At 43.4% G+C, this 144,179-nt stretch overlaps 3 protein-coding genes, 2 long non-coding RNA genes and 1 pseudogene across 5 annotated transcripts in view; 4 read left to right on the top strand and 2 right to left on the bottom strand.

Moving 5' to 3' along the window:
• LOC103877238 overlaps positions 1-822 on the bottom strand; it is a 4,610-nt gene extending 3,788 nt beyond the window's left edge. Inside the window, exon 1 of the long non-coding RNA XR_002516858.2 lies at positions 741-822. This is a non-coding gene — a long non-coding RNA (uncharacterized LOC103877238). The remainder of the gene's footprint in view (positions 1-740) is intronic.
• A 26,884-nt stretch (positions 823-27,706) lies between these two features.
• On the bottom strand, positions 27,707-34,884 carry IL1B (interleukin 1 beta). The gene is made up of 7 exons (XM_003909145.5): positions 34,691-34,884; positions 34,135-34,196; positions 33,517-33,568; positions 31,332-31,533; positions 30,612-30,776; positions 29,242-29,372; positions 27,707-28,518 (listed from the first exon to the last, which is right to left on the bottom strand). The coding sequence occupies exons 2-7, from the start codon at positions 34,179-34,181 to the stop codon at positions 28,309-28,311; spliced, it is 807 nt and encodes a 268-aa protein (XP_003909194.1). The 5' UTR covers positions 34,182-34,196; positions 34,691-34,884; the 3' UTR covers positions 27,707-28,308.
• Positions 34,885-40,645: 5,761 nt separating this feature from the next.
• LOC100998457 (baculoviral IAP repeat-containing protein 8) lies at positions 40,646-58,269 on the top strand. Its single transcript, XM_031655503.1, is given in 2 exon segments — positions 40,646-40,693; positions 56,564-58,269. Coding segments are annotated over 2 exon segments (876 nt in total). The 3' UTR covers positions 57,392-58,269.
• A 5,010-nt stretch (positions 58,270-63,279) lies between these two features.
• On the top strand, positions 63,280-92,248 carry LOC110741121. The gene is made up of 6 exons (XR_004178337.1): positions 63,280-65,187; positions 65,987-66,178; positions 68,146-68,282; positions 81,301-81,412; positions 90,129-90,220; positions 92,052-92,248. It is a non-coding gene; the product is annotated as an uncharacterized LOC110741121 (long non-coding RNA).
• A 22,098-nt stretch (positions 92,249-114,346) lies between these two features.
• IL37 (interleukin 37) lies at positions 114,347-124,499 on the top strand. The gene is made up of 5 exons (XM_021925213.2): positions 114,347-118,725; positions 119,423-119,485; positions 122,744-122,863; positions 123,257-123,399; positions 124,180-124,499. The coding sequence occupies exons 1-5, from the start codon at positions 118,566-118,568 to the stop codon at positions 124,426-124,428; spliced, it is 735 nt and encodes a 244-aa protein (XP_021780905.1). The 5' UTR covers positions 114,347-118,565; the 3' UTR covers positions 124,429-124,499.
• Positions 124,500-126,542: 2,043 nt separating this feature from the next.
• LOC100998793 lies at positions 126,543-143,305 on the top strand (annotated as a pseudogene).
• Positions 143,306-144,179: the final 874 nt, after the last annotated feature.

Below are 144,179 nucleotides of genomic sequence, written 5' to 3'. Positions count from 1 at the left end.
CTATGGCAATGTTTAATTTATAAATTAGGCAAAGAGGCTGGGCGCGGTGGCTCAAGCCTATAATCCCAGCACTTTAGGAGGCCGAGGTGGGTGGATCACCTGAGGTTGGGAGTTCGAGACCAGCCTGACCAACATGGAGAAACCCCGCCTCTACTAAAAATACAAAAATAGCCGGGCATGGTGGCAGGCAGCTGTAATCCCTGCTACTCGGGAGGCTGAGGCAGGAGAATTGCTTGAACCTGGGAGGCAGAAGTTGCGATGAGCTGAGATCATGCCATTGCACTCCAGCCTGGGCAGGAAAACTCTGACTCAAAAAAAAAAAAAAAAAAAAGAAAAAGAAAAAAAAATTAGGCAAAGAAAGAAATTAATAGCAATAAGTAATAATGAAATAGAACAATTCTAACAATATACTGTAATAAAAGTTATATGAATGTGGTCTCTTTCTCAAAATTACCTTTTTTTTTGAGACAGGGTCTCACTTTATCACCCAGGCTGGAGTGCAGTGGTGTGATCACAGCTTACTGCTGCCTTGACCTCCTAGGACCAAGTGATCCTCCCACTTTAGTCCCCGGAATAGCTGGGACCACAGGCATGCACTACTGTATCTGGATAATTTTATTTTTTTGTAGAGAGAAGAGGTCTCACTATGTTTCCCAGGCTGGTTTTGAATGCCTGGGTCCAAGCAATCCTCCTGCCTTGGCCTCCCAAAGTATTGGTATTACAAGCATGAGCCATCATACCTGCCCCCAAATTATCTTATTGTTCTATAGCCACCCTTCTTCTTGTGTTGATGTGAGTTGATCCATTGCCTTCTTGATGAGATGAAATGAGGTGACTGATGTGGGCATTGTGATGCAGTGTTAGGCTGATATTGGCCTGATGATATGTCAGAAGGAGGGTCATCTGCTTTGGTGATCGTGGGTCATAAAGTCATGATGATGTCAATGGTTGGATGTCAGGAGCAGACGATGTCAATGACTAATGATAAGCTCGACAGGCGGGATGTTGGCACAAGATTTTATCACACTACTCAGAATGGAGCACAATTTAAAACTTCTGAATTGTTTATTTTTAGAATTTTTCATTAATATTTTCGGATTGCAGTTGACTGCGGGTAACTGAAACTGTGGAATGTGAAACTGTGGAAAAGTGAGGGAGTACTATATTATGGAACCGTAACTCTGTTCGGTAGGGGAACAGAATTCACATTTGTGGGGCCCAGGTCTCTGCATCAGTAGGGATCCAGTTGTTTCATTTCTCGTTGTAGCAAGAACTTGGCTTTGGAGTCAGACAGATTGATGTTTTCTATCATTCTAAATGGGTGCAGCTACACCTTCCTCAGGAGGTAGTTCTGAAAATTTAACAAAATGTGAATTTCTTGGTAAAAAAAAAAAAAAACCTCAAAAATATTCAGTTTCCTTTACTTTTTGTCTGATATACTCCATAAAATGCTTGGAAATATGTTTCTCTCCTAGAAATGTCACTGATCTTTGTAATTCTGATTATCCACAAACCTTGGAAGATTTGCTGTTTCAATGTTCCTATTTTACAGATAAGAAAATGGAGCCCATGGTAAGTTAAGTGAGTTACTCATGGCTACTTAACTAATATTTTACTAGGTGATAGGCCAGAGCTAGAGCCCAAGTCACCTCCTTATCAATGCCCTGCCTTGTCTCTGTGCCTTCCTGTCTCTCTGTATGAGTATGTGCCTGTTGACACTAAGGCATAGTTTAACCCAGTAGAACTACCGGTTTGTAATGAATTCCACTTGTAAATGACGATCATTCAAGGAACAAGTATTTTCTCTATGGTTGACACCTGTTTTGGAGGCCAAAAATGACACAAATGTAACTTGAGACTCTCTGGGCCTCATTTTGCACTTATTAGCATGTCCAAAATTAAAAAGACTGACCACACCATATATTGGTGAGGATGTGGAAGCACGGAAATTTTCATACACTGCTGGTGGGGATGTAAAATGGTACAATCCCTTTGGGAAACAGTTTGACAGTTTCTTAAAAAGTTAGACATATATTTACCATGTGACTCAGCCCTTCCACTGCTAGGTCTTTACCCAAGAGAAATGAAAACCTGTGCTTATACAAATGTCTATACGGGAATGTACATGGCAACCTTATTTGTCATTGCTAAAAACTGAGACAATTCAACGTTGTCAAGAGTGAATGGATGAGCAAGCTGTGGTCTGTCTATGCAATGGTATCCTACTCAGCAAGACAAAGAGATGGGCTGAGGATACGCACAACTGTAAGCATGAATCTTGACATAATTGGGCTGAAAGAAGCCATACATGAAGGAGTATATACTATATCATTTTATTTATGTAAAATTCTAGAAAATGTAAATGAGTCTGTGGAGACAGAATGCATCAGTAGTTGATGTTAGGGGGCAGGGAGTCGGGAGAGAGGGGTTACCAAGGGGCGTGAGGAAACTTGGGAGTGATGGATATGTTCCTTATTTTGACTGTAGTGATAGTTTCACTGGTGTATACATTTGTCAAAATTATCAAATTGCATACTTTAAATGTGTGTAGTTTTTTCAATGTTAGCCATACCTCAATAAAGCTGTTAAAAGACTATACTGGCTGGGTGCAGTGTCTCATGCCTGTAATCCCAACCCTTTGGGAGGCTGAGGCCAGAGGATCACTTGAGCCCAGGAGTTCAAGACTAGCCTGGGCAATATAGAGAGACCCAGTCTCTACTGAAGAAAAAACAAAAACAAAACCAAAAAAGCCAGGCCTGGTCCTGGTAGCATGCAACTGCTGTTCCAGCCGCTTGAGAGGCTGCGGCGGGAGGATCACTTGAGCCTGGGAGGTCAAGACTGTACTGAACCATGATCACACCAGTGCACTCTAGACTAGGCAACAGAGTGAGACTCTGTCTTTAAAAAAAGAATAAGAGAGACTCTCTGGACCTTATGACTGCAGAGGTAAAGGAATTGTAGTAACAATAATTCCAATTTCCCTAGTTCCTGTTCCCTTCTGACCAAGATCTTGGAGCTGCCTGCTAGTCTCAGTCTGGCGTATCTCAGAGTCCTCAGAGGCCTTCTTACATGAAAATCGGTCTTGCAGCTACAGTCTCCCGGGCACTGTTCCTGCTGTTGTTGAGAGCTCACTGCCTGTGAAGCTTCATGAGGGCCCCAGCACTCGCCCTGCTGCCGCTGACCAGGGGAGAATGCTGGTGTCCACTCTAGAGGCCTGTCTCTCCTCTGAGGACCCATGTGTGTGTTTTAAGGCCTGTGGTCATTCTGTATTCGGGTAGGCAAGTGGACATCTCCCTGGTACTCACTGTGTCTCGGGCACTTTTTTACACTCACATCTCACAGTGAAAATAACGCCTCCAAGCCTCTTTCTCTGTGACCTCCCATGGCTGAGCAGAGACACCTGCTCAAGGAACGTACTGTGCTGTTTTCTTACGTCCCAGTCCTCTGCATGTTCTCCCCACCCTTGCATACAGATCAGTTTATACTCATACATGACTTCCTGCTGCTTGCTCTGTCAGAACCTGACACGTCTGGACGAGTCTATCCTAGCATGGGCACGAGGCCTCAGCTGGGCATTCCCGTCCCACAGCGGGGTCAGGTCTCCATGGCAGCTTCCCTGGCAAGTACCACATACAAAAGACTTTTCCATTTGCCAGTGCCTCTTCTTGGGCTCAAACTTAGAGAGGAAGAGGCAGAAGGAGGGGAAAGAGGTGAAGAAGGAGTAAAGGATGGACCTGCTGCCCTTCCCCAGAGCTGTGGGTCGGGCTGAAAATTGAATGGGATGTGCAGTTGATGTTTTTCTTTTTTTCTCATCCCCCAACCTCAATTCTCATCATGACATTTTCCAAACATACAAGTTAAAAAATGAGCATAATGAACATCTGCAAACTCATCTTCCAGAGGTTTTAATTTTTTTTTTTTTTTGAGATGGAGTTTCACTCTTGTTGCCCAGGCTGGAGTGCACTGGTGTGATCGCAGCTCACTGCAACCTCCGCCTCCTGGGTTCAAGCGATTCTCCTGCCTCAGCCTCCCGAGTAGCTGGGATTACAGGTGTGCGCAATGCCCAGCTAATTTTGTATTTTTAGTAGAGACAGGGTTTCTCCATGTTGGTCAGGCTGGTCTTAAACTCCCGACCTCAGGTGATCCGCCTGCCCTGGCCTCCCAAAGTTTTAATTTTTGAATATAAGTTTTGAGTGGACTAACCTGGAATGAGTTTTAATTACTAAAATGAGACTGACTTTTATCTTCTTTTTCAAAAATCCAGTTAAAAACTAATAGTATTATTTTGTGTTTTTTAAAAAAGATCCACGTTCTACATGTAAACAGTCAAATAGTTAAAATTTATTGCAAGAAATAATCAGATTCTTGCCCTCTTCCCCCATCTCTCGCTTCCTACCTGGTGTTTAATGCTTGTTTCTTAATGACTGCTTTTACTGTTACTTCTTGAATTTTGAGTTTTACATATTAACAATTATCTTTGGAAAATGAGGATTTAGGTTCTTTGTCCTGCCCTAGTCTATACCACACACATCCACATTTCCTACCTCCTGGTCTTCCTAATGCAATTATATCTTCATTTTCTTAGACTAGTAATCAGTGCTTGTATTATTATGAATATATGCTATTCAGAACTGAACCATTAGTAAACTAGGTATTTTTCTTTGTCTTTTTCCCCCTTATTTGCACGGTTTCCTATGTACTTTTCATGAAGACTGGATATAGTTTATATTGGTGGTCTTCTTTAAGAAAACAAATATAAAATCGTAAACACAAAATTAGGTATAGGGTCTTGCAAAGGACTCTTGCAGATGAAGTGTTCTGAAACTTAAGTTTGATTAACTTTACAGTAAATCCACCTCTGATTATCATTAATTTCACTCCAAACTTTTCACTAATTATTTAAATCTCCTCTTAAGACATTCAGATGTATTAGGCAGTTTCTTTTTATCTTATGAAAAAAAAATTCTTAGTGTTCTCTGACCCGCTGCAAGTTGGACTGGTGGCTCCTTGTTGCTGTGCCTACTTTCATCCTGGGATCTCCCTTCACCGTCAGGATTGCCTTCACCTCATTCCTGTCTTGGATCTTTCTTCTTGTTTCTTGAGTTTTTTTGTTTGTTTGTTTCATTCCCTTCAGTGGCCTCTTGGAAAGTGATGTGTAGGAAGAAACATTTTCTTTAGAAACTTGCATATCTGACAATATCTTTATCCTATCCTGACATTTGGTAGATGGTTCAGCTGGGTATAAAATTCTAAGTTGGAATTAATTTTCCTTCCTGATTTATAAGACATTGCTCCATTTTCTTCTGGTTTCCAATATTGCTGCTGAGAAGTCTGACGCCATTCAAATGTCTGATTTTTTTCTATTTGACTGTTGTCTTCTGTCTGGAATGTTGTAGGATTGCCTCTTTATCCCCAGTGTTCTGAAATTTCATGATGTAGGTCCTTCTTCATTCATTATGTTAGGCATTCAGTGGGCCATTTAATCTGGAAAAACATGTGTTCTTCAAGTTCTGCAAACTTTATTAATTACTTCCTTTTTCTTGTGTCTTTCTCTGGTCTGTTTTCAGTCCCGAGTCTCTTAGATTTGTCCTCTGATATTCCTATTGACTTTACCTCATTTTCTAAATATTTATCCTTTCGCTTTACTTTCCAAGAGACTTGCTTAACCTTATCTCCTCTCTTTTATTGAATTTCATTTCTTTTGCTATGTATTTTTTACTTTGAATACACCTCTGTCTTCCTCACATTTTCCCCCATAGTATTTTGTCTTCGGTTGACAGTTCTACTATCTCATTACTCTGGAGATATTAATAATAGTTAGTTTTCACATTTTTATTTTCAAAACAATATCTTACTCTGTCACTCGGGCTGGAGTACAGTGGTGTGATCATGGATCACTGCAGCCTTGATCTCTGAGCTCAACTATTCTCTTGCTTCAGCCTCCCAAGTAGCTGGGACCACAGGCATGTGTCACCATACCCAGTTAATTTTTTTTTTTTGAGGCGGAGTCTCACTCTGTAGCCTGGTCTGGAGTAGAGTGGCGTGATCTCGGCTCACTGCAACCTCTGCCTCCTGGGTCCCAGTTCAAGCAATTCTCCTGCCTCAGCCTCCTGAGTAGCTGGGATTACAGGAACACACCACCATGCCCAGCTAATTTTTGTATTTTTGTAGAGACGGGGTTTCACCATGTTGGCCAGGCTGGTCTTGAACTCCTGACCTTGTGATCTGCCTACCTTGGCCTCCCAAAGTGCTAGGATTACAGGCATGAGCCACTGTGCCCGGCCACTAACTTTTAAATTGTTAATAAAGACGAGGTCTTGCTATGTTGCCCAGGATGGTCTTGAACTCCTGGGCTCAAGCAATCCTCCTGCCTCAGCCTCCCAAAGTGTTGGGATTACAGGTGTGAACTACTGCATCTGACTTTAAAAAAAAGTTTTCTTCTCTTTGCCAAGTCTTTTTTCCCCTCTCTGCTTTTTTGGGTTGTTTTGTTTTGATCTCTATCTTGCTAGAAATTTTCTGTAGATGTTTAGTAATATTAGATTTTTGAGCGTGGGCAACTGGAAAGCTGATTGGAAACTCTGAATACATGGGTGAGGCTTGTTGGCTGTGAGTGTCATTGTTTGATGTGCTGGCAAGACCAATGAGTTTGGGAGCCCCTACTATTAGTATAGGCCTGATTCCCTGGGAAAGGCTCTTTTGATCTCCTGCCTGGAGGATAAAGGCCTGGCTACCAGTCTTCTGTATGTAATGTGAGGGAGAAGGGCTGGAATTTTCAATATCATGCTGAATCCTTTCAATGATCATCTTGTTTTTAGTAATCTCCTACCTTAACTCTCTGTCTTCTGCTAGTATGGGAAAGATGACCTGAAAATCTAACCATTTATTTTTCCCTCATTAATACCATTTTATGATTACCCAGAAGTTAAATAATTGTCATGCTGTTCTCCAAAAAGACTGAATCAGCTAGCAACAAATGAGAATTTTCTCACAGCTCTGCCAGCATTTTAAAAGAATAGCTTTATTGAGCCCAGGAGGTCAAGGCTGCAGTGAACTGTGATTACACCACTATAACTCAGCCTGGGCGACAGAGCAAAACCCTGTCTCAAAAAACATTTTTAAAGAACAGCTTTATTGATGTAAAATAGACATACAATAAATAGAGCACATATTTAAATTGTGCAACTTATACTTTGATATAACCCTGTGAAAATATCACCACAATCAAGATAATGAATATATTTATCACCTCCTGACACAGTTTGGCTCTGTATCCCCACCTAAATCTCGTGTTGAATTGTAATCCCCAATGCTGGGGGAGGGTCTTTGTGGGAGGTGATTGAATTGTGGGGGTGCACTTCCCCCTTGCTGTTCTCGAGATAGTGAATGAGTTCTCATGAGCTCCCCTTTGCTCACTCTCTTTCCTGCTGCCATGTGAAGATGTGCTTGCCTACTCTTTGCCCTTCTGCCATGATGTGTTTCCTGAGTCCTCCCTAACCATGCCTCCTGTACAGCCTGCAGAACTGTGAGTCAGTTAAATCTCTTTTCTTCATAAATTCCCCAGTCTCAGGTAGCTCCTTATAGCAGTGTGAGAAGGGACTAATATACCTCCTAAGTTACCTCAAGCTTCTTCGTAATTCCTTCTGCTCCCTTCCTTCATTGCCAAGCAAACAACTATCTGTTTTCTGTCACTATAGATTAGTTTACATTTTGTGGGTTTTTTTTTTTTTTTTTTTTTGAGACAAGGTCTCACTCTGTTGCCCAGATGGAGTGCAGTGGTGCGATCATAGCTCATTGCAGCCTTGAACTAGTTTCAAGTGGTCCTCCCACTTCAGCCTCCTGAGTAGCTGGGACTACAGGTGTACACCACCACAACTGGCTTAAAAAATTTTTTTTTAAATAGAAATGGGGTCTTGTTACGTTTCTCAGGCTGTTCTCGAACTCCTCACCTCAAGCAATCCTCCCTCCTTGGCCTCCCAAATTGTTGGAATTACAGATGTGAGTCATGACTCCTGGCCTAGTTTACATTTTCTAGAATTTTATATAAATGGAAACATACAGAATGTATCTTTGGGGGGAGTGGGGGAGTGTTTCTATTTCTTTCTTTTTTTTTTTTTGAGACAGAGTCTTGCTCTGTCTGTTGCCCAGGCTGGAGTACAGTGGCATGATCTCGGATCACTGCAAGCTCCACCTCCCGGGTTCAAGCAATTCTCCTGCCTCAGCCTCCCAAGTAGCTGGGACTACAGGCACCCGCCAACACGCCCGGCTAATTTTTTTTTGTATTTTTAGTAGAGACGGGGTTTTACCGTGTTAGCCAGGATGGTCTCGATCTCCTGACCTCGTGATCCGCCCGCCTTGGCCTCCCAAAGTGCTGGGATTACAGGCTTGAACCACCGCGCCCGGCCCGAGTGTTTCTATTTCTTAACCAGCTTTCATGCAATCTTTTTTATTTTACCATCCCTGTGATCCCACTCCCAAAGGTACTAAATACTGATTGGTCCTCAACTTCTCCACTGCTCACTTAGGATCAGCCACCATTTGCCCAACTGCTTTCCGGCCTTCAAACAATTTTTTTCTTAAAGATACTCCTGTGTGAGGCTCAGAACTCTTGAATTGCTACTGCAAATATGAACTCGGTGATGTGAATGCCAGGGAATTGCCTGACTGATCAAAGAAATGTATCCCCTTTTCCCTCACTCTTGCTGTCTTCTCATTTGTTTTCCCCATCCTTGTGGATTCGTGTATTTAAATATCCCTTTAATGTTATGATATTTTAATGGCTTTTGGGGGAAAGTGCAGAATTAGGTACAAGAGTGCATAGCTGTTTTTTTTGTTTTTTGTTTTTTTCTGGGCTCTGAGACTGTTCATATATGCAAGTTATTTACCAGAAAGTTCTGCAGTGACCTGAGATGTCAAGGGGGTCTGACAGAGCATGTTTGAAGGCAGTTACTAGAAAAAAAATAATGCCGTTTCTGGTTTGTACTTCAGTAAGTTCAGATGACCCAATAAATTGTTTACATGTGGCATTCAGTAAAAAGTAGCTTCCCCTCCCTTTTTTCTTCCTTTTCTCCTTTCCTGCTTCTATGCAGCATCTGCTTCGGGAAACTTCTCAGGAGGAGAGCTTGCCAGACCGTGGGTAATGGAGAGGACTTGCAGAGATAAAAGAGATGCTCCCACTCAATGCAGGATGGTGTGGAGGTCAATAGGGATATGTCTGGCATCACTGAGGAATGGGCCTTCCCGGCAGGGAAGAGAAGGGAGGGGAAAGAAGAAGGGAGTCAAGGATGAGTTGCGGAATACAGGGATTCCAGGGCCTGGAGCCAGGAAGAGAACTTTGGGAGGTATGAACCTGGAGGGCATCAGCTGATGAGGAGCAGCCTAAAGTCCAGGGAGGATTTTTTTTGGCGGCCAGGAAGAAAGTGCCTTCCTCACACAGGGAGGCCACAAGGCTGATGAGCTGGGGGTTGGAGGGACAGCCCTAGGACAGGCTTGGGAAGCACACTCAGGTAGGGATTGCGAGGTTCTTGTTGAGTCTTTTTCATTCCTGGTTTTAGAAAATAGAATCCTAGGCCTCTTGAGAGTGGAAGGTGGGTTGGGAAGAGGGCAGATGGGGCTTAGGCCCAGGACAGCTGTAGAGCCACTGCCCAACTGTCTCTCAGGGACTCTGCTGAGGTCACTCCAAGGATGATTCTTAGCCTTGCTAGACAGTGCTGACAGAGGGAACCATAGTATAGCACCCACTTCCTTCTCTTTCGATGAAAGTTTAAAGGTCACCATTTCCTCTGGCAAAGGAAGTTCCACAAATATTCCATTTCCAGTCTTAGAAACAGCAAGGTATCAAGCGATTGCAAACTTCCTGTGCCGGGGAATTCCCAAGGAAGTAGGGGCAGAGTTCTGGTGGAGACAAAGTGAATTCAGAGCGATTAGTCAGTAGCAGTAGCAGTAGCAGTAGCAGAACCAGAATTTCCCCGCACGCGTCCCAGGCTCTCATTTGCCAACTCAGTCTCTGTTTTTATTGGCAGGAAAAATAAAACAGCTGTAAGTGAAATAATTCATTTTTCAGACCTGAGCCTCCACCAATGTTATGTTTAAAGGCCTGTCTGTCTTTACCTTTCCCTGGGATGGCAGATACAAATGTTCCTGATGTCACTGTCAAAAAAGAAGAACCAGGGGGTATATTGTATGCTTGAGTTCCAGCCATTTGTCACAATAGATAGAGATGACTGCCATGTGTGTAGACTTTCTACAGACTGTGTGCTAAACCCGACCTGCCACTTCAAGGAGTAGGTGAGAAATGTCCACGGTTCTGGGGAGCCCTACCCCAAGTGGACATTCCAAAGCTCATTTTCTGTGGATGGGGGTTGATGGTTAAAGGACAGCCTGGGAGTAACTCGTCTGTACTGGGCCCGGGAGAGTCATATGCTGCTTCCCATGTTATTCATCATTCCCCCATGTGAATAGCTGTGGTGTGAGGTCCAAGATTAGGTCCTTTCTACCATAAATAGGGGAATAAAATTCCCCTACCAGCCTGAGAAGTTTCTGTTATAAACAGGCACTTTTTTGCGGGGAGCGGCAAGCAGACTAATGTGTTATTTCCACACGGTTTGTTTTAAAATGTAGACATCATACCCAGGAGAGGTGGCGTGGTGAGTCAGAGCGGGATTAGAAGAACCCGTCCGAAAAGCAGAAGAGGGTCAAGTGCAGGGTACCGAGGACTACTGCATTCAGTGGTATGAAAGCCAGATGGCTGAACATGATGGGAACATTACATTGCTTGTTCTCCTTGAGCCTCGATTTCCTCATCTAAAAATAGCTTCATTTACTCACAGAACATTTATTAAACTTGTGCTGAGCACTGTGCCAGGAGCTGGACTAAAAGTTAAATCCACCCCCGTGAGCCGCTCTGAAGGCTAAAATATGAAGTATGTAAAAATAACCAAGTGCTGCACACATGCAGCTCTTCAAGGACTATGTGGGCATTGCGGGAGATTTCAATTTTTTTAATTTCTTTCTCTTTAGTTAGAAGATTTCTGTCAGTGTACTAAAAAAGAATTTACAGTGTTGGTTGTTATCATTGTCGTCATTGTAACTGTCTATTTCACTTGCTTTTTTGTTGCCTCCAGCGCATTCCAGGGCTGTTCTCTAGGACACTTCTCATCACCTAAATAACCAGGGAGGCAAAGCGCTTTCTTAAGAGAGGGGTCCAGAGGACAAGGCTGGTTTTCTCTAGGAAAAGGGGATGTGGGAAGTAGAGATAAGAAGGGAATTGGCCAAGATGAATGTACAGAGCCTTATTTTTTTTTTTTTTAAATAACACAGCAAGATTAGATACAAAACAGGACAATAGCGTCATCTGTTTTTATAACTGGAAAGGACTTCATTTTACAGGTGGGGAAAAAGAGAATGGACAAGTGAAGGGAATGGTCACAGAGTCAATCAGCATATCTGCGTCAAAGCTGGGATTCCCAGTTCAGGGCTCTTACTACAGTGACGTATGGCTAATATTTGGCACTGTTTTGGGGAGAAGCTGAAGCACTGATGTTGTAGATCACTCTTGAGATAGTGTGCAGTCTAGCAGGGCGGAAAGCAAGAAAGGGAGGTGGAGGCAGTATTTTTGGGTGTGACGTTTCGTTCTTGTTTTGTGGTCAAGTCATAGTGTGATTGGGACAAGCCACTGCCCTTCTCTGAGCCTGCACTTTGTTTTTCTTCTTAAGAGGGAGGGAATAGTAGAGTAAAAGTAGTCATTTTATCAAATACCCGCTATTTTGGAGCCATGTCGCAATTGGATTGGGGGTTGACCAGTTGGCTTTGTCACCCATAGGATTAAATCCAACCTCGATACTGTGGCATTCCCAAACTCCAGTCTAATCTTCTTCTCCATCAGCCATGCCCCACTACACCCTGGTCATATCTGACGTTGCGCCTTGCACTTGCCCCCTCCTTACCTTTGCTTTCTGACCTACCATAGGTCTATTGGTTGAAATTCTCGTTTTCCAGGGCCTTGCTTAAATTTCATCTCATCCATGAAAACTTTCTTGAACCTCCCCTTGCCCTGCTCCTCTCTAACCTCTCAAGCCAGAGTTTATTTCCTTTTGTGGTCAAGGTGCTGGGTTTGTGACCTCTCTCATGAGACTTAATACTGAGACCAAATGTCCTTGGACCTCACCAGCCAGAGAGATGAGCATCTATGGAATGCAGGCTTTTGCCTGGACTTGCCGATGTAGGATCTCTGCCTTCCTCCAGGGCCTCTCCTGCGGTTTTGGGAATTTCCCTCATGGCGCAGTCCATGAGTTCAGGGTCGAGTTCATACATGTTTTTACTTCTCCTCTGCAAATGGCCTTCTTGAACTCTGAGGGTCCTAAAGCTGTTCCGCAGTTTGTGAGGTGAGTGGAAAGGGGCTTTCAAAAGTTGTGCTGTTGTTTCCCACCCAAATAGCATGAAACACAAAGATGCTTACAAATAGCTGCCTTGCTTTGTAGTCCCAACTTCTCTCTCCTGAGGCTTTAAAACCAGTCCCCTAGGTTGAGCTAGACTGGAGTTGTATCCTATCTTCATTATCAGTCTAATCTCTTTCTGCTCTCTAGAGATTAGATATTACATATGTGTGTATGTATGTGTAAATATATAATATCCGTATATAGAACATATATGGTTATATTTATATATACATACATAATATATACATATATTAATATATACATATATATGTAGTATGGAAGTTGGAATTAAACTTTATATTTTGTAATTTGCTTTAATTTGCATCTATCACTGTAAAATGAGTATTTATCCGTACCATAAGATAGTCTTCAATGTAATTTTTTTTTTTGAGACAGGGTCTTGCTTTATTGCCCAGCCTGGAGTGCAGTGACCCAATCTTGGGTCACTGCAGCCTTGACCTCCCTGGCTCAAGTAATCCTCCCACCTCAACCCTCTGAATAGCTGGGACTAGAGGTGTGTGCCTCCACACCCAGCTATTTTTTTTTTTTTTTTTAGAGACAGGGTTTTGCCACATTGCCCAAGCTGGTCTTGAGCTCCTGGGCCCAAGCAATCCTCCCACTTTGGCCTCCCAAAGTGCTAAGATTACAGGCATGAGCCACCACACCTGGCCTCAATGTAATTTTTAATGGCTGTGTAGTATTCCATCATGTGGTTGTACCCCAAATTATTTAACCAGTCCCCAGTTTATTTCAATTTTTTAAAACTATTTTCAATAATGTTCTAGTAAATACCCACAAAATATGTACAGTGGCTGGGCTTAGTGGCTCATGCCTGTAATCCCAACACTTTGGGAGGCTGAGGCAGGTGGATCACCAGAGGTCAGGAGTGACCAGCCTGGTCAACATGGTGAAACCCCGTCTTTACTAAAAATACAAAAGTAAGCCGGGTGTGGTGGCACATGCCTGTAATCACAGCTACTTGGGAGGCTGAGGCAGGAAAATCACTTGAACCTAGGAGGCAGAGGTTGCAGTAAGCTGAGATCACACTACTGCACTCCGGCGTGGGCAACAGAGTGAGACTCCATCTCAAAAAAAAAAAAGAAATGTACAATTTGTTTTACCTCCCTGATTATTTCTTTTAAGTAGAATTTTCTTATAATTATTTTTTATAAGTTAAATTTTGAATCAAGGGAGAAGCACCTGGAGTCCTTCAGATACCTATTGCCAAATTGAACCCTTCTGTTCCAGGTTTATTACATTCAGCATGACTCAGGGTTTGGGGAGTAGAGGAGGGGGTGGAGGCAGAGGGCCTCTCCCTGTCCCAACAGACCTCCCTCGGTGAGGTCCAAGTCTGGACAGGTGGAGTAGTGTGGCATTGCACCAGCAGGTCCTGCTTCCTGTACTTCCCCTAAATCCATCCAGTGGAGCCTCATTGTTCAAGTCTATTTTATTTTATTTTTTAATGCCCCTGAGTCAGAGTCTCACTCTGTCGCCCAGGCTGGAGTGCAGTGGCGCGATCTTGACTCATTGCAACCTCCGCCTCCCAGGTTCAAGCAATTCTCCTGCCTCAGCCTCCTGAGTAGCTGGGACTACAGGAGTGTGCCATCACGCCCGGCTAATTTTTTTTTTTTTTTTTGGTATATTTGGTAGAGACAGGGTTTCACCATGTTGGCCAGGCTGGTCTCGAACTCCTGACCTTGTGATCTGCCCGCTTCGGCCTCCCAACGTCCTGGGATGACAGGTGTGAGCCACAAGGCCTAGCCTCAAGTCTATTTTTTAACTCCAGGAGGCCTGGTATTCAGAGGGATCAGGCCTGGCGGAAGGGCCTCAAAGCTTCCAAGGCCTGGGGAATAAGTTGCAGCCTGGTTCATGGATACCCAAGTGATTTTGTTTCCAAAGGGACAGAAAAAAAAGTGATTGACATGGAAATTGTCAACGTGCAACTTTCAAGACGTTAAAAAATGTAACCCTTTTACTAATATACAGTAGACTTGTGTTAAAAATGTAACTCGTTGGGGCCGGGCGCAATGGCTTATGCCTGTAATTCCAGCACTTTGGGAGGCTGAGGCGGGCGGATCACGAGGTCAGGAGTTCTAGACCATCCTGACTAACACGGTGAAACCCCGTCTCTACTAAAAATACAAAAAAATTAGCTGGGCGTGGTAGCGGGCACCTGTAGTCCCAGCTACTTGGAAGGCTGAGGCAGGAGAATGGCGGGAACCTAGGAGGCGGAGCTTGCAGTGAGCCGAGATTGTACCACTGCACTCTAGAGCCTGGGCGACAGAGCGAGACTCCATCTCAAAAACAAAAAACAAAAAAAAATTTTAACTCATTGTAAAAGGAAAAAACCAAATGCAGTTTTCCCTACTGTACTCTCACAACACCTCAACACTGAGTTCTTCTGTGACCTCTAGTCACCAAAATGCATGGGGATTTCTCCTACCAGCAGTCCTCCAGCAGCCAACACCAGCTGGGTGTCCTAATTCACTCTGACACTATCTACCTGGAGTTAGTGTTGGATCCCACAGGTTGAAGGCTCAGTCTCACAAGACTGCCTCCCACTTCAGATGCCAGTTACAAGTGGTAGGTTGTCACCTATGCTTCTGACTGATGGCCTATAAATCTGGGTTCCTGTGATTGCTTCCCTCGGGTTCCGTGAATTTGCTAGAGCAGCTCACAGAACTCAGGGGAACACTTAGGTTTACCAGTTTATTCTAAAAGATATTACAAAGGATATAGATGAACACAGGATGAAGAGACGTGCAGAGCGAGGCATGTGAGAAGGGGCGTGGAGCTTCCATGCCCCTCTGGGGCATCATCCTTCAGGAACATTCATGTGTCCAGCTATCTGGGAGCCCTTCCAAACTTTGTCCTTTTTGGGGTTTTAAGGATGGCTTTATTACGTACACATGATTGACCGAACCATTGGCAATTGGTGACTGACACAACCTTCAGGCCCTCCACTCCCCAGTGGTTGGGGAGTGGGGCTAACGGTCCCAAGTCTCCAATCCTGCCTTGGTCTTTCCTGTGACAAACCCCATCATGAAGCTACTACATTGGGGCTGTCAGCCACTAGTCATCTATTAGCATGCAAAAGACACTCTTATCACTCCAGAGATTCCAAGGGTTTTTAAAAGCTGTATGTCAGGAAACGAGATGAACAAATAAATATTTTACAACATCACACTCATTGTTGGGGGAATCGACAGGATACCAAAAATGATCAAAGGAGGATAGGAGAGACTGAGATATATATTTCCATATATATATATAGAGAGAGAGAGAGAAAGAGAAAGAGATGCAGATATACATATACATATAATCAGTGGAATAAAAAGTGCTGGGATGAAAAGCAAAGTCAGCTGCATGCACTAGTTTGTGCCTGTAATCCTAGCTATGCAGTAGGCTAAGGTGGGAGGATCACTTGAGGCCAGGAGTTCAAGACCAGCCTGGACAACATAGTGAGACCCTGTCTCAAATTTATTTAAAAAATTATTTTTTTAAAAAGAAGCATAGTTATATACAAATTAGGGCAACAATATTAATTTGTTAAAAAAAATGAAGCAAAGTTAGATACAAAGCAGGGCAACAATATAGCAGTTGGGTTTACCTTTTCTACAGAACAGAAACAATTTTATATTCTAGTGAATATTGATCTTGCTACTCATCAATCTTCTGCAAGTTAATGAGTAACTCTACAGAGCCTTGTCTTCAATCAATGGTAAATAGCAAATCAAGCAAAAATACTTTTCTTTACAGAAGGGGTCAGCAAACTATGGCCCATGGGTCAGCTCTGGCCTCTTGCCTGTTTTTGTAATCAAGATTTACTGGAACACAGACACACTCATTTGTCATGTGTTGTCTATTGGCTGCTTTCATGTTGTAATGGTGGTTGAGTATTTGTGACAGAGACCTCATGTTCTTCAGGCTGAAAAGATTTACTATCCGACCTTTTACAAAAAAAAATTTGTGGACTCCTGCCTGAGAGCATCAGATGCCCCTTGGGCAGGCAGCTTAGACACCAAAAAGGCACACCTACTGTCTTTGCCTTTTCCCCACATTTGGATAATTTTTAACACAGTGTTTTAGCCTTTACCCTCTTATGCCTGCTCTCATAGGACAGTTCTGCTTTAGCCAGTCCAATTGTTTAGACTTTTGTGATGCTAAATCTGTAAAAACGCAGGGATCCAGGCTGAGCGCAGTGTCTCACACTTGTAATCCCAGCACTTTGGGAAGCAGAGGCAAGAGGATCACTTGAGCCCAGGGGTTCTAGACCAGCCTAGGCAACCTGGCGAAACCCTGTCTCTACAAAATAAAAATAAAAAAAATTAGCCAGGCATGGTAGCACATGCCTGTATTCCCAGCTACTGGGGAGGCTGAGGCAAGAGAATTGCTTGAGCCCAGGAGGTTGAGGCTGCAGTGAGCCATGATCATGCCACTGCACTCCAGCCTGGAAGACACAAGACCCTGTCTCGAGTGGGGGGGAAGAAAAAGTAGGGATCAGGGACATGGGGTAGGGGATTTTTTAAAAAAAATTTAAATCAAAGCAGCCTCCATTCCACAAAATTGAATGAAAGTTCTCTGGGGCAGGGATTTTAACAGGGAATTTGGAAGAGAAAAGTGGAGACAGCAGTAAGGAAAATGGATATGAGAGAAAAAGAGAATATTAAGAAATGTTGCTTGAGCTATGTACAATTTTCATGGAGTTTGTGGAAATAATCAAAGGATCAGATTTGTTTTAAACTGCTTTTTTTTTTTTTCGGTGCCAGAACATGTGTGCCTGTGTGAATGTGTGTGTGTAAGTGTGAGCGTGTGGTGGGTGGGTAGATATCTTCCTGACTGGGACTCAGTGCTGAGATGAGCATCACAGTTGCTCGTTGTCAGGGATACAGAAGAACCAACAAGGATGAAATACACAAGGATTGCCAACCTGTTGGGGATGGCTGGCTGCACAGCCCCGTCAAGACCACCTGGGCGGCTCCTGTCTCAGGCCTTCTGACTTGAAGAATGGTCAGCTTCTGTGAGGTCAATACAAGAAGAACTTATGTGCACAGAAAGAATATTTACGGTTACTTGATCTTAAATTTATGTAATTAAATTTATTATAATTATAAATTCAAAAACTTTTTTTTTTTTTTTTTTTTTTTGAGACAGGATCTCACTTTATAGCCCCTGCTGGAATGCAGTAGTATGATCTTGGCTCACTGCAGCCTTGACCTCCTGGGCTCAGATGATCCTCCCCCCTCAGCCTCCCAAGTAGCTGGGACCACAGGTGTGTGCTACTGAGAGGTGACAATGTGCTAGCAGCCCTCACTCTCAGCGCCGCCTCGGCCTCTGCGTCCACTCTGGTGGCGCTTTAGGAGCCCTTCAGCCTGCCACGGCACCATGGGAGCCCCTCTCTGGGCTGGCTGAGGCTGGAGCCACCTCCCTCTGCTTGTGGGGAGGTGTGGAAGGAGAGGCACGGGTGGAAGCGGAGCTGCGCGCGTCGCTCCCGGGCCAGTGCGAGTTCCCGCGTGCGCAGGCTCGGAGGGCCACGCACACTGAGCGGCTGGCCGGTGCCACCAGCCCAGGGCAGTGAGGGGCTTAGCACCTGGGCCAGCAGCTGCGGAGGTTGCGCTGGGTCCCCCAGCAGTGCCTGCCCTCCGGTGCTGCACTCAAATTCTCGTTGGGTTTAGCTGCCTCCCCGCGGGGCAGGGCTGGGGACTTGCAGCCCGCCACGCCATGTCTGAGCTCCCCCACCGCAGTGGGCTCCCGCGCGGCCACAGCCTCTCCAACGGGCGCCGCCCCCTGCTCCATGTCGCCTGGTCCCCTCGACCGCCCAAGGACTGAGGAGTGCAGGCACGGCTGGGGACTGGCGGGCAGCTCCACCTGCAGCCCTGCTGCAGGATACACTAGGTGAAGCCAGCTGGTCTCCTGAGCTGGATGGGGACTCGGAGAACTTTTGTATCTAGCGGGAGGGTTGTATACACCAATCAGTACTCTGTGTCTAGCTCAGGGTTTGTAAATACACCAACTGGTACTCTGTATCTAGCTAACCTAGTGGGGACTTGGAGAACTTTTCTGTCTAGCACTCTGTGTCTAGCTCAAGGATTGTAAACGCACCAATCAGCACTCTGTCAAAACGGACCAATCAGCTCTCTGTAAAATGGACCAATCGGCAGGATGTGGGTGGGATCATATAAGGGAGTAAAAGCAGGCTGCCCGCGCCAGTAGTGTCAAGCCGCTGGAGGGTTTGTTCTTTCCCTCTTTGCAATAAGTTTTGCTGATGCTCACTCTTTGGGTCCACCTTGCCTTTATGAGCTGTAACACTCACTGCGAACATCTGTAGCTTCACTCTTGAAGGCAATGAGACCACAAACCTACCAGGAAGAACAGACAACTCCGGACGCGCTGCCTTTAAGAGCTATAACACTCACCACGAAGGTCTGCAGCTTCACTTCTGACAGCGAGACCACGAACCCACCAGAAGGAAGAAGCTCCAGACACATCTGAACGTCTGAAGGAACAAACTCCGGACACACCATCTTTAAGGACTGTAACACTCATGGCGAGGGTCCGCGGCTTCATATTTGAAGTCAGTGAGACCAAGAACCCACCAATTCTGGACACATTACCACACCTGACTATTTTTGAGATAGAGTCTTGCTGAGTCGCCCAGGCTGGAGTGCAGTGGGACTATCTCAGCTAACTGCAACCTCCGCCTGCTGGGTTCAAGTGATTCCTCTGCCGTCAGCCTCCCAAGTAGCTGGGATTGCTGTCACCCACCACCACACCCAGCTAATCTTTTTGTATTTTTAGTAGAGATGGGGTTTCATCATGTTGGCCAGACTGGTCTCGAACTCCTGACCTCAAGAGATCCTCCAGCCTCAGCCTCCCAAAGTGCTGGGATTACAGGCATGAGCCACTGCACCTGGCCAATTTTTTATTTTTAGTAAAGATGAGGTCTGTGTTGACCAGATTGGTCTTGAGCTCCTGGGCTCAAGCGATCCTCCTGTCTTAGCCTCTCAATGTGCTGGGATTAGAGGTGTGAACCACCATGCCTGGCCCCTAAATTTTTTTAATGCTTTAAGTTCAACTAACAAATCTTACTATTCTATTTATCAGGCCTCTTTTTAATATAACAGAAATGCCACTTCTCTTTGAATTAATGCTCAGTTATGTCATTGCATTACGTCACCAACCTAAATCACAGAGAGAGACTCTCTAAAAGAAAATGATGTTTCTTTGGGAATGGAGCATTGCAATAGGAATATGCACTCCATAGTAAACTCCGTGCATATTCAGGGTAAGTAAAGAACACAAGGTTTTTCACAGGAAGACGAAGGTTTTCAAAAGAAAAAAATGAGCATTACATCACTGTTTTGAAATAGTTATGCTGGGCTACTAAGATGAATAACAAAGATATTGCCAGTCTGAGGTTGGACAGCCAGTTGCTGGGCACATTTGCTTAAAGCAGTATTTTTTGTGTAAGGTTGCAATGGCCTTTGTGCAAGGTTTTGTTTTTTGCAGAGTCTTTTTCATGATCAGGGATACAAGCATGAAAACTCTTTCTTCATGGCCTTTCCTGGCTCCATTTATCAGGGTTTTCTTAACATTAGTGTCTCCATTTTGATTTTGACAACTTTCATACCATATTAAATCCTCCTAAATACTAACTCTCTTTTCTAGCATAGTTAATTGAGTTCCCTTAAATATTTTAAACTACAAATTTAATATATCGGATTCTTTCAAACACTACAAATGCCTACCAAGGCGGACTTAAAAATCAGATGAATAAAATCTTTCTAGCCACCTAAGCAATCCCTAAAACTCCAGAAAAAGAAAATTAAAAAAAATGTAGTAAATCAGACTCAAAATTCACACTCTTTTTACAAACTTAACCACATTGTTTTAGACATTTCAAATTAAAATAGAAGTCTAATATCAATTACACATTTCAAATTGGGATTACAAAGTATTATTTTATATTCTTTAATGTGCAGCATTGTCTCAGACACATTAAATAACAAAGGCATTACCTGGAGGATTCTAAAATAACACTTATTTGTAAACTTAATGCAAAAGTGTTGCTGCAGTGGGTTTCCTTTAGGTCATCAGCTCTATGCCTTTCTTTTTTTTCCCCTAGTGTTGTAAAGCCACTGAACTAAGGGGTGCAAATTGCAGATTAACCACTACAGGTGGTTCCTAGGTCAAAGATTCTGGCACTGAGGTTTCTGAGTCAAAGTTTCTAAGTACTTGATTTGGGCTGTTGGCTAGTGAATCTGAGACAGGATCATTGGTCTACACTAGCCACAGGGTAACACACTGAGTCATTCTCAGAGTTGGGATCAGGCTCCTAAGTCAGCGAAAGGCCCTAAGACTTTTTAGTTGTGAGTTGGTTTCGTAACCAAGTCCCATGAATACCTTTTAAATGTCATGCTTACCTATTTTATCTTAACTGCTTTCAACTTTTTCCACCTGATTTATGTAGGTACAATTTTGCACCTCCTATCTGGTTTGTAGTTAATATCTTTTATTGCTTTATTCTACTCAACTAATTTTTTTAGTTCCTGTTTTTGTTTTTGTTTTTTTTAAATGTGTGCTGATGACAACAATTCTAAACTCATTCTACTGATTAATGGGTGCTTTAAAATCTGAGCAGTCTTTTGCGTTTACTGCCTGTGATGGCTCGTCCCACTAGCTAAAGTGTGTGACCACTGCTTACAGCACCATGTGATAATGAGTAAGGGAGAGATGCTGCCCAGACTCTTCTAGGAGCAGTCAGTAGCACCTTCCAGGGGTTGCAAGCAAACCACGGCAATATGTGGAGTGTGGAAGAGGATGGCCCCAAGAGGATGTGGCAGCGGCCACTGTAGCTCGGCTTAGTCTGAGAGGAAGAGCTGGAGAGGAGAGCCCAGTCTGTACAGGTGTGACAGGCACAAGGACCTCAAGAACTAATATGGTTGAGTGGACTTTATGTGCTATCTCATTCAGAAAACAGGAGCAATCAGAAAGGAGTTACCTCCTGTTTCTGTCCTAGGAATTGCTAACCTACTTGCATCTGAATGATGTCCATCACCTCCCTTCATCACCTCCTCTGGAGGCTTTGCAAGGATTTGACTCCTGCATTAGTGAGCTCTCTCACCTATGTTGTGATTCATATGAACTTACTAGTGTGCTATGTGACAACTACCATCTTAAACATAAAAACCCTCTTTTGATTCCATGGCTGCCTCCAGCTACCCCTGCATTTCTCTGTCCCCCTGCCCCGTCTCTACACGCACTTTTATTTTACAGCAAAACTACTTAAGGGAGCCTCAGTGCTCCTTGTCTCCTTGTCTCCGCCTTTCATTCTCTTCTTAGTTCACTCCAGTCAGCCTTCCATCCTCAAGCTCTTCTTCGCTTTTGTTTTAGGGCCACTGACATCCTCTTTCTTGCCAAATTCAATGGCCAGGTCCTCACTTACTCAACTGCTCAGCATTGTTGGGCCTGGTGGATCACATTCTCCTTCACCCACCTTTTCTTGCTCTCTCCTCTCTCCAGATGTTTGTCTCTTCTCACTGGCTACTCCTCTTTTGTCTCCTTTGTTAGCTCCATTTCTTCCGTCCAACCTCACTGTGCTGGTGTGCCCAGTGCTCAGTTTTTAGCTATTTTGTCTTTTCCAGTGGCATTCATTAGGTGGTTTCATGTGACCCAAGGCATTATATACCTTCTACATGACAGTTACTCCTGAATATGAATCTCAGGAAAGATTTGGATTTATTTTTAATTAAGTTTTTAAATTTTTATTTTAATAAATGAGGTCTTTCTCTGTCATCCAGGCTGGAGTGTAGTGTTGAGTGATGTGATTATAGCTCACTGCAGCCTTGAACCGTGGGCTCAAGTGATCCTCCTGCCTCAGCTTCCTGAGTAGCTGGGACTACAGGCATGGGCCACTATGCCTGGCTGGCTTTTTTTTTTTTTTTTTTTTTTTTTTTTTTTTTGTAGAGACGGGGTCTTGCTCTATTGCTTAGGCTCATCACAAACTCCTGGCTTCAAGTGATCCACCTGCCTCAGCCTCCCAAAGTGCTGGGATTACAGGTGTGAGACCTGCTCAGGCTAAGATTCAGATTTTGTATTCAATTGACTATTTGACATCTTATCTCAAATATTAATTAACTTGGCCAAAATACATAACTTTTGACCCCTGCCCCCACAATACTTGCCCCTTCCCTAGACTTCTCCATTTCTGTTAAATATCCTCAGTTAGTCAACCCTCAAACCTGTGAATGCCCCTTGATTTCTTTCTTTCCCTCATCTCCTACGTTGACGCCATCAGCTAGTTCTGTTGCCTTTATCCCCAGAATATAATCCTCACCATCTTCTCTCCTATTTCCCAAGTCTAAGATGTCAGTCTCTCCTGCACAGTCCATTGTCCTGGCCTCCTGATTGGTCTGCTTCCACTTTTGACATTTCTACTCCTCCTTCCCCCAGGGTCAATTTTTCATAGCAAGAGTGGCATTTTTAAAACCATATATTAGATCATCCCTTTTGTGTTTGAGAACCTTCAAGGGCTTTGCATCATACACCAAGTTGACACCTCTCCTACCCAGGCCTGGCTCTTTCCTGCCCCTCTGTCCTCTCAGCCCCTCCACCTGTTGCTGAGGCTGCTTCAGCCACACCGGCCTTCTTGCCATGCCACATTTGTGCTAAGCCCACGTCCAACCTCGGGGCCTTTGCACTCGCATTACCTCTCTTTGGCATGCTGTACCCCAGATCTTTGCATCATTGGTAGCTTCTCTACATTCAGGCACCTGCTCAAGCTACCTTTTCAGAGGGCCTTCCCTGGCCACCTCATCTGAAATAGCACCTCTGATTGCACCCATCCAGTTATTCTCCATCCTGTTCTCTTGCTTGGTGATTTTCCATCACTGATGAGGAAATGAACCATGGAATGCTAGAGCTGATGACCAGAACTTTCCCCCACCCCCGCATTATTACAGAGGAGGAAATGAGGTCAGAGGTAAGATGGGCCCAGGATTTCTACTCCAGCCTGGACTGCAGGCACAGCACAGATCTCACCTGTGCTCACTCTTGGCATTCATCCAACCCTTCTATCTCCAACTGCCCCGTTTATCAGAAAGTGAAATGTTCTCAGGGACAGTGAGCTGCCTGACTTGGACGGCAACCCAGGGTCCCTGGCACCCTGCTTTCTTCCTCCCTGCCATCCTTTCCCCTCCAAGACCTACCTTTCCCTGTGATTCTGGCCCACATGCTGCATTTCATGGTTTTATGACCTGCTTTCTGAGAGGGATTTGAATTTTCTTTTTTTGAGACGGAGTCCCGCTCTGTCACCCAGGCTGGAGTGCAGTGGCCTGATCTCGGCTCATTGCAAGCTCCACCTCCTGGGTTCACACCATTCTCCTGCCTCAGCCTCCCAAGTAGCTGGGACTATAGGTGCCCACCACCTCGCCCGGCTAGTTTTCTTGTATTTTTAGTAGAGACAGGGTTTCACCGTGTTAGCCAGGATGGTCTCGATCTCCTGACCTTGTGATCTGCCGGCCTCGGTCTCCCTAGTGCTGGGATTACAGGCGCGAACCACTGCGCCCGGCCTGAATTTTCATGATTATTTATGTAAGCAAATCATTATGCTTATACAAATGAGAAAAGGAGTGCTTCTGGACTTCCCAGGGATGCAATCTTATCACTTGGCTTGCCTCCATATTGCTAATTAAGGACCCAGGATGTGGGTGAGATGTACTAAAAGCTAGGAGGAGGCTCTGGACTATGACTATGGCCCACAGCCCCGGACAGGCATCACACCAGTCCTTTAGGTCATCCTCACTTCATCGCCAGCTTCCAGTTGAATCAGATGTTTGTGAGTAACTCAGCAAGGCTGTATGGGAAACGAAGAAGGAGGTGGGGAAGAGGTCTGTGCAGAAGGCACGCTGACTTACCCCTCTACCTCTGACCAGGGTGTGGTAGCAGCCACCCACCCCCCAAGTCTGTCTTCCAGGCCACTTTTGCTTTCCCTCACCTTTGTATCTTTTATCTTCTGCCAGCCCAGGTGCTTGCTGACTCCAGCCCAAGCCTATAGGATAAGCCACAGCCTGTCCCTACAGACAAAGAAGGAGGGTATTGAGGGTGAGCTGCTGAGGACTAGCAGCTCCCTCAACTCAACAGTTGTCTTTCATTTCAGATGTTTTTTTCTTGGATAAAAATAAAGATATGTCTTTCAAGTCAGATATTTTTTTCTTGGATAAAATCTTTAAAAATTATTATTTTATTTCTGAATAATATATTTACATGACTGAAAAGTCAAATTGTAGACCAGGCATGGCTCCTCATGCCTGTAATCCTAGCAATTTGGGAGGCTGAGGTGGGAGGATCACTTGAGCCCAGGAGTTCAAGACCGGCCTGGGCAACATAGTGAGACCCTGTGTTTACAAAAAGTTAAAAAGAAAAATTAGCTGGGCATGGTGGATGATATGGTCTGGCTCTGTGACCCAACTCAAATCTCGTGTTGAATTTTAATTCTCAGTGTTGAGGGAGGGTCCTAGTGGGAGGTGATTGGATCATGGGGGTGGTTTCTCTCTTGCTGTTCTCATGATAGTGAGTTCTCACAAGACCTGTTTGTTTTAAAGTGTGTAGCACCTTCCCCTTCACTCTCTCTCTCTCTCCTGCTCCGCCACAGGAAGACGTGCGTGTTTCCCCTTTGTCTTCTGCCATGATTGTAAGTTTCCTGAAGCCTTCCAGCCATGCTTCCTATACAGCCTATAGAACTGTGAATCGGTTAGACCTCTTTGCTTCGTAAATTACCCAGTCTCAGGTCATTCTTTATAGCGGTGTGAGAATGGACTAATATAGCACCATATGCTTGTAGTCCCAGCTGCTCAGGAGGCTAAGGTAGGAGGATTGCTTGAGCCTGGGAGTTTAAGGCTGCAGTGAGCCATGACTGTACCACTGCTCTCCAGCCTGGGTGACAGCAAGACCTTGTCTCAAAAAACAAAAAACAACAACAACAAAAAAACCCTCCCAAACTGTATAAAATGTGTTCATAAAAGTGTCTTGCTCCCACAGCTGTCCCTGTATATCTTATTCCTCAGCCTCTGACAACTACTTTATTCATTTCTTATGTATCTTCCAGAATTAAAAAAAATAAAATACACACACAGTAGAATGTATTGCCCTTCTTCCCCTCCCTTTTGTTACATCAGAGTTAGTATATCATAAATACGGTCTGCATCTTGTTCTTTTTCAGCTATCAGCATGTCTTGGAGAGGATTTCATATTCGTGCAGACAGCGTGTATTAGTCAGTCCTTGCATTGCTATGAGGAAATACCTGAGACTGGGTAATTTATAAAGAAAAGAGGTTTAATTGGCTCACAGCTTCACAGGCTGTTCCACAGGAAGCATGGCAGCATCTGCTTCTGGGGAGGCCTTCGGAAGCTTTTACTCATGCAGAAGGCAAAATGGGAGTGGGTGTCTTACATGGCAGGAGCAGGACTGAGAGAGAGAGAGAGAGAGAGAGAGAGAGAGAGAGAAAGGATGCCACATACTTTTAAACAACCAGATCTTGTGAGCACTCTATCACGAGAACAGGACCAAAGGGATAGTGCTAAACCATTCATAAGAACTCCACCCCTGTGGTCCAATCACCCCACACTAGGCCCCGCCTCCAACATCGGAGATTACAATTTCACATGAGATTTGGGCTGGGACACAGATCCAAACAATACCAGAGTGCTTTCTCATTCTTTTCTGTAGCTGCCTAGTATTCTATGTCTTTTACTTCATTTAGCCAGTCTCTTGTTGATAGACACTTGGGTTACTTCCAATTTTTCCTATTACAAATGATGTGCAATGAATAATTTTGATCATTTTTCATTTCACATGGGTTATGTCCATCTGTAGGATAAATCTCCAGGAGTGAAATTGCTGGATCAAAGGGGAAGTGCACTTGTGATTTTCATAGTTAGCAAATTTTGTTCTATAAGGGTCATATCAATTTATAGTCCCACATGTAATATTTAACAGCGGGGATTTCCTGGCAGTTTAACCAACAAGGTCTCTTGTTAAACTTTTGATCTTTGTCAATCTGATGGGAAAATACTAGTATCTCAAAGTGCTTTTAATTTGACTTTCTTATTACAATGTTAAGCGTTGGTTTTTTTCTGCCCAAGATCAAATTATTTTACTCTGCCCGAGATCAAATAGTATTTTCTTTTCTGTGAACAGACTGTGAAGATCCCTTGCCTCTTGTTTTGCTGGAGTTTTGTTCTTTTTTTCCTAATGTTTTGAGGCAGTTCTTTACATGTGAAGCAAATTGTCTCCTTACCTAGGATGTGAGTTGCAAATACTTTTCCCCTTGACTTTGCTTCTGGTGATTCCTACAATTCGGAAAGTGTACTTTTTCCATCATTCATTCTTATACCCCCATGTCCTTGTTCATGCTGGTTCTTCTACCTGAGGGCCTTTTGTTTTCTTTTCTTTTCTATCTGGAAACATTTTTTAGAGATGGGGTCTCACTCTGTCACCCAGGCTGGAGTGCAGTGGTATGATCATAGCTCACTGCAGTCTTGAACTTCTGGGCTCAAGCAATCCTCTAGTGTCAGCTTCCCAACTAGCTAGGACTACAGGTGCATGCCAGCATGCCTAGCAGATTGTTTTATTTATTTTTGTGTAGAGATGGGGGTCTTACTATGTTGTCCAGGCTGGTCTTGAACTCCTGGGCTCAAGCGATCTTCCTGCCTCTGCGACCCAAAGTGCTGGGATTACAGGCGTAAGCCACTTTGCCCGGCCCATGTGGGGAAATTTTCTGTTTATCCCTTTAGGCAAGATGGTAAGATTCTTATGTCACTCTCCTCACTCCTTCCTGGATACTCCTTTTGTATTTTATCTTACTCTGCTTGTCATGTTGCCTTGTTGTTGCTTGTACCTATCTGCCTCTCCTGAGGAGGAACTTGTTACCCTTCTTGTCTCTGCACTCCCAGCTCCTAGTACATAGCGCTTGCTCAACAGATGGTTGGTGCATTGACAGAGAAACCACTGGTAGCTGTTACTACCAATCCTGACTCCCTGCAGTGCTTCAGCTGATCCTGCTCCAGATATGCACTGAATATCCTTTTGTTGAACACCAGAAATAAAGGGGATGGGTGAGGAGGATAGTCTTCGGTGGCCAAGGATGTTTCTAGGTACTTTGCAGCACTCAGCAATAGGGAGTGGCCTTCTAGTCCCCCAAGAACTCTCACAGCCCTGTTTATCTTTACTGTTCAGGGTCAAATCCAAGACAAGTCAATGATCAGGAAAGACCTTTTTTTTTTTTTACAGTGAAGTTTATTTCAGAACCATTGAATAGCATGGTCATATTTGCTCATGTATAAATATTCCCATTTAAATAATCTAAGCTTATATATTTGCAGTCTTAATTAAAGGACTTGATTTAAAGAGAGCTCACCAGTCCAGGTTGAATTGAATAGCTATAAAAACTGGGCTCTATTACAGACACTGCTATTTCTTGCCCCCCTTGAATAAATTAAATAGAACAATCAATAAAATAAACAAATAAATAAATAGGGAAGCAGTTGCTCATCAGAATGTGGGGGCAAATAACAGAGGGTTTTTTTAGAACCACATGTGGCCATGGTTTCTGTCAGGTGGGCTTAAGTGAGTGGGAGAGGTAAGAGAGGCCTGGCTCAACAAAGGGGCTGAGGATTGGCCCTGAAAGGAGGGAGCTGACTGTCCTGGCTGATGGACAGGAGATCTTCTTAGCACTATCCTAAAGCAGGCAGTTGGGCACTGGTGTAGACAACAGGAAAGTCCAGGCTCTAGCCACACTCAAAACCTTTCTGTTCCCTTTCTGCCCGTCCTATGGATTGAGTCGACATTCAGCACAGGACTTTCTGGGTACAGCTCTCAAGACGCAAATTGCATGGTGAAGTCAGTTATATCCTGGCCACCTCTGGTCCCTCCCAGGAAGACGGGCATATTTTCTGCTTGAGAGGTGCTGATGTACCAGTTGGGGAATTGGGCAGACTCAAATTCCAGCTTGTTATTGATTTCTATCTTGTTGAAGACAAATCGCTTTTCCATCTTCTTCTTTGGGTAATTTTTGGGATCTACACTCTGCAGCAAAAGAGAAAGAAGAGTTTTTGTGAGGCAAGGGACAAAGATGCCATGGGAAAGATGTTCTTTGGGTTGGCCAGAGAGGAAACTGATGAGCGGGTCACAGGATCAGGAGCCAGACTCCTGAGTTAGAACTGGGCCCCCAACTTTCTGTGTGGTTACTAAAAGAGCTCTTCTTCTTTTCTAAAGCTTAGTGCCAAATGCTGAGGAGCATAATGTAGGTGAATTTTTTTTTTTAAGTGAAAATTAGGCTAGAGCTTCTTGAAGTACCTATTTTCCACGGGCTTTTTACTGTATTTTTCCCTATGGTCCTAGAATGACATCAACTTGGAAATGTAGCTTTTGCTGGGAAAGCTGGAGGTGATAGTGGTGGTGATTTTGGGAGTGGAGTGGACGTGATAATGGGATCCTTTAAGTCATTTATTTCCCAAAGTGTCTATCAAATGAGAGCAGCCCTGACAATATATAATCTGTTGGGGTCATAACTATGCTAGGATACAATAACATCAGAAAAATGATTTAATTTTCTGCAGCAGGATTGAAAGCTGCATGCACTTAAAAATTCTGTTAAATTTATTTACGTTAATGCAACATTGTCAAATAGACCTGTTCCCAGCTTTTCCTAGGGATGGGGGCGGGGAGAAGGTGGTTGTGAGTGATAGAAGGTGGTTATAAGTGATAGCTGGAGACTGAGAAGGGCTTCATTCCATAGCATTCACTTACCTCCAGCTGTAGCGTGGGCTTATCATCTTTCAACACGCAGGACAGGTACAGGTTCTTTGCCTTGAGGCCCAAGGCCACAGGTACTTTGTCATTACTTTCTTCTCCTTGTACAAAGGACATGGAGAACACCACTGAAGAAAGAAGGGGGTCTTGTGGTTAGGGACACAGCAGTGCAGGGTCAGCCCAACCCCTGGGCCCCATGAGTAGGACACATGTAATTTGGTATCCTCTGTGGGAACCCACAGTGAGGTTCCTTGGCCTAAGAGACAGGATAACTTGACTTCTCACAGACAATAGCAGGGTCATTTCATTGATTTAGGGTTTCCCCTCAAAGGCCTGAGGGTTTCTCAGAGCCTCATAGAAGTGGAAATGGAGAATGAAAGAGGGTCTGTGTCTTAAATGCTGAAGGAAGGAAGGAAGGAAGCCATTGTGTCACTGGCTGGCAATGTGCGCATCCACAGGAGCAGTACGACTTGATCAATGTGGAAGGCAAGGAAAGAGGTGAAGCTGTACTTCTGCCGGAAATCAGGCACCAGAACTGTTTCAGGAACAGAGAGTAGCCCGTGGGAAGAAACTGGGAGAGGAGAGGCTGAGCTGGGAAAGTGGCTCCAAAGAGAGACACTCATTTTGATCTTCCTCAGTCACAGCAGTGTCAGTTGGAGGCCCTGGGATCACTCTTACTACCCGATTCCAAAGAAACAGGATTTTCTTGGCCTGGCTGAGAGCAAATAGCTTCGCCCTGAGTGAGGCTGCCTTTCAAGGTCAGCAGCCTTAGTTGCCCACACTCCTGTGCACAGGCTTTGGCTACTGTGGCACGATGCCAGGAAGATCACCGCAGCTCATGATGGGCTCACCGCACTTGAAACATTTGCCAGTTATAGCGTAGAGATATAAGTTCCTGCTGGGCAGTAAAATTTCCCTACAAGGAACCACCTGGCATTGGGTGGGACGGATGTTGGGGCAAGGGGGCAAGGCTGGAGAGGGGGATGGACACATTATCGCTCCAGCACTCTTGTTTCAGCCTCAACAACAGGAAGAGAGAACCCACAGGCAGTTAGGCCTTGTCCATCAAATGACACCATATTGTGGAAGAATTGACATTGCACTATGCCCAAGAGACTTGGGTGGACATGGTCCTGGGAGTGCTTGAGCCGTCTAATTTCTCAGGGTCACACTCCTGTTGACAAATGCACTGGCCAGTGCAATCAAATGTGCCATTTCTAGGACCAAAGTTTGTATATTCTTTTTTAATGTTTCTTTTCACTTGTGTTGATCATTTGCCTTAAATTCACTTTCTACTTTGTTTAAAACATGGAGAATTAGCAAGCTGCCAGGAGGCCAGGCAGGGAAACCAGGATGTTTCCATTTACCTTGTTGCTCCAGATCCTGTCCCTGGAGGTGGAGAGCTTTCAGTTCATATGGACCAGACATCACCAAGCTTTTGAGCTGTGCATCCCGGAGTGTGCAGTGCAGTGATCGTACAGGTGCATCATGCACACAAGCGTCGTTATTGCATGTGTCGAGGAAGACAGGTTCTGAAATGTGGAGCACATGTTGTTTAGGTATAAAATCAGAAGGGCAGGCCTCATGAGGTGAGGCAGCAGAATTAATTTCTTGGAGGACACCTGAGCATATACAGTCAAAGTCTGATGACAACACCGGTGAGGACGAAGCTGGGAGTGGGGTGACTAAGAACACTGGACCTGACACTATTAGACATGGGTTCCAGCTTCAGCTCTTTTACTGCTCACTGTGGACGAGCAACAGAGCTACTCAGGTAAAATGGTGATGGTCATACCACTAGCCCACAGGGAGGTTACCAACATCTGAACATCGTAGTGACAATGTAAGTGAAAGGCCCCTGAGAAAGAGTGAGGGAGTTGCAAATGTCAGTAGCAGTCAAGATCTTCTTTAATAATAGTTTCCACTAAATAGATGATTGCTTTGGTTTCCAGCCTTCTTTGTTTTTTCTCCCTGCTGGGCCTTCTACCTTTAAAGGGCTTCGGCTCTGGGGGAATTGAGTTGGCTGGTGCATGATGACTTCCAAGAGGACACAAGTGGAGATCTACTGCCCGCTCTTGGCTAAGTACCTTCTTCAAAGATGAAGGGAATCAAGGTGCTCAGGTCATTGTCCTGGAAGGTCTGTGGGCAGGGAACCAGCATCTTCCTTAGCTTCTCCATGGCTACAACAACCGACACGGCCTGCCGGAAGCCCCTGTTGTAGTGCTCGTGGGAGATTTGTAGCTGGATGCCGCCATCCAGAGGGCAGAGGTCTAGATCCTGGAAGGAGCACTGCAGAGAGAGTGAGGGAGGGAACCTGGTGAGGTGGTCCTGCCAGGAACCGTGCTTTGACATCAGAGAGGACAAAGCTCAGAGAGGAGGAAGGGGATTGAAAGAATCCTGAGCTTCTAAAGATCATCCCTCTTTGGGCCAGGTGTGGTGGCTCATGCCTGTAATCCGAGCACTTTGGGAGGCCAAGGTGGGTGAATCATTTGAGGTCAGGAGTTCAAAACCAGCTTGGCCAACATGGTGAAACCCCTTCTCTACTAAAAATACAAAAATTAGCTGGGTGTGGTGGGGCACACCTGTAATCCCAACTATTGAAGAGACTGAGGCACGAGAATCGGTTGAACTTGGGAGGCGGAGTTTGCAGTAAGCCGAGATTGTACCATTGCCCTCCAGCCTGGGCAACAGAGTGAGACTCCGTGTCATAAAATAAAATAAAATAAAAATAATAAAATAAAATAAAAAGATTATCCCTCTCTGAAGCTCAAGGAGGTTAAGGGTGTACTCAAGAGCACATGGCAGGTTAGAGGCAGACTCAGGACTAGAATGTGAGCTTTCTCTCACCTTACAGGCTATTGTTTTAGAATAAATCCCATTTCTACCTTGTTCATCTTTTTTGTACATGCCCCACCTACACCATACATGTGTACCTTTTCTATATCTTTTTGTATCCCTAATGCTGTCACACTATGATTTGCTTTATCATGCTGATGACCATAACATTTTCCATTCACCTATGCTCACTCAGCAAGTATTCAATTTTTCTACGCCATTCCTTTTTTTTTCTTTTTCATAACACTGTCTCATAGGCATTCTGCAAATCCTGTAAGAGTAGTTACTTTTTGTGAAATATTACCACTTTCCTCTTATTCAGAGAAGCTCAGTATTAAGTCTTAACTGAGATTGCCTCAAGGCATGATAATGGTTCAAAGGCTTGAAAGACAGTTAAAGAGACCTCTACGTGCACAAAAGGAAGTGAGCAGGAGAGAATTTCCTGCCTGGAGCAGAGCCAAGCTGCTGGAAAAGGCAATGGGGGCAAAGGCCAGGCGGACAAGCCAATGGGCTCCTCCTACAGCTGGAGCCAACCAGTTATGCCAGTCTTAGGACTTTTAAAGAAATGTGTTTTTAACAAGACTGAGGACTGGATTATGAGGCTAGGGGAGGCTGTCACAAACTGGAATAAAATAAAGCCAGAGAAAGTGGCTGCCTCCTAGCCTGCACAACTGCCCTATGTAGGCTGATGGCTGGGCCACCTAGAAAGGTTACTGAGCATCATATAAAACAGAAGGGACGGCAGGAATATAACATGGCTCTCTGTAAGAATGAGTCTGAAAAATGCTCATTTGCTGCCCAAATGCCCTTAGCTACAACTGAAAATATTTCAGAACTGAAGGTTGTTGGATGCTGGCATCTCAGAGATCATCCAGCTCAGCCCTTTATTTTTCAGATGAGGTCCAAAGAGGGTAAAATGACTTGTCAAGGTCACACAGCAAGTGAATGGTTTTCTTTCAAGTCTCAATTAATCTTTTTGTTTACATCATCTATGTCTTGTTGCTATAAGCTTCACCCCATGGAGCAAAAAACTATTCTACTCAAAAGGGGTAGACATATGTTAGTTCTCAAGATCATCTCTTAATTTCAGAGTTTAACTCAAGTGATTGGCATAGGCTGAACCCATCTCCTAAAAGGAGAATCAAATTTGTGTTGAAGACTTGGCTGTCTTCCTACTACGAAATGGGAAACCTTAACACTACTCCTTCCCTGTCACCACCAAGTGTGGCCACCACCACCACTGTTAGTGAGTGACTATGATGATACGGTGACCAGGTGGCCAGGTCAGCAAGTGGTGCATCCTGTGTCTCACTGGAAGAGGTTAAAGTTGTTCTAAAACAAAATGCCATGGCATCAAAGTGGCTCAGCACTCTTTTCTTTGAGCTTTCCCTGTGTTAGAGCCCTTCGTTGGGTTGGGAGTTAAACCCACAGTCTTACCTTCATCTGTTTAGGGCCATCGACTTCAAAGAACAAGTCATCCTCGTTGCCGCTGTAATAAAAACAGGGACATGTCTCAATTATATCTTCTAAACAGGTTTATTTTTCCTTCCCTGTGTACAAGACTTGACTGTTCATAAGAAACTGCAAACAGCCTGTCTCTCAAAGCTGCCTGAAAACACCTGGCAAGTTCCACAGTGATATGCGCAGAACAGTCTAGAAGGCAGATTCTAGGCCTGGCAGGTGGGCACCCTGGGTGCTCCCTGTTGGATCTTGAGGCCTAACCTCTAGCCCAGCAGAGTCAGCTAAAATCTGAGCTCTCCTTCTCCCTCCAAGCCACACTTTGCAAAGGGGTTCCTTGTATTGTCAGCTTGGAATCTTTTCTCCCCATTTGCCTGTGCAGGAGGCCCTTGCAACAACACTTCTGGATAGCCTCCAGGCCCCAAGGCTGGAGGGACTTATAATGGGAAAGTAGTGTTTCAACCAGGTTTACTTGGAACCCTGTTTGCCACTGAAAGAGGCAATTTAGGGGGAAAATATTGTCTCCAAGCACAGATAACACTCTACTCTTGAAAGAGGAGCCCTGCTCATGTTACTTGTCTCAGTGTCCCCACTGACCTGTAGTAAGCCATCATTTCACTGGCGAGTTCAGGTACTTCTGCCATGGCTACTTCAGACACCTGTGTAAAAAGGAGAAAATGAGTGACTTCCCCATGACGGCTACGTTCACATGTTGATTTCTCTCAGCATCCAGTACATGGCAGGCATGCAAGTAAGTGATCTCTGAGTGAATGAATGAATGTGTGAAAGAGAAGTCCTTTGGGTGTAGAGAAAAGCATTTACTAAACCAAACCCCAGCTAGCAATGTATTTGCTAGGAGAGCTGGAGCAGAGGTTTCGACGCTAACCTTTAGGGTGTCAGCTGCTAGATAAGCAGTATTCATTCCCAGAATATTTCCCCAGTCATAAGCATTATATTACACCTGGCATTTTTGCAAAAAGCTGAGAGAGGGAGGCAGAGAGGGAGGGAGGAAAAGAGGGAGGATGGGGGGGGGGGGGAGAGAGAGAGAGAGAGAGAGAGAGAGAGAGAGAGAGAGAGAGAGAGATACACACAGAGGGAGAGAGACAGAGAGACTCCCTTAGCACCTAGTTGTAAGGAAGAATTAAAGTCATACTTGAGCAATGAAGATTGCTGAGGAGAATCCCAGAGCAGTCTGTTGTGCCTTCTGCCTCGAAGAGGTTTGCTGTCTGCCGGTTTCTCCCTCGCTGTTTTATGGCTTTCAAAAGCAGAAGTAGGGGTCTGAGAAATTTCTCTGTTGAATACCTGATTTCACAATCAAGTTAAAGGAAAGGGGAAAAGAAAAGAGTATTGGTGGAAGCTTCTAGGGGAGGGGACCAATAAACTGAAATAATTCTCTGGTTCGTGGAAGGGCAAGGAGCAAACTATGACACATTTTGCAAATGTATCACTATGCAAATACGCATTGTTTTTCTGACAGCCATTGTGCAGTTGATGTCCACATTAAAATACTGGATTTTCCTAGGTTAGAAGAATGTTTAAATTTAGGACATCTGGGACAAAGTGGAAGACACACAGATTTATACATGCAAATACTTTTCTTCATTCACTTCTTTGTACTTAAGTTTAGGAATGTTCCCACTTAGAGATGGATAAATGGGTACAATGAAGGGGCAGTAGCCCTCCCTGTCTGGATTGAGGGTGTGGGTCTCTACCTTGGGTGCTGTTCTCTGCCTCAGGAGCTCTCTGTCAGTTGCAGGAGCCTCTGGGGAGACACTTGACCTTTCTTGGATGGGGCAGGGAACATATGGTGTGCAGGGTTCAGGCTCCTGATAGAGTTGGGGCAACCCTGGAGATAAGCTCACACAACCCTGCAAGATCAGGTGCTGTTACCCTAGCCAATCTCATGGATAAACCAGATCAGTGCCAGATGATCTGTGCCTAAAATGATTTTTTGGTGAACTCTGAAAAGTGGAATATTGTTTCTATAAGAATGTCCATCTGAGACTCTCTCTCTTGGTAATACCAAGAGTTACCAGTTTCTCTTTAACCGAGACACCAGCAAAGTGCCTGCTCCAGGGTACTGCCCAGGTGAGCCTTCCATTTGTAGAATGAACGAGAGTCCAGGTTCTGAACAGTGCCTGGAGTCTAGGAACACCCTCCTTTGCCTCTTTGACAGGTCTGCATTGTAACACTTCTTTTTTTTCTTTTTTTCTTTTTTTTCTGAGACAGAGTCTCACTCTGTCACCCACGCTGGAGTGGAGTGGCGTGATCTTGGCTCACTGCAAGCTTGGCCTCCTGGGTTCACGCCATTCTCCTGCCTCAGCCTCCCCAGCAGCTGGGACTACGGGCACCCACCACCACACCCGGCTAATTTTTCGTATTTTCAGTAGAGACGGGGTTTCACCATGTTAGCCAGGATGGTCTCGAACTCCTGACCTTGTGATCGCCCGCTTCGGTCTCCCAGACAGTGATCTAGCGGATTCCACAGGCATGGAGTCCACTGCGCCCAGCTCATGTAACACTTCATTGCATGAGCACTTACAGCACTGAATTGAAACCTTGCTCCCCGTTCTGGCTGCTCCGGGAAGCTATGAAATCTTTTTGAGCCAAGTCTATCACAGTGCCTGGCAGGTACATTCAGGTGGTAGAGTTTGCTGCTTGAATGGGTGAATGGGAATTTGACAGCATTTTTATTCAAATTAGTATGTGCCAGGTATCGTGCTCGCTCTGCTTTATCCAAGGGAGTGAGCCCTTGTGCCAGTATTTGAGGACACGAGGTCAGAAACCTTGAGCTTCTACTGTCGGGATCTTCCAACAGTAGCATTTCATGGACCTCTGACTCTGCCAAGCAGCCGTCTGAGTTTTAATGATTGGCTCCCAGTGGGATCTAGTGGGACTATCAGAGAGGCAGTCACAAGAACTCCATCTTTAGAAAGTTATATTTTCCACAGGAAATCTAAAAGCTAGTTCAAGGCATGTTAGTGACTCATCCAATGTCACAGTGGTTGAAGCAGCACTAGTATCCAGGTTGCATGAGCCCCTGATGCTTTCACTCAAGGGAAATTTTGGTATCTGGTCCTGCAGATAGCTAAAGACCCTGTCTGGGTGGCCTAGGGGACTCCTCTGTTTTGCCACCACAGGATCCACTTTGCAAATTAACCACTGGTTCCCAAACCTGCTATCATCCCATCCATCTCAGGAAGTGAAACCTCTTATGTCAAACAGACAGGTTGTGCAATGTGTGTATCAGATCCTGTCTTCCCAAGGAGACCGCTCAGGCCACAGCACTTCCTTCTGATCCCCAATGGGCAGAAAATATCTTGCTATAGACATAATTGGCACTAAGGGAGGGAGTGGAAGAGTGATGATGATGTAGATGGTGATGTAGCCTCATGGAAGTGGAACAAGCAGAGATGGGGAGCTGGAAATGCCAGGATGCTCCAGCTTTTGGGGAATTATTCAACTCTTGAGTCACTAAAGCCTTTCTCAGCTGCAAGTTCCTTTTTACCCTGGCAGGTCATTCTTCCAAGACAGGGGACTGACATTTATTCAAAGCAGGAAGTGCCCTGGTACCATCTTGTGTCTCATCATGGGCTTCCCAGCCAGTTATCAAGGTTGATCTCATCTCATTGGTCTTCAATCATTTTGAACAAGAAGACAAGCAAAATAATCATGGGTTAGTTATTATATAATCGTGTGTACATGTAGTGATGTCTATTCTTTGCAGTGAGCTCTTCGTTCCTTGTTCACCCTCTTGTTTAGAACGGAACTAAACAATCTGCCCCCACCATTTTCCCCGAGCCCCATCTCATTCTTGGCACTGGCTTCCAACATTGTTCTTATGAGTCTCATTTTCTTTTATCATTTCCATAAATCCCTCTGGGATCTTAAAGTATGAAACGTGTTGTGTGTACCCACACCTGTCTCTGTGGATATTTCTCTCCTTTCCCTTCTGCTTCTGGGATTTTTTGGGTATAGGCACTATGATTTTTAGCATATTGCACCCACTTCCTTTTATGGCATCATCTCCAATGGGCCTCTTCTCCCTCTTGGATCCAGGTTCTCAGATTGGGGACATGCAGAGTCCAACAGACATTCCATTCTCCTCCCTGGTCTAGAACAAGGAGGGCTTATATATATGAGCAGGTGGCTGGGGCTGGTGAGCTATGTGGTCTCCAATGACTTTTCCCTGATGTCTGAGTTGTTATGCCAGTTCTGGGAGGCCAATAAGACCTTGTCTTTCCTTTGGATCCATCGAAAAAGCCCCTGTGTGGATAAGATGGATGGCAGGGCTTTCCTACTCTATGTCTTTTCTCACACCTAATGGGTATAAGAGAGGGGACCACAAACAGAGGGGGCTCTGGTACCACTTATCCAGTGTCTGGAAACATTTTCTGTAAAGGGCCAGATAATAAATGTTTCAGGTACAACTACTCAACCTTGCATTGTTTCAGAAAAGCAGTCAGATAATATATAAATGAATGGGTGTGGCTGGACTTGTCCTGCGAGCCCCTGTCTTATATCATTGTATTATATCATTTTTTTCTTACATACAAATTTAGAAGCAATACTTAAAAAAAAGCCATCCTTTATTGAGCACCTACTAAGTGCCAGGTACCTTTTTTCCTCATTATCTTATTAACTCTTCATAATGACCTTTAAAGTAGATAATATTGAACCATATGACCTATGCAAAAACTGAGGTTGAGACAATAACTTATTTAAGACCACACAAACAGTAAATGGTGGAACTATGTCTCAAATATGGGCTAATTGAACCCAAACTAGATCTTTATTTCTCACCTTTAATTGTTACAAATGTTTATTGCCCCGTCTCCTCCTGTCCACACAGTGCCCATCGGCAGACTCCTTTTTCATTCTCAGTGATCGAATGACATTCTAAACTACATTGGCCTGGCAGATTCACCTCTGCCCCTAAGTGTTTCCACATTGTCCTTTTAGGATTGGGATACTCTCTGTTCCCCTATCTTCCCTCCTTTCTTCTTCTGGCGGTGACGTGCTGTGTGAATTTGTTTCTCCTCTCAGGGTAGCACTGGGACTTTCCAAATCAGCATTTTTAGTGATCTCTCTTCCCTTTTCTGAGCTTCTTCCTTATTCCTGTTCACTTTCTCATCTACAAGTGGCAGCTTTGTTGCTGGAGGATTTCCTTTGTCCTTCTATTCTTTACGACTTTGCCATAACTGTCAAAAACAATCCCTTGAAGGTATCTATGCTTGGAATTGTGTGCTTATGATGCTGAAAAAATACTTCTCTTCTAAAAGCTATGATAAAATGCTTCTCTCCTAAAATGTCTGTTGCTTCTGTATTCTACTCTCTGGTTATTACACAATCGAAGATGATTTGGTCATTTCCTTCCAGGACTTTGTTAATTTCACTTCTTCAACTGCTTCCCCCTTCTTGGCTGGAACTGAGTTTTCTGTCTTCTGGGAGAAGAAGTTCTTAGCAAGGCCACTCGGGATTTGTTGGGTGCCTTGGTCAAGTCTAGGATCCAGGCTCTGGGTGGCTGATTTCCTCTAATCACTGAGCAATGTAAAATGAGGAAGTCTGATTGTGTAAAGGTGTTAAACTTTTGTGTGAAGGCAAAACTTTAATACCATGAATAGAGATTACAGAATTTACCAACTTCTAAGAGGATTCCTTTCACTCCCTGACATTAGAATGTTAGAAAATCTACCACAAAGCATCTATGAGGCTATTGTACAAGGCCCGTTTTTCAAAATAGGTTTTTACAAGGACTGTTATTTGGGATGATAGTTCCAAAAAGGTGCTATCAAAGGTAATTGATGGTGTGTGCAAGCTGAAAGTTGTATGTTAGAACTAGTAGGGATTTCAAAAATATCCCTTTTAGGCTTTTTGCTAATATATCTGCTCATTTTCAAAGTTCCAAATATTATAAAAGTATTTAAAGTAAAAAGTAGAAGCCCTCCATTTCTGCTGACCCACTTCCCTGTTTCAACCAGAAAGTATTTTCCCAGACAATGCTACCCCAGGACTCGCACTCTATCCAACTATCACCTACCATAGGTTATTTGAAGGGCTCAGTTTGAGTGCTCCTTGAGTGCCTGGGATCTGTTATTTCTCTCCATTTCTACTACTGCACGGTAGTTCAAGTCCTCCTCCCTTTTCCCCTAGGCCATTTGAATCATCTGCTAATTGGTTTTCCTGATTGCCATGGAAACTTCATCCATCCCTTCCTCACACATCAGCCACAGAAGTATCTCCAAAAAGCAAATCTCGTGACATGAAGCCCTTGCACAAAACCCATTACTGGTTGCCCGCCTCCTTTGTGGGTAAGTTCAAGCTCCTGAGTGTGGCAAGCTGGGCCCACCTGGAATCCCCTGCCCTCCTCTCCTACCCCACGTGACAACCTTTCCAGACTATTTGCAGTTCTTTGAATGTGATATTCTTTCTAGTCTCTGTGCTTTTGTATAACCTGTTCTTCCTGACAGGAAACTCCTTCTCCTCCTTGTAGTTTAGCTAATTTCTAGTCTTTCAAGACTCAGCTCATGCTTCACCCTCTCTATGACAAGTCCTGTCCCAAGCTGGGTGGTGGATACTCTTCCTCTGTGCTGTGTGAGTCTTGAGCATCCTCAGGAAACCTCCCTCATTGTGCTTTGTTTGCTTGTCTCCCTTGCTGTTAATGCGCCCGCTTCAGGGCTGGCATATATTGCTCATCTCCATGACTGGCTCATGGTGGTGCTCCGCAAATATAATCCAATCAAATGGATGAGGGCCATCATGCCATCCCTCATGACTTCCATCTGGAGCTAACCTCCCTCGACAGGAAAGCATTTCCTTAGGAAAGAATATCTTTGGGTTAAATGCAAGTAGAGACTCACCAGAAGCACTACGTCCAGCTCAGAATGAACTGCTCAGTAAGCAGCCTTGTCAATGAGGAGGCAGCAGGCCGGCCCCCGAGGCCTCAAAGTGGGAGAGCAAAGAAGCGCAGTTCCTGCCACAAAGGCACACCTTGCTCCCCTGGCTGGCTGGAAGCAGAATGGTGTCCACCTGCTTCCATGGGAATTCTGTGCCTTTAGTAAAGTTTTATGGGACAGGAAGGTGACAGGCATTGACACTCCAACCAGGAATGGGTGGTGCCATCTTTCCTGTGTCTTACCAGAAATACCTGTGGCAGGTAAATTTCTAGAGAGACACTCCCATTTCTCCTATACAGCAATTTTGAAATGTTTTCTGAGGGCTTTCCAAATTCATCTGGGAACATAGGAGTTCCAGAAAGATGAAATCAAAGGTGATGGTATGCCAAGGAAAGTAGCTTTTAGAATGACTTCCATTAGCCATTCATCCATTCAGCACACCAGGCATTCAGTCTGAGGGGGGTGTGTGTGTGTGTGTGCACCCGCATGTACACAGAGGAAGGGAAACAAAAGTACACAAGATACGATAGTTGTCCTCAAGGAGTTTTTGCAAATGTCCGCAATTTAAGAGAATATGCTATGCTGTGGCTGATGTATAAACCAACTGCTAGGGAGAGGCCTTCCACACACACTCGGGGCAAATGCAACCTGTAGGACTGCCAGTGGAAGCTGGGCATGCTGTTTGTGGTTGATAAACCCTGGTCCCTTGTTCAGGGACCTATGTTTACCTTTCTTCTCCCTGGAAGTCTTCATTAGCTGGGCATCCAGAAGGTCTTGAATGGAGCAGAGGGAGGCACAAAGACAAGAGTTTGAAACCAGCTTGGACAACAAAATGAACTTCTATCTTTGCAAAAAAATAATAATAAAAAAAATTAGGCAGGTGGGATTGCACGTGCCTGTAGTCCCAGCTATTCAGGAAGCTGAGGCAAGAGGATTCCTTGAGACCAGGAATTTTGAGGCTGCAGTGAGCTATTAGGTTGGTGCAAAAGTAATTGTGGTTTTTGCCATTAAAAGTAATGGCAAAACTTTTAATGACAAAAACCGTGATTACTTTTGCATCAATCCAATAATGATTGCACCCCTGCACTATGCTCCAGCCTGGGCAACAGAGTGGTACCCTGTCACAAAATAATAAATAAATAAAATGTAAACATGCAAAAAACAAAACCAAAAATAAAAAATGGGTGTGGGCCCCTGAATTGAGGAATAATATGAAGGAGTGTGATTCTGTGTGTGCACACATGGGTGTGCACCCTGAGTGCCTGGATGGCTCACCCTGGGCTAGTTCAGGTGGCAAATGGTTTTCCTCCAGCTGGGCTACCACCATCTTCCCCCACGGCCTGTCCATGTCTTTGGTGGCAAGATGCCTATGGACTAGAGTCCCTCCTCAGAGGAAAGGCTCCTCCCATTTCTCTGGCTTTTAGGTAGAAGTCCATGACTTCAACAGGCCCCTACTGCAATGTCATGGGTTAATTTAGGTGCGGTCTCCTCTGAGAGCCTCCCATAGCCTAAAAGGCCCTATCCTAGCTGGCACTGCAGCTCCCTCTTCCCAGCTCTCAGCTTTTCTCTTTGCTCACCCCACTCAGCGCAGGCTTTCTGCCTGATCTTGGATGTGTCAATCCTGCCCCTAAGGGATGCAAGGCAATCTTTCATTATTAAGATCTCTCCTGAGGCCAGGTGTGGTGGCTCACACCTGTAGTCCTAGCACGTTGGTAGGCCAAGGTAGGAGAATCGCTTGAGCTCAGGAGTTCCAGGCTGCAATGAGCCATGATTGCACCATTGCACTCCAGCCTGCATGACACAGCAAGACCCTGTATTTTTTTTTTTTTTTTTTTTTGAGACAGGGTCTTGCTCTGTCACCCAGGCCAGAGTGCAACAGTGTGTTTCTGCTCACTGCAACCTCAACCTGCACATTGTTTTGTAGAGACGGTGTCTTGCTATGTTGCCCAGAGTGGCCTCAAACTCCTGGGCTTAAGAGATCTTTCCACCTCAGCCTTCCAAAGTGCTGGGACTACAGGCGTGAGCCACCGTGCCCAAACAAGACCCTGTCTTAAAAACAAAAGAAAAATAAACAACTCCCCAGACCTCTCTAGTCTTAAACTCCTCCCTAGTTCCAGCCACCTTTTAGCACATGACTCTTGTTAATTTTGTTCTCACTGTCTGAAATCATCTCCTGTCCACTCTTGACTGACAGGTCTCTGCAGTAGCCCATTGCTTAATCAGAGTAGGCCCCTGTCAACTTATTCATATTGTGTCCCCATGCCAGTGTGGATGATTAAAATTGTTGAGTGGAGGCTGATCGAATGAGCCATCTCCTTCCAAGTCCTCACTTGCTGGCTCCTGTCTTAGTTTTACTCCCCATTCTTCAAGGAACGTGAGCCCTGGAAAGTATTTTAGAGTCATTTAGTCGAGTGCCTTTGGATGGGAGGATCACATCCCTGGGTCCCGCCCGGTAGATTGTTTTGCTCTAATTGACTAGGCAGGATTCCCTACCTTCTCTCACTTCTGCATGAGACTTCCTTCTGAAATTGCTGCTCAGTCAAGAGAATGACCTTCCCCAACAGAATCCTACTCCACAGGGACTTAAAGATGTCAGAGATCTCTTGCTCATCTCTCTGGCCAGCTACCAAGGTCAGTTTATAGCCGAGGGACAAGATCAGGCAGGTCTCAGACCCCAGCATAAGTGCTGGACTTCTAGCTTCAGTTGTTCCTGCCCACATGGGCATTCAGATGGAGAGAGGGCATGGCACTACACTGCACTCTTGGTGAAACCCAGGACTCTGAAATCTCAGTGTCAGCCCCAGGTCTTCTCTTCAGCAGAACTTAGTCAGTCCTATCACTAGGAGATGGGACTCTGCCTGATTGCATTCTTACCAATGGCTGCATTGACAAGGGGACTAGACTTCACTGAGTGGAGATTGGGGGAAAAGGAAATAAGCCCTCAGTGCTTTCTCTGAGCACATGTCACCCTTGCTGGCTTAGCATCTATTATGTGCCAGAAGACTTAGCTCTTACCTTGGCAGATATTCTCTGCTTGACCAAATTTTAGTCAGGCTCCTGAACCTTCTCCCAGGCACATTTGTGCACTTTCTTGTAAAATCCTTTTTTAGCAAGAATCTTCTATCTTCAATATCTGATCACCTTTAAAATCTCACTGGATAACCCATCCTCCACCATCCCCAAGGTTGTGTCCAATCACCCTGTCCTGTCTTCAGCAAGGATCCTGTTAGGTGGGTTTAGGCAGAAACTCCCTTTTTTTTCATGTTTCCTCTTAGTAATTTCACATCAACTGACCCTTGCTCTGCTTCCTGGCTATGAATATGTCCTTGCCTGTGCTGTGTATGTAGTTGTGTCCAATCTCTCTCCCCTGCTGCAAAGTCCCATTGCAGTGGTTCCTATATCTTCTGTGCTGGTTCTGAATAAAATCTTCCTTACCATGAATTTAAAGATATCATTGATTTTTTTTTTTTTGAGATGAAGTCTTGCTCTGTTGCCCAGGCTAGGGTGCAGTGGCTTGAACTTGGCTCACTGCAACTTCCTCCTCCTGGGTTCAAGTGATTCTCCTGCCTCATCATCGTGTGTAGCTGGGATTACAGGTGCCCACCACCATACCTGGCTAATTTTTTTTTTTGTATTTTTAGTAGAGACGGGGTTTTTACCATGTTGGACAGGCTAGTCTTGAACTCCTGACCTCAGGTGATCCGCCCACCTCAGCCACCCAAAGTGCTGGGATTACAGGCGTGAGCCACTGCGCCTGGCCAAATCATTTTTTTCTTTGACAACATTGTCCTGTAGACAACTGGATTTCACGGAATTAGCCTCTGTGAAATCTAGCATATTCTTTGACTTCCTTCTTCTAAAGGTTGATTTTATAGGAGGCAATATTTTAAAGTATCAAGGCCACCTGGAGATTCATTTCAAGCTTACTTTGTGCCAAGAAAGGGAAATTTTCCTGAAAATGTCTTTTAAGTTCTAGTCAGAAAAAAGCAATCTTAAGAACAAGGAAATAGACCTGTCATTTTAAAACCCAGAAAAGAACCTTTCAACATAGCATTCCCTAGGTACCAAGCCTCCTTGATTAGTAGGAGGTTACTTTGACTGTGACTGGTCAGGAACATACCTGGCCCTCCTCACCAGTGTGTAAGTTCCTGGAGAGCTGTGACAAAATCGCCCATGTCCACTCCTCCTGTGCCATCTTACCTATAGTATGCACTCCACAAATGGGCTGGTGGATTCCAGGGGTCACTCAGTGGATAAGCCAGAAAAAACAAAGAGGGGCTTGGATATAGCTTTGCCCTCTCAGCTATATCCCCAGAGGTTACTCAACTTCCTGGCTGGATGTCCTCATGTTCAAAATGTGGACATCAAAACCTAACTCTCAGAGTAATTATAAAGATAAACAAAGTCACGCATGGGAAATCACCTAACAGAGATGGACGTGGTTGACAAGCAGGAAAGATTCTCTTGCCCTCCTCCCTCCTCCTTCCTTTCCTTCCTAATGAGGATGGCCTTGTCTTTATTGCTGCCATCGAATCTCTGATGTCAGTGGTCACCCTACAGGGATCAGTGGTCACAGGTGGGCATGTGTGTGAAGACTGCAAAGTGTTCCCTGGTAACGTTTACTCATAAAGCAGTCAGCTGGCCTGAGCTGCAGTGGGGATCGGGAATACTGCTCAGGCATGCATCCCTGTCCCTAGATCTCATCAGTTCCCTGAGGCCTTTGTCCAAATGGAGACCTGCATTGGGCTCACCACAGGCTCAGGCTCAGGAACGTCCTGAGTTTTCCAGCATCCTTAACAATTTAGCATCACACATTCTCAAAGGTTTGATACCTTTCATATAATATTTTTAGTACTGCTAGGAAGACACACATGAATTAAATATGGGTACTTCTTTTCCAGGAAATTATTGTCTTGAGTACAAGGAATTACGAGTAGGAGTTGAGAAGAGGCACTCCCTTTGGCCACCCCCATGGTCTGATGACTCTTAGAATCACGTTTATAGATATCCGCCTCTTGGATGACAGCCTCCAGCCTTCCTGCTTTCTCACTCTCTCTCTTCTCAAATCACCAGTGATTTGTCCTTTTCAGGACCGCGAACCCATAGACATCCCCTCTCTCTATTGGCCCTTTCTGCTTTTCTGTCCTTTTTGATCCAGCTTAATTTCTGTGCCCTGTCTCTTCAACCATTTCCTTGCTGGTCTCCTCAGCACCCTTCCCATTTTTATTCCATTACACTCAACAGACAAAACTTAAGGCTGGGTTGTATCACTAGTCTGCTTCCTCTATATCTCCACTGGGGCTGCTAGAGGAGGTTGGGAAATGAGTTACTCAGCCTCACAGGTGGTTGCCACCATGGGCCCAGGACCACCACCACCCACTGTGCTCTCACACTGCCCACCAATCCTACAAAGCTTTTCTAGTCTGCTGCCCACAGTGATGTAGAAGGAAAATAAATCTTGGGGCCTCCAAATCACTAAGCTAAAGGGAAAAGTCAAGCTGGGAACTGCTTGACTTTTCTGCCTCCCATTCTGTTCAAAGTTATCCCTCTGCTCACTGAGGTAAATACACATCTGATTGCTTCCTTTGGAAAGGCTAATCAGAAACTCAAAGAATGCAACTGTTTGTCCCTCATCTACCTGTGGTCTGCAAGCTCCTTCCCTGCTTGAAGTTGTTCCACCTTTCTGGATGGAACCAGTGTACATCTTACACATATTGATTGATGTCTTATGTCTCCTTAAAATGTATAAAACCAAGCCATGCTCTGACTACCTTGGGCACATGTGGTCAGGACCTCCTGATGCTCTGTCATGGGTGGGTGTCCTCAACCGTGGCAAAATAAACTTTCTAAATTAACTGAGACCTGTCTCAGATTTTCAAGGTTCACATTTGGGTAACCACGAAGGGATTCTGAGTGGAGATGCCCCTTACCTTTGACAAATCTCCTATTGGTGTTTGGTACCAGCATGAGCTAACTTTATGGCTCAAACCAATAGGACAATTTGCTGAGGTCTGAAAGCATCTCCTCTAGAGAATTCCTGATCTTCCCAAATTTGGTCAAGATCAAAAGTTTATTTTGCTGTATGACTCCCTGTGCGTGTGTGTGTGTGTGGTTGTTTTTTTTTGTTTGTTTGTTTTTTTGTTTTTTTGAGTTTTACTTGCTTCCAGCAAGGAAGGCAAGATTTCCTGCTTCCATGATGATGGAAGACAGGTAACTCCTTTAAGGGGTTTGAGCTCACTCCCAGCAGGGAAGACGAGTTCAAGTTTTTTTCTTGCTCCTAGAATGGTAGTGAGCAGTCTTCAGCCTGAGACCCATCCCTAGGTAAGTAGCTGAATTGGGGTTTTGTCTTGGCTAAAGTTTAACAACCAGCTGGTCTTAATTTCTCCTTACCGTTAGAGTACTCAGTAATCATATAAGTTGTGCGATCATTTGTTTTGCTTAACTGTTTGTTTATTTGTTTCTGTTTTTATTGTTGTTTCAGTCTTTTTCCCATTGAGTTTGACCTACTCTGTCTGACTTGATCAAATCCAAAGGGAAGTTCCAAATTGTGGGGAATGAGGCCTCTGAAGTGGCTAAATTCCCACCCTCCCACACACACAAAGGTGGTGTGGTTGAGGGGAAAACGGGGCAAAGATTTTTTATTTTGACCACTAAAGGGGCTTCATTTACATAACAAGGCCACCATTTGCTAGCCAGGCCGAACTGAAAGAGCAATGGCTGTCTCCCATGCTGCAGTTCCATAGCTAAGGTTCTGCTTTTTTTTCTACCACGACAGGCTGGGTTTGGTTCCTGAATCAAGCCTTTTCTGGTTTGATACTTCATACTCCTGAAGTAGCAGCAATTTGTCCTAGCTGAAATATGGTAATAAGATTTTAAAATATTTTTTTTAAAGGACCTCAATGGTTAAAAGTCAGCTTAATTAAAAGCTAACATCCAAGAAGTGTGTATGTGTCTATGTGCATGTTTGTATTTAAAACACCTTCATGTTTTTTTTTTTCTCTCCTAGGAACTTATCTGTTTTATGAGCAAAAGTTTTTTTCTTCTCAGTTGACTGGATTCTGTTTTCTTCATTTACTTCTGCTGTCTCTCCTTTCTCTTGCACCGTCTGCTGAATGAGAGACCTAAAATAGTTTATAATAGCCTGGGGTTCCTTAAAGAAAATGGAGAAGGTGCCAGGCTCCCTTTTGGGGAGAAACTTCTATTTTTCCTTGTGGAATCCCTAGAGTGTAAACAGACAAATTCATTTCAGCTCTTAAACTGCTTGCGTTTGTATTGTGTTACTTGATTTTTTTGACTATTGTATTTTTGACTAGCTATTGCAACAGAAGCTACTCTTGGGTTTTCAAGGAAGACTGTAGTTTAGACATGTAAAAATGTCTTTAAAAAAATAGCTTTTTTTAAAGTGCACTGTAAAAGCATCACATGGTCTAGCCTCGTAATAATTTTCCCTTTTTGGAGACCAGGATTCAGGGTGGGCTCTGCCCAGAGCTCAGAGATCCAGTTAAAAGATAGGTAGTCTCAATGTAAATAAAATTGGTCTCCTGATACAATCCTATGGTAGATTTCTATAATTTTATGGTTGATTTGGCATCCATCCTTAATCTCCCTCAGACTTTTTCTCTCTGTACCTTGAGATGTATATTTCACTATCTGAATTTTCGTCTAAGAGTTGTTTCCTCTTGTAGCAGGACAAGCGGCAGACAAAACTCCTCAGGCACCGAGTTACAGAAGGGAGGGGTTTATTTGGCCAGGGGCATTGGGAAGACTTCAGTCTCAAGAGCCGAGCTCTCCAAGTGAGCAATTCCTGTCCCTTTAAAGGGCTCACAACTCTAAGGGGGTGCACATGAGAGGGTCGTGATTGATTGAACAAGCAGGAGGTATGTGATTGGGGGCTGCATGCACTGGCAATTAGATTGGAACAAAACAAGATAGGGATTTTCACAGTGCATTCCTATACAATGTCTGTAATCTATAGATAACAGAACCAGTTACGTGAGGGGTCAATCTTTAACTACCAGGCCCAGGGTGCGGCGCTGGGCTGTCTGCCTGTGGATTTCATTTCTGCCTTTTAGTTTTTACTTCTTCTGTCTTTGGAGGCAGAAATTGAGCATAAGACAATATGAGGGGTGGTCTCCTCCCTTATTCCCCCCTTTTGAGACTCTCACTCATTTTATTAGTGGGAGTTCTCACTTTCATTTTCACTATCCATGTCTTCTTGCAAGACAGATTGATAGCAATTTATATAGTACATTTGTGCTGAGGCATTTTGGTGAACTAAGGTAGTGATGAAGCTTTTTATCATTCGCAGAAGTACAGGTATCAAACAAGGGAGCAGTAAGCAGGTTCCCATTATTATTATAATTCCTATTATAAGAGTTTTAAATCCTCCTAGCGCTGGGAACCATTTTCCAAACATGGCCCCAGGATCAAATCCATGCCACACTTGCATGGGCACATGTGCCAGTTTTGTCATATCTCTAACTATGTCTTCCACTACTTGCCCTTGATTATCTATGTGTAGACAGCAATCACTAAGGTTAAATTTTCCACAGACCCCTCCTTCACCTGCTAGCAAGTAGTCAAGAGCCAATCTATTTTGATAGATAGCATTTCTCATCTGAGTTTCTTGCCGAGCCAGAATAGTCAAGGCTCTGCTGGTTTTATTAGTGATTATTTCTAAGACAGCTTGTAACCGTATGATTTGGTTGATCATGTAAGTGGGGGTCCAGTATCCCCATGAGCTATCTTGTGTCCAAGTAGCAGGCCCATAATATTGTATGATTCTCTCAGGGGGCCATTTATCATCTTTCCAATTTCCTATAGCTATGCTTCTCTTTTCATGGGAAGCATAGACAGGGAAGCCCTGGAGTTCGCCTGTTTTTATGGGCAGTAGAAAGAAAGATGGTTTAATAGTGCCAATAACACAACTACCTGCCCACTGGTCAGGTAATTTGGCATAAGCTCTATGCCCACATATGCAATACAATCCAGTTGGGGCTGTCCAGTCCCGGTGGGACTCCAGGTGGGACCACATGGTTTGCAACTTTGGGAATTTGCTAAATGGATTCCTCTCTGTTTGATTTGAACTCCACCAAGTGACTGTTTTTGTGGTACCATTATACAGTTTCTGTCCCAGACAACTAAGTCGTCCTACGGGGTGAGTGAATTCCTTCTCTAGCTATGCAATATTGTCCAATAATTGAGGCTTTTAGGACCCAGAAATTATCAGGGTGATTCTTTTGAGCTGAGAATTCATCAGGAACTGGGTCTGTAGGCACTAATTCTCGGGCTTCCCATGGCCATTGATCTCCCATTACAGTTCCTCCACATACATAATATGAAGTGACATTGAGAGACTGAGGTACATGCTCGGCTAATTGCAAAAACAAATTTCTTGTTTTTCCTGGAATTTCTGGTACTGGTACATTTAGTTCATCATAGAAAGTTTGAAACACTGGCTCAGGAGAGTGTTTGTAAACTTCTCCTCGAACCAAGATATTTACTCGAGGAGCCAGTCTGGCCCCATCAATTCCTAAGGTCACACACTCCTCTTTTTTCCAGCCAGGATCAAGCGTATTAGTTATTACTAGCTCGAAGGGGTTACATTGTATGGGAAGGGCCATTTTTTCCTTTCTGAAGGTGGACTGGATCATTTTCATCATTTTTTTTTTCTTTTTTCCAAGTGGCCTAAATGACACAAGACCAGTATTTACATTTATTTCCACACAGTCCTAATTTATGACAGATGTACTTATTTTCTGCCATATAGCCTCTTTTCTAATTAAGAGAACCACATCTTATTCCTAACTTATTACTATTAATGACAGCACAGGTATCAAATTTTAAGGTGACTTGTTTGGGCATCCTTTTTTTTTTTTTTTTTTCCTGTTTTGGCTAACACTTTACTCATATCATTTATGAGCTCCCACCAGTCCTCAGTCCTTAATCTATCTTATTTTAAGAACTGTGGTCATGGGAGGCTCAGATGGGTCATAACACACATCCAGTCGGTCATTTCCTGGGCTACGTACCTTGTATAGAATAACATTATACAAACAAGTTCTTTTTAGAGTTCCAGTACACTTATAATAACAGTAAAATAATAGGACCGTAGCAACCTTTTGTCCTACCTCAGTGACTTGATGTATACACTGGGAACAGCCCTCAGTCTGAGGAAGGTCAGTTGAAGTCCTTACTATACAAGTCCAAATTTTAAGGAAAATGAGCCCCGTGATGAGTTTCCACATGCTTCAGCCATGCGTGGACCAGTCAGCTTCCAGGTGTGACTGGAGCAGAGCTTGTCATCTTCTTCAGAGTCACTTTACAGGGGTTGGCGAAGCTGCTCCTGTCCACGTACAGCTCACAGTCTACTAATGTTTAAGGATGGTCTCGGAAGTTGGGCCTGCTAGAATAAACTGAGTCCAACACCTCTATACAGTTATGTTCAACTGAGCTCCCTGATACCAGGAGCAAGGTGGTGGGGTTTAGGGTTTTGCAAACTTCAATGGTTATGTGGGGATTTTCACATAGCAAGCTTTGGTACTTGGTTAAACTAGCATTTGTTAACCAATGATGTCCTTTGGTATTTATTAAAGTTACCACAGCATGGGGGGCCTTTATATTCAGGTTTTGCCTAAGGGTTAGTTTATCTGCTTCTTGTGCTAACAGGGCCTTTTCTGCTAGGGCCCTTAGACCTGGGGGCCAGCCTTTGGAAACCCTGTCTAGCTGTTTTGAGAGATAGGCCACTGGCCTTGGCCAGGCCCCACAGCTGGGTTAAAACTCCAGCTGCCAGTTTTTCTCTTTCTGACACATAGAGTGTAAAGAGTTTTGTCAGGTCAGGTAGCCTCAGGGCTGGGGCCGACATGAGATTTTCTTTTAACTCATGAAAAGCTCGTTGCTGTTGGTTGTAATAGATGTAGTTTATCTAATCTACATTTTGATTAACTGTCACCTACGAAAATATTGACTCAAATCCTACAGCTATTTGATTTCAAGCTTTAAATTGATCTGGTATTCCTCGTGGGACTCCAATTGTGCCTAAATAGACATGAGAGTCGAAAGACCCATAAGGGGCTTCTCTCACTTTATGATGTCTAATTATTTTTTTTCCCTTCTGGTTGATGAAATGCCAGGGTGAAAGGGATAGTCAATTGGACTAAAGTACAAGTGCCACTCCAGTTATTCAGCAGAGTGTCCAGTAAAGGTCCACCACAACACCACCACACATCCGCTCAGGGATGAACAAGGGCTGACTGATTGATAAGCTCTTGAAAATTCTTAAGCTCACTGCATCCTTTCAGGTCTCCAAGGAATGCTAAGTTTCCTCCCTGCTGTGAGAGACACGAAGTGAACTTAATGTTGGGAGACGATGGCCCTTGGGGGCTGACCCGCAGGGACTTTGGGATATAGCAGAGAGAGCTTGGCATGACTTATTACTCCAGGCCGTAGAGTCCTGGAAAAGAGCTATCATGCAGCCTACACCTGGTTGACTGGAGGACCACATTAGTGGAAGGGGGACAATCTGGGCCTCTGGCCTGCCATGTGCACAAGCATAACAATTGCTTTTGTTTAATGTGCAGATAGAATATTTGATCCATTTTAACCAGGCATTTGCATCTTGGTATCCTCTCTTAATTGCTAAAGTTTAAGTCTTTAACTTTTATGGTCCTCTAGTAAAATGATTGTATGGTTTTAGGGAAATTACAAAAACCAGTTGGGGCAGTCCATCCTTGCTCTTTAGTGGTCCACAGAACGTTGGACCAACTATGGCATGAAAGCTCTACATCGGGGGGGCAACACTTCTGATTGGCACTGGGGTCTTTATCGAAATGTCCCCGGATTAAATGGTCCTAGTTCACTAACGCCTGGTCTGAAGAGAGTCAGGAGGGACAGAAGTACTTTTCTGAAGTAGAAAGCTGTCTTTGACTTGGAAATTGACTTGGTTATATTAATAACTAGATGGTCAGCAATAGAATGAAGAAAGAAGAAAGAGTAATAGAATAGATTAAAAGAGTTAAATTTTTCTTAGCTTTAGTTTGGTAGGGTTTTCCCCTGGGACTATGGCCCACGACTCTGGAGGGGGTGCAGCTTTCTTGACTCCGGTGTGATGAGTCCATTCTTTTTTTGCTGTGCGAACAGTAGTCTTGGTTAGCAGCACAAGGTAGGGTCCTTCCCAGGCTGGCTCGAGTTTTTCTTCTTTCCACCTTTCGATGAGAATGTGATCTTCAGGCTGGTGCTGGTTTACTGGAAATTCTAGGGGTGGCACATGTGCTAAAAGACTTTTAGTTTTTTTGGTGTGTGTGAGTTTAAATGTGGGGACTTTAATGTGGGGACTTTATAGTCCTTAGTGCCTTTTTACTGAGAAATTTCCTTTAGCACCTATTTTTATTCATTTTTAAACCAAAGAAAGCCAAATACCATTTTACATTTAGCAATGCTTCTCATATGATTTTTTATACCAGATAAGTTAAATGTTATCTTTATATTAGTGTGTTATTAATGTTAAACCTAATTTTAATACCTTGTAGACATATTTAATTTTTAATGTTTGACCATAAGGTAAGATTTTGTAGACTCTTTTTAACCTTTTATAATTTTTGCTAAAGAGCAGGTTGGTGCTTTAAGAAAAACCTGTTATGCTTTTGCTTTAATCTCCAGTTCACAGAAAAACTGGATGATACTTCTTTAACTTTAGCTAATATGTTTATACACAGAATGTTCTTTACAATTAATGTTTTAAAACTTGCTTAAACCTTCAAAACAATAATTTTTAACTTTTTAATGTAGGTAGAAATGTACATTCTTATGCCTGCTTATAATCCTTTTACCAAAGGTATATTTTGCTTTTCTTGTACACCTTGCAAATAAACTGTTTTTTTTTTTCTTTTTCAATAGTTTTACATTCAGGAGGCCTAGTTACTTTTAAATTATACAGCATTTTTTGCATAAATTCTTTTTTTAACACACTTTTTTATAACCTTTTTTTTTTCACGATTTTACAGGCAATTTCTTTTACATGCCTTAACTTTCTGACTTATTACAAACATTTCTTTATTTAAACAACCAGCTAATTTATTTCAGGACAAGAATTTACCATATAACACTCTTTTTTTTTTTTTTTTTTGAGACGGAGTCTCGCTCTGTCACCCAGGCTGGAGTACAGTGGCCGGATCTCAGCTCACTGCAAGCTCCGCCTCCTGGATTTACGCCATTCTCCTGCCTCAGCCTCCCGAGTAGCTGGGACTATAGGCGCCCGCCACCACGCCTGGCTAATTTTTTGTATTTTTAGTAGAGACGGGGTTTCACCATGTTAGCCCGGATGGTCTCGATCTCCTGACCTCGTGATCTGCCCGTCTCGGCCTCCCAAAGTGCTGGGATTACAGGCTTGAGATAACACTCTTTTTATATAAATTCCGCCCCCCCCTTTTTTTTCTTTTTTTTCTGAAGATGATAACCATTCTTTTCCAAAGCGAACTTTTTTTTTTTTTTTTTTTTTTTATGTCTGTGGGGTACTTTCTAAAGGCCCAAAATTTTAAGTTACTACAATACGTCTTACACTGTTAACTTTTAGCAAACTTTACTTTTGTTGAAAACCTTGTAAGTTTGGGATTTTAATTATCTTTTGCTATTAATAAGACCTTGTTTTGTCCAAATTAGAATTGGTATGATGGCTTTTAAAGGAACAGGGTACACCTTTTATTTTTTCTTAACTACTTGTATATCTCTCTCTTTCTTTCTCTCATTGACTTTGTCTCTCTCTCTGTGACTTTCCTTTTGCCTCTGTCTCTTCCTCTCTCTCTCTGCCTCTGTCTTTCTCTCTCTTTCTCTCTCTCTCGACTCCCTTTTTGTCTGTCTCTTCCTCTCCATCTCTTCCTCTCTCTCTCTCTTTGCCTCTTTTCCTCTCTGTCTCTTTCCTTTCTCTCTCTCTGCTGGTCTTTCCTTGCCTCTGCCAGCCGCTTATGCTGCTGTTCTCTCAACCACCATATGTTGTGGGCAGGGGATCTAAAACAAGCTGGTCTGGGTTCCCTGGCTTACAGGTTACCTTGTGCCATACCTTTGAAACAAGGGACCTGTCCACGCTTCCTTCTAATGGCCAACCTACCTCTAATGCTGGCCAGTCTATCTCACACAAAGTTTTAAGTTTTCCTGGTGTCATAGTACTCCATAGTCTCCCTTAAATCCTTTTGTTTTTGAAAATTTTCAACATAGTTCAACGAAATTTTCAACATAGTTCCTAGTGCGGTGGGCTTACTTTGTGCCTCACCCATGTTTCCTCTAGACAAAACACCACGCTTACACCACACACATACCACAAAGCAAAGAATGGGTAAAAAGGGCGCACACACACTTTTGTAGTTTATACCAAACCAAAATCAAAACCAAAATCAGAGTATCCAGAAATCCAAGTATCCAAAAACCAAAACCAAAGTATCAAGCAATCCAAGTCAAGTCAAAAACAAAAACCAAAGTGCCGGTACAGGCACACTGTGGGTGATCAGGCCACGCTTCCACTCAAATGAAGTAGGCAAGTTCCCAAGACCAATCCTGTCAAGCAATTCAAACCAAGTCAAAACCAAAACCAAAGTGCCGATAAAGGCACGCCGTGGGTGATCAGGCCACGCTTCCACTCAAATGGAATGGGCAAGTTCCCAAGACTGGTCCTGTCAAGCAATTCAAACCAAATCAAAACCAAAACCAAAGTGCCAATAAAGGCACACCATTGGGTGATCAGGCCACTCTTCCACTCAAATGGAGTGGGCAAGTTTCAAAGACTAGTCTTACCAAGTTTTAGAAGTCCAGACTCCAAGTGCCCTTTCCTTCCCCGTGTTCAGCCACTGCATTGATCCTCCATGGGGGCCTGCCTCACACTGCTCTGGCGAGGCGTCCCACTGGGACAAATGCCTACCTGGGAGAGCTCTCAGGATCCACGTTGCTCGGGCTGGTCGGAGTCCCCTGCAGGGATGTTCCACAGGGCAGGTTTAAGCCACCTAAGGAGCTGCCTCACCTTCTGCCAATTGCCTCGCTTCCGGGTCGGGGAATCAAGAAATGTAGCAGGACAAGCGGCAGACAAAACTCCTCAGACACCGAATTACAGAAGGAAGGGGTTTATTCGGCCGGGGGCATCGGCAAGACTTCAGTCTCAAGAGCCGAGCTCTCAGAGTGAGCAATTCCTGTCCCTTTTAAGGGCTCACAACTCTAAGGGGGTGCACATGAAAGGGTCGTGATTGAGCAAGCAGGGGGTACATGACTGGGGGCTGCATGCACTGGTAATTAGATCAGAACAAAGCAAGATAGGGATTTTCACAGTGCATTCCTATACAATGTCTGTAATCTATAGATAACAGAACCAGTTACGTCAGGGGTCGTTCTTTAACTACCAGGCCCAGGGTGTGGCGCCGGGCTGTCTGCCTGTGGATTTCATTTCTGCCTTTTAGGTTTTACTACTTCTGTCTTTGGAGGCAGAAATTGAGCATAAGACAATATGAGGGGTGGTATCCTCCCTTACTTTAATATGCAGATTTAGGGCTATTTAGCTGACAACTGCCAAAGCAGTTAACCAAGTTATCAAGAACTTAAAACTCTAAGGTAGAAAAAAAAAAGTCTTTATGAATCTATAAGATGTACTTCTATTGGCATGCGTAATATGTCTATGTATTTATGTGTTGTGTACACAATTTTTCACTCCTGAAAATATACAGAGGAGCTCTAATTAATTGGCTTAAGACAATAAAAGCACTTGAATCAAATACTTTATCAGGAAAAAGGAAAAGACAAGTCAAATACTTTTTCAAGTTTATGTAACTTAAGTAAAATCTTTAATAAATAAGCTAGCTTTAAAATTATTAGAAATGCCTTAAGAATTGCCAGCAGGTTCTGGGTTACAGCCGAGGTGGGGGTGGGATGGGGTGAGGGTTGGTGGGGTGGGAGGTGGTACAAGGGCTTCGTTATTTCTTGCTGCCCGCTTCTGGCTTGGGGAAGTGGCAGGACCTTGGCAGGATCTTGGCAGGACCTTGGCAGCACCCCAAGCTGGCATGGCGCTAATGGAGGGATGCGAGACCCCAGTGGCTGGGGCCCGGCTGCAGAGCCAGGTTGGCATTTCCAGATTGGGGCTCGGGCCGCACCCTCTCTAGGACCCTCCCCTTGTAGCAAGCAGATTGTCGCGGGTAGTTTGGGCCAGCTGTCCTGGTGTGGAATTTCCTGAATTCAACAAATCCTCCAAGAAATCAATCCATCCATCCATCCATCCATACGTGGCAGATTATGAAGTATGGATCATTACTTTTGGGATGTGGATATATTCAGTGAACAAGGAGCAGCTTGCAAGAGCTGGATTTTATGCTTTAGTTGAAGGTGATAAAGTAAAGTGCTTTCACTGTCGAAGGGGGGTAACTGATTGGAAGCCCAGCGAAGACCCTTGGGAACAACATGCTAAATGGCATCCAGGGTGTAAATATCTGCTAGAACAGAAGACATGAGAATATATAAACAATATTCATTTATCCTATTCACTTGAGGAGTGTCTGGTAAGAACTGTTGAAAAAACACCATCACTAACTAGAAAAATTGATACCATCTTCCATAATCCTATGGTACGAGAAGCTATATGAATGGGGTTCAGTTTCAAGGGCATTAAGAAAACAATGGAGGAAAAAATTCAGACATCTGGGAGCAACTATAAATCACTTGAGTTTCTGGTTGCAGATCCAGTGAAGGCTCAGAAAGATAGTACACAAGACGAATCAAGTCAGACTTCATTGCAGAAAGAGATTAGTACTGAAGAGCAGCTAAGGTGCCTGCAAGAGGAGAAGCTTTGCAAAATCTGTATGGATAGAAATATTCCTGTCATTTTTATTCCTTGTGGACATCCAGTCACTTGTAAACAATGTGCTGAAGCGGTTGACAAATGTCCCATGTGGTATGCCGTCATTACGTTCAAGCAAAAAAATTTTATGTCTTAATCTAATGCTATAGTAGGCATGTTATGTTCTTATTACCCTGATTAAATGTGTGATGTGAACTGACTTTAAGTAATCAGGATTGAATTCCATTAGCATTTGCTACCAAGTAGGAAAAAAAATGTAAATGGCAGTGTTTTAGTTGGCAATATAATCTTTGAATTTCTGGATTTTTCAGTTATTAGCTGTCTTATTGACTCAATTGTTTTTACTGTTATTTAATTGAAACCCTAGACTAAGAAGCATCATATTATAACTGATCACAATGTGTATTCACAGTACATTGACTTAATTTCTAAGTGTAAGTGAATTAATCATCTGAATTTTTTATTCTGTTCAGATAGGCTTAATGAATAGAACATTCTGTATATAAATGTGGAGATTAGAGTTAATCTTTCCAATCACCTACTTCGTTTTGTGTGAAAAAGGAATAAATTGTTCCATGCTAGTGGAAAGATAGAGATTATTTTTAGAGGTTTGTTGGTGTTGTGTTTTGGGATTCTGCCCGTTTTCTTTTAAAATTGTAAATATGTACTTGTGTGAATGATTTTTAAAGTGATTTTGCCATTTTTGGAAGGGCATTTAATGATAGAATATCATTGAGCCAACATGCACTGACATACAAAGATGTCAAAGATACATTAAGTGTAAAATGCAAGCAGGAAAATACTATGTACAGTCTGAGCCAAATCAAAGCATGTATGTTTTTTATATGTGTAGAACAAAAGGTTTGGAAAGATATGCACCAAATTGTTAAATGTGGTTTCATTTGAGGGGGGTGGGGGAATGGGCCCCAGAGGGGCTTTTGTAGGGGCCTTTCACTTTGTATTTTTTTCATTTTGTTTTGTTTGAATTTTTTTTTTTTCTTTTTAAATGGAGTTTCACTCTTGTCACCTAGGCTGGAGTGTAGTTTTATGAACTCGGCTCACTGCAACCTCTGCCTTCCAGGTTCAAGTGATTCTCCTGCCTCAGCCTCCCATGCCTCCTGTGTAGCTGGGACTACAGGCACCTGTCACCATGCCTGGCTAATTTTTGTATTTTCAGTAGAGATGGGATTTCACCATGTTGACCAGATTAGTCTGTAATTCCTGACCTCCCAAAGTGCTGGGATTTCAGGCGTGAGCCACTGCACCCGGCCCCGTTTGAATTTTTTAGAAGTATGTATTACTTTTGTAATCAGAATTATTAGAAAGCATTTTACTGATTTAAAAGCTTAGACAAGTTCAAATGCCTGAAAAACTACTGAACACTCAGCTTTAGTTTTTCTAATCCAAGAAGGCCGAACAGTTGACCTTTTTGGTGCCAATGTGAAATTTAAAAGATTTTATGTTTTTCCTGCGTTGTGGATGAAAAATATTTCTGAGTGGTGGTTTTTTGACAGGTAGACCATGTCTTCTTGTCTTGTTTCAAAATAAGTATTTCTGATTTTGTAAAATGAAATATACAGTATGTCACAGATCTTCCAATTAATTAGTAAGGGTTCATCCTTAATCCTTGCTAGTTTAAGCTTGCCTAAGTCACTTTACTAAAAGATCTTTGTTAATCCAGTAGTTTAAACATCTGTCAGCTTATGTAGGTAAAAGTAGAAGCATGTTTGTACACTGCTTGTAGTTATAGTGATAGCTTCCATGTTGAGATTCTCGTATCACCTTGTATCTTACAGTTTCATGTGAGTTTTTACCATTAGGGCGATTAAGATGTATATAAGGCAAACTATTAAGTCTTTCCTTTACCTAAGTTTGCTTTCTTGACTAGTAATAGTAGTAGATATTTCTGTAATAAATGTTCTCTCAAGATCCTTAAAATCTCTTGGAAATTATAAAAGTATTAGAAAGAAAAGAAGAACAGTTTTTTAAATAAATAAATGCATACTATATATATATATATATATATATATATATATATATATATATATATAGAGAGAGAGAGAGAGAGAATCTTGCTCTGTTGTCCAGGCTGGAGTGCAGTGGCACAAACTCAGCTCACCACAGCCTCTGTCTCCTGGGCTCAAGTGATTCTCCTGCCTCAGCCTCCTGAGTAACTGGGACTACAGGCACACACCACCACTCCCAACTAATTTTTGTATTTTTAGTAGAGATGGGGTTTCACTATGTTGGCTAGGCTGGTCTCAAACTCCTGACCTTGTGATCTACCTGCCTCGGCCTCCCAAAGTGCTGGGATTACAGGTGTGAGCCACTGCGCCTGGCCAGTTTTTAAAGTATATTTTAAAAAACACTTGAATAAGAGTCAGTAGGGTGTAAACTAGAAGTTTAAAAATGTTTCATAGAATGCCCAGTGTTTACATTACATGATTCTCACAACAAACCTATTGTAAAGGTGAGTAAGGCATGTTACTGCAGATAAAACTTTGGGAGAAAAACTGTAAAAAATTATATTTTTGCTGTTATTTTCTAAGAGAAAGAGTATTGTTATGTTCTCCTAACCTCTGTTGATTACTACTTTAAGTGATGTTGATTTAAAATATTGCAAATTTAAATAAGAGTTTTAAAAATTAAGTAATGACTGCCCTGAAAAAAAATAATTGCCAGCATACATTTTTGTTTGGATTTATTAATCAAGCAATTTTATACTTATCCCTGTCAAATACCATAAGATGTCAAAATTTGGCATAGGGGTTACAAAACTATAAACCCAGCCCAAAACAGAGTGATCTTTGCTTGTTTAATCTTTAATAAATAAGACATTAATATTGGTTTAATGAAAATAGCTACATCTTGCATTATTTAGTAAAATTACCATAACTTCTAACCTTATGGCTTTACGCAGTCTAGTCCAAAGGCAGGAAGGAGGTTTGTTTTGGAAAAGGACTGTTATAATCTTTGTTTCAAAGCTAAACTATAACTAAGTTCCCCCCAAAGTTAGTTCAGCCTACGCCCAGGCATGAACGAGGACAGTTTGGAGGCTAGACGCAAGATGGAGTCAGCTAGCTCAGATCTTTTTTGCTGTCTCAGTTATGGCAGTTTCATAACTTTAAATGATGGCTATCACAGTTTTCATAAATAATCTAGGTAAACAGTTAAAATAAAATAATTAGGTAAATGTAATGGGATAAATATTTGTGGACAAACTCGTCATAATTGAGAATATAAAGTTAAATTAAATAATAAGTATTTCATTATTCCGGTATTTTCCAAGAAAAACATATTGTATGAAACCATTCTTTCTAAAAAAAAAAGTGTCCTTTTAAAAAGGTGAATAATTTTTATCTAATTCAAAATGTATTGAAAAGTTATGTATAAAACAAGGTAAAAGGAATGAGGAAATAAGGGAAATATAAAGAAAATTATAGAAATAAAGTGGTATTTTTTGGTAAGAAAGCTTAAAGAGAAATAATTTTAGGAAAGAAAGAATCTTGTATGATAAATTTTGTCCTAGAATAAAGTGACTGGATAAGAAAGGGATGTTCAAAGCTATTTATGAAAAACCCACAGCCAATATCATACTGAATGAGCAAAAGCTGAAAGCACTCCTCTTGAGAACTGGCACAAGACAAGGATGTCCTCTCTCACCACTCCTATTCAACATAGTATTGGAAGTTCTGGCCAGGGCAATCAGGCAAAAGAAAGAAATAAAGGGTATTCAAATAGGAAGAGAGGAAGTCAGATTGTCTCTGCAGATGCATGATTGTGTATTTAGAAAAACCCATCGTCTCAGCGCCAAAACTCCTTAAGCTGATAAGCAACTTCAGCAAAGTCTCAGGATACAAAATCAATGTGCAAAAATTAGAGGCCTTCCTATACACCAATAATAGACAAACAAAGAGCCAAATCACGAGTGAACTCCCATTCACAATTGCTACAAAGAGAATAAAATACCTAGGAATGCAACTTACAACAGATGTGAAAGACCTCTTCAAGGAGAACTGCAAACCACTGCTCAAAGAAATAAGAGAGGAAACAAACAAATGGAAAAACATTCCATGCTCATGGATAGGAAGAATCAATATTGTGAAAATGGCCCTACTGCCCAAAGTAATTTATAGATTCAATGCTATCCCCATCAAGCTACCATTGACTTTCTTCACAGAATTAGAAAAAACTACTTTAAATTTCATATGGAACCAAAAAAGAGCCCATATAGCCAAGACAATCCTAAGCAAAAAGAACAAAGCTGGAAGCATCATGCTACCTGACTTCAAACTATACTACAAAGCTGCAGTAAACAAAACAGCATGCTACTGGTACCAAAACAGATATATAGACCAAAGGAACAGAACAGAGGCCTCAGATATTACACCACACATCTACAACCATCTGATCTTTGACAAACCTAACAAAAATAAGCAATGGGGAAATAATTCCCTATTTAATAAATGATGTTGGGAAAACTGGCTAGCCATATGCAGAAAACTGAAACTGGACTCCTTCCTTACAACTTATACAAGAATTAACTCAAGATGGATTAAAGATTTAAACATGGCCAGGCGCAGTGGCTCATGCCTGTAATCCCAGCACTTTGGGAGGCCGAGGCAGGTGGATCACGAGGTCAGGAGATCAAGACCATCCTGGCTAACACGGTGAAACACCGTCTCTACTAAAAAATATAAAAAATTAGCCATGTGTGGTGGTGGGCACCTGTAGTCCCAGCTACTCGGGAGGCTGAGGCAGGAGATGGAGCTTGCAGTGAGCGGAGATCATGCCACTGCACTCTAGCCTGGGCAACAAACAAAGACTCCATCTCAAAAAAAAAAAAAAAAAAAAAAAAAAAAGGATTTAAACATAAGACCTAAAACCATAAAAACCCTAGAAGAAATCCTAGGCAATACCATTGAGGACATAGGCATGAGCAAAGACTTCATGATTAAAACACCAAAAGCAATTGCAACAAAAGCCAGTTGACAAATGGGATCTAATTAAACTAAAGAGCTTCTGCACAGAAAAAGAAACTATCATCAGAGTGAACAGGCAACCTACAGAATAGGAGAAAATTTTTGCAATCTATCCATCTGATAAAGGGCTAATATCCAGAATCTACAAGGAATTTAAACAAATTTACAAGAAAAAAACAAACAACCCCATCAAAAAGTGGGCAAAAGATATGAACAGACACTTCTCAAAAGAAGACATTTATGTGGCCAACAAACATATGAAAAAATGCTCATCATCCCTGGTCATTAGAGAAATGCAAATCAAACCACAATGAGATACCATCTCATGCCAGTTAGAATGGCAATCATTAAACAGTCAGGAAACAACAGATGCTGGAGAGGATGTGGAGAAATAGGAATGCTTTTACACTGTTGGTGGGAGTGTAAATTAGTTCAACCATTGTTGAAGAGAGTGTGGCAATTCCTCAAGGATTTGGAACCAGAAATACCATTTGCCCCAGGAATCCCATTACTGGGTATATACCCAAAGGATTATAAATCATTCTACTATAAAGACACATGCACACATATGTTTATTGCAGCACTATTCACAATAGCAAAGACTTGGAACCAACCCAAATGCCTGCCAATGATAGACTGGGTAAAGAAAATGTGGCACATATACACCATGGAATACTATGCAGCCATAAAAAAGAATGAGTTCATGTCCTTTGCAGGGACATGGATGAAGCTGGAAGCCATCATTCTCAGCAAACTAACACAGGAACAGAAAACAAAACACCACATGTTCTCACCCGTAAGTGGGAGTTGAACAATGAGAACACATGGACTTGGGGAGGGAAATGTCACACACCAGGGCCTGTCAAGGGGTGAAGGGCAAGGGGAGGGATAGCATTAGGAAAAATACCTAATATAGATGACAGGTTAATGGGTGCAGCAAACCACCATGGCACATGTACACCTGTGTAATAAACCTGCACATTCTTCACATGTATCCCAGAATGTAAAGTATAATTAAAAAAAAAAAAAAAAAAAAAGAAAAAAAATAAAAAGAAAAGAAAGAAAGAAAGGGATGTTCAGGACAAACCAGAAAGTCCAAGCATGTTACAAATAGTCTGTGTAAGTCACAATAAGAGGATTTATTTTAAAAAACTTTTATATGATCAAGTTGTCTATAATTAAAGGGAAATTATAATGGTCTTTCTAGAGATTGAGTTTGATGTTAAAAAACTACTTATACACTAAAAAATTGGTTAGAATGATGAAATTTTCTTAAGGAGTAGATTCACTCTTAGTAAATTATAAGAGACTTAAGAAGTTTTTTTAACCTAAAGCTCAGTTTTTATTGCATCTTGCTGCTTCTGGTTTTCTCTCCCCTCTAAAAGGGTGGGAAATAGTAATGCCCTCCTTCAACTTCCTTCAGCTCATATACGTTTTTTTCCCCTCAGATTCTGTTTGTTGTGTCCTGATGCTAACAATGTTTTCTTAAAGGTCTAAAGGAAGTATTTTCTTCCAACATAGTATTCTGTGCATTGCAGAAGGTCTTTTCTTTTGCCTTTTGGTAACTGGCTTAACAGATTTTATGTTTTATTGAAATAATTTCTATGCCATTATTATTAAGTTTCGGTTTGCTTAGAAAACACTGAAATTACTAATTTTTTTTTAAAAAAATTATGATTATTACATTCATGTATCTTTATGTATGTGCTTTTAAAGTTCTTGTGACATTGAGTTATAAGGCTTGACTCCTGGGTCTTAAAAGGACCAGTCCTGCTAAATCTTAAACACTGACAGCAATTAAAGGCTCATCTTCAGGACTGGTAGAAGATGCCAATCAAAATAAACTGCATTCTTGAAACACAGAGCCAGAAATTAAAGCTATTCAACTCAAGCCCAGGGACTATATTGGAAGAGGTGGGTGTGTGAGATTGTAAGGGCCAATTTTGAGAGATAAAATAAGTTCGATTTCTCTATAAATTAATCATAATAATTAATGTCAACGGCACACTGATGCAAGATCAGCATATGGACCCCTGTATCAGATTAACAAGGTTTTCTTGAAGCATTAACCTACTCCTTAATAAAGGTTATGGAGGTTATAAAAGGCTTCTGAAAGTTATAGCTATGGTCAAGATAAAAATTTCATAGATTGTTAATACAATTTTGAAAAACAAATTTAATTGGCTTCATGCTGTTTTTTTAAGGGCTTATTATTTGGAAAATTAAGTCTCCTCTCTGAAAGAATGAAGGCTTTCACTTTTTTTTTTTTTTTGAAAATTCTTTAGTTATCACTTTGATCAAATGAATGACTTATTTTACAATGATCTTTCAACAAGTGTTTTAAACCTTTGATATTTGACAAACTTTCCAAAATCAAACTATAAATTATGTGTTTTTCTGACCTAATGAATCCTTTAAGATACGAGGTTCCCTAAAGTCCAAAAAAGAAAAAAAATAACATAATGTGGCTTATTTGCTATAAAGATTTTACAGGAACCATTGTCAAATATGAAATAGTATTTGGTTTTGTTTGGGCTGTATTTGTATAAATATGTTACTGGTATGTGTTCTAACATTATGGGAAACTCCTATAATTCTGATATGACTTGGTGTACATTATCAGTAATAATTATAATTGTTATGGTAAATTATTGTGTGCCATGGAGGTAACAAATTTCCTCGTCAAGTGTGTCTTTGACGATAGTTGCCCTAAAGCTTTTTGTCATCCTTGGACAATTGTTGTTTTGCTTTGGTCCTCTTTAGAAAAGGTGGTTTTATAATCAGCTATAAAACTCTAACGGGTGCTCTTGAATGCAGGCTTCTGATAACTTTGGAAACTGTGACATCAGAATAGAGGAAAAACTTTCAGGATTCATGGAGTGCTGAAATATTCATGAATATCAAGCAGAACAGGAAGTAACTTCATGGATGGAACTAACAGAATGCTGAAGTAATCTTTTTGACCTTTTTTCTTAAAATGTTGATGATCTTTTGTTTTGTTTTTCAGAGTCAAGGAAATTTTTCTTTTGAGCTATTGACAGCTTTCAACAATTAAGTATACTCCTGTGAACACAATTTGGAGCATATTTGTTTCTCTCTATCTGATTTCTCTAGAATTTGGAAACAATTTGTGGGTATTCTTAACTTATGGCAATATAATTATTTACATAAGTACAATAAGAATCTGTTTTCATTTGTAACAGAACACAGCTGGGCAAACTGGTTATTTTACCAAGGCTTTGACTGGAATGCTGTCTTTACTTTAAGGAATCAAACTTGACCTACAGAGCCAATAAAAGCCCCTTGGGAAAACTAGCTTCATACCTTGTCTACCCAGTCCCTGTACAGGGTTCCTGATCTGTGGTAATTAAAGAATGTCACTCTGACAGGCCCAGGAGTCCAAAGTTTATCCTGGAATCTCAAGAGGAGAGGAATTCACCCAACTCATAGGTATTTTGATAGTACAAATCCATGGCTGGGCTCAGATTTACAAAAGTCTTACCTGAGATTCCTTCTATAGAAAAAGTTACATCAAAGCCAATTTAAAAGTCCATGAAAAATGTTTATTCTTGGTGCACTGTATACAAATAAACAGGTCAAGTATAATACAGCAAATCAGTCTTATCATGATTTGTCTAGTAAAAATGGGAAACTGGGGAGAGAAAAAATGTATTTCAAAAAACTGTAGTACACTTGTTGGTAGATTCTAATCTTGCCTAATGTTTTTCAATTTTTATTATTTTTTACAGTTTGGACTGAATTCTAATTTTTCTTGGCTGTAAGTCTTCAAAATAATGTTTTCAATTTTTTTTCTTCTTTTCCACCTCCACTTTTCCTAATTTGGAGTCACTGAAAACTAAGCTGTGCTTTTGTAAAGCCCTGCAAACTGAAGCTAGACAACTTAATCTTCAGAAGAAAAGAATGGCAACCTATTTACATACGTAAGCCACTTTCATATCTGCCTACTGATACATAGACTTCAGAGGAATGTGGCCTATATCAATTTTACAGATTGTTCTTTTGTTTGTTGTTGTTGTTCTCCTTTCCTTCCCCTATTTTCTCTTCATAGGACATGAAACTTCACAACCTGCTAAAAATGAACTTTCCTAATAACTCAGAACCTACCTGTCTAGGAATAAACCATCCTAGCCTTGAGCAATCAGATGACCAGAGACTTATTTTCTTCTAAAATGCTTTCTCTAAAATATTTTAAAAAAGAAAAGAGGGGAAATGTGAAAGGAAAATAAAAAATCTTGGGGCCTCCAAATCACTAAGCTGGGAAAGTCAAGCTTGGAACTTCTTAGGGCAAATCTGCCTTTCTATTCAAAGTCGTCCCTCTGCTCACTGAGTTAAATGCACATCTGATTGCCTCCTTTGGAAAGGCTAATCAGAAACTCAAAAGAATGCAACCGTTTGTCTCTCACCTACCTGTGACCTGGAAGCCCCCTCCCTGCTTCAAGTTGTCCTGCCTTTCTAGGCAGAACCAGTCTACATCTTACATATATTGATTGATGACTCATGTCTCCCTAAAATATATAAAACCAAGCTGTGCTCTGACCACATTGGGTACATATGATCAGGACCTCCTGATGCTCTGTCATGGGTGGGTGTCCTCAACCTTGGCAAAATAAACTTTCTCAATTAACTGAGACCTGGGTCAGATTTTTGGGGTTTACAGCAACAATTTCAAAAACTCACCACTGACCTAAAATCTTGACCGCACACTATTCCTCACACTCAGCCATGAAAATAGACACCATCCTATGAGCTCCCTTGGCCATGTCCTGCCACACGTCCAACATATGTCCCCATCCACCATCTGTTGTCTTATTGCTGCATCCTACCCAGGCCCTGATCTCTGGACCCATTGTTGTATAATTATGAATTTGGGGCTGGGCATGGTGGATGTGGCTCACTCCTGTAATGTCAGCATTTTGGGAGGCTGTATTAGTCAGGATTCTCAACAGGGATAGAACCAATAGGATATATTGGTTGTATATATATATGTCCTATTGGTTCTATCCAATATATATATATCCTATTGGTTCTATCCCTCTTGAGAATCCTGACTAATAAATATATATACATATATATACACACATAGATATACACATATATATACTAATACATATCTATACATATATATACACACACACACATATATATATGAGTTTATTATTGACTCACATGATCACAAGGTAAAGTCCCACAATAGGCCGTCTGCAAGCTGAGGAGCAAGGAAGCCAGTCTGAGTCCCAAAACTTCAAAAGTAGGGAAGGCAACAGTGCAGTCTTCAATCTGTGGTTGAAGGTCCAAGAGTCCAAAAGCTGAAGAACTTGGAATCTGATGTTTGAGGGCAGGAAGTATCCAGCATGAGAGAAAGATGTAGGCTGGAAGACTAAGCCAGTCTAGTGTTTCCATGTTCTTCTGCCTCCTTTTATTCTGGCCTCACTGGCAGCTGATTAGATTGTGCTCACCTGGATTGAGGGTGGGTCTTTCCCAGTCCACTGACTCAAATATTAATCTCCTTTGGCGACACCCTCACAGACACACCCCAAAACAATACTTTGTATCCTTCAATCCACTCAAGTTGACACTCAATATTAACCATCACAGAGGCCAAGGTAGAATGATTGCTTGAACCCAGAAGTTTGAGACCAACCTTGGCAACACAGGGCGATCCCATCCCTACCAAAAAAAAAAAAAAAGTGTAAAAATCAGGATAATTCCATTATCTGTGGTCCCAGATACTTGGAAGGTTGAGGTGGAAGGGTCACATGAGCCTGGGAAGTTGAAAGCTGCATTGAGCTGTGATCTGTTGCTGCACTCCAGCCTGGGCAACACAGCAAGACCCTGTCTCAAAAAAAAAAAAAAAAAAAGAAAATAATTTGTCTGATCTATGTTCCAGGTTCCTGATATGGAGCTTCTAAAACTGTTGGAATTTTCTGAGTAATCGAAGTGCCTTTTTTATGTTAATGAGCTAACTCACGGCAGGGCCCGCAGATAGCTTCAGCATGGTATCTGGTCCCTGAAAAGACCAAGCAGGTAATTAGAGTTGGGGCTTTGAGCCACATGATATTAGCCAACCCTCCAGACCTCTAGGGAGGAGAGGGACCCTGGAGATTGAGTTCAAGTACATGGCCAATGATTTAATTAATCATACCCATGTAATGAATCCCACCCAAAATCTCTGGACATTGGAGCTCAGAGGAACTTCCTGGGTGGCGAGCCCTTGATGTGCTGGGAGGTGGTGCATCCTGATTCCTTGAAGGGAGGACACAGAAGCTCTGTGTTTTTTACTAGTCCTCTCTCTATGTGCCTCCTCATTTGGCCTGGTCCTTCTGATCTATATCCTATATAATAAAATTGTAATAATAATGATAGCATTTTCCTGAGTTGTTATACCCAGTTATTGAATCTGAGAGAACTGTGGGAATTTTTGAGCTTATGGCAGTCATTCAAAAAATGTGAGTGGCTTGGGGACCCCTGAAGTGTGCCTGGCATCTGAAGTAGGAGCAGTCTTATTGGGGACCATGCTCTTTAACTTGTAGAGTCTACACTAACTCTGGGTGGTTAGTCCTGGAATTGAATTGCAATACATCTGGCTGGGGTTTAAACAGAAAGCCCGTGTTCTCAGGGACCTTGCTTTTTTGTGCTCTGTCTCTGTCTCTCTCTCTGTCCCTGTCTCTATCTCTGTCTGTCTCTTCTTTAACTTTGTACTCTACTTGTTTCTCCTCACCAGACCCACTCAAGTCTTGCTTATCTACAGCAAAACAAAATGGTGAAGGCAGTACCTCCTTCACTAGTGTTCTCCTCACCTTCTGCTTTATTTCTCTTGAAAGAGTGCCTTCACTTCCTTCTCCTCCCACTCATCAGCTTCTTCCTACTGCTTAACCAAAACTTTCATAAAAGTTATTCTTATTCCCATAGTCAATGAATAATCCTCAGCTTAAAAAAAATCCATGACTTTCTCTGCAGCATTTCATACTATTTGACAATTTTCTGTCCTTCTTGAACTACAACCCCCTTCCACCTCAGTTTCTGTAATATTGCACTGGGATTCCTTTGTCTATTCCTCTCTCAGTCTCCTGTACAATCTTCTTTTGTCTGCCCCTTCCAAACTGCATGTATTGTCCATCTCCACCCTCCTCCTCGATTCCTAGTCCATGAATGTCTTACCATCCACCCAGATACCTGGGCGTGTCACCTTGAGTCTGTCTTCTCACTCACCACTCTAACCCCACATCTGATCACTCATCATATTTGATTCCTTCTGCCTCCCACATGCCTTGTGTCTCTGTGCATTTATATCGTCTGCCTCTGTGATTGTCACAGTCCACACAAAAACAGCTTAGCTCCTCAACAGTCTCTCTGCTTCAAGTTGTGTGACCCTCCCACGTGTTCTTCATCTCACAGCCAGGGTGATATTTCCAAAACAGATGCAATCATGTAGATAGAGCCCAAGCCCTGGCCCATGGCAGGTGCCAGTGACCTTTTACTGCATGCATGAATGAATGTTATGTCCCTGCTTAAAACCCCCAATAGTCTCCCATGGCTCTTTGCATCCAAGCTCTTTGACACAATTTCAGGTTCTCCTGACTTGGCTGTTGCATGTTGCTTTCACTGGCCTTGAATATGTCATGCTTATCCTTCCTCTACCTGGAACACCCTCCCTCCCTTCAGCTGGGTAAGTGGAACTTATCTCTTAGATGTCAGCTTTCATAGGCTTTTTCCTGCCCCACCTGCTATATGGTTATAGGTCACTTCCTGCTCCACCTATTGTATATTGATTACATTTTATCGCAGTTGTTTGTAGTACGGATTTACACACCCACCATCAGTATCTCAGTTGCCACATCAGTGCACACTTCTAGTAACACTTGGTGAGGTCAGACTTGTAAAGTATTGACACTCTATTTGGTATAAAATGGTATCTTATTGTGGCTTAATTTTCACTTCTATAACTTTTAATGAGGTTGAGCATTTAAAAAATGTTTCCTAGCCATTTGTATTTACTCTGAAAAAATCTAGGTTAGAAAACTGAGAGAAAGTATTTATTCTTTTATGAAATATACATATTTTTTCCTGCTGGGTTTTTTTCTTATTTATTTGTATGAGTTTTTGTTTTTGTTTTTGTTTTTTTGACAGTCTTACTCTGTCACTGAGGCTTACAGTGACATGATCTCAGCTCACTGCAACTTCTGTTTTCTGGGCTCAAGTGATTCTCCTGCGTCAGCTTTCTGAGTAGCTGGGATTACAGGCACCTGCCACCATGCTTGGCTAATTTTTGTATTTTTAGAAGAGATGGGGTTTTGTCATGTTGGCCAGGCTGGTCTCGAACTCCTGACCTCATGTGATCTGCTCGCCTCCCAAAGTGCTGGGATTCCAGCGTGAGCTGCTGCACCTGGCCGGGAGTTCTTTATATATTCTGAAAACTAATCCTTTGTGAGACATAAGTGTTGTAAATATTGTATCCCAGTTTGTGGCATGTATTTTTAATTTTTAATGGTGTCTCTCAATGAAAAATCTTAACGTTTAAATGAGGTCAAATTGATCAGGTTTTTATTTATGATTTATTCCTTTGGTGTCATGTGTAAGGAATGTTGTTCCTTCCTGTCCCAAAGCTGCAAAGATTTCTTGTGTATTTTGTCCTAAAAGTTTTAAAGTTTTGCTTTTCCTATCTGTGCACATTTCACATTTGCTACATCTCACTGACTGCTTCCTCTGCTGCAGAGCAAGCTCCATGAGAGTAGGAGGCATGGGTCCCCAGAGCCCCATGTCGTGACTGGGACCTGGCAGGGGACCAGTGAGTAGCTCCTGACTGACTCAATGAATGAGTGATTGGATGATTGAACAAAGTGGTATTGGAGTTCAGAGGGAGCAAGAGATGCCTAAGAAGAGTTGAAGAAGGAGATGGTATAGGGTAGTGGTTCTCAAGTCTGGGTCCACAGTGGACTCACCTGGGGACTCTTAAAATGTACTGTGGAGGATCCCAATCCAAGAGATTCTGCATGACTGGTCTAAGACGTGGTCTGGGCACCAGGCGATCCCAGTGTGCAGCCAGGGCTGAGGCCACTGGATTTGGTGGTAAATGAGGTAGCGATCAAGGGTACAGACATTGGTGCCAACAGGCTTGGGCTTGAATTTCAGCTTTGTCACTGACTTGCTGTGTCCTCCTGCACTTGTTGAGCCTGTTTTCTCACCTGAGAGTAGGGTGTGATAACACCTACGTGCTGTGGTTGTTGTGAGAGTTAGAGGAGATAAGCATGTTCCTGGAATGAAGTGTATTCTTAATCCATCATAGGCTTTTTGTTTGTTTGTTTGTTTGTTTGTTTTTTCGTTTTCAAGAATGAGTTTGAGCCAGACTTTGACAGCTGGGTGGGAAGTGAACATGTGGTGATTGGGAGAGAAGGGCAGTTTATGTGAAGGGAATGTAATAATTAAAGAGAGTGGGCATGGGAAGACATGCTAGGGAGAGTGAGCAGGCCGGTTAGCCCTGGTAGAGGGTGCAAGAGAGCAATGGGGAATCTGCCAGGGAGACAGGTGGGCGACCAGGGTGCCAAGGGTGTGGCTTTTCCCGGGTTCCCATGGACACAGCCATCCTCCCAGATGCCCAGCCCAGCTGTGAGTGAGCAAGAGTTCTGGATTATCTCTCTCACTCTGTCTTTTTCTCTCATTCCAGAAACAAAGCAGTGACTGGTACTTAAGAGGAGGCTCAGGTCAAGTTGGGAGTGAAGTTCAGGGGAGCAGAAGCAAGAATGGAGGCCCCACCCATGCTGGAAGATGATGAGGGTTTTGGTTCAGGGAGGAGGAATACTGGGGGATCTAAAGGGGCCTGGGAGTGGGGCAGGACCCTGCCTTAGGACAGGTAGAAATATTTTCTATAAAAAATGGGGTGGAGGGGCTGGGCATGGTGGCTCACACCTGTAATCCTAGCACTTTGGGGGGCTGAGACGCGTGGATCACAAGGTCAGGAGATCGAGAACATCCTGGCTAACATGGTGAAACCCCGTCTCTACTAAAAATACAAAAAAAAAAAAAAAATTTAGCCCAGCGTGGTGGCGGGCACCTGTAGTCCAGCTACTAGGGAGGCTGAGGCAGGAGAATGGCGTGAATCTGGGAGGCGGAGCTTGCAGTGAGCCGAGATGGCACCACTGCACTCCAGCCTGGGTGATAGAGCGAGACTCTGTCTCAAAACAAACAAAAAAAAGTGGGGTGGAGGTTGATGGTAGGACCAGGCATCTTTAATTGACTCCCCGGAGTGCCAAGTCCTTGAAATGGTCTTTAAAAGCCAAGGAGTGGGGTTTGAATCTGGTGTTCAAGCTCATAGGTTATTAACATAATGACACTTTGAAAGTATTTAGGAGAGCTCAAGTGAGTGGCCCGGAAGTTCCGTGTTGGTGTGGGCAGCGGCTTAGGATGTACCGCTCCAGACTCATATCTTTGACTGCACACCTGACACTTAATCTGGCTGTCCTGTAAGCACCTTCAACTTAACATGTCCTACACAGAACTCTTGATATTCCCGTTCCTCCCCCAGTCCCTCAGTTCTTAACAAATGTTCTTCCAGTTACCCAAATGCTTAAATAAAAAAAATCTACGTCCTTTTCTTGGATTTCTGCCTGTTCCCTCACCTTCCCACCTATCCATGAGTGTTCTGTGGGCCCTGCCTCTGAAATAAATCCTGCCTTTGTCTCCCAGTTCACTCCAGCTGCCCATCCTGGGCTGTACCCTCTTCCTTCTAAGCCCTCTCCCTTTCCTTCCTGGTGCTGCCTGTCATGTCAAACATATGCATTAGTGCCACCAGGACATTTGAAATGCAACCAAAACAATTGGGCGCAGTTATGCCTATCAGGTTTTCTTCCTTAAACATTTTATATTTATGTTTGAAAGCATGCCACGTTTCTTCACTTGCCTACTGACAGATTTATTAGTTGGCAACATCCGCTGATAGCATCAGTACTAAGTTAATTGTTTTTGCACACCTAGCTTTAATTATTCTCATTATCATTTTTTGGAGTTATTCTTTGTAAAGGGTAACTGAGTTTTCCAAAACAAACAGAAATTTGGGGTGTGCCCATGGAGCGTGACTCATGAAATCAGATTCTTAGAAGGACCTCAGCAAGTCTCTGGGTTGCTGTTAATGAGCCTGGCTGGCTGCCAGGGGTGTGTCTGCCCTTGGTGGGAACACCACTGTTCAAATGCTTGCCTGCGGCATTACCTGCGTAGGTAGTGCTTGTTTCTACTGAACTGTCAGGGATCCAATTCTTTGTGGTCTAAGTAACAATACTCAGATTCACAAGGAATTGATTAATAAGCCAGAATGCCAGTGTATTACATTTTTGATGAAGACCATATTTACAGTAATTGTATCTGCTCAAGCTCAAATTAGGATTAGAGTTCTGACAAATACATACGTGAGAACTATGAGGTTAAATACTTGAAATTTGGACTTTTCTGGAAAATCTGAATGTGATTGCCATTCACATACCTTTCTGGGGATGGTGATTCTTATACTCTTATTTTAAAAGACATAGAAAACTAACTTAAGAATCAGATTGCTTGGCTGGGCGCAGTGGCTCATGCCTGTAATGCCAGCACTTTGGGAGGCCAAGGTGAGCAGATTGCTTGATCTCAGAAGTTTGAGATCAGCCTGGGCAACACGGTGAAATCCCATCTCTACCAAAAATACAAAAAAAAAAAGAAAAAAAGGAATAAATTAGCTAGGTGTGGTGGTGCGTGCTTGTAGTCCCAGCTACTTGGGAGGATGAGGTGGAAGAATTGCTTGTGCCTAGGAGGTAGAGGTTTCAGTGAGCTGGGGTTGCAACACTCTACTCCAGCCTGGGCGATAGAGTGAGACTCCGTCTTAAAAAAAAAAAAATCAGATTGCTTTATTGCTGGTTTTCTGTCTAAAACTGAGATTGGGTCCCATCATCCCCTGGCCGCCATTGGTTAATGGTTCCTCCCTTGTCTATTGCATAAAATACAGATGACTGCTTTTGGCAGCATGGTTGAGTGTAGACAGTGTAGGGTCTTCCTGACTCAAAACGAATAAGGCTTCGGTAAAACACATTTTGAAATACGTTTCTGGATGAATAGCAAGAAAAGGAGATCTCCTAAATTCCTTTTTCTGTGCCCCTCTCCCTACCCACTCCAAGTGGGCTTCAGCAGGAGAGGTGGTGAGCAGCAGGTAAACACACATCAAAGCCAGTCTTCCTCTCTGAGGGAAAACACTTATATCAGCATTACAATCAATGGGCCTCTTTAATTATGTGCCAGTGATAAGAGGGGGTGCTGAACCCAGGGGCCTGCCTCAATCTGGGGCCTTTGAAGCATACTAAAGTGGTTTCAGGTTGTTGGCATTTCCTTGCCTTTCCACCCGAAGCAGACACAAATCCTCTCTGGAGGCAAGTTCTCCCATTTAGCCATAGAGTACAACTCCCACAGACTAAGATCAACCATGTGCAAGCTCACAATCAAAGGTCACCAAACACACAGAGCAACAATCAAATTCATGAGTGACATGAATGAGAGTAAACAGAAACAATAACCACCAGTTGGGGCGCTCTAAGGCTGCAGCTGTTAGAATTACTGAATATGGAATAAAACTGCCACAATAGCAAACATGCATCTAGTACTTACTGTGTGCTAGGTTCTAAGAATTTTGCACATTGTGCCAGATACCGACTCAGCTCCACACTTACCCTCCTATTGTGCCCTCTTTATTTGCACCAGATTAAAAGGTGGAAAGGAAGAGGCAGCTATTCTGTTCTTGGCAGTGCCTCTGGCAGCACATGCAAAATGGGCAGTAGCAGTGGCAGTCACAGTTAAGTGGCCTTCTCACAGTGTGGAGTTAAAGGCATGGGACTGAGACGAGCAGGGTTCCTAAAGGGACAGTGGCCAGTAGATGACCAGGGGCTACTGGAGTGGCTGCATGGCTCTGTGGAAGCTCAGAGGAGCCTTGGCTCCTGCAGGTGCAGTAGCAGCTTTCTGTAGTTCTTGATCTCTGGGTCACACGATCTTCCCCTTTTTTGCTCCTCCACTTCTAATTTTGTAACTGACTTCCCTGTGTATGCTTCACTCTCTGATAGAAAGAGCCAGACTGGGTTCTGTTTCCTGAGAAGACATTGTCTGGTAAGAACACAGGAACTCATTTAATCTTATATCTCTATGAAAGAGGTACAATAATTATTCCTATTTTACAGATGAGGAAACAGAGGAGCAGAGAAATAAAGTCAATTGCCTAAAGTTGCACATTTAGTCAAGGGAGGGGTTGATATAACATATAATCATGTAGAAAACATCTAAGGAAATGAAAGGCATAATTTAAAAATAAAACTAGGCAGGTTTAAAAAAATGAAGTAATCTATAAATAAAAAATATAATTGTTGAAGTACATATCTTAGTGAATGGGTTAAATAGCTGAGAAATGATTAATGAACCAGAAGGTAGTTCTGAATAAATTAATCAGAATTCAGCATAGATAGAAAAAGTAAATGGGAATTTACAAAAGTACACAGGAATTATAAAAGAGAGGTTAAACGATAGGGAGGGTAGAATGAGAATTAACATTGGTCTAACTGGAATTTTGAAAGAAGAGAATAGAGAGAATGAACAAAGCAATATTTAAAGGGATGGCTGAGAAGTTTTCAGAACCAGCGCTAACTATGACTTTACCAATAGAGAAAACAGTGTACACTGGGGAGGATAAATAAATATACTACGAACAAATTGTAATAATAATACTAAACAAAGACAGAGAAGATCTTAAAATCAGCAAAAAAAAATAAAATAAATAAATTAAAAAAAAAAAAAGTCAGACTTCTTAGAAATAAATGACAACGGCAGACTACTCAACAACAACAGTGGAAACCCAATTCAGTGAAACGGTATTTTCAAAATGAGTATTTAATCTATCTTTGAAGAATAAGGGTGAAAAGGGTGAAAATTTCTGCCTTATACAAAATATCAACATTAACAAAAAGGAACAAAGGTAATATAAAAATGTTTTCAAATAAACAAAACTGAGAGAGTTTACCACCAACAAGCATTCATTAAATGGACTTTTAAATGCAATTTTTAGGAAGAAGGAAAAGAATCCCTAAGGAAGGTCTGAGATGCAAAAAGGAATTATGAACAAAGAAATTGTTAAAATTATAGGTGAATTAAAAAAAACAACTGCCTGCATAAATGATAATAATGACAATGATGCTATTAATAATGAGTTGATGAGGATAAAGAAAAGGACAGAATTAAAATGCTAGAAAACTAAAACGTGGAAAGGATTCAGGAATTACTTGAAGGTTAATGTTCTAGGGTCCTTCTATCCTTCTAGAGGGGAGTCAATATATTAATTTTTGACTGTTACTTACCCAGTGAAAAAATTTAAGGATAACCATAAAAAAATAGAAATAGAAAATATAACTTCTGAAACAGTCAAGGGAAAAATATGGAATAAGAAAACGGCCAAAAAACATCTCAATCAAAAAACAAAACAAAACAAAACAAAAAACAAAAAACAAAAAAAAAGAAAGAAAGGAAAGAAAAGGTTTAGAAGAAGAAAATCAAAGCATAGAAAACGCAGGACAAATAGAAGTGGGAAAGAAAAAGGTAGAAGAAACAGGTCCAGAAATATCATTGATACACTAAATCACCATTAAAAGATGAAAACTAATGAACAACATCAAAAAATTCTAGTGACTATAGTAGTGCTGATCAGAATAGGCTCTAAGACAAGAAGCATTATTGTGAGTCAACTTGTGATGATGAAAGGTTTAATTCACCAGAAAGACACAATTATAAACTTGTATATACCTAATCAAATAGTTTTATTTTATTTACATTAATTAATTAATTAATTAATTAATTTATTTATTTATTTTGAGACAGGATCTTGTTCTGTTGCTCTGGCCGGAGTGCAGTGGCTTGATCTCGGCTCACTGCAGCCTCTACCTCTTGAGGCTCAAGCTATCTTCCTGCCTCAGCCTTCTGAGTAGCTGGGACCACAGGCATACACCACCAAGCCCTGCTAATTTTTGTACTTTTTGTAGAGATGGGGTTTCACCATGTTACCAGGCTGGTCTCAAAATCCTGGGCTCAAGTGATCCTCCCACCTCAGCTTCCCAAATTGTTGGGATTATAGGCATGAGCCATGGTGCCTGGCCTCAAATAACTATTTAAATGAAACAGAACTAGTATGGTACTAATGAAAAATGTATAAATCCATAATCGCAGAGGGATTTCAACTTACTTCTTTCGATTATGTAAAGGTCAAACAGACAAAACACAATGAAAAAACTTAATGCAATGAAGAAGTTTGATTTAATGAACATATATTGGATATGTGCCCAAGAATTAGAGAATATATACTAATTTTAAGTTTATGTGGAACATTTACACAAATTTAGCGGAGGCCTAAATTATAAAAAGTTGCTATCATGCAGAATGACACACAAACTGCTGAGTCTGGAATTCAAAGCCCTCCACACTCTCCTCTACCTTTGCATCTTTATCCTTCACCACACTGCAGTGCATACTCTGGGCTACTACTCACCGTTCTTGATTCAAATTCCATGTTCTGTCAGCTCAAATCATTCTCTCTGCCTGGAATAACTACTTCATACATCTTCTGCTATTGAATTCCTGTCTTAGCACCCCATCTACTCCAAGACAATGTCCAGCTGGAGTTACTCCCATTTTCTTTGATTACGCTTTTTGTTTTTCCTACTTCCATTATATTATTGATCACATCTGTGCCACAGTTTTTGACTTCGTGTCTGCCTTTCCTCTTTTCTAGACCCTGAGAGCTCCTGAAGGGTTGGGTCATTTCTTTTTTATTTGCTCATTCCTCATGGCACAGTGAGTGCCTAATAAATGACTATTGACTGAAAGTAAACTGTATTTAAATGGACATATTCCACTTCTGGGCCATTCATTCTTTCTTTCTAGTGGAACCAGGAGATCATGAACCATAACAAAAGTAGGGTTGTGCAATGTGAAGGACCATGGAACCTTCCCCTGGGGGCCGAAAAACAGCAGGGAAAGGTGCAAAGACAAAATCTTCCATTTTTAAACAATGTAAGAATGTGGTCCCCCTCATGCTCAGGTGGGACTTTATCATGACGTTATTTCTGGGGACTTATAGCTGCATCATTTACCCAAATACAGATTTACCTTCAGTGTAGGGAACTGAGGACAGGAATTTTGTTGATGTAGACGCTTGATAATGAGGCTAACACTTGGAGAATTTTTCTCACGCATTGAAGAATCTCGTTTTACATTTCTTCATTAATACTTTAGTTGGTGGTTTAGCTTTAGTTATGGGCTTATTGGATATTTGGAGATACCTTCATAAACGATGGCTTTGGTTTTAGAAGAGTTATTCTGAAGCTACTATTTCTGGCAATAATCAAACAGCATGGCCATTTGTTTTGTAAGACCTTTCCGAGAATATGACGGTAAAATCTATGATGTGTGGAAAAATGCTTATTCTTCTGTCCTCTATAAATATGAATCTAGTTTGTCTTCAAAATAAAATCGAGTGATTAAAATATAGTTTTCTAAGAAGATAAATGCAGCAAAGCACTCTCTGTTTCATAATGTTGGAAATCACTCATCCCTCATGAAACTGTCCCAACTGATCCTGACTCACAGGAATGAATTAAAATAAGAGTTAATAATATCAGGCTGGGCACGGTGGCTCATGCCTGTAATCCCAGCACTCTGGGAGGCCAAGGTGGGTGAATCACAAGGTCAGGAGATCGAGACCAACCTGGCTAACATGTGAAACTCCATCTCTACTAAAAATACAAAAAATTAGCCGGGCGTGGTGGCAGATCCCAGCTACTCTGGAGGCTGAGGCAGAAGAATGGCGTGAACCCAGGAGGTGGAGGTTGCAGTGAGCCAAAATCGCACCACTGCACTCCAGCCTGGGTGACAGAGTGAGACTCTGTCTCAAAAAAAAAAAAAAAAAGTTAATAATATCAATTTACAGTTTTAAAGAAACTTTCCCATGTTTTAGACTATTGGTTGGAAAAGCTGGTAGGCGTACAATTTGTGGAGAGTAGGCTGTTGTCTATAGTGGTTTGACCTATTTCAAGACCATATCTAATTTTGTTGCAAAATGGTCTGAATTCTACAAAAATATTGAGTTGTATAGTGTGGAGAAGTACTGAGCCATTTACTGAAAGGGATATGCCCAAGAAATAATTTGAACTTACTTAGAGATGCATACTACTGACATCTACTCCAGGCTTAACTATTAGCTCAGGTATAGAGAGGAGGGGAGGAGAGGAGTTAGGACTTTCAGAGTCACTGCCAAGCCAGACACAATCTGGTTGACTTACAACATAGGAGAGACTGGGCCAGTGAACTTCAAGGAAGAGGGCTGTGCATTTGATTCTACTATGCAGTGCTTATCCTACTATGATAAGCTTTGGAAATATAAAGTTGAATAAGACATGGTCTCTGATCTCAAGAAGTGCACAGTACTTTTAGGGAAGACAGAAGAAAATACTTGATAATGATGATAATGTTACCAATGCCTGATGGAGGTATGTGCATGGCACCAAGAAGAGGGCCAAGTGATTGAGTCTGGGAGCACTGGGAAACACTTTGTTTTTCTTTTTTAGAGATGAGGTTTCACTATGTTGACTGGGCTGATCTCAAACTCCTGGCCTTAAGCTATCCTCCAACCTCGGCCTTCCAAAGCGTACAGGCATTAGCCGCTGTGCCTGGCCAAGGGGAGCACATTTCTGGGAAGCTACTACTTGCATTGGATCTTGAAGGAAGAGTGGTAGACAAGGGGAGATGGGGAATGTCAGGCAGAAGCCCTTCAGGCAGGGTCTCTGCAGGAAGGTGATGAGAGATCAGGCTGGGAAAGCAGGAAGGGACCAGATTAGGAAGGACCCTGGGTAGTAGTTGCCTACTAGTAGGGAAATTTGAGTGACAAAATCAGATCTGCATTTTAGCAAGTTCATGTTTTGCATTGTGGTTGAGAAAGGACTGGAGTTGTCTAGGCTCAAGGCAGGGAGACAGGGAGGCTGGGGGGAAATGACGAGGCCCTGAGATAAGGTAGCAGTGGTGGGAGCAGAGTGGAAGGGAGGTAGTTGAGATACGTTCAAAGTAGAATCAGAATGGACATAGTGACCAACTGGATGCACGTGGGGGCTGAGGAAGCAAAGTTGAGAATAATTCTGAGACTTTTAGGTTGATCCACTGAAGTTACATTATTCAACACCACAAGGAAACCAGGGGAATGAGAAGCTATATTGTTTTGCTTTGGAATGGAAGGGCAGTGATGTAAGAGGAGTTAATGAATTAAAGTTTGGATATGCCTGAACTTTAATTTGATATACTCTTGGGATGATCCTCCAGGCAGTGGTTGAACATGTGGATTTCTTAGTAACTGATAGACATCACAGACTCACATCAGTAGGGAAACAATAGCAAACTTGATTGGACGATATACCTGGAACATGCTACCCTACAACTGGAGCAAGCCTCTGTCAGTGAAATGAGGATAATAAGAACCTCAACCTTGTGAAATATGTTGTTAGGAATATAAGTGATAAACAACATAGGATACTTCCTACAGGGCTTCACATGTAGTAAGGGCTTGATAAATGCTTGATAAATATTATTGTTGTAATTTATTTCCAAAGTAAGATGCCACTGGAGGAATCTTTGGAATCCAAATTAAAAACAAATAGGGCTGGATGCAGTGGCTCACACCTGTAATCCCAGCACTTTGGAAGGCCAAGGCAGGAGGATCTCTTGAGCCCAGGAATTCAAGACCAGCCTGGGTGACATAGGGAGACCTTGTCTCTATGAAAAATTTTAAAAAATTAACCAGATGTGGTGGTGTGCACCTATAGTCCCTGCTGCTTGAGAGGCTGAGGTGGGAGGATTGCTTGAGCTTATGAGGTTGAGGCTGCAGTAAGTCATAACTGTGCCACCACACTCCATCCTGGATGACAGAGTGAGACCCTATCTCAAATAAATAAATAAATAAATAAATAAATAAATAAATAAATGCAAACCAGCAAACACTAATCCTTTCTAGGGATTATTGAACTCTGGAGGGCAGATCTAAATGGAGCCAGCAGAGATGGCTGAGGACCCAATGGAGACCAGCCTGGCCCTGGACAGCACCAGGCAACATCAAAGAAGAGGAGGTAATGGAATTGAACAGGGTTTAAGCCATGCGGTCTTAAGAACCCATGAAGACTCAGACTAATTTTTTTTTTTTTTTTGCATGAGGATTAAGGTGGTTCTAGGAATTTCAATGACAGCAGGGTTAATGAAGGAGTGCAGAGTGGGAGAGCAGAGGGAAGGCATCTGAGAGAGCCTGGCTTATGAACGGCTGCGTCGGCATGGCTCACCTGCCTTCCCTTGTCATTTCCTACTGAGCAAATGACCCTACTCCAGGCCTCCAGGGCCAAGGTCATTTCTGCATAGTCTTGGGCCCCTGAGGGCCTGGAGCAGTGTAAGGAAGACAGAGTCTTAAGAAATTGCATTAACAGTCATGGTGCTTGGCAAGTATTGTCATCCTATCCCAAGCCTGATCTGAAGGGGTGCATGCTCATAGGTAGCGGCTGCCCAAGATTATAGCAGCTTCTTCAATTCCCAGATCCATGCTCTCCTATATTTGTTTTTTCCAGGGGTTCCGGTCCTTTGACAGTGATGAGATGCAGAATGACTTATTGAGTTATTCTCCTGATAGTTTCCAACTTTTCCAAATGACAATGGGGCATGGAGCTTGAGAGTGGAAATGAGGCCCTAGGGATAGCGTGCTTAGGAAAACACTCCCAGCCTGATGTAATTCTGGAGGTACAATGGCATTTTCATCATCAAGACTGCTATGTAAAGGATGACTAGCAGTGAGTTGGGGGTGACTCGCACTGAGGCTGGGTTTCTGATTCTGCCTAATCCAGGCAGAGCAGAAGCACTAGTGGGCTGGTAGAGGGCCTCTGGGGCCTCACTTACGTCCTGGAAAAACAGCTCCATATTATTGGTTGACATTCTGAGAACAAGCTTGGGGACTACAGGATAGAGAGAGTGCCGGGAGATGCCGTGGCACCCATTCCGATGCCTGCCCTGCCATTCCTCTGGGTGACGTCTCTGGGGCATCTTGCCTTCCATGCCCAGACCTGTAGTTCAGCTGAGGGCATGTGGAGGCCAAATGGCTTCCTAGAGTGTTACTTTCCTTGAACAGCTCTGCTGGGAGAACTGGAGGAGCTAGCTAGTCATGGTAACCGCAGCAGTCAAAGGATCGTCCCGGTGGAGGTGGGGTGGAAAGGTACAGAAAGAGAACATACAGCATTTTCCTTGGAGATGTGTGGGCATGTCTTAGAGGAAATGCCCAAGTCTTGAGCATTGAGCCCCCCAGGAAATCTTGGAATATTAGGCTAGTCATCCCCAAGGAAATGATCCTATGTGATATTAAGGAACACGGGCCAGTAACCCTCCAAGCAATGGATGTGGTGGCCAAGTTTGACCTCATGATGGAGAGGAGGAGGTTGGTTTGAAACCTAAGAATTTAATTTGTTGTTTCAAACTCTTCTCCACTCAGCATTATTAAAGCATACATAATTGACACATAAAAATCGTATATGTCTACGGTATACAATGTGATGTTTCGATCTATGTGTACATTATGAAATGATTATGTCAAGCTAAATAACATACCCATTCATAGTGTTTCGAAGGAATTAAATTCAGGTACAAAAGAGAGGTGCTGTTGAAGAGTAGGATGGCTCTATCTAAGTAGTATGTCTGGGGGTGTCCTAGATCAGGGTCCTTTTGTGCTAGTAATAAACCTGCCCTTCTGGGGCTGCTCCACTTTCCCCACTCTTTCTTTTGGGGCCTCCCGAAGAATTAGGACACAGCCACTTTCTCTGAATAGGCTTCCTACTTCAACAAGGACAGGGGCTTGTGCCGCCCATGCCACTTCAGTGTCCCTACAGCACAGCGCTGAGTGCACACTGGCTGAGTGAGGAAATCCCCTTGGATTAATCTTGGTTCTAAGCATCATGGCTGTATTTCACATGTATGTGAATTACAGCATAGTTGAATAAGGATTTTTGTGCTACAACTGGAATCCCAGAGTATGCAAATTGGTTAGTATAATATGGAAATTCCTAGGACATTTTATTAGTTTTAAAAAATTATACAAGCTTAGAGTAAGAAATTCAACAGTGCAAAAGAGTTCACTGTGAAAAGTAAAATGCTCTGTCTCTGCTGAGAGAGATATTGCAGCCCAGATACTACTACCATCAATAGTTTTCTTCAAGCATACCATTTTGGTGGTTTATGGGACTTACAGCTCAGGAAGCTTGACACCAGGGTTGATCTCAGAGAATCATTGTGGCAGATATTAGGTATGACCATCTTACAAAGATACAGACACAGACACGGCGACTGGAGGTGTTCACTGGGGCTCATAGGCTGCTTGTCCTTTCTGCTGTGTGCCCAAGTTGGGCTCAGAGCAGCCTGTCATCAGCTGTTGGGAGAATGCTGGCATGGGGTTAGCAGGAGCCCACTTACCATGTCCTAAGCCACCTGGAAGGGTCCTTCAAGGAGACCAGACCCCAGAGGCCCTGAGGAAGGAAGGACTTTTGCCAGTTTTTAGGTTTTCTAGTCCCAGAGTTTTGGGAAGGAATGGTTTGGCTTTGGGCCGTGTGCCCCTTTACAGAGTGGGATGGGGTGTACCCACAAGCCATTGAGCTGGCTCTTGGAGAAGAGAGCAAAAGCGGGAATAAGAGGTCAGGAAGCTGTGTGGTTGTAGGAAATCCCAGCAGAGGGCGTGGGGGTCAGAAGTAGTCATGGTAGTGACGGTGGAGGCCGAGGTGGTAGAAAATCAGAGGACTACAAACCCTATGGACTGCTGGTGACCTGACCAGGCTCCTACGCTCTCCGGGTTCATTTTAGGCTGTATAGCAGCAGATGATTGGCTGGTGTGAGAGCAGTGCACCTGCCATATCAGGCAATCCAAGGTGAGTCCAAGCTACGCTGGGAGGAAACCTGAAGGCAGCAGCAGGTAGACTAGCTGAAGGCAGACAGGCAGGCAGCTTGTCAATCAGATTTGTATTTTTGAGGACTCTCAACTGGGGAGCCCTCCATGACAGATCAGATGAGAGAGGAATCTGGGGCCGCCCATGCGTCAGGCTACCAGAGGGTCCCATCAGTGCTTGGATCTTCTTTGCAGCTGGGTCTGAGGTGTGCAGGTAGAGGGTGAGCTGGTCAGAGGGGCCTATTGCAGAGCTAACCAACACCTTCCCAGGAATGCAAGCACAAGCACCCCACCGCAGGCAGGCGGGCAGGCACTTCTCCTTTTGCCACCAGGACCTCACAGACGCTGACCTGGCTCTGTGAGGTGAGAAAATGGGTTGTACTTAGTACATAGAGATAAAAGGCTTAGGAGGCCCCTCTATCCTGTGACCCTGTCCCCAGACCACAGGTGCCGGCAGGTGCTGCTGGTTCAAGGCTAGGCCTCAGTGCAAGCTTGCAGTTTCTTGCCCACCTGTGATGTCCTCCATCTAATGAAGGGGCTCTCCATTCTCTCTCTGCCTCTAACAAGTGGAGGCTCTGGGCCCTGGGCAAGACACACAGGGGGAAAATGCTGTCTGTTATCCAAATATATTTCACTGGGACGGGGAAGGGATCTTGATGTCATTTGACCCCCTTCCCCATTTACTGGCCTTGTACCCATAGCTGGACATGCCGTGGTGATGGGGAGGCTGAGGGGGCAGATTCAGGAGAGAGCCCTGCCAAGGGGGCCCAAACAACCAGGCTGACCAGAGCAATGCCCAGCCTTGACTCATAGCCCATGTGTTATATCCTGGGTGTGTTGAATCATCTCTGTTTAATCTTATATATATAAAAAAAAACCCCAAAAACCCCTTTCCTATGACAGAAGGAGCCCTGGGTTTGTTATTTTCAGTTTATGCAAAGTGGATAAGACGTTGACTGTCCAGGAGGAAGAACCGAGGCAGACACCAGAGCTGGGGCTCGTTCCCACAGTTGAGGGTATAGCACCCTAGTCTTTAGGCAGAGAGTGCTTCCCATCATGGCCTGGGCCCCAGCTCCCCTCACATGCTCAGTGCTGCTGGGGAGGCTTGGGAAGGGGCGTGGAGGCGTACCGTCCGATGTCGGGGAGCTTGTGTCCTGCTGAGAGAGAGGACATGCACACATCCGCCTGCACACCAAGAACTTCCAAACATGGCTGCTTAACAGACTCCAGGGATATTTCAAGTGAGAAGTGCAGGAATATGGAAGCAGGGACTCAAGCAGGAGCCACGGATGTCGGGGTGTCCATGAAGGGGCAGCCCTGACTAAAGGAAGATTTAAGGAAAAGCACGCTCTTTGTATCCAAAATAAAGCCAGTGCCGGTTGTTTCTTGTGTTATTACTGGAGAAAAGGTCAGGGCTGGACTCTCGGGCTCCCCACGTGTGAGATTCTGGGGACTGAAGCCTTTGCCTCCAACAGTCTCTTGGGGTCGGAGGTCGTTTTGTTCTTGTTTCCTCATTTAAGCTGCAATGGTAACAGACTGACACACAGGAAATCGTAAGTCAGGAGGGCCACTGCCATGCAGGAAGGACCCACCTGAACTGCTACAAACGGGGAGTTGGAAATCATTTACTTAATTATGACTTAAACGGCCAGACAGGAAAGCTCATTTATCCAAGGAAAGATGAAGGCTTATGGGTTCTCTCTCTCTCTCTCTCTCTCTCTCTCTCTCTCTCTCTGTGTGTGTGTTGCCAAAATAGAAGTTTCAGCAATCAAAACATACACAATAAATATTTTATTGGTTTGATTCATTTAGATGTTTCTGGGGCTGGTTTTGAACATTAGGAAATGGAATCCTTTGATCATTTGAATTTACCAAAAATGTGGATATTTCTAAAGTAGCAGAAATAAAGGATTTCAGTATTGGAAGGGGCCTCAGTTGCTCCCTCTATATAGATGAGTAAGGGCATCAAGACGGATGGCGTGACTTCAGCCAGGCACGGAGGGAAGCTGGGTCTGACTCATCATCACCCACAACTGGTCTCTGCATTTCGTAATGCTTTACTACTGACAAAGTCTTTCGCATGCCTTATCTCATTTGATCCGTGCTGTGGATAACTAGTCCTTGATTCCGCCTCAAAACATCACAAGCATCCTGTTGTATTCAGATGAGCCTGGCCTTTCCCTTCACCCATGTCCAACATGTGAATGTGCTGCATCATGCACATTACAGGCCTCCCTGGACCGTTACTAGTGAAGTGAGGCAGACAACAGCAGCTACTGTGGATCACACGTCTTCTGTGTGACAAGGACACTGTCAGCCATTTCATATTTATTATTTTATTTTCTCCTTACGGCATCACTAAGTACTGGTGATTATTATCCTTCCCTCTTTGCAGGGGCATAAACCAGGCTTAGAGAAGTTAAGTAACTTGCCCAGGTACCTGCAAACAGGAAGGACAGCAAGTTCTCACTGAATGTCACCAATAGGTTCTTGGAGACTGACTTTAAGTGAGACAATGTGCAGCAGATCCTGGAATGATGTCATTTTGTTCAATGTTATTTGTTTTCTTATATGTCATTTTTAAAAAAATTGTGGTTTCCAAGAACCTATCGATGACATTAACAGGCTCTTAGATGCCAGTGCTATTTCCAAGTCAGAGGTGCAAGAATGTGAAGCGGAGACTTGATAAGGGACTGTGGGTGTTGGAGCATCAACCATGTATTTAATCCAATATATTCAAAATGTTATCGTTTGAACGCACAGTCAATATAAAAGTTGTTAATGAGATATTTTACATTTTTTATTACGTGCCACTTCTTTGAAATTTGGTATGTGTTTTACACTTTACACTTCAATTCTGACAAGCCAGTTGCAAGTGCTCAATAGCCACATGTGGCAAGTGGTCACCATACAGGGCAGTGCCACTCTAGAACAAAAGAAAGGGGAAAACATTTCTGGGAGGATGGTTGTTGGGAGTTGATGCCATGGTTAGCTCTTTAGGAGCTGAAATTAATCCTGGCATGGAATATTGAAAATATCAGCAAGAAATTAAATGACATAGTAGTCATTATGCCTAAATTATTGTTATTTTTTGATTGAAAAAAAGTTAAATGTTTTAACTATCAAGGTAGTAGTGAGATATAATAAAGAGAGAGTCAGTTCTAAGTATAGAATTGCTGGATTCAGTTAAAGCTCTGTTCTCCAACATTTGGGCCCCACTGGAGAGGCCATTTAACTGCTCTCGGTCTCAGTTTCCTCCTTTGCAAAATGTGGATTACACTACCTGCCTCACAGAGATGTAAACTTATGAAATGTTACTGTGATCGCCAGGGCCCACTCGTTTTCTTTTAAACATTGAAATCACTGTGCCTGAAACAGGGGTTTCCCTGCCCTTTGTGCAGGCTCCAGAAACAGGAGTCAGCCTGAGTCCCACAGCTAAGAACATCAATTCTGGTCATTTTCTTATAGCGAACACATTTCACAGGTCCTTCAAGGGAGTACATTTTCCTATAACTCACCTTAATCTCGGTTGAAGCCTCATTTCTTGTTTTGCATTGTGGCCGAAAACTTAATCTCATTTCTTTCAGGTAAACTTCAGCAATTCAACAATAGTGCAGTCATTTTGTTTCAACTGAACCAAGTCAGGGTTCCACTCCTGCCTCCCCTTTCTCCTTTGAGGACATCTGTGAAGTGGAGGGGTCTATGTAGCCTGGAGCTGTTGGTGAGGGGCGATGGGTCTGTGGTGGTCTTGGGGGACTGCAGAGCTGTGTCTGGCGGGTCTGGTGTCTGGTGATTAGCCTTGCTCCCCGCGGTTCACACTGCAGGACCTTTCGTGTCCTTCTTGTCCTGATGATCAGCTTTTAGGCTCACGGGCTTCTCTCTGCTGAGATATGGAATAGGACAGCCTCTGGATCTTCTTATAAACTCTCCTGGGGGCACAGGGGACTCTGTATGTGTCTGTGCCCCCATAGGATGATTCTGCCCAGACCTTTGCTGCCACTTCTTGCTGTTCTGCTGTTTTTAGTCTCTGGAGGGCTTGCAGTTTCCTTGCGGTCCCTGTGGAAGCAAAGCAAAATCCTCTTCATCCTCAGATGTCTAAATATTTCTGGGTTTTACCATCCACCCATCCCAGAGCTCAGTCTAGAGAAGGGGGCAGCCTTTGGGCTCTCTCCTTCCTCTCCTCCTAGAGCCTTTTCCTTTTCACCAGGGCAGCCTCTTCCTATCTGTTGGAAAAGGCTGTCTGGTTCTTGAACATAGAGTTGCAGCTTTGAGGGGTGTAGGCTGAGGTAAGGCAAACTGTCACATAGAATAAAAATTACCCCGCGTCAAGGAACAACCAGAACTGGACAGTTTTTAAACGTGAAAACCAATTTTATTCAGGACTGTGGTGAGAGGTGAAGCGAGACCTCAGCATAGAACTGGGCTCAATTCCGAATGCAGCATGGGTAAATGGGAACGTACAGCCTAGGACAGGGTGGGAACCTGTGGATGAAGAATGACTAAAAGGGCATATCGGGGTGAGGGGGCGTCCTGGCTGAACACACTAACGACTCTTGCTGAAGAAAGGTCTGGTGATCAGACATCACTGGGGACTGGTGGGGGATGAAGAATCCAATCAGATGGATATTGAGGGTAAGGGGATCTTCATAAACTGGCTTAGGAGGGTTTTTGCTAAAACTGGTTTTTATAGGTAAGTCCACAGATAGGGTTCGGAGAAAGTTCAGGGACCTAAGGTTTGTCAGGCAGAGGCTTTGTCATTTGTCACGCTGGCACTGTCACCTGGCTTTCCTTTAGTCCCCAACCTTTTTTTTTTCTGGAGTAGTTTTGGGAGACCAGATGAGCAGGGAGTTAGGAAGAGTAGTCAGAAAGGGCCAGAGGAAATAAGGAGGTGTGTGTAGGGAAAATCCTTAAATCCTCTAATTAAATTAAATTAATTTATTTATTTGGGACAAGGTCTCACCCTGTTGCCCAGGCTGAAGTGCAGTGGTGTGATCTCGGCTCACTGCAGCCTCGACCTCAGGGCTCAAGCAATCTGCCTCCGCAGCCTCCTGAGTAGCTGGGACTTACAGCTGTGCACTACCATGTCCGGCTAATTTCTGTGGATTTTTTTTTTTTTTTTGTAGAGATGAGGTTTCGCCATTTTGCCCAGGCTTGGACTCGAACTCCTAAGTGATCCATCCACGTCGGCCTCCCAAAGTGCTGGGATTACAGGCGTGAGCCACCGTGCCCGGCCTAAATTCTCCAATGTTTCAATGCTTCCATTCTCCCTGTTCCAGATTTGGGATATTGACTGCTGTTAAATCAGCTATTTCTCCCTGTGGAGGGGTAGCCTATAGGAAGCAACAAGAGTGAGGAGTGAGGAGTCCTTTATATTGAAATACAGGGTAAGAGAAGAGACAGATGTTATCTTGGCTGTAGTGTGAGTTAAGAACAGCAAGTCTGTAAGCAAAGCAAAGCAAGGCTCCCGGGGCTGAGAAACAATGGCTTTCTGGGGAAGTGTCTGTGTTCAGAACCTTAAGTTGGGAACATCTCTGAAGATGTTTGCCATGAAGGTTTTCTTCTGAAGTTCAGTCTTTCATCACTAGGTAGGCCTGTTTTGGAGTCTCTATCAAACAGATCCTGTGTTTATTAGAAAGCCGTGGTTCATAAAGCCCCATGCTAATTGCAGGTAGTGGGGTGGCCCTGGCCTGGCCCGGGGACAGAGTGGCGGTTCTCCCTCCAGGCTGGAGACTCTCTCTTGCCACCTAGTGGCTGTATACCCACATTTCAAGGGAGCTTCTGGCTGGTGAGTTTAGAGTTAAGCAAAACAAAACTAAACTGAATAAAGAAATAGAAAGAAAATCAAGTATTATAAAAGCAATTTGGCATTTGTGTTTCAGCTCCGTGTCGATTTACGGCTTCCACAAATAGTGCCGATATACACCAGGCACTGTTGTAAAACTGAAAATATGTTTTTGGATGTGCCCAGTCTGTGAGTATTAAAAGATGGTTGATTTGAAATTTGCTATGATTCATATTTCCAGGGGTAAGATGCAGGATTTCTTTGGGGGGCCTAGGATGTGGCACTCTAGAATTCTTAAAGAATCAACCCTGGTGGGACCAGGAAGAGCTGAGCTGAGGCCTCTCTGCTCATGTGTACTTACTGGAGATCATTGAGACAGGTGAGCCTGAGTGCACATTTCACCAAAGCCACAGCAGAGAGGGAGGAGGTGGAAAGAGAGCTCTCTCCATTTCTGAGAAGTTAATGGTAAAAATGGCATACATATCTACTTTACAATTGAAATTGGAAACCACAGCATTAAGTGTTTCCAATGAAATTGGGCAATTTTGGAGTTTTCTGAGCTGCATTGGATGTGGTTTTGCATGCTGTCAGGATGAGCAAGAGGTGATGGAGAACATCCTCCTTTTGAGCTTCCTCTTGGATGTGGGTCACTCCCACTCATGGAATTAGAAAGCTTAGACCTAGACTTGAATCTCACCTTTGTAAGGTGCTCCCGGGCAAATCACTTAAGATCCATCTTCTTCTCCTCCTGCTCCTTCTCCTCCTTCTGAGTTTTTTTTTCTTTCCAAAATTCAAACGACACAGTACTTGGAGAAGAAAAGGTCCAAGTCTGCTTTTACAGCTCCCCTCATCCCCAAATGTACTCTGACCCCAAGGTGACCATGTTATCATTTGATTGGCATCCTTCTAGTTTCAACTCATTTCTTTGCATGTATATGTATGTACATATACACTATTTTATTTTGCCAGGCGTCACTGTTAGCTGCATTAATTTCTTTTAATATAATCTTTATTTAGGTATAGTTTACTTTTAACAACATACTTATTTAAGTGTACGGCTTGATAAGTCTTCACTGTAAACCAAAAATAAAATTCTAAGCCCCCCCCAACCATCTGAATGGTCCCCTCCTCTTGGCCAATGGCATTCCAAAGTTAACCTGAAAAGACTAGTTCAGGCCATGGTGGAAGGGAAGGTTGGACATGCCCCAGTATATCCTTCTCCCTTTTGGAATTCAGGAAAAGCTGACCGGCATTAACATTAACAGAGACCTTATGTCTGATGGGAAACTTTGACAATCTATTCTGTCTGAAGCTTGCTACCTGGAGGCTTCATCTATGAGATAAAACCTTGGTCTCCATAACCACTTATCATAACCCAGACATTCCTTTCTATTGATAATAATCTACCTGTAACCTGAAAGCTCCCTGCTTCAAGTTCCCCCACCTTTCCAGATTGAACCAATGTAAACCTTACATGTATTGATTGATGTATTATGTCTCCCTAAAATGTATAAAAGCAAGCTGTACGTCGATCACCTTGGGCACAGGTTGTCAGGACCTCCTGAGGCTGGGTCACGGGTGCATCCTTAACCTTGGCAAAATAAACTCTCTAGATTGACTGAGGCCAATCTCAGATACTGTTGGGTTCACATATATAACTTATGAAACTAATACACAAATCAAGTCATAGAATATTTCCATCACCCCTCATCTACCCACAAATTTCCTTATGCCTCTTTGCAGTCAACCTCCCACCCCATGCCCAGGCAACCACAGATCTACTTTTTGCCTCTGCACCTTCAGTTGACCCTTTCTGCGATTTCATATGAATAGAATCATGCACTGTACAGTCTTTTGTGTCTGGCTTCTTTTGCTCAGCATAACGTCTTTGAGCTTTGTCCATGTTTTTGTGTTTGTCGGTGGTTATTTTCTCTCCATTGCAGAGCAGTTTTCTATTGTATATGTGTACCACAATTTGTATATCCATTCCATTGCTGATGGACGTTTGATTTCTTTCCAGATTTTGGCAACTGTGAATACAGCTACCATGAACACCCAGGTACAAGTCTTTGTGTGGACTTATGTTTTCATTTCTCTTGGAATGGAACTGTCATATCAATAAGTGTATGTTTAACTTTGTGAGAAAGTGCCAAAAAATTATCTGTGATGGTTACGCCATTTTGTTTTTCTAGCAGCAATACACGAGAATTTCAGTTGCTCCACAGCTTTGCTAAAACTCGTTTTCTTTAATTTGGACATTTAAGTGGTGTACAGAGGCATCACATTGTGGTTCTAGTTTTCTTTGCCCTGATGACTAACGGTGTTGAACATCTTTTCGTATGCTTTTTGACCATTTACATATCTTCTTTTGTGAAGTGTCTGTTCAAATATTTTTGCCCATTTAAAACATTTGGGGGTTAGTCCTATTATTGTGTTGGGAGAGTTCCATATTATTTATTTATTTATTTATTTATTGAGCTGGAGTCTCACTCTGTTGCCCAGGCTGGAGTGCAGTAGCGTGATCTTGGCTCACTGCAACCTCCACCTCCTGGGTTCAAGCAATTCTCCTGCATCAGCCTCCTGAGTAGCTGGGATTACAGGCGTGTACCACCACACCCAGCTAATTTTTTGTATTTTTAGTAGAGATGGGGTTTCACCATGTTGGCTCGACTGGTCACAAATTCCTGACCTCAACCAATCCACCTGCCTCGGCCTCCCAAAGTGCTGGGATTACAGGTGTGAGCCACTGTGCCTGGCCCATATTTATTTCTTATTCTTTATTTTGTATAAAAGTTCTTGGTCAGATACAATAATACGTGGTCAGATGAGATAATGAGTGGGAAAATGCTTTGCAAATGGGGGAGAATAATTTAAATGTTATTTATTCATTAAGAGCAGAGGCCCTTCCTGTTGTGGTCCAGAAGCCGTTTCCTTCTTCTGCCTTTTATAAACCAGCAGTGTCGAGCCACACAGGCTGTCTGTGTTGGCTGCTATTAGTTAATCAGAGAGTTTTTTTTTTCTTGCCTTGTCATTCTAATTTGTGACACACAATTAGCCACAATATGTATTTTCAGTTGTGACACCGGCCTGGGAAACCAAGGGATGTTGTGAAGTGGATTTCCTTGATTTTGCAATAATTGTGTGTTTTGCTGCATTTTCTGTTAAACACAAATTCATGGAAGAAAAACATGGAAGCAAAAGTACCCTGGAAATCTCCCCTTCTTTATGAAATTGATTTCTCTTCAATGTAATGTTTGCTTGTTCCCTTACTTTAAAAGCAATTTAAGGTTTATCGAGAAAGTGAGCCCTGGAAACATAGATGCATAGAGAGAAAATTCCACCATCCTCAGGTCCCCATTGTCTTCTCTCATAAAGCATAATTTCAGGGCCTTTTAGAAGTTTCTTTTTTGCTCTGATTTGCATGTTTGTGAGTGTTGTTATTTTAAGTATTTGGATTTGGTCTGCAAATCCTATGAGAGATGGCAACAGAGTAGGGATCTCAAAGCCTGCAGGATGTATTAAGTCCAGCAGGGCTGGTCCTTGTATTTACAACAGAGGGTCCTTGAAGACATTCCATACACTCTACTAGGGGAGTGGCCAAGCAAACTTTAATATGTCCCCATGGTGGGATATTTGGGGTTAATACCTGCCCTTCTCTTAATTTCTTTTTCTTTTTCTTTTCTTTTTTTTTTGGAGATGGAGTCTTGCTTTGTTACCTAGGCTGGATTGGAGTGCAGTGGTACTATCTCAGCTCACTATAACCTCCACTTTCTGGGTTCAAGCAATTCTCCTGCCTCAGCCTCCTGAGTAGCTGGGACTATAGGCACACGCCACCATGCCTGGCTAATTTTTTGTATTTTAGTAGAAACGGGGTTTCACCGTGTTGCCCAGGCTGGTCTCAAACTCCTGAGCTCAGGCAATCCACCCGCCTCAGCCTCCCAAAGTGCTAGGATTATAGGCGTGAGCCACTGCACCCAGCCCTCTTAATTTATTTATTTGATTTTTATTTTTCACTTCCACAGTCTGATAAAAAACGAGAATCTAATTATCTTAGTCCATTTTGTGCTTCTATAATAGAATACCTAAGACTGGGTAATTTACAATCAATAGAAATTTGTTTGGCTTAGAGTTCTGGAGGCTGGAAAGTCCAAGATCAAGGAGCTGCATCTGGTGAGGGCCTTCTTGCTGCATCATCCCATAGCAGAAGGTGGAAGGGCAAGAAAGCACGCACAAGAGGTCTTAGGGAAGGGAGCAGAGGTCATCCTTTTATCGGGAACCTACTGTCATGATAACAGTATTAATCCATTTATGAGGGCAGAACCCTCATGACCTAATCACATTTTAAAGGTCCTATCTCTCAACACTGTTGCATTGGGGATCAAGCTTCCAACACATCACATGAACTTTGGGGGACACATTTAAGCCATAACACAAGTGAACTTAATATGACAGCTAATTATTTCTAAATAAGCACACCTAGCAAATTTTTGTTTGTTTTACATTTTTATGATTGCAGCCAGTGTCGGACTCTCTACTCCTAACTCCACATTCCTCCAAGGTTTGTTCTAATTCCATTTCTGTCTTGTCTTGTTTTCTGCCTACTCTTTTGTCTTGGAGCAGATGGCTTATCCCAGTTTATATGTAATAAAAGATCTGTACCAGCTGCCTTGATTCTACCTACTTAAAACCTTAGGAAGCCATCTGCTTCTCACTGGGCCCTGCACCTGCCCCAGTGTTCAGGTGTTCCTCATTTTCCTTGGCTCACAGCTTAGTCTCCTAACTGGTCTCCCAGCCCAGCCCTTCTCTGCAAGGACTCCTCTTCCACATTGTCATGAATGGGAACATTACAAAAGGGAAAACTCAAAGGAATGCTGCCATGCCTAAGGACCCTGACCTCAAGGGACTATGTCCAGAATGCTCTGTGACGACTCCTCAGCCCCACCTCTAGTCCAACCTGGCACTGAGGCCCAGCCAGATGGAACCACTGTGTGTGCTCAGAACAGGCTGGCTTCTCCCTTACCCTTGGGTATTTTCTCTGCCTAACAAGTTCTCCTCGATCCCTCCCCTTTGCTGGCTTTCCCTATATGTGAATGTCACAGGAACAGAGCCATGGTGGATGGGTTCCCTGTCATGTCTCCAGTACCCAGCTTAGCACCTGTTATGTACTAAATGAAGACCCTCTGGATGAAGGAACTGTAAGCCACTCGAGGTCCAGGTGGCTGTCCTGTAAATGATCTTAAGCACTTTCCCCTTCCACAGGTAGGGTATAGAGATAGTTTTCTGTGGGTCTTTGCAGGGTTGTCAAGAGACCCAGAGGCCACGGAACTTCAGCACATTAGTTGTAACTGTGCCATTCAGCTTTCTGGGTCCTCAGACTCCAGCCTTCTTGCTGGATCTCTTGGATCTTGGAGTTTCTCTCTTCTTTCTCTTTCCTCCCACACCCAGGGAAACTCAGACCTACGCACCTGACAGTTGGCACTGGGAACTGTGTGTTGCCTGGTTCCTTTTAGTTCCCCTGAAGCTGACTTTCCCAGGTAAGTCATTACTCAGTGGGGGCAGGTTATCAGAGGTCCTGGTTATCAAAGTAATATTAAGGCCTTTGTAGAGAATTGGAAACCGTGGAAAAATGGAAGACAACCATTACCATCTCCGCATTTCAAAGGCAACCACTCTTCACATATTTCTAGCCTGTCGTCTGACTTCTGTCTGCTAGCCATTTTAACAGGAATCCCCGGATTACAGCCATGTCTTTACATTTTAACATTTCTTAGGTAAAAATAGTCTTCACTTAGGTGATCCTCTTAAAGAGAGTTATAAAATAATATTTTAAGAGGAAGATTGGAAAATGACAAAATAATCATTTTTATTCATATTGGAATTGGGCCTTGAGGCAGTCTACTGTGTGGAGGTGAGATCACACCTAAGGGATTAAGAAAATGAGGAGGCCGATGCTTGGAAAGAGGTCAGTTGGTGGTAGGTTTTCCAAGTGAAACCAAAGGATGAGTCAGCAGACAAGCAGCCGGCAAGCGTCCTCCACACCTGGATGGAGGACACCTGGTGCAGGTGAGAGAGTGGAGCACTTCGAGAGCTGCCTGGCTAGAAGAAAAGAGAAAGCTTTTCCTGACAGTAGGTGGAGCAGGAAGGGCTGGACTGCACAGTGCTGTGATGAAATAGCAACCTCCAGAAACTTCCACAGTGACTTTCTGCACTGTCACTAGAGTGCTGTGTGGGACTCTCCCGGCCACATGGTCCACTTTGGGTCTCCCTAACTAAACGTGTGGTCTCCCCACCCCTGGGATCTTAGATTGTGTCATACTCCTACCTGTATTCAATCCATCAGTCAATAGTTATTGAGCACCAACCACATGCTACCCACTGTATGCAGTGCAGGGTGCTCAGCAGAGGATTTGCAGGTTAAATCCTACTACGTATCTCGTCTCCCCTCTTGGGTTCCCTATAGAGGAAGCTGTACGTTACTAACTCTATATAACAAAGGGCTAACTTTGTACATGACTGGACAAGCATCCAATAACATCCCAGTATGGGCTCTTCTGGTATCTGGGTTGGGTGGGGCCCATGGTTGGGCTCAAGTCAGAAGAATAGTGTCACTCTAGTGTCCTCCCATCCAATACTAGATGGTTGGGTGTGTGAAATAGACTCTGCGTTTACCTGCGCAGCCAGCCATGTGGATGACGGTTGGAACTGGGAATGTGTGGTGGATGTTTGGGTCTCCTTCCGGAAGGCTCTGACCAAGTGCCTTTATTACTCAGGGGCAGGAGAAAGAAAGAGGGCAGGAGGATGGCTGGGCCTTCTCTCACGAGGAGAGGTTGGTCAGATCTGTCCTAAGAAGCACGTCCTTCCTCTGAGTGCTGCAATAAGGGAAAGGGAGCCTACTCCGCCAGGGCTGAGGAAGTGAGTGTGGACTTGGGCATAGCCACGGGCTATCAGCACACCACCAGCCTGCTTCCTGGCCCAAGGCACCCCAGCACATGTCAACACAGCAGATGAGCAACTTCCCCACCTCTGCAGGGTTGGAAAGCAGGGATGGAGGCATAGAGGAGGCATGGAGGGTGCTGAGGGGCGAAGGAGGATAGCCTTCCTTGGAGAAGAGACATTTAAGCTGGACCCCGAAGGATGAGGTAAGGATGAAACCACAGAAGGGCAGTGCTGAGGTCTCAGTGTAGGCCTGTCTGGTTGGAAACTGGATCTTAGCTGTTCGGTGGGGGTTTAGGGACTAGGATTCAGCCTCCAGGGGTAGGACACTAAGAGTGAGCATGGAATTTAGGATTCCAGTCCAGCAAATCAGGACCGTAGAACAGGAGTCACGGTGGAAGAGCTGTAGGTTCTTAGGAAACCACAACAGACATATTTACATGGACAAGGAAGCACAGTGGGACTACCAGCATTTCATTCATCAAACACATGTTACTGAGCATCTAATGTATATCAGGTTATGTCACAGCCACAGGGGTGACAAGATAGACAAGGCTCCTGTTCACATGCAGCTTATGTTCTCGTGGTGGAGACAGGCAACAGACCAGTCACAAAAAATAAGTTAGGGAAATGCTGGGATGCTAACTCGCTCTGTGAAGACACTGTTATGTGATTGACGGAGGGAGGCAGGTGTGGAACCTGGAGAGGTGGGGCAGGCAAAGTCTCTGAGGGGTGCTGATGAGAAGCAGCTAGGCATGAGAAGATCTGGGGAGGAGCCGGGCAGAGGCCATAGCACGTGCAAAGTTCCTGAGCTATCGGAGGAATCTAAGAAGGAACCTGGGGAAGCCCTGTGCATGCAGCAGGGTGAGTTCAAGACTGAGAGTGGACAGCGTGAGGTCAGAGGAGTAGATGGGGCCTTGTCAACCAGGGCAAGGAATTTTAACTAAGATGGGGACCAATGAGAGGTTTAGGCTGGGGAATGACAAGATCTAATTGACACTGTAGAAGGGCCATTTTATTCTGGGCAGGGTTGAGGCAGGGGACTCTGTTAGGTCCACAGGAGAAGAGATGGTGGCTTGGAGCTGGGTGGTAGCAGAGGGCAAGGAGGGAAGTGAGCAGATTTGGAATATGTCTTGGAGGTGGGGCCAACAGGACTGGTTAATGGACTGTGGAAAGATGGATGGCTCCTGAGAAGGAAAACTAGAAAGGAAGCAGGGAGCAGAGAGGTGAAAGTTGGCTTTGGCCATTTGAAGAAGAGATGCTAAGTGACAGTGTCAAGTTGGCAGTTAGACAAGTCTCAATTCCATGGGAAAGGTAAGGACTAAAGAGGCAAATGTAGAAGGCATTAGTTAATAGGCAGTTTGAAGCCATGGGACTGGACGAGATGCCCTGTGTATGCCGGTGCCTGGGCCTCAGCTGAGGCCAGTTAAGACCACTCCCAATCCTACCGGCTGGTGGGGACTGGAGAGGGCAGGGCGGCGTTCACCTTGCAGGCTATCAGTCTTTCATAACCATGTGTGGGTGTAGCTGGCTCGGGTTGAGACTGGCACTGCCCCCATGTCCTCCGCATTCCTCCCTGTTTATCTCCACTCAACATGGTTCCTGGAAGCCCCCGTTTCCTTCATACCCCACCAACTGGTCTCACCAGTTGGGCCGCAAAGCCCAGAGCATATGTCTAAATGGTCTTTGTTTACACATAGCGTCCTCGGTTGCCATGTCTTGGTGTCTGTCCTCTGTCTTGCCTGGTTGATGGAGTAAAACCCCTATTTACATTACATGGCATCCTCTCCAGTTCCTTCAGGACCCTTCATCTCAAGAATTGCAAGAGATTTTAATTGTCATTCAATCTTCATTTTGAAGATGAAAAATTGAGGACCAGAGAAGAGAAGTGACTTGGCCAAGGTTTCAAAGAAATGTCAGTAGGAATCATGGATTCCTGGAGGCCAGGGACCATTAGTGCTGTTCTTGATCAGTATATGGAGATGTGAGTTTCAGCAGCAACAGGGACATTTTAAAATTAAAATGATTTAACCTTTAGAAAATGTCTTATTTTGTAATAATTATGGATTCACAGGAAGGTACAAAGAAATGTCCAGAGAGTTCCTGAGCCCCCTTCAGCCAGCTTCTTCCAATGTTAACATCTTGCATTATTATAGTACACTATCAAAACTGGGAAATTAACACAGGTAATGTCCAGATAGCTTACTCAGATTTTGCCAGCTACATTTCCACTCATTTGTGTGTGTAGCTCTATGCAATTTTATTACGTGTGTAGCTTCATGTAACCACCACAATCACAATACTTAACTGTGCCCTCATCACAAGGCTCTCTCTTGCTATACAGCTGTATCCTCTTCATCCCCAAACCCTAAGCCCACCTCACCGCCTCTACCATCTCTAATCCCTGGCAACCACTATTCTGTTCTCCATCTGCATAATTAATTATGCTAAGTAATGTTATACAAATGGAATCATGAAGTCTGTGTCTTTTGAGACTAGCTTTTTAGTTTTTCACTCAGCACAATTTCCTTGAGTTTAATCCAACTTGTGTGGAGCAGTAATTCTTTCCTTATTATTGCTGAGCAGTATTCCATGGTATGGATATACCACAGTTTGTTTAATGCTTTGCCCATTGAAGGACATTTGGATAATTTCCAGGTTTTGGCTATTATGAATAAAGTGACCGTAAAACATTTGTGTACAGATGTTTGTGTGATCATAAATCTTCATTTCTCTGAGATATATGCCCAGTAATGAAATTGTTGGGTTGTGTGGTAGATTGATTTTTAGTTTTAAAAGAAACTGCCCAATAATTTTCCACAGTGGCTATGCCATTTTACATTTCCACCAGCAATGTATGAATGTTTCTCCACATCTTCGCTAACAATTGGTGTTATCACTATTTTTTTATTTTAGCCATTCTTACATGTGTGTAGTGATACATTATTGTGGTTTTAATTTGCATTTTTCTAATGGCTAGTGTTGCTGAGCATCTTTTCAAGTGTTTTATTTGCTAATTTATAAGTCCCCTTTGGTAAAATGTTCACTCATTTTCTAATTTATTTTTTTTTAATGTTGAGTTTTGAGCATTCTTTAGATATTCTAGATACAAGTCCATTGTCAGATATGTGATTTACAGATATTTTCTCTCAGTCTGTAATTTAGTTTTCATCCTCTTAACAGGGTCTTTTGGAGAGCAAATATTTTGATTTTCATAAAGTTCAAATTATTAATTTTTTCTCTTATAGTTCACACTTTTAGTGTTAAGACTAAGAACTGTGTCATGTCATAGGTACCAAAGATCTTCTCCACATTTTTTTCTAGAAGTTCAGAGTTTCATGTTTTACATTGGAGTCCATGATCCATTGTTAATTAATTGTTATATATAGGTTGATGTTTAGGTTTAGGTTTTTTTTTTAAACTATACATGTTTAATTACTCCAGTTCCCTTTTATTGAAAAGGGTATCCTTCCTCCATTGAACTGCCTTTGTCAGAAATTAATTGGACATATTTGTGGGGGTCTATTTCTGGGCTCTTTATCATGTTACTTTTAAAAAATGCATCAGTTCCTCCACCAATGCCACTTTGTCTTGATTATTGCAGTTATATAGTAAGCCTTCGCATTAGGAAAAGTATTTTTCCTACTTTATTCTTTTTCAAAAAATTTTTGGATATTCTAGGGCCTTTACATGTAAATTTTAAAATAACTTTGTCTATGTCTACAGAAAGCCTTATGAAGATTTTGGCAAGAATTGCATTATGCCTATACATTAATTTAAAAAGAACTGATGTCTTTATTCAGTTGATTCTTCTAATCTATGAGCATAAGCATCTCTCTCAAAGCATTAGGCCTTCTTTAATTTCTGTCATTAATTTTTAAAAATTTTCATCCTAAAGATTCTGTATATGTTTTGTTGAATTTATGCTTAAGCATTTCACTTTCTTGGTAACAATTGTAAATGATTTTGTGTTTTTTATTCCACTAGTTCATTTTCAGTGTGTAGAAAAGCAAGGAATTTTTGTGTGTGTATCTTGTAACATTATTGAACTCACTTATTAGTTCTAGGGGGTTTTTACATTTTTCTTGTAGATTCCTTGAGTTTTCTATATAAACAGTCATGTTGTCTGCAAACAGGCAGTTTTATTTCTTCCTTTTCAATCTATCTATATATATATATATATTTTTAATTTTTGCCTTATTGCAGTGGCTAGAACTTCTAGCACTATGTCAAATAGCATTGGTGAAAGCAGACATCCTTGTTCCTTGTCATAGAGGAATATTTGGTCTTTAATCTTGATTTAAAAAATTCCTTGCACTGAGTTATGGTGTTTTGGGGAGGGAGAGGTGGGCTGAGGTGGGGGATTCCCCCTTATGTTTACAAGCTGGGAGTTTGTTTTTTCCTGTGTCTAATTATTTTCCTCTTTGACTTGAAAAATCTGATAAAACATTTTAGGATTGCGCATAAAATAGAGTTAGCCAAGTGCAATGCCTTTATTCAGAAGAAATTTCATGGACATTGTGCCTACTCTCTTGGTTTCCTGGCTTCATGGCTTTTCAGATCCCAGAATAAGTTCTGGATAGTAGAGGTTATAGTAAGACTGACTTCTAAATAAATGAAGTGAGTCTAACCTTACTGATATGGCTTAAAGAAAAGGAGTGGCCTTTAAGATCCATTAACTTCTTAAACAAAAGTGATAACGTTATCTCTGTGCATATGTAATACTAAATATAATGCAACTGAGAGAAGTAGGCTGTGGTAAGAAAGGAGACCCAAGTGCCATCTGAAGGCAGCACTTACCACTCTGCTTCATCCCAGTGAGGAAACAAAGCATGAGTATTGCCAGATTTTCTTCTGTTTCAAGAAAAGCCAGAAATCCAGGTTTTTACATGAAATGTCCTGATTTTAATGTTGGGAACTAGTTTATATTTTGAAATAACATTGTGTGGGACAAGGGAACTTGTATGTGGTACTAATCTCTCCCAATGGCCGCCAGTTTGGACCCTTGATACTCAGTTAGGTCAGCCAAGTGTGCCTTGTCATTGTCAGTTATCAAGGTGATGTGTGATTGGTCAAGCGATTAGTTTTGCTCAGCATCTCATCTGTTTACGAAGGACCTGAGGGTTCATTTGCCCATGCAGATCTTACAGTCCTGTTTATTCTATTCATTTATCTTGCAAATCTATAATGTTTTATTTCAAGCACCAAGAACCATGGCAACCTTTGGTCTGGCCCCTTTCTAATGATCATTTAGTATCAGGCTATGTGGGATTTGACTGTTTTCTATTGCCTGAAAGCCAATGGTATCACTCCTCCTCTAGGTGTGGCAGAGATGTGAGTGAGGGAGACTGACAGTCTGTGGGTGTGTATGCAGTGTTGGGGGAAGAGGGGCACAGGGGGCAATACTGTGGTGTAGAAAACTAGTCTAAGGTAGCATCAGGATGTCCATGAAACCAAAACGATTTTCAGAACAGCACAAGACATTATTTGTTTTTTTTCCCCCACTCTCAATTTTTTTTTTTTTTTTTTGAGACAGAGTCTTGCTCTATCATCCATGCTCGTGTGCAGTGGTGCAATCTCAGCTCACTGCAACCTTTGCCTCCAGGGTCCAAGCAATTCTCATGCCTCAGCCTCCTGAGTAGCTGATTACAGCTGTGCACTATCACGCCTGGCTAGTTTATGTATTTTTTAGTAGAGATGGGGTTTTGTCATGTTGGCCAGGCTGCTCTGTCGTTTTTTTTTTTTTTACTAGTGTCCAGTGGAGTATTTTAGGGGCTACATAATGTGATAATGTCATTAATCTAACGGCTAATGAAAGGGGTATGTATATGTTTTTGTGTTTAAAACAAAGTTCTTTGGGGTCCTCAATAATTTTTAAGAGTATAAAGGGGTCCTGAGATCAAAGAGTTTGAGTTCTGCTGGACTGGGACAGTGGTTGTCAACCCAGATTGTACCTTAGAGTCATCTGGGAAGCTTTAAAATAGTACTGATGCCCAACCTTACCGCAAACCAATTAAGCCAGAATCTCTGTGGATGAGAAGTCTTCATTGTCATCATCACCATAACCATCATCATTGTCACCATCACTATCACCATTATCATCATCATCATCATATCATCTTCATTATCATTGTTAGTATCACCATCACCATCATCAGCATCACCATTATTATCATCATCACCATCATCATCGTCATCCCCACCGTCATCCTCATCAGAACTTCACCTGCATGGAGGACAATCCACTATGCATCAGGTGCTATGCTATTTGCTATACCCCTGATTCTCACAACTGCCCAGGGAGGCTGATATTATCTCACTTTATAACAGGAGGAATCTGGATCAGAAAAGTTGAGGTAAGCTAATTCACAGAGCGAGAAGTGATGGAGCCAGAATTCGAAACCAGTTCTCTGCTACATCGGTGTTCCCAGTCTTTGCACTATTGAGAACCTCTTTAGTTATGCTTTCATCCCTCCAACACCACAGTACACTTTTTCTTTTTTTTTTTAAATTATACTTTAAGTTCTAGGGTACATGTGCATAACGTGCAGGCTTGTTACATATGTATACATGTGCCATGTTGGTGTGCTGCACCCATTAACTCGTCATTTACATTAGGTATATCTCCTAATGCTATCCCTCCCCCCTCCCTCCACCCATGACAGGCCCTTGTGCGTAATGTTTCCCACCCTGTGTCCAAGTATTCTCATTGTTCAACTCCCACCTATGAATGAGAACATGTGGTGTTTGGTTTTCTGTCCTTGCAATAGTTTGCTCAGAATGATGGTTTCCAGCTTCATCCATGTCCCTACAAAGGACATGAACTCAACCTTTTTTATGGCTGCATAGTATTCCATGGTGTATATGTGCCACATTTTCTTAATCCAGTCTATCATTGATGGACATTTGGGTTGATTCCAAGTCTTTGCTATTGTGAATAGTGCCGCAATAAACATACGTGTGCATGTGTCTTTATAGCAGCATGATTTATAATCCTTTGGGTATATACCCAGTAATGGGATGGCCAGGTCGAATGGTATTTCTAGTTCTAGATCCTTGAGGAATGACCACGCTGTCTTGCACAATGGTTGAACTAGTTTACAGTCCCACCAACAGCGTAAAAGTGTTCCTATTTCTCCACATCCTCTCCAGCACCTATTGTTTCCTGACTTTTTTATGATCGCCATTCTAACTGGCACCACTGTAAATTTTTACAGATTTTATAAGCAAACTGTATTTACTGTGCAAGAATTATTTTTTAAACCATGTGTTGCAAACATGCAGTGGTCAATTGTGATATCTGCTCAGTACAAGATCATCAGATCACAGCACAGACTTGAGGTAAGTCCACCTAAAAGCAAAGAGACCTGATCCTACATTAACTGAGAAGGCTTTATTTATTTATCCCCTATATGCAAGCCAATATGAAGAGAAGGCCTTACTGTGGTTAACTATGTAATTTTTCCTGACTTTTTGAAATACTGAGAAGAGCTCATGACTCTCCCATCTCCCAATTCTACCTTGGTGGATTTTAGGCTGACCACAACTCATGGGTAAATGAGAGAAGAGGAATAAGAAACCTTGCTTTCCCGCCCCACCCCCTTTGTTTTGGCTGGCTACAGTGGCTCACACCTGTAATCTTATCACTTTGGGAGGCCAAGGTGGGAAGATCACTTAAGCTCAGGATTCCAAAACTGGCCTGGGCAACATAGTGAGACCCCGTCTCTGAAAAAAAAAAAAAAAGTGCTGGGCATGGTGGTGCATGCCTGTAGTCCTACTTACGCAAGAAGCTGAGGTGGAAAGATCACTTGAGCATGGGAGGTCAAGGCTGCAGTGAACCTTGATTGCACCACTTCATTCCAGCCTGGGTGACAAAGCAGGATGCTGCCTCAAGCAAACAAAAACAAAACCTTAAAATTTGCTTAATTCTTCTGCAGGGAGATCTTGTCTCCCCATTTATTTATTCAATCATTTATTTGCATCAGTATGGATTTGTGGGTATTTATTTTATAATTTAGGTTATAATACAATGCTACATTTATGTTTTTGGTTTTTTTTTTTTCCCAGCAAATTGTTTCAGCTTTGGCCATTGGTAGCTCTTTCTGTTGGCTCCTGTGTTCCTTTGACATATCCTATCATTGCATTTTTTAAAGTACTATCTTATTTTCTGGCACTACAGGATGCTCTAGGCTCATCTTGTATCTTTTCTTCCCCATCCCTAAAATCAGCCATTTTTCTAAGGTCCCTGGTCACTTTTATTGGAGAATAATACTGGAAATTGAGATCTGGGCCCTAGGTACGCTCACTGTTACTGGGGTGTCATTGCTTCTAGGCTGTCTCAGTTGATTGATCAGGGAAATATATGTGTATATACCAAATAGCATAGAGATAGAGCTATAAATATTTCTATATGTAGCCATCTGTCTCTATGTTAAACTAAACATGAGTTCATACTGATGTCTCCTGTTCTAATCCATTATCACACAAATCCTTCTAGCTTTACCCCCTACGCTTGTCTGTAAACTCTTACTCTAACAGTGAGAAACCTGGCTCCTACCACCCACCATCTATTTCCTCAGTTGTTTGATTCCAGTATACAGGTACAATGGTTTCAAAACTGTAACTTGAATTGATGGGAAACAACTTTATCAACTAGAGTACAGAGCTTGTGTACAGTACTTTTTGCCTTTAGTTTTACAGACTTTGCTCATGTCCAAAGTTACTTTAGGTCCATACCTTTCCACTCATTCCCTTTATGAGGTTATTTTATACATTTTTAACACAGTTAGATTATTTTGTTACAGTGTGTATACATTTCATCCTAGGATTTAAAAAATACAACAGGCTGTGCAGGCTGGCTCACACCTATAATACTAGCACTTTGGGAGGCTGAGGCGGGGAGATTGCCCACAAGTAACTGCCAAAAACCACAATTACTTTTGCACTAACCTAATACTAGTTTCTTCTTTCTACCTGCTATATTTGTAGGTCCCTTTTAGAGGACTAAGGCCAGGGGCTCCCTTCAGTTTCCAAAAGCTTATTTGTGAGTGAGTTTGGAACTTAAGATGCATTTTCCAACAGAAATAATGTAATTTATGATGATTGGCTTCCTGGTCTCACTCACAAAAGCCCACTTAGTTCCTTTTATATTTCTAGGTGTAATATTAGCATTTTACTTATCTATACTCCATTTGACAACACTGTTTCTCTAGGAAAAAAATAAAAATTCCACTTGAGCTTCTTAGATTGCTTTTTGACAGAGACTAGATAATTCCTTGAAGTGAATGGCAGGACAGTGTGACTTGTAGGAGTAACTTGGGCAGAGAACAAACTGAAGCTTCTTTCAAGTAACAATGAACTTGGAAATTCAAGAATGAAAATGAAAGAAGAATATTTTTGGCCAAACACAAATAGAAGGTGTAAACCAAAAAGTATCTGAGATAGATCTCAATCAATTTAGAAATTTATTTTGCCAAGGTTAGGCGTGCATGCTCAGGAGACAGGTCTGTGCCTTTCTCCAAAAGTGATTTTGAGGGCTTCAATACTTAAGCGGGAACGGGCAGATACTGGAGAAAGATGAATAAATTTTTAAAAGGTGTGGGGGCTGGGCGCGGTGGCTCATGCCTGTAATCCCAGCCCTTTGAGAGGCCGAGGCGAGTGGATCACAAGGTCAGGAGATCGAGACCATCCTGGCTAACACGGTGAAACCCCGTCTCTACTAAAAATACAAAAAATTAGCTGGGCGTGGTGGCGGGCGCCTGTAGTCCCAGCTACTCAGGAGGCTGAGGCAGGAGAATGGCGTGAACCTGGGAGGCGGAGCTTGCAGTGAGCTGAGATCCGGCCACTGCACTCCAGCCTGGGCGACAGAGCGAGACTCCGTCTCAAAAAAAAATAAAATTAAAATTAAAAAAGTAGTAAAATAAAAGGTGTGGGTAGATAAGAGGCGAATGGTTGCCTTCTTTTGAGTCTTTGGTCAGCAGTTTACATATGAGAGGCGGGTAGACGAATAGTCACTTGTGCATTCATCTAGCTCAGTGAATCTGCATTTTTACCTAAGATAAAACAAACAGAGTGGAGGAAGCAATCAGATATGCATTTGTCTCAGTTGCAAAGAGGGATGACTTTGAGTTCTGTCCTTTGTCTTGTACCTGTGAGGACAAGTTATCAATTTACATTGTCAGAGTGAAATTCAACAGAACTCTTTTAGGGTAAAGATCTGGGGGTCCACAAGGAATTTCCTAGTGGGCAATATTGTGAGGGAGGTATGCACCTTTTTTATCCTTGTAGCTGTTATTTAGGAATGAAATGGGAGGCAGATTTGCCTAACACACTTCCCAGCTTGACTTTTTTCTTTGGCTTAGTGATTTTGGGGCCCCAAGATTTATTTTCCCTTCACAAAGGTAGTCACTACCATAATATCTTCAGAAAAGGAAATGTGGCAGGCCAGGTCTCACTAATGCAGACCTCCATAACAACTGTTTCCGTACTGACTAAGTGGTCAAGTTAAACATTAAAAGCCGGTGCCCTTACACAAAGGTTGGAAGGTAATAAAAGCCCATCAAGAGTTTTGCCTAGGCCTTTTCTGGGACTTAAAATATGACAAAATCACGAAGGAATTCTTAACAGGACCCATTTAGTATTAAACAAGTTTTATTGTGGGGATGAAGAAACTCCCTAGGCCTCCACAAACATGTTTACTGGTGTCTGAAGGAACTCCCCAAACCTCCATGATTTAGCAGAGGACAAGATAAGAGTAATCACCCCGGCACCTGGACCCATTTAGATTAAATAAATTTATTGAGGCTCCAGAGGAAGGTCTTCAGGACTCAGACCTTAGTTATAGATTAAAAGAAGTTAATCACTTATGTCTTTAGATGAACGCACACTTACACATAGACATATAGCTCAGAAGATATATAAGCTCTGGAAAATGTCATAATTTTGAGTTGGTCTGGTGATAATTTCCAGGCCTTCTCCCTGTAACTGGTTGCAGAAATAAAAACTCTCTTCCTCCCCAGCTCATCTGCATCTTGTTATTGGGCCACGAGAAATAGCAGCCCAGACCTGTTTGGTCCTGGAACAGAAACACTGGATGAACACTATCAATAGAGCTCTCTGCCATGGTGGAAATGTCCTATATATTTGCTGTACAGTAGTCATTAGTCACATGTGGCTGCTGAGCACTTGAAATGTGACTAGTGAGATGGAGGAACTGAGTTTTTAATATTACTCGATTTTACTTAGTTTAAACTTCAATAGCTACATATGGCTAGTGGCTGCTGTACTGAGTAGTGTGATTCTGAAATATGTACTTCAAGTAGAAGGAAAATGATCCCAGAGGTGAGGTCATAAATAGAAGAAGAAATGAAGAGCAAAGAAAGTTCTAAATATATGCAAAAATGTAAATGAACACTCACGCTATAAAATAACGTTATTTTAGAAAGTTTTTAAAAATATGTGGAATTAACATATATGACATTAAGAGCATATAAGTTGGGAGAGGATTGAGGTAAGTGAAGGTGTTCTGTGGGCCTTAAATTAGATGGGAGGAAAATAAAACTACTCATTAACATTAGTTTTTTAAATAAATTAAGGATCCATGGATTACAGAGAAATTTTAGATAAGTGTAAAAAATAGAAAATAAATGCATAAGTTTCAGACTAGTAGGAAGAAAAATGAAATGATAGAAAATATTCAAACCAAAAGAAAGCAAGAAGGGGGAGAAGAAACAGAATGAGAATAATGAATAGAAAACACTGTAACAGTCGTAGATTTTCAGTCCAAATGCTCTGTTTCATTGATTTAAGGGCAAACATTTATTCATATTTTTACATCTCCGAAATGGGGAGGCATATGCCAAGCTGTGTGTATTACAAGCTCTGTCAGTCAGCTTGTGTCAACTTGGTTGGAATTCTTCATTTGGTTATAAGTTGAGTTTTGTGTGTCATTGTCATCACATGTTTTGAGTTTAACTGCTGTTTAAAATGTCTTCAAAAAGATGCCCTCTGCCTTGTCATAGAAATAGAACAGCAGGATGAAAATTTAATATTAGTTAAGGAATTCCATTCCTTTTTGCAAACATCAAGAGCTATAAAAAAGAAGCTACTCATGACTTGAAGAAGCTGTGTACTTTTTCTTTGCTTCTGGGAATGTGAAACCAGAGAAACTGCTGTATCTTGAGAATTGATGAAAGAAATTTTGAGGTTCAGAGAAACTGATGTGATTGATTTATGCACATCACAGAGATATTGTTAAGGTGAGTGTCTCAGGACCTAATTGGTGGTGTTTCTCTTTTTAATTCATACATAAAATATGGCTGTGTTTTACAATCCATAGTGTTTTAGATGTTTGATGTAAATGATTTATATTATAAAGCTGAATAAGGAAAGCAAATAGAACCTATGCTGTTTTTGAGATACAGCCAAAATTGGCTGGGCATGGTGGCTCACGCCTGTAATACCAACACTTTGGGAGGCCGAGGCGGGTGGATCACCTGAGGTCAAGAGTTCGAGACCAGCTTGGCCAACATGGCAAACCCCATCTCTACTAAAAATACAACAAATTAGCTAGGCTTTGTGGTGGGCGCCTGTAATCCCAGCTACTTGAGAGGCTGAGGCAGGGGAATTGCTTGAACCCGGGAGGCAGAGGTTGCAGTGAACCGAGATCGTGCCATTGCACTCCAGCCTGGGCGAGAGTGAGACTCTCTCTCTCTCTCTCTCAAAAAAAAAAACAGCAAAAAAAACCAACAAAAAAAGGCACATCTAAAATGTAAGAATGGAGAAGGTTGAAAGAAAAAGGATGGGAAGTGATATACCACACAAAAACTAATTAAAAGAAAGCAGCTGTATCTGAAAATGTGCAATAAGCATTGGTAGAGATAAAGAGGGTGTCTCCTTAAAGATAAAAGCTTCAGTTCATCAGGGAGATATAACAATTCTAAATTGGAATTGGCTCTGGAATTAGTCAGACTTGGGTGCAAATTTTTTTTTTTTTTTTTTTTTTTGAGACGGAGTCTCGCGCTTTGTCCCCCAGGCTGGAGTGCAGTGGTGTGATCTCAGCATACTGCAAGCTCCGCCTTCCGGGTTCATGCCATTCTCCTGCCTCAGCCTACTGAGTAGCTGGGACTACAGGCACCCGCAACCACACCTGCTTAATTTTTTTTTGTATTTTTTGTAGAGACAGGGTTTCACTGTGTTAGCCAGAGTGGTCTCAATCTCCTGACCTCGTGATCCACCCGTCTCGGCCTCCCAAAGTGCTGGGATTACAGGCGTGAGCCACTACGCCCGGCCTCGGGTGCAAATTTGAGCTTTCTCACTTATTAGTGTAAGACATATAGATAATTTCTAAATCTTCCAAACCTCAGATTTCTCATCCATGAAATGAGGATTATCATAGGGCTCACTAATAACATGGCTTCAAAAATATATAATGCCAAAATTGAGATCAAAATAATAAATCTACATTACATGGGAGATCTTAATGTACCTCTTATATTATTGATAGACTAAGATGACCAAAAAAATAAAAAGAGAGCAGTAAGGAGAGCAAACATTTAATCAATAGGACCAATACATTTTAATCAATAGGATCCTCATGAATAGATACAGAACACCAAATCTAACAACTGCAGAAAACACGCCAAACATTTAGGTACAGACATTGTGGGAAAATGCAATCTTAAAACGAGTGGACTGACATTCAGAAGATGTTAATCAGAGCACTAATGATGGGGATTGCAACCATGTCTTTACTGACTTTGAGAGCTTCTTACAGTAAACATGAAATCACATAATTTCTTCCACTTCCCTACTATTTCTTGTTCTGGGCTGTGTCCTGCTTACTGTCTAATATCTTGGCCCCTTAAAAGTTGCTAATCTTCCAATCCTCATTCCTGTGACTGAGCCCCTGGTCTTTGTTCATGGGCCTTGTAGATACTGACTATGCTTATCTGGAGCATCCAGCGCCTACCCAGATTCCTCGTTGCGCTCCTCCCACCTAATGGGATTTGCTCATACCTGTGTGGGACCCCTCCCATTTCCCCCAACTGAATACTTACCAAGACAATGCATTGCCGTACTCCCTTGGACTCTGCTCTGGGCATCAGACTGAATGTGTCCATTGAGCATCTGCAGCTGGATCAGTTTCCCCAGCATTATCCAACCCCTTGAGCATGGTTAGTCCTAAAGGGGAGAATTAGCCTTTCTAGCCCTGCAGCTATACATGCCGGGACAGATCATAAGAAATGACAGCATCTGATGACAATGCAGGCTGCAGGAAGCAGGAGGCAGGAATCAAATTGGTGCTTATCAAATAATGCTCCAATTCTTTGAACATTGGACTGTACAATATGTCACGGATCTACACCCAGGTGGGTTCCCTATTACTCACTCCACTGAGTCCAGGTTGTGGGATTAGTTGTCCGAGAGGGAGTTTCAGTCTCACAGCATAGGGTCATTCCGAGAATTCCTAGCCCATACTTGTGTGGAGACCTCCAGAGAATAGAATCTGAGTTGGTGCTGAGTACTTCCAGGAGGAAAGGAGTGGCAGGAGGTGACACACTCATCCTCAGGATGCCCAGCCCCACAGTCAGAGGGGAAGGGACAGAGCCACATGCATGAAGATCCTCTCCCCAGTATGTGCCAATGACAGGGCGCCCTGGCTTTTGGGCCAAGGAAACAACGTGGGAAGCAAAAAAGGACAATTTTCTCCTCCCTTTGTGTGAAGACCGAGCAGTTTTACCAGACTCCCAGGGTTCCCTTCCACTCTGGATTGAATGTGAGTGACAGACATTCAGCTAGAACACTAGAAAAACTATTTCCTGAGCCACTCGCCTTTAGCCCTGGAAAGTGTTGGATTTGTCCTTCGTCTTTGTCACAGTAGAAACTGCTGAGAGATTTAGAACTTGGGCTTTGGAATTAGACATGGGTAGAAATCTGAGCTCTCTTACTTATTAGTGTGGGACGTAGAGCAACCTTTAAAATCCTTCCAAACCTCAGACTTCTCATGCGTGATGTGAGGATTATAATAGAGCCCACCTAATAGGGGTTTTTGAGAATTAAAAATGTTATTAAATGAACAGCGTTTAGTAAGATGCCTGACCATTGAGAATAACAAAGCGTTTATTATTGTTGTTATTATTAAACATCTTTTCTGCACCTTCTGACTGGGGACATCATGTCATCAGAAATACCTAGGATGGGACAAATTCCTCATGGGCTGGGCCAAGGGTGCCATAATGGAGGAGTGAAGAAGGAAGAGATGAAGGCAGAAAGTCGCCAGGAGCCCAGCATGGTACAAGGCTGAGCTAGTGCTGCAGAGCCTCCTTGGAATAGCCACAGAGCTTGCATCTGGCCCTGGAAGAACCTCTTCCAGCTGGCGGGACCAGCCATAACAGTGGCCAGGGGATTTCCCAGGGCCACTGGGAACTCCTAGGAGTTCATCTGGACCAGGCCTGCCTAGACAGGGATTATAACAGGGACCCTTCCCAACTAGCAGGTGATTTAGCCCTCAGTCAGAAGCTCAGGCATTTGTTTGATGGAAGGTGGAAGGCCCTGTGCTGGGCCAGTGACTGTCAGGGGTGGGTGGGTGGCTGGAAAATAGCAAATAAAACAATATGGTAACACAGTAACCACACACTATGTGAAGCTATAATATGGGTATCTGTGGCAAGCAATTCTAATGTAGAGAATAATTCTAAGGTGCCATTCTACCCCCATGCCATAAGCACACGGCCTCTGCCTGGGTTTCTCATTGCGGAATCTCTTCCTGGTCTTCTCATGCCCAGACAGAGGGAAAGACTCCTCCTTAACACTGGCTCTCCTGCCACCTCCTCCCTGCAGCCCTCCTCAGCCTCCTCTGCACAGGCTGGCTTCCTCTCTGGTGCTGCAGCGCTCTGCACTCGTCAGTGGTACCTGCATACAGGTATTGGTGTCCTTGTCTCACTACCCTACATCACTGTGAGCTCCCCAGGAGCAGGCTCCCTGTCTGACTCACCTGTGATCCTCCACCTCCCACCCTGTGGTGCCCCAAGCATCGAGGACAATCACTGGCTGCCCCTTAACCCAGAAATGCTGCCGAGACAGGAGGCCATGGCCCAAGCCCCTGGAATGGGGTATGACTATGTCAGCACAAAGACCTTTGCACAAATGGAGGCTTTAAAAATGTAGTCCTAGTCACACAGAGGAGGGCTCATAGGATTCCCAGGAATCTGGAACATTCTCTTGAGAGTTTTCCCTCGTCTCTGTTAAAACTCACATCCTATGGCCCAAATAACAACAAAAAAATGAGTGTAAATTATTGAAATAACTTGTGCATGGGAGAACAAGCTCCCCTCCCCCAGAGCTGCCAGAAGCTTCAGTTGAGGGTCCCAAATGCCAAAATGTCTGGTATCAGAGAGGATGGCCAGTGACCTGGGGACACATGCTGTTTGCAGTGTCACCCAAGGAGCAGCAGCGTTGGCCCCACAAAGTGTCCAGGACCCTGGCTTCCCACGCTGGGCAGGAGCTGTGTCTGATGAAGGGAATGCCTCGCAGCATGTGCTGTCCGTCTCCTCGTGTCAGCTTACCTGGCTTTGCTGGCAAGTGGCCACTTGAATTTCTTTAAAGGTGGAATCTCTCAGTGGGGTCAAATCTGTTCAGAAATATCAAAAGAGTATCCTTGGGAATGGATGGAATTCCAGAACCATCTGGTAATCCTCTTAAAACAACTCCTGGATGTCTCTCAGCACATCCGCCACCTTGAATGCAGGAGGCTGGTTCAAATGGAGGAGCATCGCTCTACTACACCGTTTTATTTTCGGCCTAAAGTGCAAAAGGGGATACCTTTCATGTAAATAAATCAATTGCAAATGTCTAGTCATGCTGAGCCCTGTCTCCTGCTGTGGATACAAAGGAACCAAAGGCCTTTCTCCCCGCCCAACACACACATCACACACACACAAAATCATAAAAACATACATACCCACAACACATACAACACACAACACACACACAAAATATATACACACAATACACACCAAACATGCCCACAAACCTGTGTTCAGAGATAGATCCTGCCAGTGGGTTCGTGGTCTGGCTGACTTCAAGAAAGAAGCCGCAGACCTTTGCAGTGAGTGTTACAGCTCTTGAAGATGGCACGGACCTAAAGAGTGAGCAGTAGCAAGGTTTATTGTGAAGAGCAAAAGGAGGAAGCTTCCACAACCTGGAAGGGGACCCCAGCGGGTTGCTGCTGCTGGCTGGGGAGGCCAGCTTTTACTCACTTATTGGCCCCTCCCATGTTCCGTTTCCATCCTATCAGAGTGCCCTTTTTTCAATCCTCCCTGTGATTGGCTACTTTTAGACTCCTGCTGATTGGTGCATTTTACAGAGCGCTGATTGGTGCATTTTACAATCCTCCTGTAAGACAGAAAAGTTCATGATTGGTGTGTTTTACAATCCTCTTGTAAGACAGAAAAGTTCCCCAAGTCCCCTCTAGACCCAGGAAGTCCATCTGGCCTCACCTCTCAACCCTATACATGACATGAAAATACATATGCACAAAACATACACACACAAAGCATACATGCATCATGCATCTCCCCAAACACACACATACCACAGAAACATACACACAGGAACTCAGCTACCTGTCAAAAGTCTGAATGGTGATTGCCTCTGCAGTGAGTAGTTAGAAAAGTGAATTTTTTTTTTCAATAAATTGGAGTCCTTAAAAATCACTGTAAGATAGAAAATTTTAAAAAGTATATAAAATAAAATATGTATGTCCTTTGGCCTAGCATTTACACATGTAGGAATTTATCCTAGTGGAGTAATCAATGATATATGCAAAGATTTGGACAGCATATTAAGCACAGAATTATGTATGCATATATGTGTATATAGATATATATCTCATACATATAATAGCGTAAAAGTGAAAATAACGCAAATGTTCAAAATTGAGGGTTAAACTATGATCTGTCCATATGTGACATACAAGTTAGCTGCTCCTTATTCTCTCGAGCTTCAACCTCCTACAAACAAACAGTGTCCCTTGTATATCAGTATTGGTACAGATAATCGAACTTACTGAGGTTTTATATGGGATAATAAAGGCAAAGGTTTATGAATACTCCATACTACACTATGTAGCAACCCCTATTACAGACAAACTCTTCTCTCTCATTTCCCTTCCTTTCCGGAACCACTCGGCTGAATCTCTACAAGTCTCTATTGCAACTACCACAACATGGCACCCTCCCTGCATCTCCATTTTCCCTGTTCTGAGAGCAAGGACCTGCTGCCCCCACACTCACATCCTCATTCATTCCAGAAGTCAGTACCACAGAAGTGCCCACAGTTACCCCAACCACCTTCTTAGAAGATAAGTTAGTGTTTGTTTTGACTTTTTAAAATGTTTACTTCCTCTTTTCCTTCACAATCTCATCCCATCCCAAGAGGCTTATCAAGAAGTTCTCTAAAGATATGTGTCTCCTTATTGGGATTTTAACAGACAAATCAGGGATTTTTATTCTAGCCATCAAGGGAATAACATTTTTCCAGGTCTTTAGACAAATAATGGAATACCTTGCAGTAATTAGATATACTATTGTAGAAAAGTATTGATGAAATGGAATGATGTTTGAGATATCATATTGAGTAGAAAAGTCAAGATACATTAAGTGGGAAATGTATCTTGCAAAATAATTTGTCAGACACATTCTTGTATTTGTATGTTACATAAATGTGTGTGTGAAGAAAGGCTACAAGATGAGACCACAGTCTTCAGTGAAGTTTAAGAGATGAGGCTGCAGCATGCTCAGAAAGCCCTGGGTTATAGTTTTTCCAGTAACTAAGGATGTGATCTTGGGTAAATTGTACATCCTCTTTAAACTGCGCTGCCTTTTGTATGTAAAACAGGAAGGATGGTATTTACCCCCAGGGTCATCAAAGGATTTGGCTGGAGAAAAAGAAAGAAATGGGCTGAGCCCAGACCTGGCACAGTGAGAGCATGGTGGTTGACTATTGTGCTGGCCTGTTGTTCCTGTGTTATTGACATGCTGTTGCTGGTGGTCCAGAAGCTATTACCTTAATTGGTTATGTGGATTTCCCTTCATACTGACCAGCTGTGTGTGGCGTTGTAAAACATAGCCATACACAGTAACTGACAAGGGCAAATACAATGGAAAAATGCAAGGAAATGCAGGTAAATAGCTAATGGGCTGTAGAAGGAAGCTAGTCCTTGGAGGGCTTGATCAAGGAAGGTTCCTTTGCATGTCACCTTTGAAGAAGAGGGGACACAGAAGAGATATAGGGCACTGTCAGTGCATCCCGGAGTGTACCTGGAAGGGGACATGAAAGGAGAACATTTTTCTCTGGGACATGGGGACTCCAGTTGCATGAACTCTGGGATTGGGGCAAAGAACCATCATGAGAACAAGGGCTTCCTCGAACCTCCCAGGCTCATTGGCTGCTCTAAACTCTGTGTACCCTCTTTCCTTCACTCTCCTCTGTTTTCTATACCTCTGTTATTAGACTGGACCGGAAGCCACCTGATCTATCACAAGTGCCTTGAAATGTGTTGAATGGGTGTGGCACAGTCCTTAGCAGAGTGGCACTACCCCCACAGGAATTTGTTTATACCCTTGGCATGGAAAATAGCAGGAAATGAGTGATGACTGATAACCGAGGATGCTATTTATTATTGGCTAAAGGAATACTGTGTTGTGTTTGCATAGCCACTCACAAACTATTGAGTGGCTATGATTATAAATGAGTTCCAGACCTAGCTCGTTCAGGTAAAGGATCCTGAGAACTGAAGCAAACAGAGCTCCAGGAGTCCCAACACAGAGCCACAGACCACGAGGATCCCTGGCCCAGGTAGGTGGTCCTCCTGTGCTCGCTTTCAAGACCAACAGGCATGGATGGGGAAGTAGAGTAGCATCTGGCCATCTCGACCCTTGCTTTTTATCTCCACTGGAAGCACATCTAAATTTCTAAATGTGATCTCGGAGACCTGCCCAGAACACCTTGCTCTCAGCCCCAGTAGCAGCCTGCTCTCTCCCAGGAGGGCTTCCGCCAACAAGTAGGGCATTGCTGGAGGGCCAGGCAGACACTAGCTTAGGAAACGCGCAAACCTTGGAAATCCCTTCTCTGAAGGCTCAGGAGACTGACTTCAGAGTCTAGAAAATATTGGTCCTTGGGAACAGATTTTGAGTGCAAAGAGATGGATTTCAGATGGCCAGATGCACTGCTTCTTTAGGGAGTTCCGTGAAAGCTCCCTGCATTTATCTTAATACAAGCAGCCGATTTCATGAGTACCCCCCAGGGATGACCCCAGGTCCTCCAGCCTGTAAGCATCCTTCTGTCCCTGAGCAGCACCACAGTATCTTTATGTCTTTGGACACCTGCATTTCTGTCAGACATCTCTTGCTCTGATGTTCTGCCTGCCACATTCTCAGTCAAGTGCCTCCAATTTTTTGTGTCCTTTGATTTACCCCAACATGACAAAGGCAGTTGTGCTTCATGTATTCAGGGATACTGCCAAACCACAAACAGGTTAAAATCAAATAGCAGATATCCCTGTCCTTAAAGACGCATCAGCTCTACCTACTTGCGCCTGCTCACCGTCCTTATTGTTGAGTCCTGAAGCCCTTCCTTGTCATTTTTTTTTTTTTTTTTTTGCATGAACAATTTTGTTCCCTTTGTCTCGCTCCTAAACCATTCTCAAAGGATTGGGTTTGTACACAAACTGCCTATCTCTGCAATCTTAGAAGTAATATGATCCTGAACAAGTCACTTAACTTCAGATTTTTTTATCTGTAAGATGGGAATACCAATTTTTGCTCTACTTCTGTCCTATGTTGGCCTGGGCTGATGTTGTGGAAGGCTCTTTGTCAACTGAGATAGGGTGTGCAGAATTTGTATATATAAATATATCTCCTCCAACCCCTCCCAATGAGGCAAGTCATGTGAGTCAATCCTATCCTAAGATATTAGGGATTGGGCCTCCTGGGACCGTTAGTGGCTTAGGTTTTCATGAAAAGAGGTTGCAGAGCAACTGCTTTTTGTTAGGCAAAGATTAGGCTACTGCAGAGACTCAGCAAACTTTTATAGAAGGTGTCAGATGGTAAGTACTTTAGGCTTTGCTGGCCAGATGATCTCTCAACTACTAAACCATGCTATTGTAGCCTCAGAGCAGCCACAGACCATATGTAAACAAGAGCTTGGCTGTGTTTCAATAAAACTTTATTTAAAAAAACAGTCAGGGACCAGATTTGGCCAAGGGCCATAGTGTGCCAGCCCCAAGACTAGAGCAATGCACTTTTAACTTTTTTTATTTTATTTTTATAAAATGCCGAGATCCACAAAAATGCTACTGCACCCCGTGTGTTAGCACTGTGACTCACAGTTCAGAAAATTCTACTTTGAAGGAGTGACAGGCAGGAGAGCATGGTCTGGCCCCTTGGGGCCTTTCTGGTTGCAGCAAGCATTTCTAACTAGAGAGCAAGGCCAGTGGTATGTTCAGCACCAGGGACATCCAGCAAGGTGTCCTGGGGTCAGAAGATGCCATAACTGGTCCCCTTCCTATCTCCTTAGGCCTTGGACTTCATTCCATTTTCTGATGAGTAATAACTCAGCGTTGAAAATGTCCTTTGTGGGGGAGAACTCAGGAGTGAAAATGGGCTCTGAAGACTGGGAAAAAGATGAACCCCAGTGCTACTCAGAAAAAGATGAACCCCAGTGCTACTCAGAAAAAGATGAACCCCAGTGCTACTCAGAAGGTAAGGTTCTTGTAGAAATCCACCTCAGGGCCAAAGTGTAATTCCTAGAGCAGGACTTTGCTAGGTGCTGTGCACAGACCCAGCTGTTTCCTGCGGACCATGCACAGTCAGTGAGCTTTCAAACTTCCCTGGACAAATAACTAGACAAGAGAAATTCTGGAAGGGAAAAGGAAGCTTTGCTTCAGTGTCCAGGCACATAAGGTGGTAGATAGAAGGATCGTCCTCACCTACAGATTTGGGGCTTTAGTATCCTGTTTGCCAACTGGATGGTTGCATATCCTTCAAAATGCACCTCTTCCCTCCCAACCTTCCCAAGTGGAAGAGAAACCTCTGATGAGAAGTGACTCTCTGAGGCTGGGTTGAAAATATGACCCAGGCACAGGGCATCTGAGTACTCCATGAGGAATGCAGTTGGGTGCTGCCCTTGGGGGACAATAGGAGGAGGCTTTTGACCCAATGACTGTCTACTGAGGTGTGAGGGGAGAGGCTTGTAGTATGCCAGAGGCCAAACCCCTGAGCCAGTTCATCTCTATTCTACGTTTCTGAAGAGGGAAGCTATGATTTAATGTCATTACTATCATGCTGCTGTAGTATTTCTCAGCACATACACAGAAGAGGGAATTACACGGTCCTTGATACCCCTAAATCCTTGGAAAATCCCAATTGCATATGCTAACCTCACTGTGTCTGACTGCAGACCTGGCTGGAAGCCCCCTGGAACCAGGCCCAAGCCTCCCCTCCATGAATTTTGTTCACACAAGTAAGGCCCCAGGGTGAGGTGATGGGGGTGGCTGAGGTGCGAGGGTGGGGATGGGGGATGGCGCCATTGGGCCCTCTTAGAGGGTGGGAGAATTGTAGACTGGGGACACCTAAGGGTGCTGGATGGGGCTGAAGTCTTTCTTTTGTGGAAGCAAATCCCATCAGGAGAGAACTCTGGGAAAGATGAGCCCGGGGAGGGGCAGGTGATGCTCACCTGCTAAGAGGCACAGGGCAAGGAAGAGTTTGTGCCTGGGAACCTTCCAGGTGCCTCTTCTGATCATAGTCAAGAGACTGGAGACACAGACCCCCTCCCAACACCGATGACAAACAGCCACGTGACCAGCAGGGGTGCAGGGACGCCCACACCACTAAGGGCTCAGGGCGGCGCCTTCGGAGACTGAACCTTCCTCTCATGCTGCCATTTGAACACCACAACACCCCAGTAGGAAACTGTGAACATTACCACTGTTCAGGCGTGGAAACCGAGACGGACAGCGGAGATTCCCTGCCCCAGGTGACACAGGTAGTCAGTGACAGATGTGGAGATTTAAAGGTACTATAACATCTGTCTGCTTGACTCAGGCTTAAGGCTCCCGTCACCTCCTCTTCTCAGGAAAGAGTCAGGAGACCTCAGTCTGAGCCCCAGCTCTAGTGCAGGTGGATGCATGAAGACTGAGCCTCACTGGTAAAGTGGCAGAGGGGACAAATGGGACCAGGTGTGTAAGGGCGCCTGGCACAGTAGGGGGAGGCTGCTGTCACTGCTCCACCGCTGCTGCTGCAGTGACCTTTGATGTTTTGGTTTTGTTGTAGTTACACCATTGCTGGCTTTGGATCTGCACTGTGTCCACTTCAGGTGGAACCAAGTGCACAAGCCTCTCTGTCGGGCCTGTCCTGACTTCTCCTTGTCAGGGCTGGGATGTCCTTCAAATCTGGGAGAAGTGGTTCTCCAAGTCTGGTCCTCAAACGTCAGCAGCATCAGCTCCTAGAAGTGTGAGGAATACAGATTCCCAGGCCCCACCAGCCACCTCCTGCATCAGAGACTCAGGGGGCTGAGGCTCTGGGGGCTGCTTTAACAAGCCTTCCAGGTTGTCGAGATGCATCTTGAAAGTCTGAGGGCTACTGCCCTGCAGAAAATTACTGGTGCCTTAAAGCCGGCGCTGGCACTGATGTTACTGCTGCTGTTGGAGTACAACTTCCCTACAGAAAACAACTGCCAGCACCTTGAAACCACTCACAGCTTCAGAGTGGCCTTGAGAAAGATTTGGGGTCAAGGATCATGAGCAAGAACACCAATTAGGAGGACAGTGAACTGGTCTGCATGTGAGACGCTGAGATCCTATGTCAGGCTGTGATAGAAACAAAAGGAAAGAACAGCTTTAAGAAGCACTTAAGAGGTACAAAGTAAGATGATAGTGCTAGAAAAGTAGCTTCTTAAAAATAGCATTTTCCAGTCTCACCCTGGACTAAGTGAATGAGAATCTCAGGAGTGTGAGGCCCAGGTATCCATGGTCTTAAAATACCACCCACCAGGTGATTCCCAGTGTGCACCAGGGTTGAGAGCCACGGGCTTAGGCCGTGCCACTCAAAGGGTGTCCTCAGACCAGCAGCACCCACAGCTCTGAGAGCACATCAGAAAGGCAGAGCCTTGGCACCCCCCACTCCTACTGAACCATAGTTTGCAGGTGATTTCTTGCACATTAAAGTGTGGGAAATGGAAAGGCTTAGAGTTCAGCTAGCTCAGTGACTCTCAGTCAACCTGCACCTGCCCCATGAACTCAGACTGTCTGGGGTGGGCCCAGAAAAGCTCCCGAGGAGATTCTGATGGAAGGCAGGGGTGAGAACCATGGATCTCATCTGACCCCATATCACTGGGGAGTTACTTAGGATCTTGCCTGGGGCCAGCCATCTCTTCGATAGACACTGAGAGTGTCCACGATGCTTGGGGCACTACAGGGTGGGAGGTGAAGGATCACAGGTGAGTCAGACAGGGAGCCTGCTCCTGGGGAGCTTACAGTGCTATAGGGCAGCAAGACAAGGATGCCAATACCTGTGTGCAGGTACCACTGACGAGTGCAGAGCGCTGCAGCACCAGAGAGGAAGCCAGCCTGTGCAGAGGAGGCTGAGGAGGGCTGCAGGGAGGAGGTGGCAGGAGAGCCGGTGTTACAGGAGGAGTCGTCCCCTCTCTCTAGGCATGAGGAGACCAGGAGGACATTCCACAATGAGAAACCCAGGCAGAGGCCATGTGCTTATGGCATGGGGGGAGAATGGCACCTTAGAATTATTCTCTACATTAGAATTGCCTACCACAGATACCCATATTATAGCTTCCCATAGTGTGGTGGTTACCGTGTTGTCATATTGTCACATTTGCCATTTTCCAGCCACCCACCCATTCTTGACAGTCACTGGCCCAGCCTGGGGGCCCCTGCCCTTTATCAAACAAGTGCCTGAGCTCTTTGTGGAGGTGAGGGTCACCTGTCCAATCAGAGGCCAGGAGGGAAGGTTCCCTTTTAAGACCCTACTCTAGGCAGACCTGGCCCAAATGAGTTGCTAGGAGCCCACGCCTAAGAACCCTCTGAGGACTGTTGTGGCTGGTCCTGCCGCTAGAAGTTCTTCCTCTAGGGCCAGGTGCAAGATTTGTGGCTTTTCAAAGGAGCCGCTAAAGCCCAACCTTGCACTGTGCTAGGCTCCTGGAGGCTTCCTGCCTCCAACCCTCCCAACTCTCCCATCACCACTCCCTTAGACTGGCCAGTGCAGGGATCTGTCCCACTCCAGGCACTGCTGATGGAATGATGCCTCCAATCAGAGGGTGCAAAAAAGAGAGTTAAGAAAAACAATGATTATAAAGAGTCCTTTTTATATGTCAGACATTTTCTTCGCTCAGGCTAAGTGCTACTTAATTTGAGTAAGCATTTTAGTTCTCATAATTCCTCTCTCAAGTAGGTGCTGTTATTACTCTCATTTCACAGATGAGGACATTGAGGTTTGGAGGGATTTAGTAACTTGTCCTCTGTCCTACAGCAGAGCTTGGATTTGAATCCATCTGTCCAAATCTGGAACCCATGTGCTTGCACAGAATGCTAGATTGCTTGTCCCAGCGAGATAGAAAGCCCAGGAGTGGAAGAAATATTCAGTGACTGTGATGTCTGAGCCCACAGGCAGGGTGGAGAGCTGAGGCTGGGGCCCTTGGATGTGGGGAGAGAAGACTGAGTCTTTCATTCTCGATGTGAAGTGTTGATATCTGGTGATATTGATCTAGGTCCAAAGGTGAAGAACTTAAACCCGAAGAAATTCAGCATTCACGACCAGGATCACAAAGTACTGGTCGTGGACTCTGGGAATCTCATAGCAGTTCCAGATAAAAACTACATACGCCCAGGTGACTCTCGGTTTTGGCTGTGTTTTCTGTCCCCACTCAGCAGGGTAAGGCCTCCCTCCAGGTGGGCTCAGCTCCGTGCTATACCATACCCCATCTCCAGCAGGTGGTGGAAGCGGGGAGGAGAGGCCCCAGGAACTAGGGCATCAGAGGAAGGGTCTCTAGCGATGACCAGATCTGTAGCGATGACCAGAGTCTTTCTGGAAGGGTGGGAAAAAAGGAGGCAGACACTTAGGTTGTTGGAAGAAGAGGAAGCTTAAACCGGTGTGATGGAGGGAGATGTGGGCCACAGAGTCAAGGGGAGAGGGGCTGCGCACCAGGCCTGAAACCCCAGCAGACAGGAGGGACCTTTCCCTGCTCTCAGAATCCACACATGTTCTGACTGTCTTTTTCCAGAGATCTTCTTTGCGTTAGCCTCATCCTTGAGCTCAGCCTCTGCGGAGAAAGGAAGTCCGATTCTCTTGGGGGTCTCTAAAGGGGAGTTTTGTCTCTCCTGTGACAAGGATAAAGGACAAAGTCATCCATCCCTTCAGTTGAAGGTGAGAATTCTAGCTCAAATTCCTGTGCCTTTGGCTACTCCGAAGTAAAAGGCCAAGATCCTCAATGCCTCTCGCTTTTCTGCAAATTCTTATCTTGGCCAATATTACAGGGACATCCACCTTTCTGGAAGCACCAGGCAGAAGAGTCCCATACCTTCTTCTCTGGTACCTTGCCCCTTCTAGGGAAGGAGGGACTCCACACAGCAGGGAGACAAGGAGGAACTGAGCACCCATTCTCCTCTCCTGGGCTCACCGGCCCTGGCCCTGGGCGGGTGGCGCTCCCCTCCTGCTGGGGCCCTCCATGTGGCAAGCAGCACAATTGGGTCAGGACCCTGGCGTGCTGCTGTGGGGCAGGAGGGTGTGAGGGAGCACTCGGAGGGCAGTGTGCCTGCTCTGCAAATTTCGTCCTGCATGGAGCATCCTTTCACTTGAGGGGAGAAATCTTAGGAAGCTCAACTGGATATAGATCTAGGCCATATTCCCTAAACGAACTTTAACAACTATAGAGCTGAGATTTTGGTGTCCATCTGACTCTTACATCTCTCTCTTTGTCTCAATGTATTTTTAATTTGGGGGACAAGAAGGTATGGAAAAGAAGACATGATTGCTTCTCATCCCTTAAATACCAGTACCAAGGCTGACACATCATCTTCCCCAAGGACCATCTGCCTTCCCTCTTCTCTTCCTCTCCTGCGTAAAGGCCCAGAGGATGAGCACATGTGCTGGGTTTTTCTGCCTCTCAAAGCCTGCGCTGTCTAATTAATCTCTTTTACCTCACAGAAGAAGAAACTGATGAAGCTGGCTGCCCTAAAGGAATCAGCACGCCGGCCCTTCATCTTTTATAGGGCTCAGGTGGGCTCCCGGAACATGCTGGAGTCGGCAGCTCACCCCGGATGGTTCATCTGCACCTCCTGCAATTGTAATGAACCTGTTGGAGTGACAGACAAATTTGAGAACAGGAAACACATTGAATTTTCATTTCAACCAGTTTGCAAAGCTGAAATGAGCCCCAGTGAGGTCAGCGATTAGGAAACTGCCCCATCAAATGCCTTCCTTGCTAATTCGAACTAGTTATATAAAACACAAAATCTGCTCACTAACCTTTATGTCAGTGGGTTTCATTTCTCATTCATACTTTAAGGATTTGTGTTTTTAGAATACAGCAAGAAGCTTGTTTAATTACAGAGTTCTGGGTTGGAAAGAGACCAGCTTCTGCTTGCGTACTGCTATCCTGAACCATCAGACATCCACGTGTGTGTCATATGCTATGATGTGGCCAGTCTGAGTGCGATACTTGCAGCAGGAAGGAGCAGCTGGGTGCATGCTGTGCTCTAGAATTAGTCCTTCCACTGGGGTTTGTTAAGTTCTGAGGGCATTGATCCTGGGGCGGAAGTGGCTGAGTCTCTGTCTAGGGTACAGTGTGCAAGAAAGAAATGTAACAGCAAGTCACGATCCAGCCAAGTGATAACGGAAAAGGGGTAGTTGGGTCCCAGATAAGGAGCAGGGTGACCTGACCTGTGGAAAAGACACAGAGACAAGGAATCTGGCTCAGATGATAGCCAGGAGACCAGGTGAGCAGCCAGTTAGTGTCTGGGAGGCCTGTCAACAGGGCATGGTCCTATCACTAAGCAGGGCTCAGATCCTCATAATGGGGGAGAGGAAGGCTGGTCGAACAGAAATCAGGGCCTGGAAACAGAATGAGGGGGTGGATATAGGGGACGGAGGCCTGGAAATTAGTTTATTACTTTTAGCTCTTCAGTTACAAGCAATAATAATCGCTTCTAGCTTATTTAAGCAAAAAGTATACTATGAAAGGAGCTTTCTAGAAGGATATTGGGTATATTCATTTCTTAGTGCTGCTGTAACAAATTACCACCAACTTTGTGGTTTAAACAATGCAATGTATTATCTTACAATTATGGAGGTCAGTCTGGAATGTGTCTCACTGGGCCAAAATAAAAGAATCAGCAGGATTGCAATGCTTCGGGGGGCTCTAGGGGAGAGTCAATTTCCTTGCCTCTTCCAGCTTCCAGAGGCCACCTGCGTTCCTTGGCTAGTGGCCCACTCCCATCTTCGCTGCTTGGGTTTTTCTCACACTGCTTTACTCTGACCCTCCTGACTTCTTCTTTTACATATAATAACGCTTGCAATTTACACCAGGCCCACCTCAATATGCAGGATACTCTCACATCTCAAAGAAGCTTAACTTTAATCACAGATGCAAAGTCCCTTTTGCTGTGTAAGGTAACATATTCACAGAATGTGGGGATTAGAATGTGCACGTTTTTGGGGTGCCATTATTCTGCCTATCATGTGAAGTAACTTTCAAAATGGAAAGACACGCTGAAGAACAAGTCAGGGATTTCTGGCAGGCCAAAAATGACAGAAGCCAGAAAACACTGGTCCCCTCACTCAGATGGGTAAGAGCCAATCATGTTTTTTGTCAGTTAGCAAAAGATTGAGATTCCAAACAAATCATGTGACTGCCCTAGTCATGTATGAACTCCTTGGTCAGTGAAGGGCGGCACACCTTGATCAATACTCCCTACAAGACTGTATCCAATGAGGCCAGTGATGTTCCTCAAAGCAGAGCTGGAGAGCTAATCCCAGGAGAGAGGCGTGTTGGTGGTGGGCAGGCAGACAAAGCTTAGCCATGAAGGAGGAGTAGGGACAGCACCCCAGGCACGGAGGCTCAAGTGAGATGACACCCATGGGAAGCTCTGACAAGGTCAGCTGCTTCTGTTTCTGATCCTGATGATGATGGTGATCAACACCAGCCCAGTGACAAAAAAGTACATAGTATATTTAGTAGATGTTCCCAACACAGAGAAATGGTAAATATTCAAGGCGATGAATACTCCAAACATTCTACCTTGATCATTACACATTCAGTGCATGTAATGAATACTTGCGTGTATGCCATAAATATGTGAAATATTATGTATGTATATAAAAGAAAAAAGTGTGGCCAGGTGACACCAATACTTTGGAGAGGAAGGCATGTCTTCTTCATAATATCACAAAACTATTTTCACGACAAAGACACAGCTATTCAAATTAGTCTCTGAGCCAGGGCTGTCTCATGGCAGTGAGGACTCTGGTTCCCTTACAGACTAGCAGAAAGAAGATGGGGCTTACTGACCATGGCCTTGAGGAGGCTGAACATGCAGGCCAAATGGAGACACAGACAGCCTGGGCTTGGTCCTGCTCCATCCCCTTCCAACCTGGTGACATATAGCGAGTCACTCTGGCATGGGTCACTCATGCTTCCTGTGAGGTTCCACCAAGGTAGCAAATCCATCAACACCTTACTGAAGCACAAGGCCCTGTGTACTGTTGACTTGACGAAAGGCATGGTTGTGGTGATCACATATGTGTGTGCTATGCCATTGAATGCTGGAAACTTTTCTCACCCCAGCACTGCCGACTCCCCTTTACCCAGTCTTATTGTTCTCACTGTAACACGCTATATAGTTTGCTTCTTACATTTATTGTTTGTGTCTCCCACTAGCATGTAAGTCCCACAAGTGCTTTGCTCTTTGATGTATGCCAAGAACCCACTGCAGCACTTGGCACTTGTAGGAACTCCATAAGATTTTTATAAATGAAGAAAGGAAAAAAAAAAAAAAAAAAAAAAAACAGAGAGGGAGGGAGAAAGGAAAGGAAGGCTTCTATTTAAATGATGGCCTTCTCCTTATTTCTATAGTAATATGACTTCCCCTGCAAAGTAGATGCATTTTGGAAAAAGTGTATAAATAAACTCAGGTGGTTTTGAATTTCATTTTCCTAACTGTAATTGTAATCATGGATCTTTATGTTTAGTGAAAAAGTTTTGGCCCTTATGCCTTACATCTGAGAATCCCAAAGTATTGGTTTGTTAGGGCTCCCATAAAGAACCATAAACTGGGTGGTTTAAAACAACAGAAATTTATCGTCTCCTGGCTCAGGAGGCCAAAGTCTGAACCCCAGTTGTTGATTTATTCCAAGAGCTCTGAGAGAGAATCTGTTCCAAGCCTCCCTTCAGTTTGTGGTAGCTCCAGAGTTCCTCGGCTGGTGGCATCAAAACTCCAGTCTCTGCCCGCATCTTCACATGGCTGTCTTCTCTCTGTGTTTCTGTGTCCAGATTGTCCTATAAGGACAGAGTCATACTGAATTAGGGCTCGCTCGAATGACTTCATCTTAAGTTGATCTGTATCTGTAAAGACCTTATTTCCAAGTAAGGTCACATTCACAGCTACTGGGGGGTAGGACCTCAACATATCTTTTTGGGGGACATAATTCAACTCATAATACCCAACGTGATAACAGTTCATCTCATGAAATTTAATGTCTCTCAAAAGGTGATCTCAGGGCATTTAATCTGTGGCAGAAACTCCCATAGGAAACATTCCAACCAGAGCTCCTTTCACAGCTGGTCACTCCTCCTACCCCATCCGAGGTCCTGGGGCCGAGTGAGGCAGTGGGGACAAGAGGAAGGCTGTCTTGGGAGTAGAAAGAGAAGACCTTATTCACTCGGCCCTCTGTTCGTGAATGAGCTATCCAGCACAGGATATAATAAATAGCTTTAGGAATGGTAGACTCCCAACATTTTTTTTTATCCCAATTATCCTAATCAATTAAACAAAGTCTAGAACATGTCTTGAAATGCGGGCATTGGTACATTATGAAACTTACACAGAATTTAAAAACTTACAAGGACTAAATAAAATAGGAACTGACATCTAATATTCTCTTCCCACATTCCCACGCACTGTCTGGCTCAACCAACCCCAGCCCTCAATCTCATCCTGGTGGACACATGCCTAGTGATGTGATCAGCTGGCTCTCAGGGGGCTGGTGAAGATGGGTATACAGCTTTTGCCAATTTCCATGGCATAACTACTCCAAATACGGCCAATTTCAAACTACCAACATGAAGGCACAGACACAGAGTTTGGAAGAGATATTAACAATTGGCTATTGCAAGCTGATATAAGCTAGCTCCAGCACACCACCACCGCCACCTTTGAGCTCCTTGTGTTAGTACAGGGGTTGGTAAACTGCAGCCTAAAGGCCAAATACAGCTTGTTGCCTGTTTTGTGTACTTGCCAACACAGCCATGCTGTCTATGGCCTTCTTTGTACTGTAACAACAGAGCATGTGGCAGGATATATAGAATCTGGCACTCTATGAAAAGTACTGACTCCTGCGCTACAGGAGAAGAGACCACAGATTGGCTTCAGCTTCCAAACATTCATCCCTGAGTCAGTCTAGAGCCTGAAATTTAGAGCCTGCAGCACAGTTTCCACCAGAGGGCTGAAATGCATGATAGTTGGGGTTTCCACCTCTCAGCCAAAAGCCTACTCAATTTTTTACTGCAAAAACATGCTATCATCGTTATTTTTTACTTAGCCCACCTTTCCTTGGCAATTTTCCATAGGAAAATGCATTCTAAAGTTCAAGTAATCAGGAGACTTGGAGCCTCTGGACACCCCCTTGTTCCTTGCCCGCAGTCCCTGGCAGAAGGTGCTTTATCAGAGAGGCTTCATGCAGGGGCTCAGGACAGGATCAGAGGTCAGTTGCACCAAGGGGGCAGGGACAGCAGAGGGGACGGTTCAGTACATTGTCATGGTCCTGGTGATTCCTGGTCCATGAGGGAATTTTCACATGCATTGGGTGATTGACAATCACCAATTGAGGGAGAATTTGTGTGCCCATTTTATAGGTGAGGAAACAGACGTAGAGACATCAAGTAACTTTACTACAGTCATGTGGCTTTTAAGTGGCAGACTTTCAGGTGTTGTGACTCCTAGTCCAGAGTTCTTTGCACTGCCCCTGAGGTGCTAAAACTCTACTGTGCTATAAGACCCACTTGAGGGAGCTTCCTAAAAAGAGAGATTGCACAACCTGAGATTCTTGTTTAACTGTTTTGGGATGTAGCTCAGGGATTTAGCTGCCTTAAAAAAAAAAACCTCCCAAGTAATTCTGATGCAAGTGGTTCTTTCTTGTTCACCCTTTGAAGAAACACTGCCTCCTCCCGATACATTTCATTAGAAAATGGTAATATGTTTTTCAGCCTGAGAGCCATTTCTGGGTGACTAGCCCAAGCCCACACTGGGTGACTGGACATTGGCAGCCCGCTGTACTAGCTTTCAGTCTAGGCTTAAATACACATGATAGGAGATGTCCTACTCCAGATGATATGAGTCTGAACCATGGAAAAATTCCATCGTGTGGCACATCTGGTGGCTGTGCACTGTCCCCAGCAGTGAGGCACCCAGCGAAGACAGCAGCTGGGAGAGGCTTATTTACATGCAGTGGGACAGTGTGGGCTAGACTGCTGAGCCCTCTGCAGTTTACTCTGTGTCAGGCAATGAGGGTGAAAGGCTGAGCAGACCCAGGAGCAGACCGTACCCTCCAGGGAGACAGGTATCAGTCAGGCCAACCCCAGTTGTAAATGGAGAAGCAGTGCCCAGGCATGACCGGGGGTGTATCCAACCAGGAAATCTACATATAAACATAAGAGGAGAAAATGAACAGATGTTGCTCTTATATTTATATGTAGATATTTATGAAGAGCGTATAATTTTGCTTTGTGTGTTTTAAGAAGTTTATAAGTATGCCTTAAAAATGTTTAGTATATACTGTATGTATCGTTTCCATTAGGTATTTTGTTTTTCATACTTATCCACATTGACATTGTAGCAACAGCATAACACAACAACCCCCTCTACAAAAGCAGAAGGAAGTGAAGCTTTGGAAGGAAGCACCCAGCAAGCTTGCCCCTTTCAGGTGGGTACAGTGAGCAGGAGCCAGTGAGGTTGAGATCCTTTGAGAGGAGGCAGTCTTTAACCAGGAAAACTCTGCACTGCATCCTGGCCACACCTAACCCTTGGACAATGGTGCTTGGAGCGCCTTCCCGCTCTTATGGCTTGCGATTTCTTTCTCCCGCTCTTCACCCATGATGATTAAATCTTCTCCTACAGAGTTGGACAACAAAGCCTTGATTTCCTGCCTCCCCTGGTGTGATCACGAGGCATAGACGTGGCCAGGAACATGTAGGTGTCTTTGAAAGCTAAACAAGTTCGTACATTTCCAACCTCATTTCACCCACCAGGAAAATGGGAAAATAATAAAACCTATTTTACATAGGGTTGACAGGAGGAGTTAAGAGGGATTCAGTGAAAGTCCGTTATTATCATTTGTAGTAGTAGTGTTGATAATATCAACGGAAAGTTCATTATGATTATTAGTAACAGTAATAACCCTCTTTTCTGTGCCTTCTCAGTGGGGGGCCCAGGCCATCAGCAATGCCCAGGGTGTCATGGATCTCTGTTGCATCGGGCATCAGCTGTACCAATGGTGAGGACAGTGCAAGGGTGGGGATGACAGGGCAAGGCAGGAAGCACCCAGAAGCAGAAGCTTCGTGGGGTGAAGATGGCAGGAGCTTAGGAACAGTCAGAGGGGTGTGCCTTCTCTTGTGGAGGCTTTCTGAGTGGGCAGGACCTGCTGCAGTGGTGGCCATGGATTCACGTGAATATGGGTGGAATTAGGCATTCAGCTGCGTTAGCTGTGCCTAGAAGGAGGAACTCTAAATGGAGAACTTGTCCCTATCGCCACCTCTGATCGGCAGATGATCCATCCATCAGTGTCTGAGCTCAGGTGTGCATGGGGGTGGGTAAGAGCCCACACACAGGGCTGATAACTGAGTCTATTTAGAACAACAGATGTAAAATCTGGCAATGTAAAATGTGATAGATTACTTTGTCAATTAGCAATTTATACTATATAATTATATACGTACATAAACATAAACACACGCAGTATTGTCTCCTACTCATTCCATAAACCTGATACCTTTAGCTGGGATTCCCAGCTTTCACTCTCTTCTCTGTCATCTACTGTCTATATCCTCCCCATCCTGTAAATCTGGCTTATATGCCACTTCTTCCCTAAAGGCCTCCCTCAATCCCTTGCTGGAAGTGACATTTTCCTCTTTGAGCTGCCCCTGCCTGTGCTTTGGTGAGGTCAGCTATATTGCAGTATCTTGTATTGCAGTTGTCACATCATTGTATAGGATTAATTTCTGACACACTCCATATTTTTCAAAGGGCCTAGTGTGAGGCTTTAACAGTAACTACACCACCATGCCTAGCTAATTTTTTGTATTTTTGGTGGAGATGAGATTTCACTGTATTGGCCAGGCTGGTCTCGAACTCCTGAAGTCAGGGCAGTTTTGCAGTCATTTATATCCACTTTTAACATATGCAGATTAAGGGGCAATTTATGCAGAAATTTCTAGGGAATTGATAATAACTTTTCGGTCATCGAGTGATTGCCATGGAAGGGGGGTTAATGTCCTGGTGTTGCCATGGGAACAGTAAACTGACATGGTGAACTGGTGGGTATGTCTTACGAAAAGCTCCTTCCACCCAAGCCCTGTTTCAGTTAGTCCTCAATTTGGTCCATTGTTCCAGTCTTGCCTCCAGAGTCAAGTCCCACCCCCTACCTCATAAGGAGAGATGTAAATACATGGAATAGAATTGAGAGTCCAGAAATAATCTCATACATCTATGATCAATTGATTTTCAGCAAAGGTGCCAAGACCATTCAATGAGGGAAAGAATCATATTTTCAACAAATGGTGCTGGATAACCACATGTGAAAGAATGCAACTGGCCCCTTATCTCACACCATATACAGAAATAAACTCAAAATGACTCAAGTACTTAAATGTAATAGCTAAAACTATAATATTCTTAGAAGAAAACAGGCATACATCTTTATGACCTTGGATTTGGTGGTTGATTCTTAGATGACACTAAAAGCACAAGCAAGAACAACAACAACAAAAAATAGGTACATTGGACCTCGTCAAAATTTAAAACTTTTAGACTGGGTGCAGTGGCCTACACCTGTAATCCCAGCACTTTGGAGGCTGAGGCAGGAGGATCTCTTGAGCCCAGGAGTTTGAGAGTTTGAGACCAGCCTGGTGGTGAGACCCTGTCTCTACAAAGAAAAAAAAAAATTACCTGGGTGTGGTGCACGCTTGTAGTCCCCGCTACTTGGGAGGCTGAGATGGGAGGATTGTTTGAGCCCAGGAAGCTGAGGCTACAGTGAGCCGAGATTGTGCCACTGCACTCCAGCCTGGGTGACAGAACAAGACCCTGTCTCAAATAAATAAATAAATAAATAAATAAATAAATAAATAAATAAATATAGATCTCTGGATCTTGCCTTCAGAGACTGACTCAACTAACTGGTCTGGGTGGGAGCCCAGCCATTTGTATTTTTTGAAAACTCTCCAAGTGATTTTATTGTGCAGCCAAGGTTGAGAATCACTGTATCTTAGGGTTGGACTCCTAACTGGAAACAGTTTGCACCATCAGGTGTCACAGCAATCTGATAATAGTTAAGCTTTCCTCCTAGATTTTCTGATATTAGATGAGTCATGTTTACAAGTTTTTACCAAGAGACAAACTATCTTTCTGCCCTTACTTTCTCTCGTATACTATTCTAATCCCAGCACCCTTTGGAACTTCCACTGGGAGATGAATCTAGAAAGTGACTCTCTTGGCTACAACAGAGAGTAATGTTGGCCTGTTTGTGCCAGATCCAGCTGGTGTTAAGGGTGGGACAGCACCTCTCTGAAATCCCCTCCTCTCCCGTCAGATTCAGTCCCCCATTTACATTACATACAGTCATCACTATGGGTTTCTATTACCTTGCTAGGGCATTTGGAGGTGACATATATACCAACTATTAGTTTTGAACCGTGGTTCCCAAAGTGTGGACTGTAGGGGCACCTCAGCACACTCACGAGGTGTCATGGGATATTTAAATATTTTGAGAAAAACACAGTGACATCTGTCAGGCCCATGAAAACCATTGCCATTAAATTGTTTCAACGCAATTACTTAACAAGCAGAACTGGCCAGGCATGGAGGCTCACGCCTATAATCCCAGCACTTTGGAAGGCCGAGGTGGGCGGATCACGAGGTCAGGAGTTCGAGACCAGCCTGACCAACATAGTGAAAACCTGTCTCTACGAAAAACACAAAAATTAGCCGGGCATGGTGGCATGCACCTGTCATCCCAGTTATTCAGGAGACTGAGGCAGGAGAATTGCTTGAACCCGGGAGGCGGAGGTTGCAGTGAGCTCAAATTGTGCCACTGCACTCCAGCCTGGGTGACAGAGTGAGACTCCATCTCGGAAAAAAAAAAAAAAAAAAAAAAGAGAGAGAGAGAAACAGAACTGTCAGGTGTTTGTTTTGGCTTAAAGTACTCTGTGAAGAAATTCCTGGTACACTAAAGATGCCATGAACTGAGAGAGTTTGGGAACCTCTGCTTTAGAAGCTAGAGGTAGCATTCCTTGGGCACAGTACTGCCTTGGGGTCTGCAAATCCTTTCGATGGTGCATTTAGGTGTGGCAAGACAGCTCTTACAGTGGGACCAGGATATGTTTGGAGACAGAGGGAACTAGATTGAGCTGCCTGATAAAGACATGGCAGCCCAGCAGGGTGTAGTGACTCATGTCTGTAATCCTAGTGCTTTGGGAGGCTGAAGTGGGAGGATTGCTTGAGGCCAGGCGTTTGAGATCAGCCTGGGAAACAATAAGACCTCTACAAAAAAAAAAAAACAAAAACAAAAACAAAAAAACATTAACCTCATGTGGTGGCATGTACCTGTAGTCCCAGCTACCTGGCAGGCTGAGGTAGGAGGATCACTGGAGCCCAGGAGGGTGGTGCTACAGTGAGCCATGACTGTGCCACTGCACTCCAGCCCGGGTGACAGAAAGAGATCCTCTCTCAAAGATAAATTAATTAAATAAATAAATATACAATGGCCATGGCATCCCTAGAAAGACAAGGGCCTGGGAATGGGTAGAAGTCGAGGGAAATGAGAAGTGAGAGGGGGCCCTGGAGCTGGAACTGGGGGAGCAGGATGGCCTCTGAGAAGTTCCTGATGCGGTGTCACTGATGTGTCTGATGTCTGGTTGTAAGTGTTTGCTGGGCTCATGTCATCCCTCATATCCGCTAGCTCCTTGCTAGTCAAAGTGTGGTCTGGGGATCAGCGGCATCAGCATCACTTGAGAACTTGCTAGAGATGCAGAGTCTAGAGCCCCACCTGGGGCCCAGAAACAGAACCTGCATTTTAACAAGCTCCCCAGGTGATTCTCACACACGCTGGCATTTGAGAAGCACTGGGCTAGTTGACAGGTTCTCAGGCATAGCTGACCTTGAAATATCCAGGGAGCAGGCTTGGCATCAGGATGTTTAAAAGTCCTCCAGGTGTTTCTAAAGCCAGGTTTGAGGAATTACTGGGCTGATACAAATGTTTTGTGATAGTGTTGTGTGTGTGTGTGTGTGTGTGTGTGTTGAGGGGAGGTCTGGGTCAGTTTGACACCAACACAGGAAACAATTGAAATATGTGAGCCATGAGAGAGGTCAGGAGAGAAAAGAAATTAGTGACACGAGAGGTACTCCTCAGGTGTTAGGAAATAGGGTAGAGCAAACTGGGTTTTCCACCATATGTTGGATAGGGGTTCAAGTAAATTCTACTTAAAAATTACAAACAGGGGCTGGGCACGGTGGCTCGTGCCTGTAATCCCAGCACTTTGAGAGATTGAGGTGGGCGGATCACAAGATTAAGAGATCAAGACTGTTCTGGCTAACATGGTGAAACCCTGTCTCTACTAAAAATACAAAAATTAGCTGGGCGTGGTGGTGCGTGCCTGTAGTCCTGACTACTCAGGAGGCTGAGGCAGGAGAATCGCTTGAACCTGGGAGGCAGAGGTTGCAGTGAGCCAAGATCGTGCCACTGCACTCCAGCCTGGTGACAGAGTGAGACTGTGTCTCAAAAAAGAAAAAAAAAAAAAAAATACAAGCAGGATGATCCCAAGCCTGCAGGACTTGGAGACATCTAGGTGACTGACACTCAGTCACAAACATAATTGGTCACAAGGCTGATGAAATTCACAACAGACCTTCAGATGGTATGCACTCAAGTGAAGGCCACAAGTCCGCCTAAAGAAATGCTATATTCAGACATTTAGCATCAATCTCCATCGAGCAAAGTTAGTCCAAATCAGCGGGTTCCAAAAACACTTTCCTAAGACAAATTCTGTATTTGCCTTTAATATCAGTCATCCCAGCCCTTGGAATAGAGGAGCAAATGATACCAGTGGTACCTTACCACAATGCGCCAAGGTATTATACTCTCATGCTCCATTTTCTCCCTCTGTCTATGTCACTATTAACTCATCGTCTTCTGGTGCAGGCCCTCCTGGGAGAAAAAGTCTACTCTTGTACCTTGGAGCAAGTTGCTCAGAGTAGGTATTGAGGATAAAATTTGGAAAGTTAGAAAAGCTATTAGGAGGAGATCCTTCTAGTTGAAAACACAGCCTGGCCAAGTCAATGATGCTATTTCATCTCCCCAGCCATGCAGGTTCACAGCTAAGGAAGACAATTTAGGCTTGGGCTAGAGGATGGGAAAGGCCAAAGTTACTGATGCCACAGCCCAGAGAGGTATTTCAGTTATCTGAGGGTGAGGACCACAAACCCGGTTCAGGGATGTGCAGTATTGACAGCTGTGAGTGGATGCCTGGAGTTCTGGTGCGTCTTCTAGCACAATGATACCTGAGACTCTTGCATCATTGGGAATAATAAAATGGGAGTGGATAGATATGAAATTATGATAGCAATAAGCAATCAGCTAATAGCTTCACTGATGGGACAGATTAAAGATGACTGCAAATTCTTTGTTCCAGGGTTGGGATACAGGCAGCATGTGTATTGGAACGCTGATAGTCTGAGGCCATGAAAGGTCCACCTGCAGTAGTGGTAGGAGGAACAAGCCTCACTTTCTTCAATGGGGGTCCCTGTGTGTGACTGCTGTCTTGATTCCGTGGGTGGCCAGTTCCATTCGTGTGGTTCTTTGGTCCACTTGACTCTGGGGTGGCTCTGTAATCGCTTGACCAATAGAATGTAGTGGAAATGATGTTGTAACCATTTCCAGCCTCTTCCAGTCTGAAGGAACTGCAGCTTTTATTAATACTTTCTGTCCCTTGGAATACTTGTTCTTGCCACCCAGCCATCATATAGTGAGAAATTCTAAGCTGCCCCATTAAGAGGCCCACACGGTAATAAACTGGGGTCTTGCATACAGCCCTGGCTGCACTCCTAGCTGACAACTAGTAGCAACTTGTCACCAGGTGAGTGAACCATTTAGGACTGCATCCTCCAGCCCCAGTTGAGCAATGTGGAACAGAGTAAACCATCTCAGCTTAGCCCTGCTCAAATTGCAGAATTATGAGCAAAATAATCCATTAGGCTTTGGGCTGATTTGTTCCAGATTACTGGAACAGAATTTGGTACCAGAGTGAGGTGCTACAGCAATGAAGGCTTAAGACATGTGACTTTGGCTTTGGGTCTGAGTGGCAGGGGGAGCTTGGCAGGCATCAAGGAAACTGTTAAGGAGGGTTGAAGGATGGTGAGGAATATGGGAAGCTAGAGGAAAAAATGATGCTTGGTGTGTAGTGGTGGGAAGTTTAGCAAAACTCACCTGAAGTAATGTGGGAAATTGTAAGAACTCAGAACGATTTAAGGACATGTTTTATAGATCCTTTAAGAAACTTCTAGGGCTGGTCCCATGGAAGCCTCACACATGGTAGAGAAAAGCTGCCTTGAAAAGAAACATAAGTATGTTTTTGGTCTAATAAAATTGATTATAAATGGATAATGCAAAACATTTTAAAGAATTGTACTAGCTTACATTAGCAGATTTGGATCCGGTGATTGTTACATTCTGGTACCGAGCCCCTGAATTACTGCTTTAAGTAAGGCATTATACCAAAGCTATTGATATTTGGGCTATGGGGTGTATGTTTGAAGAATTACTAATGTCAAAACCAGTATTTCACGGTCGACAAGAGGACATCACAACTAGTAATCTTTGTCACCATGACTGGCTGGACAGAATACTCAATGTAATGGGATTTCCTGCAAATAAAGATTGGGAAGATGTAAAAAAGATGCCTGAACATTCAACATTAATGAAATATTTCAGAAGAAATAAGTATACTAAACTGCAGCCTTATCAAGCATATGGAAAAACACAAAGTTAAACCAGATAGTAAAGCATTCCACTTGCTTTAGAAGTTTCTTACCATGGACCCAATAAAGTGAATTACCTCGGAACAGATTCCCCATTTCTTAGAAGACCCACTTCCTACATCAGACATTTTTGCCGGTTATCAAATCCCTTACCCCAAATCAGAATTTTTAATGGAAGAAGAACCTGATGACAAAGGAGACAAAAGGAACCACCACCAGCAGCAGGGCAATAACCACATGAATGGAACTGGCCACCCAGGAATCAAGACAACAGTCACACACAGAAGAAAGTGAGGCTTGTTCCTCCTACCACTACCTCAGGTGGACTTTTCATGGCCTCAGACTATCAGTGTTCCAACACACATGTTGCCTATATCCCAACCCTGGACCAAGCACATCCCAGCCGAAGAGCAGCATGGGATACTCAGTTACCTCCCAGCAGGCTCCACAGTACTCACATCAGAAACATGGGTGCTGATCTGCATCGGAATCTTGTCAATGCACTGTTGTGAATGCTGCAGGGCTGACTGTGCAGCTCTCTGTGGGAACCTGGTATGGGCCATGAGAACGTACTGTACAACCACACCTTCCTGGTAGCCAAGTTCTACCACTTTTCACAGATTGAGGTAGTGGCTTCCAGGCTGTACCTATTTTGGAGTTAGACCTGAAAAGAAAGTGCTAGCACAGTTTGTGGTGTGGATTTGCTACTTCCATAGTTAACTTGACATGGCTCAGACTGACCAATACATTTTTTTCAGTGATAGTCTGTAGCAGTTGAAGCTGAGACTGTGCTAGGGGCAAGCATTTGTCTTCATATGTCATGAATTCTTCCAGAGTAACAACATTATATGACCAATAGTACACACACAGACACAAGGTTTAACTGGTACTGAAAACACACAGTATGTGTTAGCTCAGTGAAATAACCAAGACTCAAAATGAGATTATTTTGGTACACCTTTCTTTTTAGTGTCTTATCAGTGAGTTGATTCATTTTCTACATTAATCAGTGTTTTTTGACCAAGAATATTGCTTGGATTTTTCTGAGGTACAAAAAGCCACATAGCTTTTTCAGAAAGGTTTCAAAACTCCTAAAGATTAATTTCCAAGTTATAAGTTTGTTTTTATTTTCAATCTATGACTTGACTGGTATTAAAGCTGCTATTTGATAGTAATTCAATATATTCTCATTGATGTAAACCTGTTTGGTTCAGCAAACAAGCTAAAATGATTGTCATAGACTGTGCTTTATTTTTGCTGTTGGTGTTGCTGATTCGTGAGCATGCTTTAAGATGAAGAAAGCATGAATGTTAACTTCCTTAAAAAGGTGCAGCATCCAATTCGAATATTTTTGTCCTGATTTTAGAGCTGGTTGGTGTAGTGCTATTAAAATTTTGTTCAACATGGACACAGAGAGGGGAACAACACACACCAGGGCCTGTTGAGGCGTGGCGGTGAGGGGAGGGAACTTAGAGGACAGGGAAAAATGTATAAAGCAGTTAGGAATATATGTAACAATGAGTACTATGATGCACGTTTACTAAGCACATAATACATGTTAGGTACTCTCTCTCTCGCTCTCTGTGTATTGCACTTAACTCTTATAACAACCCTAGCACATAGATAAAGGAACGGGGGCTTTGAGGCTAAATTGCCCAAGGTCCCATGGCTGATAAGTGGAAGAGAGGCTGTAGTTTTCTGTCTCCAGGGCCATGGTCCTAACTTTATACTATGCAATATCTTAAGCACTATGAACATTTAATGTCCGTCCTTCCTGTCTTTGAGCGCGCGCGCACGCGTGTGTATTTATAAATATAGAGGCATGCATGGAAAAATTAATTTATAACCTATTTTTGTCACTAACAGTATATCTCCAATGCCTTTCTGTCACAAGATAGCCTTCTACAGATCGTTTTTAACTGCTGCATTTTGTTCTATTGAATGTGTAAAGATGCGCGAAAAACCTCATGCTCTTTTCAGCCATTACAGGAGTTTTTAGTAAGGGGAGACCCATCTTTGTTAGGAGAACTTCTTGTTAGTCTTCCCTGGGGATCCGGACTCCTCAAATTGTAACAAAATCACAAATTATGGTCATTAAAATGTTTTTTGAAAGAGAGTTTGTCCTGTTTATTATCCTGGCCTTTGTTTTGGTGAAGTCCGATATGGGTAAGGAATAAAGATTGGGCAGTAGTGGGGGAAGAGGGGTGAGTAAAATAGTTTTCAATAAGGAGGGATGAGACTGGAGCTAGTCAAGTTTTGGTTGGAAGTAAGGAGTGGGGGAGGGAGGAAGGAGGAGCAAGGGAGGGAGAGGAGAAGAGAAAGGAGAGGGAAGGGAGAAGAAGCCATCTAGGATCTAGTGGTTTCCTGACTAGACTGAGGCATGGAGAAAAGGGACAAGTGAGTGACGGGGTCATAAGTTGTTTTCTGTGGGGCTACACTGTAAACCCTCTTCACTTCTCCTACAAGTCTCCAGCATCTTCTATATTGCTAAGACATATTTGGGTCCAAGAGGTCCCTCTTTGGCATGGGAAGCTCGAAGGTGAGGAAAGAGGACAGCTTCTATGTGGGTTATATGTGGACGTGCTGCAGTTCATTGAAGGGATTTCATATTGTTGGACATTAGGTGTACCCTATAAGCTCAGCAGTGAGGCAAATATTTCTTTAGAGTATAGCTTCTAAAGAGGATTCCAGGTTAAAGAATAGGCACAGGACAAGGCTTTTAGTATATTGGAAATGGAAACTTTTTTGGGGGGCGAGTTGTTGTCTTAATATTTCATTTTTCTAGCTTGTGTGACATCCTTTTGAAAGCAGCAATTCTGGCCTTTGTGAGAGATTGTGAGCGCCTGCGGGTGTGTGGACTGGTGCGTCCCTTATTCCTGTCTGCACGGCCCCAGCTGGGCACAACGGATTGCTGTTACAGAATAATTTCCAAGGGCTGTGTCTCTAACCTTTGGTCTTATCCCGCATTACTGTAGATTTGGCCAATCGGCTTCTTAAGTGCCTCTTATGAACATAGATGTTGGCAGTGGAAGCTGAGGACAAGTCAGTGGTTGTTTTATTGAATACACAGGGTAACTCTCAACACAATGCTGACCTAAGAGAATTCCAGCCACTTTGATTCTCAGTCTCTTTATATCTGAAAGGGTTCTGCTCCACTTTTCCCAGATCAAAATGTCCCTGCAGCTATTCAGCAGAGCTGTCACAACCTGTAGAAAGGCACAGGATGAGAGTAGCCTGGGTGATGCTTCCTCTGGGGGAAAAGGTGATGACAGGTGCATCTGCACACCTATGTTCATAGGTAAGTCTGGGAGGAGGTGACCCCTCCTTTGGTTGAGGTGTTGAGGCATTTTGTTAGAATGGCACTGTTCCATGATCTGATGCGATCTGTGGGTATTTTGTGGCATGGCCACTACCGGTACCATGCTAGGAACAATGGCAGACTCTGCCTGCTAAGCCACAGCATGAGTCACACGAGCATTTGTGGGCTTTGTGAACTAAAGTTATCTGAAAAGGAATTTAGGGAAAGGGGACTTTATTCCAGCAAACAGTTTGCAGACCAGGGAGAGACAACCTTCAGTGTAAAATGAAGATGTGTGTGCTCCAAATGACAAAAGGAGAGTTTGTCTTTTAGAGAGAAAGTGTCCACCCAGGTTCCACTCATGCAAATGAAGGATGCAAACTTGCTTAGTTCTGATTTGTTTACACTTGCTGAATTCGGATTGGTCCGTGCAGGGTTTTCTGGGAACTCCAAATACATGTATGACCTCTAGTCAGAAAATGGCCACTTGGCTGTAATTTGAATTTAGGCCCAGTTAGTCACTCAGGATTAACCTCTTTTCAGAGTTCACAGCTCTGAACAATGGACTTAGACCTGCAGGACGTAGTCTGTTCCTAGCTCTGGGACTGCCTGTGCCTTTTGACTGTACTCAGTGAGCAGCTGTGGCTCTGGGCCCGGACCCACAGGGCCATAAGGCACAGAGGTATGCATGGAGCAGGCTGTCCTTGCTGAGTGATCATGAAGAAACACTTACATAGAGCAGCACCTTTCCTTCCAGTCTTTGTGATTTAACTCATTAGACCATTATAACAACAGAGGTAAAAAGGACAAGAGTCAGTCCTCTATTTAACCCACGAAGCACAGGTGGAGTCCAAGCTTAGTTTGCGACAGGGTGAACCAAAAGGATTCTTCTCTTGTAGTCCTCAAGCTCAGCTCTCTCCACGGGCCCTGGAGCAGGTGAGAAGGCCTCTGTCTTCCAGAGCCCACTGCCAATCAACTACATTTTCTTTTAGCCCAATTCTAGGACAGTGCTTTACCAACTGAAGGGTGCGATCCATCATAAGTTATAAAAATCAATTGAAAAACAGAAAGGAACAGAACAGAAAATAAAAGATGGGAATCTATTCAACATAGTAATGTTATGGAAAACGGGGTCTCAAACCAGACCCCAAGAGAGGGTCCTTGGATTTCACACAGGAAAGAATTCAAGGTGAGTTGCAGGGTGCGGTGAATTGAGATAGTTTATTGAAAGTTATTCCATTACAGAGTAGAGAATCCACAGAAAGCAAGTGGAGGAATATGCCATCATTAAATTTTTCCTATATAGGAATGTTGTCTATATAAAGACTAAACTAAGCTTTGCCTATGTGTGGGTGGGCTGACAGCACGAAAAAATTTATTCTCCTATTGATTTAAAGAAAACTATCCTTGACATTTTAGTGTGTTTAAGTACATCGAAGCTTAACTATAATTATCTTGAAAGCATATATTGTTATGGGTATTGGGACATCTGGGCTTTCTGTTGTAGAAGTTTGTCTTCGCAGGCATTACCAAGCCACTTCCTTAGCTGTAAACATCTTAGGGCCATGGGTCGTGACTGGCAAGTTTTAAGATGGGCTTGATTTGAAAATGGTGTTCATCTGGCTCTCCTAGGCTCTTGCTTTCCTAACAGTAAGGGTAAGTATTATGTTATGAAATGTCAATTCTGCCTTTAGCTTGGAAACTCTTGGTGAAATTCTCCTGTCTCTATTCAGCGGGGTATTCTGCATCCACATCTTCACAAGGAGCTGAAAACAAATTGGATGGAAGCAGCTGAATTTTATATTTTAATGTCATTTGGTGTGGAATTCAGATGTCCAAGCAACATTTTACACTACAAATCTGCAATTTTAATAATCACTCAAAGTACCTGAACCTCAATGCTTTCAGACAGACTTGGTATAAGAGCCACCACCTCTTTCTATTATAGCAGCCCTATCCTGGGGGTACAAATTTCTGCAGTGCTTCTGGCATATCTCTGATTAAACAAATGTCAACAAGGTTAAAACAAACATCATCTCTGATTTGTTTGTTTTAAAGCCTAGATTTACTCATTGAATATTTCACTCCTAGCATGTCTTGTAGTAGTTTTCTTCAGGGACCCTAACTATTGCTATTAAAAATATGTGCGCAGCTACATTTTTAAAAATCAGTTTGCAATGAAAACTTTAACTGAATAATCTCAGTGTTATTATTTGAAAATGAAATCTTTTCTTTTTGCTTTCTTGCTCTCATACCTAGTGCAGAGAGTTTTCACACCAGCTCATAAAGAGAATGATTCTGCCCTTGTGTGAACGTTTTGCCTTTCATCGTTAATTGCACCATTTTGTGACTGGCTTCTTGACATTGTTGTAACCAAGCTCAAAATGTACATTATTTCTTATTTTGCACTTGTAGACACTTAAGGAAGTTCCCATTCTTTGTTTCTTGCTTTTGTTTCCTGTGATAAGTTTTTATGCAGACTTTTTTTTTTTTTGAGACCGAGTCTTGCTCTGTCATCCAAGCTGGAGTGCAGTGGCATGATCTTGGTTCACTGCAACCTCTGCCTCCGGGTTCAAGAGATTCTCCTGCTTCAGCCTTCCTAGTAGCTAGGATTACAGGCGTGCACCACCACACCCAGCTAAGTTTTTCAAATTAGCCACCCCACCTGGCTAATTTTTGTATTTTGAGTAGAGACAGGGTTTCAACCATGTTGGTCAGGCTGGTCTCAACTTCCTGACCTCAGGTGATCCACCTGCCTTAGCCTCCCAAAGTTGCAGGTGCCATTCTAAGCTCAGGGCTCTGGCTGCCACAAGCCCAAGATGTGGTCTCCAACATGTGGCCATTCAATGTCATGGCGCCCTCTACTGGTCCTGGGAAGCGCAGCTCTGCCAGTAGCTCCAGGAGGGCACAGCTGTTGTGATGTTCTACAGATGACCAAAAGTCAATCTCTGGACTCCTTAGCAGCTAGGTCCTCTCTGTAGCAGGACCCAGGAGAAGGCAGGGGCTGAGGATGGCTCTCTTAGACATTTGTGATGAACCAAACGTGTGCATTCGTGAAACTTCTGTGAGCAAGCATGTGAGTAGAGATGGGTTATAAAAAGTCTTATGGTCTCACTACAGAGCTGGACTTGCTGTGTAGATGGTGCAGAGCCACTGAAGAGTTCTACTTGGGGGAATGGTGTGATTGGGTTTGCATTTTAGGAGGATTTCTTGGCCAGAATGAGGCGGGCAATTCAGAGAAGGGAGTGGCTAGAGGTAGGTGTGCAGTTATGGGCCGGGAATCCAGGTGATAAATGGGGTCTCTGAGCTTCAGGTGGGGGTGCCAGGTGTCTCCATCTACTCTGTACCTTCAAGACGGGACTTTTGGGCTGCCTTAGTGGTCTCTTATC

The sequence above is a fragment of the Papio anubis genome, chromosome 14 (genome assembly GCF_008728515.1).
Source record: "Papio anubis isolate 15944 chromosome 14, Panubis1.0, whole genome shotgun sequence".
Classification (NCBI taxonomy): Eukaryota; Metazoa; Chordata; class Mammalia; order Primates; family Cercopithecidae; genus Papio; species Papio anubis.
Note: the sequence above shows the minus strand (reverse complement) of the source record. Positions and strands in the feature narration are given on the sequence as shown.

What these genes read in the sequence shown, in the direction of transcription:
- IL1B (XM_003909145.5), bottom strand. Translation starts at nt 34,181, where the DNA reads ATGGCAGAAGTACCTGAACTCGCCAGTGAAATGATGGCTTACTACAG. An exon ending in GAAATGATGGCTTACTACAG is followed by an intron (nt 33,569 to 34,134) that starts GTCAGTGGGGAC and finishes TTTTTATTACAG; the next exon opens with CGGCAACGAGGATGACTTGT. An exon ending in ACAGGATCTGGAGCAACAAG is followed by an intron (nt 29,373 to 30,611) that starts GTAAATGGAAAC and finishes TTCTTTCTTCAG; the next exon opens with TGGTGTTCTCCATGTCCTTT.
- IL37 (XM_021925213.2), top strand. Translation starts at nt 118,566, where the DNA reads ATGAGTAATAACTCAGCGTTGAAAATGTCCTTTGTGGGGGAGAACTCA. An exon ending in ACCCCAGTGCTACTCAGAAG is followed by an intron (nt 118,726 to 119,422) that starts GTAAGGTTCTTG and finishes GTCTGACTGCAG; the next exon opens with ACCTGGCTGGAAGCCCCCTG. An exon ending in ATCCATCCCTTCAGTTGAAG is followed by an intron (nt 123,400 to 124,179) that starts GTGAGAATTCTA and finishes TTTACCTCACAG; the next exon opens with AAGAAGAAACTGATGAAGCT.